Source organism: Lissotriton helveticus, chromosome 6 (genome assembly GCF_964261635.1).
Source record: "Lissotriton helveticus chromosome 6, aLisHel1.1, whole genome shotgun sequence".
In the NCBI taxonomy this organism is placed as follows: Eukaryota; Metazoa; Chordata; class Amphibia; order Caudata; family Salamandridae; genus Lissotriton; species Lissotriton helveticus.
The window spans coordinates 4,183,855-4,328,033 of record NC_136067.1 but is presented as its reverse complement, the minus strand read 5'-3'; the positions used below and the strand labels follow the sequence as shown (position 1 = coordinate 4,328,033).

At 52.0% G+C, this 144,179-nt stretch overlaps 2 protein-coding genes across 2 annotated transcripts; one reads left to right on the top strand and one right to left on the bottom strand.

The window, feature by feature from the left end:
* Positions 1–57,761: 57,761 nt before the first annotated feature.
* CNPY3 (canopy FGF signaling regulator 3) lies at positions 57,762–133,357 on the bottom strand. The gene is made up of 6 exons (XM_078647233.1): positions 133,185–133,357; positions 91,394–91,517; positions 87,931–88,027; positions 75,718–75,840; positions 62,437–62,554; positions 57,762–58,861 (listed from the first exon to the last, which is right to left on the bottom strand). Exons 1-6 carry the CDS (start codon positions 133,285–133,287, stop codon positions 58,617–58,619), a joined length of 810 nt encoding a protein of 269 aa, XP_078503359.1. The 5' UTR covers positions 133,288–133,357; the 3' UTR covers positions 57,762–58,616.
* LOC144762111 (uncharacterized) lies at positions 123,913–133,343 on the top strand. Its single transcript, XM_078647232.1, has 2 exons — positions 123,913–125,970; positions 131,796–133,343. The coding sequence occupies exons 1-2, from the start codon at positions 123,940–123,942 to the stop codon at positions 131,814–131,816; spliced, it is 2,052 nt and encodes a 683-aa protein (XP_078503358.1). The 5' UTR covers positions 123,913–123,939; the 3' UTR covers positions 131,817–133,343.
* Positions 133,358–144,179: the final 10,822 nt, after the last annotated feature.

The following is a 144,179-nucleotide window of genomic DNA, read 5'->3' as shown; positions in this document are numbered from 1 at the left end:
AATGCTCTTAATGCAAACTGGTGCTGCCCTCTAACACACACAATTCTAGGACCTTACAATGAATGAAAATGAGGGCTTGAGACCAATTGGTCGTACTGTGTATTTTATCTGAATTCAATTCATTCAAATGGATTTTTCATACATTGCGTACATAGACTGTCGAGACGAATTCAAGGTGCAAACACGTGACATTGGTGAATTCGATTCCATAGCTGTCTGGAAGAGATACATAGATGACGTGATCATGATCTGGTCGGGAACTGAATCCCATCTAAAAAATGTCTTCACATGGCTCAACGAGAGGAGCGAAGACATCCAATTCACCATAACCTATAACCGTGACACCATAGACTTCCTGGATCTGACATTCAAAGTGGAGAACAACTTGATCTATTGTGACCTATTCAGAAAGCCCACAGAGGGGAACACTCGGCTAAAATACGAATCACATCACCCACGTAACCTGCGAGATAATCTCCCCTACGGTCAATACCTCAGAATGAGAAGAAATTGCCCCAGAAGGGAAGACTTCTTCAGAGAAACGGAGGTACTTACTAAACTTCTAAGTGACCGTGATTACCCACTGGGCTTACTCAAACGGGCGAAGAAAAGGGCATGGTACTGCCCAAGAGACCAACTTCTTACCCCAAAAGAGAAGAAACCTGCCACTGACAATCTTGTCTGCATCACCACCTTCCACTCAAAGAGTAATAACATGCAGAAAATCATCCAGAAGCATTGGAGTCTGGTTGCGCCATTATTCGCCTTCAAGAGACAGACATTAACACACGGAAACAAAATGTATACATTGCCATCCCTGACACACTGCAACACCACCAGTATAAGTTACATTATCCTGTGTCCTTGCAAGACACCACACATTGGTCAGACTACACAAAAAGTCAAAGTAAGAATCTCGCAACACGTGAGGCTCCATTGGTGGACATTTCACAAACCTCAACCATGCACCAGAAAGTCTCAGATGGAGGGTTTTGGACCCAAGAGGGGGTTCCATGTCAGCCGCCCTGAACAGGAAGGAGTGTAAATGGATACACATCTTAGACTCAGTATCCTCAGGCCTGAACGAGCAAACAGATGGATGGGCTTGTTATAAACACTTCTTGACCCACCTAGACTCGTCCAGTCCGATGAAATACTTTACACTATCTTCAACTCTGCAGGGCAGTTACACTATGAGCCTCATCTCACTTTCACATGTGGAGTCTCCATGTGTCCACAACAGGAATTCATTATTTTATGCGTGTTTAATGTACATGCTTAACAACAAGTTTCTGGCCATGGTCTACATAAGCAAATGATTCAGATCCAAGTATGTAGATTTCAATATTTCATATAAATTATATATATTATAAATTATATAAATGTATTATATAAATTATAGTATTTGATTATTATTTATCATCTAATGAAACCGCTCCTCACAACCTGGCCATACGGTGTAACCCTAATGGTTGAATGATATGCACGTGTATTTCTTCCAAGTATGTAGATTTTAAAGGTATGAAACAAAGCGCAGCCCTTTGGTATTCAAACCGAATGCTCATTCTCTCACTTCGCTTACAGACTCCCGTGCAGTCCACTCCACACCTCCGTCTTGAGAAAGACCCGCTGCGACCACAGGCGCACAAGGGTCGAAACGTCGAGGCTCTTCAAAGGCCCAGCATTTCTAAGATTCTGAATAACTAAAGAAATAACAAGAATCTCTAGATATAAATTATTGTCTGGCCACCAAAGAACAACACTTGTATATATATGTATATATTGATTGTATCGAATTTCTCTTTCACTGTATAAACTTCTTCGCCACTTGATCACGATTCACCAATGTCACGCGTTTGCACCTTGAATTCATCGCGACAGTCTATGTACGCAATGTATGAAAAATCCATTTGAATGAATTGAATTCAGATAAAATACACAGTACGACCAATTGGTCTCAAGCCCTCATTTTCATTCATTGTAAGGTCCTAGAATTGTGTGTGTTAGAGGGCAGCACCAGTTTGCATTAAGAGCATTTTAAATGACTCGTGCTCTACCCGACAGAACCACTCTTTGTATAACCTTGAAAAGAATACAGACAGTTTTAAACATGTAGCTCGCTGCTCCACTGGGAGCTCTTTAACCCCTCCCATGCTCGTGACAGAACGGTTCCGTCACGGCCCGCTCGCCGCACCTGCGCGGCACGAATTCCGCGCCTGCGCTGAAGGTTCTATTAGGCGGGCGGGCCGTGACGGAACCGTTCCGTCATAAGCACAGCTCACCCGCGGGCCGTGACAGAGCGGTTCCGTCACGAGAACGGGACCACCGCGCGGCCCCGCCTCCCCCTTAGCGCTGCGGCGGAATAGCCGCCACAGCGAAGGGGTTAAGCCAGGGGGTGATGTGGCAGCGTCTGTCCTTAAGGTAGATGATTCTGGCTGCTCGATTCTGGATCATCTGAAGACGATATCTCTGGAATTGTGGGCGGCCTGAGTAAAGGGCATTGCCGTAGTCACTCTTGGAAAGAATGAAAGCTATAGCAATTTGGGTAACGGCCTCTATACTGAAGAATTGTCTGATCTTACGCAATTTGCGAAGTTGGACAAATCAGAGGTCGTATATATAGAGAGAATGGGCGAGAGGGAAGAGCCCTGTGGGACAACACATCTCAACGCTACCATTTTGGATTTAAAAGGCGTCACGGTGTCAAATGCCGCAGACAGGTCAAGGAGGATGAAAGCCAGAATGTCAGCCTGTCCTTTAAGGTCATCCATGACAGACAGAATCACAGACTCAGTAGAATGCGCCGGACGAAAGCCGGCCTGATGGGTGTCCAAGAACTGTGACACGTGAGTCTCCAGCAATGTAGTGGGGAAAGGGAGCAGTGAAATGGGCCTGTAGTTCTCCAGTTTTTTGGGATCCAAGCCTTGTTTTTTTAAAAGTGGGGTGACCACAGCTTCATGTGTGTGCGTGTCCAGGTCTGACTCGTGTGTGTGTATCCAGGGCTCCTTCAGGTGTCTGCGTGTCTAGACGTCACTCTCTCGTGTGTTTGCGTGTCCAGGCTTCACCCTCATGTGTGTGTTCAGACCTCACTCCTGGACAGGTCTTAATGCAGGTGAAGACTATGAGTTTGAACACAACTGTGTTGACCTAACAGAGTTAAGTACACACACACAGCGCACACGTCCATCTGGACAGACAGACAGTGCACACCTCCACCTGGACAGACAGACAGCGCACACGTCTACCTGGACAGACAGACAGCGCACACCTCCACCTGGACAGACAGACAGCGCACACGTCCACCTGGACAGACAGACAGCGCACACGTCTACCTGGACAGACAGACAGCGCACACCTCCACCTGGACAGACAGACAGCGCACACGTCCACCTGGACAGACAGACAGCGCACACGTCTACCTGGACAGACAGACAGCGCACACCTCCACCTGGACAGACAGACAGCGCACACCTCCACCTGGACAGACAGACAGTGCACACCTCCACCTGGACAGACAGACAGCGCACACGTCTACCTGGACAGACAGACAGCGCACACCTCCACCTGGACAGACAGACAGCGCACACGTCCACCTGGACAGACAGACAGTGCACACGTCTACCTGGACAGACAGACAGCGCACACCTCCACCTGGACAGACAGACAGCGCACACATCCACCTGGACAGACAGACAGCGCACATCTCCACCTGGACAGACAGACAGCGCACACGTCCACCTGGACAGACAGACAGCGCACATGTCCACCTGGACAGACAGACTGCGCACACGTCTACCTGGACAGACAGACAGCGCACACATCCACCTGGACAGACAGACAGCGCACACCTCCACCTGGACAGACAGACAGCGCACACGTCCACCTGGACAGACAGACAGCGCACACGTCCACCTGGACAGACAGACAGCACACACGTCCACCTGGACAGACAGACAGCGCACACGTCCACCTGGACAGACAGACAGCGCACACGTCTACCTGGACAGACAGACAGCGCACACGTCCACCTGGACAGACAGACAGCGCACACCTCCACCTGGACAGACAGACAGCCCACACGTCCACCTGGGCAGACAGACAGTGCACACGTCTACCTGGACAGACAGACAGCGCACACCTCCACCTGGACAGACAGACAGCGCACACGTCCACCTGGACAGACAGACAGCGCACACCTCCACCTGGACAGACAGACAGCCCACACGTCCACCTGGGCAGACAGACAGTGCACACGTCTACCTGGACAGACAGACAGCGCACACCTCCACCTGGACAGACAGACAGCGCACACGTCCACCTGGGCAGACAGACAGTGCACACGTCTACCTGGACAGACAGACAGCGCACACGTCCACCTGGACAGACAGACAGCGCACACCTCCACCTGGACAGACAGACAGCCCACACGTCCACCTGGGCAGACAGACAGTGCACACGTCTACCTGGACAGACAGACAGCGCACATGTCCACCTGGACAGACAGACAGCAGACACGTCCACCTGGGCAGACAGACAGTGCACACGTTTACCTGGACAGACAGACAGAGCACACGTCCACCTGGACAGACAGACAGCAGACACGTCCACCTGGGCAGACAGACAGCGCACACGTCCACCTGGACAGACAGACAGCGCACCCCTCCACCTGGACAGACAGACAGCGCACACGTCCACCTGGGCAGACAGACAGCGCACACGTCCACCTGGACAGACAGACAGCACACATGTCCACCTGGACAGACAGACAGCGCACACCTCCACCTGGGCAGACAGACAGCGCACACGTCCACCTTCTCAGACAGACAGCGCACATGTCCACCTGGACAGACAGACAGCGCACACGTCCACCTGGACAGACAGACAGCGCACACCTCCACCTGGACAGACAGACAGCGCACACCTCCACCTGGGCAGACAGACAGCGCACACGTCCACCTGGACAGACAGACAGCACACATGTCCACCTGGACAGACAGACAGCGCACACCTCCACCTGGGCAGACAGGCAGCGCACACGTCCACCTGGACAGACAGACAGCACACATGTCCACCTGGACAGACAGCGCACATGTACACCTGGACAGACAGACAGCGCACACCTCCACCTGGGCAGACAGACAGCGCACACGTCCACCTGGACAGACAGACAGCACACATGTCCACCTGGACAGACAGCGCACATGTCCACCTGGACAGACAGACAGCGCACACCTCCACCTGGGCAGACAGACAGCGCACACGTCCACCTTCTCAGACAGACAGCGCACACGTCCCCCTGGACAGACAGACAGCACACATATCCACCTGGACAGACAGACAGCGCACACGTCCACCTTCTCAGACAGACAGCACACATGTCCACCTGGACAGACAGACAGCGCACACGTCCACCTGGGCAGACAGACAGCGCACACGTCCACCTGGACAGACAGACAGCACACATGTCCACCTGGACAGACAGCGCACATGTCCACCTGGGCAGACAGACAGCAGACACGTCCACCTGGGCAGACAGACAGTGCACACGTCTACCTGGGCAGACAGACAGCGCACACATCCACCTGGGCAGACAGACAGCGCACACGTCCACCTGGACAGACAGACAGTGCACACCTCCACCTGGGCAGACAGACAGCGCACACATCCACCTTCTCAGACAGACAGCGCACATGTCCACTTGGACAGACAGACAGCGCACATGTCCACCTGGACAGACAGACAGCGCACACGTCCACCTGGACAGACAGACAGTGCACACCTCCACCTGGGCAGACAGACAGCGCACATGTCCACTTGGACAGACAGACAGCGCACATGTCCACCTGGACAGACAGACAGCGCACACGTCCACCTGGGCAGACAGACAGCGCACACGTCCACCTTCTCAGACAGACAGCGCACATGTCCACTTGGACAGACAGACAGCGCACATGTCCACCTGGACAGACAGCGCACATGTACACCTGGACAGACAGACAGCGCACACCTCCACCTGGGCAGACAGACAGCGCACACGTCCACCTGGACAGACAGACAGCACACATGTCCACCTGGACAGACAGCGCACATGTCCACCTGGACAGACAGACAGCGCACACCTCCACCTGGGCAGACAGACAGCGCACACGTCCACCTTCTCAGACAGACAGCGCACACGTCCCCCTGGACAGACAGACAGCACACATATCCACCTGGACAGACAGACAGCGCACACGTCCACCTTCTCAGACAGACAGCACACATGTCCACCTGGACAGACAGACAGCGCACACGTCCACCTGGGCAGACAGACAGCGCACACGTCCACCTGGACAGACAGACAGCACACATGTCCACCTGGACAGACAGCGCACATGTCCACCTGGGCAGACAGACAGCAGACACGTCCACCTGGGCAGACAGACAGTGCACACCTCCACCTGGGCAGACAGACAGCGCACACATCCACCTTCTCAGACAGACAGCGCACATGTCCACTTGGACAGACAGACAGCGCACATGTCCACCTGGACAGACAGACAGCGCACACGTCCACCTGGACAGACAGACAGTGCACACCTCCACCTGGGCAGACAGACAGCGCACATGTCCACTTGGACAGACAGACAGCGCACATGTCCACCTGGACAGACAGACAGCGCACACGTCCACCTGGGCAGACAGACAGCGCACACGTCCACCTTCTCAGACAGACAGCGCACATGTCCACTTGGACAGACAGACAGCGCACATGTCCACCTGGACAGACAGACAGCGCACACGTCCACCTGGGCAGACAGACAGCGCACACGTCCACCTTCTCAGACAGACAGCGCACACGTCCCCCTGGACAGACAGACAGCACACATGTCCACCTGGACAGACAGCGCACATGTCCACCTGGACAGACAGACAGCGCACATGTCTACCTGGACAGACAGACAGCACACACGTCCACCTGGGCAGACAGACAGCGCACATGTCCACCTGGACAGACAGACAGCGCACATTGTCACCTGGACAGACAGACAGCGCACATGTCCACCTGGACAGACAGACAGCACACACGTCCACCTGGACAGACAGACAGCGCACATGTCCACCTGGACAGACAGACAGCGCACATGTCCACCTGGACAGACAGACAGCGCACATGTCCACCTGGACAGACAGACTGCGCACACGTCCACCAGGACAGACAGACAGCGCACACATCCACCAGGACAGACAGACAGCGCACACATCCACCTGGGCAGACAGACAGCGCACACATCCACCTGGACAGACAGACAGCGTGCACACGTCCACCTGGGCAGACAGACAGCACACACCTCCACCTGGACAGACAGACAGCGTGCACACGTCCACCTGGGCAGACAGACAGCCCACACGTCCACCTGGGCAGACAGACAGCGCACATGTCCACCTGGACAGACAGACAGCGCACACGTCCACCTTCTCAGACAGACAGTGCACACGTCCACCTGGACAGACAGACAGCAGATACGTCCACCTGGGCAGACAGACAGCGCACACATCCACCTGGACAGACAGACAGCGCACACCTCCACCTGGACAGACAGACAGCGCACACGTCCACCTGGACAGACAGACAGCGCACACCTCCACCTGGACAGACAGACAGCGTGCACACGTCTACCTGGACAGACAGACAGTGCACACGTCCACCTTCTCAGACAGACAGTGCACACGTCCACCTGGACAGACAGACAGCAGATACGTCCACCTGGACAGACAGACAGCGCACACATCCACCTGGACAGACAGACATTGTGCACACATGTCCACCTGGACAGACAGACAGGCTGTGCACGTGTGTTGCAGGTGATGGGAGAGTGCATGAGCTGTGCTTGCTGCAGGCAATGTTTGATTTTTACTTTCAGGGAGACGAACAGTAGCAACCGGCCCCAACCAGCCACACACCGGTCCACACCCTGACCGGTCTGACCAGCCCATCAGCACTGCCCGCCTGCCCTGCAGGGCTGAGCCCGACCCTGGGCCAGCATTCAGCCTCACTGGCACAAGGGCCCTGCAGGGCTGGGAGCAGCCTTCAGCCTCACTGGCACAAGGGCCCTGCAGGGCTGGGAGCAGCCTTCAGCCTCACTGGCACAAGGGCCCGGCAGGGCTGGGAGCAGCCTTCATCCTCACTGGCACAAGGGCCGGGGCAGGGCTGGGAGCAGCCTTCAGCCTCACTGGCACAAGAGGCCCCGCAGGGCTGGGAGCAGCCTTCAGCCTCACTGGCACAAGGGGCCCCGCAGGGCTGGGAGCAGCCTTCAGCCTCACTGGCACAAGGGCCCTGCAGGGCTGGGAGCAGCCTTCAGCCTCACTGGCACAAGGGGCCCGGCAGGGCTGGGAGCAGCCTTCAGCCTCACTGGCACAAGGGGCCCCGCAGGGCTGGGAGCAGCCTTCAGCCTCACTGGCACAAGGGGCCCCGCAGGGCTGGGAGCAGCCTTCAGCCTCACTGGCACAAGGGCCCCGCAGGGCTGGGAGCAGCCTTCAGCCTCACTGGCACAAGGGCCCTGCAGGGCTGGGAGCAGCCTTCAGCCTCACTGGCACAAGGACCCTGCAGGGCTGGGAGCAGCCTTCAGCCTCACTGGCACAAGGGCCCCGCAGGGCTGGGAGCAGCCTTCATCCTCACTGGCACAAGGGCCCTGCAGGGCTGGGAGCAGCCTTCAGCCTCACTGGCACAAGAGGCCCCGCAGGGCTGGGAGCAGCCTTCAGCCTCACTGGCACAAGGGGCCCCGCAGGGCTGGGAGCAGCCTTCAGCCTCACTGGCACAAGGGCCCTGCAGGGCTGGGAGCAGCCTTCAGCCTCACTGGCACAAGGGGCCCGGCAGGGCTGGGAGCAGCCTTCAGCCTCACTGGCACAAGGGGCCCCGCAGGGCTGGGAGCAGCCTTCAGCCTCACTGGCACAAGGGCCCGGCAGGGCTGGGAGCAGCCTTCAGCCTCACTGGCACAAGGGCCCTGCAGGGCTGGGAGCAGCCTTCAGCCTCACTGGCACAAGGGGCCCCGCAGGGCTGGGAGCAGCCTTCATCCTCACTGGCAAAAGGGCCGAGGGGGGCTGGGAGCAGCCTTCAGTCTCACTGCCACAAGGGCCCGGCAGGGCTGGGAGCAGCCTTCAACCTCACTGGCACAAGGGCCCGGCAGGGCTGGGAGCAGCCTTCAGCCTTACTGGCACAAGGGCCCTGCAGGGCTGGGAGCAGCCTTCAGCCTCACTGGCACAAGGGCCCGGCAGGGCTGGGAGCAGCCTTCAGCCTCACTGGCACAAGGGCCCCGCAGGGCTGGGAGCAGCCTTCAGCCTCACTGGCACAAGGGCCCCGCAGGGCTGGGAGCAGCCTTCAGTCTCACTGGCACAAGGGCCCGGCAGGGCTGGGAGCAGCCTTCAGCCTCACTGGCACAAGGGCCCGGCAGGGCTGGGAGCAGCCTTCAGCCTCACTGGCACAAGGGCCCGGCAGGGCTGGGAGCAGCCTTCAGCCTCACTGGCACAAGGGGCCCCGCAGGGCTGTGAGCAGCCTTCAGCCTCACTGGCACAAGGGCCCCGCAGGGCTGGGAGCAGCCTTCAGCCTCACTGGCACAAGGGCCCCGCAGGGCTGGGAGCAGCCTTCATCCTCACTGGCACAAGGGGCCCGGCAGGGCTGGGAGCAGCCTTCAGCCTCACTGGCACAAGGGCCGGGGCAGGGCTGGGAGCAGCCTTCAGCCCCACTGGCACAAGGGGCCCGAGAGGGCTGGGAGCAGCCTTCAGTCTCACTGGCACAAGGGCCCGGCAGGGCTGGGAGCAGCCTTCAGCCTCACTGGCACAAGGGCCCCGCAGGGCTGGGAGCAGCCTTCAGCCTCACTGGCACAAGGGCCGGGGGGGGCTGGGAGCAGCCTTCAGCCTCACTGGCACAAGGGCCCCGCAGGGCTGGGAGCAGCCTTCAGCCTCACTGGCACAAGGGGACCCGCAGGGCTGGGAGCAGCCTTCATCCTCACTGGCACAGGGGCCCGCAGGGCTGGGGGCAGCCTTCAGTCTCACTGGCACAAGGGTCCGAGAGGGCTGGGGGCAGCCTTCAGTCTCACTGGCACAAGGGGCCCCGCAGGGCTGGGGGCAGCCTTCAGCCTCACTGGCACAAGGGGCCCCGCAGGGCTGGGAGCAGCCTTCATCCTCACTGGCACAGGGGCCCGCAGGGCTGGGGGCAGCCTTCAGTCTCACTGGCACAAGTGCCCCGAGAGGGCTGGGGGCAGCCTTCAGTCTCACTGGCACAAGGGGCCCCGCAGGGCTGGGAGCACCTTCAGCCTCACTGGCACAAGGGCCCCGCAGGGCTGGGAGCAGCCTTCAGCCTCACTGGCACAAGGGGCCCGGCTGGGAGCAGCCTTCATCCTCACTGGCACAAGGGCCCGCAGGGCTGGGAGCAGCCTTCAGCCTCACTGGCACAAGGGCCGGGGGGGGGGGCTGGGAGCAGCCTTCAGCCTCACTGGCACAAGGGGCCCGGCTGGGAGCAGCCTTCATCCTCACTGGCACAAGGGGCCCGGCTGGGAGCAGCCTTCATCCTCACTGGCACAAGGGCCCCGCAGGGCTGGGAGCAGCCTTCATCCTCACTGGCACAAGGGCCGGGGGGGGGGGGGGGCTGGGAGCAGCCTTCAGTCTCACTGGCACAAGGGCCGGGGGGGGGGCTGGAAGCAGCCTTCAGCCTCACTGGCACAAGGGCCGGGGGGGGGCTGGGAGCAGCCTTCAGCCTCACTGGCACAAGGGCCGGGGGGGGCTGGGAGCAGCCTTCAGCCTCACTGGCACAAGGGCCCGGCAGGGCTGGGAGCAGCCTTCAGTCTCACTGGCACAAGGGCCCCGCAGGGCTGGGAGCAGTCTTCAGTCTCACTGGCACAAGGGGCCCCGCAGGGCTGTGAGCAGCCTTCAGCCTCACTGGCACAAGGGCCCTGCAGGGCTGGGAGCAGCCTTCAGCCTCACTGGCACAAGGGCCCCGCAGGGCTGTGAGCAGCCTTCAGCCTCACTGGCACAAGGGCCCGGCAGGGCTGTGAGCAGCCTTCAGCCTCACTGGCACAAGGGCCCGGCAGGGCTGTGAGCAGCCTTCAGCCTCACTGGCACAAGGGCCCGGCAGGGCTGGGAGCAGCCTTCAGCCTCACTGGCACAAGGGCCCCACAGGGCTGTGAGCAGCCTTCAGCCTCACTGGCACAAGGGCCGGTGTGGGAGCAGCCTTCAGCCTCACTGGCACAAGGGGCCCCGCAGGGCTGGGGGCAGCCTTCAGTCTCACTGGCACAAGGGCCCCGAGAGGGCTGGGGGCAGCCTTCAGTCTCACTGGCACAAGGGGCCCCGCAGGGCTGGGGGCAGCCTTCAGCCTCACTGGCACAAGGGGCCCCGCAGGGCTGGGAGCAGCCTTCATCCTCACTGGCACAGGGGCCCGCAGGGCTGGGAGCAGCCCTCAGTCTCACTGGCACAAGGGCCCCGAGAGGGCTGGGGGCAGCCTTCAGTCTCACTGGCACAAGGGGCCCCGCAGGGCTGGGAGCAGCCTTCAGCCTCACTGGCACAAGGGCCCCGCAGGGCTGGGAGCAGCCTTCAGCCTCACTGGCACAAGGGGCCCGGCTGGGAGCAGCCTTCATCCTCACTGGCACAAGGGCCCGCAGGGTTGGGAGCAGCCTTCAGCCTCACTGGCACAAGGGCCGGGGGGGGGGCTGGGAGCAGCCTTCAGCCTCACTGGCACAAGGGCCAGGGGGGGGGGCTGGGAGCAGCCTTCAGCCTCACTGGCACAAGGGGCCCGGCTGGGAGCAGCCTTCATCCTCACTGGCACAAGGGGCCCGGCTGGGAGCAGCCTTCATCCTCACTGGCACAAGGGCCCCGCAGGGCTGGGAGCAGCCTTCATCCTCACTGGCACAAGGGCCGGGGGGGGGGCTGGGAGCAGCCTTCAGCCTCACTGGCACAAGGGCCGGGGGGGGGGGCTGGGAGCAGCCTTCAGTCTCACTGGCACAAGGGCCGGGGGGGGGCTGGAAGCAGCCTTCAGCCTCACTGGCACAAGGGCCGGGGGGGCTGGGAGCAGCCTTCAGCCTCACTGGCACAAGGGCCGGGGGGGGGGGGGGGCTGGGAGCAGCCTTCAGCCTCACTGGCACAAGGGCCCGGCAGGGCTGGGAGCAGCCTTCAGTCTCACTGGCACAAGGGCCCGGCAGGGCTGGGAGCAGCCTTCAGTCTCACTGGCACAAGGGGCCCGCAGGGCTGAGAGCAGCCTTCAGTCTCACTGGCACAAGGGCCCCGCAGGGCTGGGAGCAGCCTTCAGCCTCACTGGCACAAGGGGCCCCGCAGGGCTGTGAGCAGCCTTCATCCTCACTGGCACAAGGGCCCGGCAGGGCTGGGAGCAGCCTTCAGCCTCACTGGCACAAGGGCCGGGGTGGGAGCAGCCTTCAGTCTCACTGGCACAAGGGCCCGGCAGGGCTGGGAGTAGCCTTCAGTCTCACTGGCACAAGGGCCCGGCAGGGCTGGGAGCAGCCTTCAGTCTCACTGGCACAAGGGCCCCGCAGGGCTGGGAGCAGTCTTCAGTCTCACTGGCACAAGGGGCCCCGCAGGGCTGTGAGCAGCCTTCAGCCTCACTGGCACAAGGGGCCCGGCTGGGAGCAGCCTTCAGCCTCACTGGCACAAGGGCCTGGCAGGGCTGGGAGCAGCCTTCAGTCTCACTGGCACAAGGGCCCGGCAGGGCTGGGAGCAGCCTTCAGCCTCACTGGCACAAGGGCCCCGCAGGGCTGTGAGCAGCCTTCAGCCTCACTGGCACAAGGGCCCGGCAGGGCTGTGAGCAGCCTTCAGCCTCACTGGCACAAGGGCCCCGCAGGGCTGTGAGCAGCCTTCAGCCTCACTGGCACAAGGGCCCGGCAGGGCTGGGAGCAGCCTTCAGTCTCACTGGCACAAGGGCCCGGCAGGGCTGGGAGCAGCCTTCATCCTCACTGGCACAAGGGCCCGGCAGGGCTGGGAGCAGCCTACAGCCTCACTGGCACAAGGGCCCGGCAGGGCTGGGAGCAGCCTTCAGCCTCACTGGCACAAGGGGCCCCGCAGGGCTGTGAGCAGCCTTCAGCCTCACTGGCACAAGGGCCCGGCAGGGCTGGGAGCAGCCTTCAGTCTCACTGGCACAAGGGGCCGGCAGGGCTGGGAGCAGCCTTCATCCTCACTGGCACAAGGGGCCCGCAGGGCTGTGAGCAGCCTTCAGCCTCACTGGCACAAGGGCCCGGCAGGGCTGGGAGTAGCCTTCAGTCTCACTGGCACAAGGGCCCCGCAGGGCTGGGAGCAGCCTTCAGTCTCACTGGCACAAGGGGCCGACAGGGCTGGGAGCAGCCTTCATCCTCACTGGCACAAGGGGCCCGCAGGGCTGGGAGCAGCCTTCATCCTCACTGGCACAAGGTCCCGGCAGGGCTGGGAGCAGCCTTCAGCCTCACTGGCACAAGGGGCCCGCAGGGCTGGGAGCAGCCTTCATCCTCACTGGCACAAGGGGCCCGTAGGGCTGGGAGCAGCCTTCATCCTCACTGGCACAAGGGCCTCCAACCTATTCATGATGACAAAACTAAACACCGGACCAGAAACATCAAAGAAGCCCCTTTACCCGAACTTGAACCCAGGGTACCTGCCCGTCCTCAACTCCAACCCTCCACCTGGACGGCCGACGGCCTCACTGCTCACTTTAACTCAAGAATGACAGAGGTTTTAGACCAAGTAGCTCCACTCAAACTCAAACAAACGAGGCGAACCAAATCTAAACCCTGGTTTGACGCGGATCTTAGCTCCATGCGTGCTCATGACGAGCTCAGCTCGGTATGAGGCACGGTGGCCGTGTGCTGATGACGAGATGAGCTCGTCATGAGGCACGGTGGCCGTGTGCTGATGACGAGCTCAGCTCGGTATGAGGCAGGGATGCCGTGTGCTGATGGCGAGCTCAGCTCGGTATGAGGCACGGATGCCGTGTGCTGATGACGAGCTCAGCTCGTCATGAGGCACGGTGGCCGTGTGCTGATGACGAGCTCAGCTCGGTATGAGGCACGGATGCCGTGTGCTGATGACGAGCTCAGCTCATCATGAGGCACGGTGGCCGTGTGCTGATGACGAGCTCAGCTCGGTATGAGGCACGGATGCCGTGTGCTGATGACGAGCTCAGCTCGTCATGAGGCACGGTGGCCGTGTGCTGATGACGAGCTCAGCTCGGTATGAGGCACGGTGGCCGTGTGCTGATGACGAGCTCAGCTCGGTATGAGGCACGGTGGCCGTGTGCTGATGACGAGCTCAGCTCGGTATGAGGCAGGGATGCCGTGTGCTGATGGCGAGCTCAGCTCGGTATGAGGCATGGTGGCCGTGTGCTGATGACGAGCTCAGCTCGGTATGAGGCACGGTGGCCGTGTGCTGATGACGAGCTCAGCTCGGTATAAAGCAGGGATGCCGTGTGCTGATGACGAGCTCAGCTCGTCATGAGGCACGGTGGCCGTGTGCTGATGACGAGCTCAGCTCGGTATGAGGCAGGGATGCCGTGTGCTGATGACGAGCTCAGCTCGTCATGAGGCACGGTGGCCGTGTGCTGATAACGAGATGAGCTCGGTATGAGGCACGGATGCTGTGTGCTGATGACGAGCTCAGCTCGTCATGAGGCACGGTGGCCGTGTGCTGATGACGAGCTCAGCTCGGTATGAGGCACGGATGCTGTGTGCTGATGACGAGCTCAGCTCGTCATGAGGCACGGTGGCCGTGTGCTGATGACGAGATGAGCTCGTCATGACACGCGCGGCGCTCACACGCGGGGCTAATTCCCCCGCTGTGGTGAGTGTTCTAAAAAACGGGCGAGGTCGTGACGATCTCAGCTCATCATCAGCCCAGCGCGACCGTGCAGCGTGACGAGCCGAGCTCGTCACAAGAATCGTGGCGCTGCACGCGCCGCCCCTCCCCCCAGCGCCGCGGGGGAATTAGCCCCACGGCGAAGGTGTTAATAACGAAAGCGGTCAACTCAGACAAACGGAAAGGTCTTGGAGATGAAACCCCTCAACCGTACACCTAGAGCAACTTAGATCTGCTCGGCGGGCTTACAAAAAACACATTTTTAATGAAAAGTCAGGGTGCGCGGAAGTGGGACGTCCTCCTTCCCTGTCTCCTCTTCGCTTATCGCGAAGTCCCCCAAAAGTCCCTGGGGTTCAGCCCCTTCGAGCTCCTCTACGGGCACCCCGTCAGGGGACCCCTCAGCCTGGTCAAGGAAGGGTGGGAGACGGCGGCCCTAGAGCCCCCTCCCGACGTGTTTTGATACATTCTGGCCCTCCGGAACCAGACTAGGAAGTTCCGCGAACTGGCCGAGGCCAACCTAGAGGCCAGTCAGGAAGAGATGAAACGGTGGTATGACCAGAATGCCACTCTGGTCGAGTTTCAGCCCGGACAACAGGTCTGGGTGATGGCCCCCGTAGAGCCCTGTGCCCTGCAAGACAAGTGGACAGGGCCCTTCAAGGTGGTGGAACGTAAGAGCCAGGTGACCTACCTCATCGATGTAGAGTCCCCCAGGAACCCCTTGCGGGTCCTTCACGTGAACCGCCTCAAGCCCCACTTCGCCCGGTCCGAGTTGAGCTTGCTCCTCGCCACGGACGACGGGGAAGAAGAAGAAACGGAGCCCCTCCCCGATCTCCTGTGCACCAAGGAAAAAGATGGCTCCGTAGAGGGAGTGAGCCTCTCCTCCTCCCTCTCTCCCGAGCAGCGCGAGGACTGTCGCCAGTTACTGGGACAGTTCTCGGACCTTTTCTCCCTCACCCCCGGCGTCACCAGCTGGTGCGTCCACGACGTAGACACCGGGGACAGTCCACCGGTACGGCACCGAGCCTACCGCGTCCCTGACCAAGTCCGGGCCTGCATCAAGGCCGAGGTATCAAAGATGCTAGCTCTCGGGGTGGTCGAAGCCTCTGACAGCCCATGGGCTAGTCCCGTGGTCCTGGTTCCGAAGGCAGCCGCCCCCGGTGCTGTTCCCGAGCTGAGGTTCTGCGTTGACTACCGAGGGCTCAACGCCGTCACCAGAACCGATGCTCATCCCATCCCCCGGGCAGACGAGCTTATTGATCGCCTAGGGGCTGCTCACTTCCTCAGTACCTTCGACCTGACCAGCGGATACTGGCAGATCGCCCTCACCGAAGGGGCCCGAGAGAGGTCCGCCTTTTCCACCCCGGATGGTCACTACCATTTCCGAGTGATGCCCTTCGGAATGAAAAACGCCCCCGCCACCTTCCAGAGGCTAGTTAACCAGGTACTGGCGGGGTTAGAAGAGTTCAGTGCTGCATATCTGGACGATATCGCAGTCTACAGTTCCCACTGGCCCGAGCACCTCCAGCACCTCTGGGCGGTGCTGACCGCCCTGAGAAGCGCTGGTCTCACCATTAAGGCGAGCAAGTGCCAGATCGGACAAGGGTCCGTAATCTACCTCGGGCACCAGGTCGAAAGCGGCCTCGTAGCCCCCCTCCAGCCCAAGATCGATGCCATCGTGGCCTGGGAGGCCCCCACGACCCAGACGGAAGTGCGGGCGTTCCTGGGACTCACGGGGTACTACCGGAGATTTATCAAGGGGTACGGCAGCATTGTGACCCCCCTCACGGAGTTAACCTCCAAAAACCAGCCGAAAAAGGTCAGCTGGACCCCCGCCTGCCAAGAGGCGTTCGAAACCTTGAAAGACGCCATGTGTACGGCCCCAGTCCTCCAGGCCCCCGACTACACCCGAGAGTTTGTAGTCCAGACGGACGCGTCCGAACATGGCATCGGAGCAGTCCTGTCCCAGGTGAACGAGAACGGCCTGGATCAGCCAGTGGCGTTCATTAGCCGGAGGCTACTCCCTCGAGAGCAAAGGTGGAGCACCATCGAGCGGGAAGCCTTCGCGGTGGTTTGGGCCCTGAAGAAGCTGAGGCCCTACCTGTTCGGCACTCAATTCCGGGTTCAAACCGACCACCGACCTCTCCGGTGGCTAATGTAGATGAGAGGGGAGAATCCTAAATTGCTGCGCTGGTCCATCTCACTCCAGGGGATGGACTTCACTGTTGAGCACCGGCCTGGGGATGACCACGCCAACGCAGATGGCCTGTCCCGATTCTTCCGCCTCAGCGAAGAGAACCCCCAAGAAGATGGGTAGTTCTCCCCGCCTTCAGCTGGGGGGGACGCGTGTTGGACCCGGCCGCGTGGCGTGGTGCGCGTCTGTCCCTCCACCCCCTGCGAGCGTAGGCCTGCACCCTGAGCCCCTGCGCAGCATCCCCGTAAGAGTAGCCTGCACCCCGAAGCCTGGTCGTCTCACCCCCGATAAGCCCGAACCCCCGTAATCCACGACCGGGCCCGCGTGTCCCCATCCCGCTCCCGGCTCCGAGCGCCTAACCCTGAATGCCCCACAAGGCCCGACAGCCATTTCCCCTTCCCGAGATTTCTGTCTCCCTGGGCCCAGCGTGACCCCGACCCCAGCGAAACCCAGACTCCTAAGGCGCGCCAATCCCGGCTGGGGGGGGTAAAGGGCTCCCAGAGGGTGATAAGCCAGGGAGTTTCGATGGCACCTCTGGCCTCCCCTGAGAGACTGGTATCTGTCACACCTTTGGCCCTCCCCTGTGGGCCAGTTTCGATCGCACCTCTGGCCTCCCGGAGTGCTGGCTCCAGACCCGCTGGGCGTCTGGGAATTCCCGGACCCATTTCTCAAAGGATCAAAGACCCCACCGCCGGACCTCGCCAACGACCAGCCCCCAGGGCTTGGGACCTCCGCCTGCGAGGGTCCGGACATCAAAGGGCCGCTGAACTATATCTGGGCCCGCCCGACAACTAGCGGGCAGTTGTATCTTGGACCTGAAGCCTGCTGATGTGATCGCGGCTGACCCTGAGAAAGAACTCATCTTGAATCACTGAGCCCTGCTGACGCTGTCGCGGCTCCCTCTTCACAACAAGGAACGGAACCATCGGAGCCCTGCTGACGCTGTCGCGGCTCAAGCTGAACTATCACCACCGGAGCCCTGCTGACGCTGTCGCGGCTCGTCCTCCCTAAGACCTCGGAGCCCTGCTGACGCTGTCGCGGCTCGAGCTTGACTTTGTGACCACCTGAGCCCTGCTGACGCTGTCGCGGCTCGAGCTGAACTCGTAACCATCGGAGCCCTGCTGACGCTGTCGCGGCTCGAGCTGAACTCTTAACCATCGGAGCCCTGCTGACGCTGTCGCGGCTCAAGCTGAACTATCACCATCGGAGCCCTGCTGACGCTGTCGCGGCTCAAGCTGAACTATAACCATCGGAGCCCTGCTGACGCTGTCGCGGCTCCTCAGGAACTCTCCAGATCGAGCCCTGCTGACCTCGTCGCCGCTCGAGGAGTACTCTGGTCCGGCTGGACCATCGAGACCACCATCACGACCGAGCCGACTCGACGTGAGGGAAGCCGCCAGTACGCCCATCATCTTCCGTACCCCCCGGCTCGAGGATTGAGAGCTGTGCGCAGGGTACGCCACGTACTGCCCCAAGGCTAAAGACTGTCCCGCTTCCCTCTCCCCGAATCCTCTAAGACTTTTGTGATCCCTCGATCATTTGTACATAAGAGTGCTACTTTCATTTCTGCTGCTTATAAAGAACTTGTTACTGAAATCCAACGTTGTGGTGTCCGTTCGTAAGTGTGGTGTGAGCTCAGTGTGTACGATCCTAGACCCGAAGTCCTCCCGGCGAGGACCTCACGATAAGACTCGGCAAGATCTGTGGGAGAGGTGGGTCCTGGGGTGGTCGGGTGAGCACAACCTGGCCCTCTGAGATCGCCCCTTCTAACACCTGGACAGACAGACAGCGTGCACACGTCTACCTTCTCAGACAGACAGCGCACACCTCCACCTGGACAGACAGACATTGTGCACACATGTCCACCTGGGCAGACAGACAGGCTGTGCACGTGTGTTGCAGGTGATGGGAGAGTGCATGAGCTGTGCTTGCTGCAGGCAATGTTTGATTTTTACTTTCAGGGAGACCAACAGTAGCAACCGGCCCCAACCAGCCACACACCGGTCCACACCCTGACCGGTCTGACCAGCCCATCAGCACTGCCCGCCTGCCCTGTAGGGCTGAGCCCGACCCTGGGCCAGCCTTCATCCTCACTGGCACAAGGGCCCTGCAGGGCTGGGAGCAGCCTTCAGCCTCACTGGCACAAGGGCCCTGCAGGGCTGGGAGCAGCCTTCATCCTCACTGGCACAAGGGCCGGGGCAGGGCTGGGAGCAGCCTTCAGCCTCACTGGCACAAGGGGCCCCGCAGGGCTGTGAGCAGCCTTCATCCTCACTGGCACAAGGGCCGGGGGTGGGGGGGCTGGGAGCAGCCTTCAGCCTCACTGGCACAAGGGCCCTGCAGGGCTGGGAGCAGCCTTCATCCTCACTGGCACAAGGGCCCTGCAGGGCTGGGAGCAGCCTTCAGCCTCACTGGCACAAGGGCCCCGCAGGGCTGGGAGCAGCCTTCATCCTCACTGGCACAAGGGCCAGGGGGGGGGGGGGGGCTGGGAGCAGCCTTCAGCCTCACTGGCACAAGGGCCCTGCAGGGCTGGGAGCAGCCTTCAGCCTCACAGGCACAAGGGACGGGGCAGGGCTGGGAGCAGCCTTCAGACTCACTGGCACAAGGGCCCCGCAGGGCTGGGAGCAGCCTTCAGTCTCACTGGCACAAGGGCCCGGCAGGGCTGGGAGCAGCCTTCAGCCTCACTGGCACAAGGGCACCGCAGGGCTGGGAGCAGTCTTCATCCTCACTGGCACAAGGGCCGGGGGGGGGGCTGGGAGCAGCCTTAATCCTCACTGGCACAAGGGGCCCGAGAGGGCTGGGAGCAGCCTTCAGCCTCACTGGCACAAGGGCCTGGGAAGGGCTGGGAGCAGCCTTCAGCCTCACTGGCACAAGGGCCCCGCAGGGCTGGGAGCAGTCTTCATCCTCACTGGCACAAGGGCCGGGGCAGGGCTGGGAGCAGCCTTCAGCCTCACTGGCACAAGGGCCGGGGCAGGGCTGGGAGCAGCCTTCAGTCTCACTGGCACAAGGGCCCCGCAGGGCTGGGAGCAGTCTTCATCCTCACTGGCACAAGGGCCGGGGGGGGGGGCTGGGAGCAGCCTTAATCCTCACTGGCACAAGGGGCCCGAGAGGGCTGGGAGCAGCCTTCAGCCTCACTGGCACAAGGGCCTGGGAAGGGCTGGGAGCAGCCTTCAGTCTCACTGGCACAAGGGCCCCGCAGGGCTGGGAGCAGCCTTCAGCCTCACTGGCACAAGGTCCCGACAGGGCTGGGAGCAGCCTTCAGCCTCACTGGCACAAGGGCCCCGCAGGGCTGGGAGCAGCCTTCAGCCTCACAGGCACAAGGGCCTGGGAAGGGCTGGGAGCAGCCTTCATCCTCACTGGCACAAGGGCCCCGAGACGGCTGGGGGCACCCTCCTCCTCTGGGGGGGCTCCTTTAACCCGGAGGCCTCTGTGATCCTCGATGTCAGAGCGCCCCGGGTGACGAGAAGCCCCAGGACCGGCTCTAAGGCAGTGCGCCTGGTGCGACAGCACCGGAGACCTAGAGCATCCATGGGGATGAGGACCCCCCCGGCTGTGGCCCCACCGGGCCAACACTGGATGCAATAATTTCCAACAATGAACTGGTCTCTCTGAGAGCGCTTTCTCCCATTGACTGGTCCGACCTCCTCCTTCTGTTCAGGATTGAGGCACGTGCCAGCCTCCGACCGATTCATGATGACAAAACTAAACACCGGACCAGAAACGTCAAAGAAGCCCCTTTACCCGAACTTGAACCCAGGGTACCTGCCCGTCCTCAACTCCAACCCTCCACCTGGACGGCCGACGGCCTCACTGCTCACTTTAACTCAAGAATGACAGAGGTTTTAGACCAAGTAGCTCCACTCAAACTCAAACAAACGAGACGAACCAAATCTAAACCCTGGTTTGACGCGGATCTTAGCTCCATGCGTGCTCATGACGAGCTCAGCTCGGTATGAGGCACGGTGGCCATGTGCTGATGACGAGATGAGCTTGTCATGAGGCACGGTGGCCGTGTGCTGATGACGAGCTCAGCTCGGTATGAGGCACGGTGGCCGTGTGCTGATGACGAGCTCAGCTCGGTATGAGGCACGGATGCCGTGTGCTGATGACGAGCTCAGCTCGTCATGAGGCACGGTGGCCGTGTGCTGATGACGAGCTCAGCTCGGTATGAGGCACGGATGCCGTGTGCTGATGACGAGCTCAGCTCGGTATGAGGCACGGTGGCCGTGTGCTGATGACGAGCTCAGCTCGGTATGAGGCAGGGATGCCGTGTGCTGATGGCGAGCTCAGCCCGTCATGAGGCACGGTGGCCATGTGCTGATGACGAGATGAGCTCGGTATGAGGCACGGTGGCCGTGTGCTGATGACGAGCTCAGCTCGGTATGAGGCACGGTGGCCGTGTGCTGATGACGAGCTCAGCTCGGTATGAGGCACGGTGGCCGTGTGCTGATGACGAGATGAGCTCGGTATGAGGCACGGTGGCCGTGTGCTGATGACGAGCTCAGCTCGGTATGAGGCACGGTGGCCGTGTGCTGATGACGAGCTCAGCTCGGTATGAGGCACGGTGGCCGTGTGCTGATGACGAGCTCAGCTCGGTATGAGGCAGGGATGCCGTGTGCTGATGACGAGCTCAGCTCGTCATGAGGCACGGTGGCCGTGTGCTGATGACGAGCTCAGCTCGGTATGAGGCAGGGATGCTGTGTGCTGATGACGAGCTCAGCTCGGTATGAGGCACGGATGCCGTGTGCTGATGACGAGCTCAGCCCGTCATGAGGCACGGTGGCCGTGTGCTGATGACGAGATGAGCTCGTCATGAGGCACGGTGGCCGTGTGCTGATGACGAGCTCAGCTCGGTATGAGGCACGGTGGCCGTGTGCTGATGGCGAGCTCAGCTCGGTATGAGGCACGGATGCCGTGTGCTGATGACGAGCTCAGCTCGTCATGAGGCACGGTGGCCGTGTGCTGATGACGAGCTCAGCCCGTCATGAGGCACGGTGGCCGTGTGCTGATGACGAGATGAGCTCGTCATGAGGCACGGTGGCCGTGTGCTGATGACGAGCTCAGCTCGGTATGAGGCACGGTGGCCGTGTGCTGATGGCGAGCTCAGCTCGGTATGAGGCACGGATGCCGTGTGCTGATGACGAGCTCAGCTCGTCATGAGGCACGGTGGCCGTGTGCTGATGACGAGCTCAGCTCGGTATGAGGCACGGATGCCGTGTGCTGATGACGAGCTCAGCTCGTCATGAGGCACGGTGGCCGTGTGCTGATGACGAGATGAGCTCGTCATGACACGCGCGGCGCTCACACGCGGGGCTAATTCCCCCGCTGTGCTGAGCGTTCTGAAAAACGGGCGAGGTCGTGACGATCTCAGCTCATCATCAGCCCAGCGCGACCGTGCAGCGTGACGAGCCGAGCTCGTCACAAGAATCGTGGCGCTGCACGCGCCGCCCCTCCCCCCAGCGCCGCGGGGGAATTAGCCCCGCGGCGAAGGTGTTAATAACGAAAGCGGTCAACTCAGACAAACGGAAAGGTCTTGGAGATGAAACCCCTCGACCGTACACCTAGAGCAACTTAGATCTGCTCGGCGGGCTTACAAAAAACAAATTTTTAATGAAAAGTCAGGGTGCGCGGAAGTTGCGGAAGGGTCTATCGCGGAGAGGCGCGGAGATTGAACAAATCTCTGCGATATTTCCGTTTCGAGAGTCCGCCTGCCTCCTGCTTCCCGCCCGCCATATTAAATGAGATTTGTAGGCTACAAAAAAAGTTAAATAAAACTTACCTTATTGACCTGCATAGGTCTGAGATATCAGAGGGGCGTGGCCAATAAAATGAAGAGCGTGACTTAAAAACACGAAAGCTAAAAAAAATTGTTTAGCAAAGTGTGCCCCCCCGCTGGTATTTTGCTGCTGTCATTATATCAGAAATATATAATATAACAAGTAACATTTCACCCGCATCGAGCCAGCACTATTGGCTTTGTCAATGGTTGTTGGTTGATAAATAAGCAGCAACTCTGGCTTTGTGTAAAGAATATGAAAATGCTTCGTCTCTGAAATGACGAGACTGTGAAAAGAAGTTTAAGAAGTGGCTTTGAAGTTGCAGTAAAGGGGGGGTGAGGGGGGGGGGGTTGCTGCAGAGTTCAGATTTGTTTCCTCACCCTGAAGGGGGCAAAGATGGTGCGTTCCGGAGGGCCCCGCCGCCATGTGACGCGAGGCCCCGCTGGTATTCACTGTGTGCGTAAAGCGCTCCGATACCTACGGGTCGAGCTGGCGCTATAGAAAACTTTTAAAATAAAAATAAATAAAAGCTCTGACCGGGCCCAGGTGCCCCCCCCCCCCCGTGCACCTTGACTCCTCTGGGGTGATGGCGACGCCCCCTCCTCCTCCTCCCCCCCCCATTCCAGGCGCTCCAGCGCCTTGAGGTGGCCCTGGGGCTTCTCTGCGCTGTATCATTAGCCGCATGCACCTGCCCCAGCTGCCCCGTGACGTGTAATCCCCCCCCCCCCCCCGCCCCTCAGACTCTGATAATCACAGACCCAGGAGGCCCGGGGTGAAAGGTCAGCAGTCAGGCGCCTTGACTTCAAAGCTTCTCGGCGCTGCCCCCGGGGGCCGGTGGGGGACGGGCAGAGGCCTTCCACTGACGTCAGTGGGGGGAGGGGGAGGGTGCACGGCAGGGGGCCTTCATATATATACAGCGCACCGACGCCCTGGAGACAGGCGCTTTACAGCAGGGATGCCATGGGGGCTGGGGGGAACACTAAAGTCTAGAGCCCAGATGTGGCATATTGGTGTGACGACCCTCCCCCCCATGAGGGGGGTCGAGAGGTCTGCGCCCCCCCCCCTCATTCAAAACACCCGATGCCCACCTGACGCTTCCGGCCTCGCTGCAATGCATTCTGGGACCTGTAGTTTTGTTTATTCCTGTCGTGTTTTACACCTCATAATAATGCCGCCATGATATAACTCTCAGGATGAAAGGCTGAGCCTCGGCAGGATGAAAGGCTGCGGCTCAGCAGGATGAAAGGCTGAGCCTCGCCCGGATGAAAGGCTGAGACTCGGCAGGATGAAACGCTGTGCCTCAGCAGGATGAAAGGCTGAGCCTCAGCAGGATGAAAGGCTGAGCCTCGGCCGGATGAAAGGCTGAGACTCGGCAGGATGAAACGCTGTGCCTCAGCAGGATGAAAGGCTGAGCCTCAGCAGGATTAAAGGCTGAGCCTCGGCAGGATGAAAGGCTGAGCCTCCCACGTTGGAGCTGAGTCGTTTGGACTAGAGGCTGCTGAAAGATCTGTGCAGCAAATGCTGAACCCACTGAGCTATCTCAGCCGGGAAAAGGGGGGGGGGTGAGGGCACCGGATGTCCGAGGTCACAGCAGCATCCAGCTGAGGTCTGTTCTGTTTAATGCAAAGAAGAGGAGCAAACACTCAGTTCAGAGCAGATTTGTAGCAGCAAATGCTTGTTCCCTGTTGTGTGACTGATGGAGCTGACGGAAGTCCTGTGCAGCGGCGCCCTCTGCTGCCCTCCAGGGGGAATGACACCTGATCTGAGGACAGATCAAACCCTGATGAACTCTTCCTGTGGGGCTCAGACTTTTAACCCTCTTCAATCTTTCTCATCTTTTAAATCTTGTTAAAAAATATACATTTTTGATATCTGGAGACTCCATTTTCTATTCATAAAGAATTTGCTTCGAAAGCACATTTTAGAGGTTCTGCTGTCTTTATTTTGGCCCATGACCCATGAAAATAAAATTAAATTCCAATATTTCAGAATTGGAAAAAGCTACATCTAAATATGATAGATCAATAATTTCTTCAAGCAATATTGATTATAGAATACAATTACAAAAACGTATATCATGGTGCTGAGCTGACTGATATACCAATTTTGGACCGTTTTTATTGGTTCCTGACCCGGCGGCTTGCTTGTTCTTGAGGCACTCGGGGGCAGATTTACAAGCCCCTTGCGCCTCTTTTACGCCACCGTTGCGTCACTTTGTTCTTGAGGCGCTCAGACTTTATAAACCGGGAAGTTTAGGACTTCCACTTTCCTCGAAAGTCTGTATGGAGAGAAGACCTCAAAACACACAAGATGATGGACGGAATGTCGCACAATGGCAAAACATTCACCCACAGTCACAGATCTGGGTTTAATCCATCGTTCTTTAGCTCACTCCGCCACCCCAGTTCAGACATGGCTATATGCAAATCAGTCTGACCCTGTGCCTCATGGGAACAGTCCAGCCCGAACTGCCAAGCCATGTCTACCCTGGAACGGAAACAAGCTTCCGAGGACCGGTTTCTGGCATTCCAGCTGTCTTCAGCCCGACTTGCTTGAATCCAGTGGTGTGGAGAGCACGGGACCCACGTCTGGGCATACCCTTCCCGCATAGGGAGAGAAGACCTCCCCGTGCGTTTGGTCTCAACGCTTAGCATGGGGCTGGGCTGATTGATATATCTACTTTGGACCGCCCCTTTGTGGTTTGATCGGGCGCTTTACTTATTCTTGATGCATTGCATACTCCTGGCATCTCACCCTAGGACATAGCTGCTTGCAACTACTTTATACCACAGTCGAAGTGAATGATCTCTCCGGGTTCCAGTCATATGAACACACATTGACCCTCTGCATTTGACACAGATATAATGGCCCCTCATTTTTTAGATGAACTCGCCTTTGCCCTGAAGAAGTCCATTGTATTGGGCGAAACGTGTTGGCTGGTCTACCCTACATGTTGCATGATATGTTTATTCAATAAAAAAGAGGACTTGAAGAACAAACCTTGGATACAGACTTTGCAATAGTTACATCATTGTTGTGCACAGATTGCTCTTTTATGTTGAACATTGTTGCGTCCAGTAGGGACCGCACCTCGACAGTGGCTGCTCGGATTGTGTGCACATATTTTAAGGTATTTTCCCTTTCTCGATAACCTTGGGGATAGTAGGTTAGGGGCTAGCTGCTGTAGTGTTTCACTGTCAATATTTGTATGAATATAAAATAATTACTAAGCAAAATAGCTGGGTTCCAGATATCAAATAAAGAAATTAGGCAGCCAGGCAAATAGATCTGGAAGATTACTTACTAAATATTTACTTATCAAAAAAGAAAAAAAATCAAATGTACATTATTAATTTGAAACTCTGGTAAATTGTTAACTGCAGCTAATGACATTTTAGACGATTACAAGTGTTATTGTACGTCTTACCACATCCTTGATTAAGTAGATACTAAAATATTCGATTATTGTTTATTGTCATTTATTTTTGCCTTCTCTCTCCCAAGATGGCAACAAGCCTTTGGATATTCTGATATTTCTGGATGTAAGACAACTTGCTTTTGCCTCACTCAATTCACTGAAACATTTGGACCGGAAAACATTCTCTCTTTAATTTGTTCCATATCTATCATCCATTTAAAAAAAATTCTCTCAAAATTCAACATTTTCAGGATGTTTTTTTGAAGCACAGACTGTAGTCTTTCCCAAATCGTACCTCTAGTGTTTCTAACTAAAGTCCAGCCTCATATCTGCTGGCCAGTGTGCGTGTTCCCTTTGAACACACATTGTCCACCAGATATGATTAAACCTTATAATATTGTTTGGTGCCAATAAAATGAAATACCTTGATATACTGATTGCTAATACTTCACAATTCACTTTAGAAATTCATACTACAAATATATTATTTATACATTAAGAGCAACATTAGGAACTGGTCCTCTCTTCTAATATAGATGATCCTGTGGCTCTGGAGCAAGTGCATCAAGAATTATCGACCTGGGCTACCCCTTGATTATTTGTGGGGACATGAAAATTAATTTGACAAAGGAAGAGTTTGATGGGGGTGCAAAGGCTTATAAAGGACGGACTCCGCGGGTTTGCAGGGCCCCTTTTAATTTATTAAAAGATTATGGCATACTTTGTTTTCGACAGATCCAGGCTATACTTTCTATTCCTATCCGCATCAAAAAAAAGTTAGGCTAGACTATTTTTTTGTAGAAGTGCCCCACTCAGCCAAAGTGAGAATGCAGATCTATCCTAACATTTCGTCTGACCACTCACCTATTGTTTTGTCAATTCCTGGTTGGGGTTCTCCTGCTACAACTAGGAAATTTACTTTTGATCGCAAACTATGCTATAACGATGAGTTTGTAAAATATATGAAGGAGTGGACAAGAGAATTCTTAAAGAACAATATACACTCGGCCCCAATCAAGATTGTTTGGGACACATTTAAAGCATGTTTTGGGGGGGGGGAGGTCTTAAGTTTTGGCTTAGCCCGACAAAGAAAGCAAAAAATGGAAAGGCTATATCGGGGATTACAAGAGGCAGAAGAGAATTTAACAAAGGGGATAGCTATTAAAGGCGATGTGAAAACATTAAAGTTAGAGGTTGTAAAGAAAAGGGCACACATACTGGGTATATGGGATAGTGAGAATGCAAGAAAATACTTAGCCCAGTGTAAGATTTGTCATGAATATGGTGAAGCCATAGGACGACCCTTAGCGCTAAGATTACGCATGAAGGATGCTAGTCGCCATATACCCTTTTTAAAAGATAAAATAGGTAATTTAAGAACTGGACCCCAAGATATATTGGCCATCTTTCATGATCGTTATTCAGCATTATACAAGACAGAACAAACCAATGTACAAGAATTGGATCTTAACATTGTAGGTACATTGGCTAAGTTAGACCCACTAGCGGTGGATCTACTGGAAGCACCCCTATCAGAGGACGAGGTAGCTAGGGCAATTAAAACGTTGGCAATGGGTAAAGCAGCAGGTCCTGACCAACTACCGGGAGAAATATATAAACTCTTTTTTGAAGAAAAAGAGATATTATTTGTTCTCTTCTTTTTGCACTATATATAAATCCCTTTATCGGTTTGCTTATTAACAGTGAGGCTACTAAACCCTTTTTTGTACGTAATATTCCCCATATTGTTTTTGCCTTTGCAGACGATATAGCAGTGACTAGAGAAGACCCGACTCCTGGATTGGTAGAAATTGGGCGGTTAGCTAAGATAATTTGGTCAACTATCGGGCTACAAGTTGAATACTGCAAAAACACAGCTGGGGTGCTCGCATCTGGTTAAGGTGAACAACCCTAGAGTAGTAGTAGAAGCAACCTATTTGGGGGTCAAGATAAGAGCAGCTATGTCAGAAGTGGTAGCAGCCAATTGGGTTTCACTCTACAGAAACATAGCTGAGTCTCTAGAAAAGTGGGGGAGGTTACATTTCACTTTAATTGGCCAAACTAATATAATAAAAATGATTATACTACCAAGGGTTTTATATCTCTACAGATCTTTACCACTAGAAATACTACCGGCTCAAATTCAACAACTGCAGGCTCTGTGTGCCAGATTTATTTGGACTTCGGGTAAACCACGGAGAGCCATGCGGTTCATGACGCTACCAAAAGACAGAGGGGGACTATCGGTCCATGATTTCTTATTGTATTATTATGTTTGCTTTCTGCAAAAGATGTATAGCTTATTGATAGGAGGCGAAGATGGAATTCATCCAACCATATCCAGTTTTAATATTTCTATATACCATTTAACTTTGGGAATGGCTGCAAATCGGAGCTTGTTCAGGGAAATAGAATGGAGATATTATAAAAGAACCAAGTTCAAGACGATAGAAGCAGCTAATAAAATTTGGAAAAAAGTACGCAAGTTAATTAACTTAGGACCCATAACCTATTATACCCCATTAAATGAAACTAAATTGCTCCCAGCTATATGTAGAGATAGTGTGATGAGGTTAAAACTTAAAATTGATATCTAACCCTTTGATGGAGGCTGTAAAGGTTCACAGTAGAATAGGGGGACTTTATACAATCTTAAATTCAAGAAAGAATGATGATTTGGGGAAACACATGGTTTATTGGACTGAAACTCTCGGTGAGAACGAAATAGATATATCAATAGAGGAAGCGATTGTAAGAGCTAGGGAAACTTTAATGTCAGCAAATTTACAAGTGCAATTTTTTAAAACTGTGTTCAGGTTGTACTATACGCCTGCACGAATGAAAAAATGGGGTAGTAGATAGGATGGGAAATGTTTTCGATGTGCTCCATCCGACACGGATATAGACCATATTTTTTACACGTGTGTTAAATTGCTTCCTTTTTTACAAGCTATGGAAAGATTTCTATCTGAAATATTAGAGACAACTGTTAAGATAACCCCAGCTTTGATGGGTCACGAGGTTTCAAAGGGGGGTAGTTTGTATAAATTTAGATATTTTTTATTTGTAGCAATGACCATAGCTCGTTTAAGTATAGCAGGGGAATGGCTATGTCAAGAGCCTCCAAGATTCGAGGCGTGGAGGGCCAAGCTATTTAGAATTTCAAGCTTGGAATTCAGTCCATATTCGCTAAAAGGAGCGAGGAAACGCAAAATGGGACCAATGATCTGGGAGCAATTTTTGGCTTATATGAACAATTGAAAAGTATAATGTGACCAAAAATGCTGCAATAGTGTTTGTGCATTTATAATTATTGTAGGATATTTTTATTGAAGGATTTCAATGGAAAATCATATAATGTTATGAAAATTATCTAATCATTGTGATGGTAATTGTGCATTGTCAAATGCTAATCTTGCTATGGAAGTGTGGAAAGAAAATAAAAGGAAAAGGAAAAAAAAAAAGGAACTGGTCCTCTCTGTCAAGGAACTCCCGGTCACCGGTGGCACAAAAGCGGTACTGACGCAAAGATAGGCGGAGAAGACCGGAGGTAGTTAGTGGATCCAGGACTACCAGTACCAGCATGCGTAGCGCGACCGACGAGCGAACTAGAGACGCCTACTTAAGGCGCACAGGAGCAAGGGAAGGCGTCGGATATTGAGATCTTTGCCGGCCTCCTTGTTTCCTGTTTGGACCTTGCTGGCTTTTGACGCCGGACCGTTGCTGTTCGTGTTTCCTAAAGAACCTGTTCTTCGAAGCAACAGATACTTGACGGAGGTAAGACGCGCGGCTGCACGTCTTCCCGACATTTATGAGGAGTCTTGGTAGAGTGTTGGTTTCTACGCTCCCTGGACAGGATTAAGCAGAGACGCACACTGAGGAGGTGTTTGCAGCGTCTCTGCTTGGGTTTTCGGATTCGGTGTACACTGGAGTAGCGCATGACACTGAAAAGACAAGCGCACACAAGACGCAGTGAGTATTGGTTGAAGGTAGAGCGGCTGTTCCCTTCCTTGCTCGCTGTGCTCTACGGTCGAGTGCCCGGCTGGTCATTCCCGAGGGGGTGTAGCCAAGACATCCTGCGCTACTGTTCGGTGTAACGAGTCATTGTCCCCCCATAGCCATTCGAACGGTATTGTCGGCCGTTGATCTGCACAGTGCCCTCCGTTGGGGAATACCGGGACCGGTATTCATGCGGAGGACGGTTGGATTAAAGCCCTACCGAAGGAACAGGGTGGCTAATGGGTATCGTTATGCTTATAGTTTAATTCTAGGTTGACTACCGATAGTGGGGCTCCACTTATTGCGAGACTGTTTATCGCTGATTACATTTTTCTCTATTCTTTCTTTAATAAAGGTGGCAAGGAAGCCTACTTAAAACATTGTTGTTTGTGGTCATTTGTGTATCCTCGATCCCGAGATCCTGGGAAGATTACACTCTCTTCTCTTTAGCTGGTAGGGTAAAATGTAATAGATTTAAAATGATTAATGTTACACATATTTCTATATATGTTGCCGTTAGTTTGTCATAGTTCATTTTTAAAACAAATTACAAAGAATTATATCTAATTTGATGTGAAATTGAAAAACTCCTTGAAATTATTCATGCCAAGAACGAGGACTTGGAGGCGCGCTCCTGGAGGAACATTCGGGCTTCGACTGGGAAGATCGAGGACTTTCTTGAATCCCTGCTCCAGGACACCTTCGGCCTGGATTTGTCCACCCACTTTATTGTTGAAAGGCCCCACAGGTCGGTTGGTCCGGGACTCCATTCTACGTAGGGTCCGGGAGCGAGGTGAAATCAATATAAAAATAGTAATTCCCTTGGAACCAGTACAATCCTCAGTCACACTCAATCTTTACCAATTAACACTCCATCCATGCTCAGTACCACAGAGGGGGAACCTCATAGTTATAAGCACAAACACATCCGTCTCATCAATAGACCCAAACTGTTATAAATTGTATACATTTATTATCAATAGATATTAGAATTAAAAACAAAAACATAACAATTTCCTAGGTACAAATTATTCACTTATACATATAATCGCCTCCTAAAAGGAAAAAATACACGAAAGAGACTGAACCAAGTCATATTTTACAAAATCATCAAAAAACATTAATTCGTTAGAATCTATTGCGAAATCAACCATCAGGGAAACACCTTGACTTTACTTTGTTGGTCCAGGCGGCCCACAGGGATTTCCTTCCCGCCAAACGCATCCTGCAGCAGCTCCACGTCACATATGCGATGCTCTACCCCTCTAAACTCTGAATCGACTTTGGGGAGAAAACTAAACTTTTTACAGACGAGCAAGCTGCCCTTGCCTTTGCGAAGCAACTGCAAAAATCACCTCTCTCTACTCTACATGGGTTCTGAAAACTCTGTATGATACGACGATAAGCTATGCCATGCTCCCCTGAAATCTAAGTTCCAAAGGTAATTTAACTTAAAGGTCGCTCAGTTAAATCTACAAAATACATTTCCTAAAGTTACAGTTCACATGATATACCCTCACATTCAATATTGTTCATGCAATCCCTCACAGGTGATCCCTTGTGAGTCAAATATAGAAATGAGAGGGGGGGGGCTAACGTGCACCTGCTTAGGTTAAACACCCTAGCTACCCAAGAAATAATGTAGTTCCTGGTCGATGTTCAAACCGCACTCAGTGCTCTGCAGTCTCAATATCCAATATGCTTCCTTCATGTGTAAAGCTAGTTCCTCCCGTTTGACTGCACGAATATGTTCCCCAATTATCTCCCGGAGTCTTGCACCCATGACCAGGGAAGTTGTCCGCTTTGGTGGCCTCTCCGGAGTCCAGGTTAACTGGAGCAAATCTGTCCTTTTTCCACTCACAGACGCGAGTAAGCAGTTTACGCCTGATTATCCATTCATTTGGGTGACTGGCCCCACTAGATACCTGTGGAAGTCCAATTTTGGTAGGACAATGGACTGGCTCGAAACCAAGACATGGGCGTGGCAAAAACTCCCCCTATCGCTAGCGGGGCTCATCGACATAGCTAAAATGGTGGTGCTCCCTAAATTCCTATACCACTTTTAAATATCCCCATTCCTCTCACGTTACAATTGGGAAAAAAATACGCTCCAACATGATCACATTGATTTGGGCCGGATGCCAGCCCAGAATCGCTTATGACATTTTAACACTTCCCTTGGCTCGGGCGGTATGGGGGCCCCGATTTCAAACTCTACACGCTGTGCGCTCAAGCCAGTTCTCTCCACTTCTGGATTCATCCCACAGCCTCATGTGGTCCCAGGCGGAGGGAGATGGTCCGAGGATGAGGACTTCCGTCTTGTCTGAGTTCAGTTTCAGACGGCTGATCTTCATCCATTCCGCGACGTCTTTCATTCCGTCCTGGAAGCTGGCTCTGGTGGAGGTGGGGTCGTTGGTGAGGGAGAGGATCAGCTGTGTGTCGTCGGCGTAGGAGATGATGTTGAGGTTGTGTTTGCGTGCGATGGCAGCGAGGGGGCTCATGTAAACGTTGAAGAGGGTGGGGCTGAGTGAGGATCCTTGCGGAACGCCACAGATGACTTCGGTGGCCGAGGAGCGGAACGGGGGGAGGTGGAGACTCTGGGTTCTTCCGTCGAGGAATGAGATGATCCACTCCAAGGCCGCTCCTTGGATTCCGGTGTTGCTGAGGCGCTGTATCAGGGTGCGGTGGCATACGGTGTCGAAAGCTGCTGAGAGGTCCAGGAGGAGGAGGGCAGCAGTTTCTCCGTTGTCGAGCAGGGACCTGATGTCATCGGTGGCTGCGATGAGGGCGGTCTCAGTGCTGTGGTTTGCTCAAGAACCCTGACTGTGAGTGGTCGAGGGATCCGTTGGTCTCGAGGAAGGCGGAGAGTTGCCTGTTGACGGTCTTCTCGATGACTGGCTGGAAAGGGGAGGGGCGAGATGGGGCGGAAGTTCTTGAGGTCGGTGGGGTCCGCGGTGGGTTTCTTCAGGAGGGCGCTCAGCTCGGCATGTTTCCAACTCTCCGGGAAGGTGGCGGATGCGAAGGAGCTGTTAATGATGTCCCGGAGTTGGGGTGCGATGATGGAGTCGGCTTTGTTAAAGATGTGGTGTGGACAGGGGTCGGTTGGGGAGCCGGAGTGGATGGTGTTCATCAGGTGGGTGGTGTCTTTGGTGCTGACCCGGGTCCAGGTGCGGAGGGTGGTGGTGGGGGGCGTTGGTTCGGTGGTTGGGTCCGTGGTTAGCGCGCCGAAGCTGTTGTGTATGTCAGCGATCTTGCGGTGGAAGAACGAGGCGAGCGAGTCGCAGAGGTTTTGCGAGGGGGTGATGTCGTTGTTGCAGGCGCTTGGGTTGGAGAGCTCTTTAACGATGCTGAAGAGTTCCTTGCTGTTGTGGGCGTTGTTGTCCAGTCGTTCTTTGAATGTTGTCTTCTTGGTGGTGCGGTTCAGCTGGTGGTGTTTGCGGGTTGCGTTCTTGAGGGCTGTCATGTTTTCTGTTGTCTGGTGGTGGCGCCAGGTTTTCTCGAGGGTGTGGCAGGTTTTCTTGGAGTTTTTGAGTTAGTTGGAAAACCACGGGGCTTTCCTGCTGCCGGGCCTGCTGGGAGGATTTTTCAGTGGTGCGAGTTCGTCGACGCAGTCGGTGATCCATTGTGTGAGGTTGCGGGCTGCTTCGTTGGGGTCCGTCGTGTTGGTGGGCGGGTTCAGGCTGAGGGCGGTGGTGAGCTGGTCGGCGGTGATCTTACTCCAGCTTCTGCGGGGAGCCTGTTGCGGGTGGTGGTGGGTCGTGGTTCTCCTGAAGTTGAAGTGGACGCAGCTGTGGTCTGTCCAGTGGAGTCCGGTTGAGTGGCTGAAGGAGATGTGCTTGCTGGAGGAGAAGATGGGGTCGAGCGTGGGGTCGAGCGTGTGGCCGGCATAGTGGGTGGGGGTGTTCACCAGTTGCTTGAGTCCGAGGTTGGCGAGGTTATCCAACAGGGCGGCGGTGTTGCAGTCCTTGTTGTTCTCCAGGTGGAAGTTGAGGTCCCCTAGGAGGATGTAGTCTGTGGAGGTGAGGGCGTGCGGGCTGACGAGGTCAGCGATGGCTTCGCTGAATTGTGTGCGTGGTCCAGAGGGTCTGTAGATGAGAGTGCCTCTGAGGGTGGTCTTGGGGTCGGTGTGTATCTGGAAGTGAAGGTGCTCGGCGGCGGTGAGGGTGTCATCGGAGTTGGTCGAGATGCGGATGGTTTTTTTGTGGACTATGGCGATGCCTCCTCCGGTTTGGTTGACGCGGTCCCTCCGGGTGATCTTGTATCCCTCCGGGATGGCTATGGTGAGGTCTGGGGCTGAGGAGGTGTTCATCCATGTTTCTGTGAGGAAGGCGACGTCTGGTGATGTAGAGTCGCAGAGGTTCCAGAGTTCGACGGCGTGCCTGTGGACGGAGTGGGTGTTGAGCAGGATGCACTTGAGGTGGTTGTTGCTGGTGCTCGGCTTGGCAGGTGCGGTGCAGGTTCGGAGGCAGGCGAAGTGGCAGGCTTGGCAGGTGAAGGGTCCGTGGGTGCGTTTCGGGGTAGCTCGGTAGCAGGCGGGGTTCCGGCCGGCATTGAGTGCGTGGAGGGTGGCGGCGTCGTAAGTTCGTCGGGTGCGCTGGCGTCGACGAGGACCAGGGGTTTTGGCGCTGGGCGCGGACGGGCTTGCCTTTGGCGCGCCTTCGGCGCACAATCGTCGCGTCTGCTATGCGTTTGCCGTGCGGCCTCCATATGAGGGGCTGAGGGGGGGAGGAGCAGCTGGGAGGCGGGAGCGGGGTGGTGAATGGGAACGGTGGGGGGGGTGGGGACGCAGGGAGCAGCGGCGGGAAGCAGCGGGCGAGGCGAGAGGCGGGAGGGCACAGAAGGTAGAGGGGGGAACGAGGGGTGAAAAATCAACAAAATACAGAAGGCAAAACGAGGGGTAACACGACAAAATCACAGGCACAAGTTCACAGGGCAAAAGGAAGAGCGAAGAAATCCAACAGCGGTCAGCGGCAGAACAAAGAAAATCCAACAGCGGTCACAGCGCACCACACAGCACGGGGAGGACCACGCGGTGGCTAGGGGGGCGACCTGCCTGGTGACAGGGTCAAGGGTCGCTCCACAGAAATTGGTCACAAAACTCTATGGGGCATATTATCAAGGCGGGCGATATGAGATTATCGCCGCTTTTGCGACCGTTTTCGGCCGCAAAGCGGCAATAATTTTATCGCCCTGTTAGCAAGCTGTCGCTAACAGCAGTTAGCAACCGCTTTTAGGTGATAGCGACCGGCTTGGGGCCCGCTTTGCATGTCAGCGATATTTATAGCTAATGACATGCAAAGTGGGCGTACCCAACCTGTCAGCGACTGAAAGCAGTCGCTAACGTCGCTATCGCCTATTATCAACGGTGGCATAGCGACAAGAAAATGTGCGCTAAGCATGAATATCGCTGAAAACTAACGCCTGCTCAGACCACTTCTTAGCCATTATATCCAATGGGAGGTGGATTGTTTGGTTAAGACCCTATTGGCGTTAATGCCTGAATATCGCTGGATTTCCAGCGATATTCACATATTTCGCCGCTATCACCGGATATTTTATCGCTTTGGAGATAAACGTTGCTAATAACACGTTATCTCTGCGATAAAATCCGGCGATGCGCGGCGATCAAAAAAATTTCGCCAAGCCTACTTAGCGATAAATATCGCTAGTTGTTGATAATATGCCCCTATGTTCTTACGCTAGCTGCTTCCTGCATAAACATGGAATTCGCTCAAAATGCGTGGGGTACAGACTTAATGTAAATGTACAGGAATTTATATAGCGCAAATCACCAAGCGGTTTCTAAGCGCTTGCTTAGGGAACCCGTCCTGGTATTCCCCTGTGAGATAACCCCGGCAGGGTATCCGCAAGGTGAAAGCCAGGCATCCCGCCGCGAGGGGCCGTTGTGGAGATTAAGCAAGCTATTGCCCAGAGTCGCAGAGTGTGAACCCGTGAATCGAGTAGGCACCGGAGCGAGAATTGTCGAGTCCATGGACATTTTAGGACTCAAGACCCCGCCGAGCCGGGAATTGAACCCTGGTCCCGGGCTGACCTCTGCTTCCAGGTCTGCCTCCTCTAACCAGTGAGCCACACTTCACCTAGAAAGAGACCTCTCTCCCCCAAACACTGGCAATATTGTTGTAACCAAACTAAACGCCTCTCCCTAAACTATCGCCTGCTGCTTGTTCATTTTAAATACCTAAACAGACTGTACCGCACACCTGCATCGCTACACAAGATGGGTGTGAGCGACAGATGTATGCGCTGCTCGGCATCCTGCACGGATTTCGCACACCTGGCCTGGCTGTGCCCTGGGGTTTCTTCGTTTTGGGTGGAGGTGTGAAATTACACTTGAATGCATCACCCCTGATTCCTTGCTGTGCCTCTTGGGTTATGTCAAGCACATGTCATATGCTAATCGCGAATTGATTGCGATGCTCCTGGTGCTTGCCAAGCGTCGGGTGGCCATTCACTAGGGGGCATATTCGCAAGGGCCATATCACCGCTTTAGCGGGACTTTTTCCTGCTAAAGCGGCGATATTTTTATCGCCTATTAGCAAGCTGTCGCTAACAGCAGTTAGCGACAGCTTTTAGGCGATAGCGAGCGGTTTAGGGCCCGCTTTACATGTCAGCGATATTTATTGCTAATGACATGCAAAGTGGGCGTACCCAACCTGTTAGCGACTGAAAGCAGTCGCTAACACAGCTATCGCCTATTAGCAAGGCAGGCGAAGCGGTTAAAAAATTCACGCTAAGCGCGAATATCGCCAGAACCTAACGCCTGCTCAGACCAGTTCTTAACCTGTATATCCAATGGGAGGTGGATATTCAGGTTAAGTCCCCAGTAGCATTAATTCCTGAATATCGCTGGATTTCCAAGGATATTCACGCATTGAGTCACTATTGCCGTATATTTTATCGCTTTAGAGAAAAACTTTGCTAATAGCACGTTATCTCTGCGATATAGCGCATTTTGCGATAATTATCGCTATTTGTTGCTAATATGCCCCCGGGGTCGTAATCTGGCACCCCAGGACAAACGCTGGTTGGATGATACTGCTCACTGTCAAACGCTTCTTGGCAAATTCTGGGAATTTAATGCCTGCGGTAGTAGACCTTCAGACATATGGGCCCCCTCATCTCCTACCTCCACTGTCTGGCCACCCCTGATGAATCTGCAACTGACCCCCCCCCACCATTGACGCTCTGTTCGCCTGCATTGACTCCAGGGGTCCAGGCCTCTGCTCCCCCACCATAATGCAACTATCATAGCGCCAATTAATAAGTATTGTACTCCGTTAACATTTAATTATCAATTGCTCTGTAATGTCGACTTTATTTGTAAGTGCAACCAATACTACGACTATTGATGAAGTGATAACCTGTAACACGCCTCAATTTGTTATTCCCTTTTTTCGATAAAGGTTTTTGAAAATCAAAAAAAACCTATCATCTAAAGACATTTCCTATGTGTGAACTGGTAAAGACATTTGGAATAGGGCGGTATCCTTGTAATGTGTCTGGATAGAGGCCTTTTCCCGATATCAAACAAATCTTTTCTTTCAATACAGCTGTTCATGGAGCCCTACTGAACATTTTTAAGGCACATTGAATTGAGATTCCTTTATGTTGGCGCTGCAATAACAATCATAGTTCATTAAACACCTGTGATCTGAGTGTGCTACTAGATTTAATCTTTTGTTGTAAATTTGGGCGATAATAGCTTAAATTGTCGATATTTTTCGGTGTTCTCATACCCTGTAGGTATCTGTTACTCACTCGCCCTCTCTTCAGGCCCGATTCACAGAACTAACTAAAGACAAAATCCTAAACCTACTACCATTTCGTTATTCACAGAAGGCACTTGGGTCCATATGTATGAAGCTCAAATGGGTTCGCAATTGCGAACTCATTTTCGCGAAATGGTATGTATGTAGAAAATTTGAGTGTAAAATAAGGAATCGCAAATTTGCGATTCCTTATTTTGCAATTGCATTTAAGGAATCGCAAATTTTGCAATTTTGTAAGGAGTCCTAACTTGACTACTAAACATAAAAAAATCCTAACTTTAAGACTCTCGGTATTTACAGAAGGCATTTAGGAGTCCTAAAGTTAGGACTCCTAACTTCTGTGAATACCGAAATGAGTAAGTGCCTTCTGTGAATACCGAAATGAGTAAGTGTCTTCTGTGGATACCGAAATGAGTAAGTGTCTTCTGTGAATACCAAAATGAGTAAGAGCCTTCTGTGAATACCGAAATGAGTAAGTGCCTTCTGTGAATACCGAAATGAGTAAGTGTCTTCTGTGAATACCAAAATGAGTAAGAGCCTTCTGTGAATACCAAAATGAGTAAGAGCCTTCTGTGGATACCGAAATGAGTAAGTGCCTTCTGTGGATACCGAAATGAGTAAGTGCCCTCTGTGAATACCGAAATGAGTAAGCGTCTTCTGTGAATACCAACATGAGTAAGTGCCTTCTGTGAATACCGAAATGAGTAAGTGCCTTCTGTGGATACCGAAATGAGTAAGTGCCTTCTGTGGATACCGAAATGAGTAAGTGCCTTCAGTGAATACCAACATGAGTAAGTGCCTTCTGTGACTACCGAAATGAGTAAGTGTCTTCTGTTAATACCGAAATGAGTAAGTGTCTTCTGTGAATACCAACATGAGTAAGTGCCTTCTGTGAATACCGAAATGAGTAAGTGTCTTCTGTGAATACCGAAATGAGTAAGTGCCTTCTGTGAATACTGAAATGAGTAAGTGCCTTCTTTGAATACCGAAATGAGTAAGTGCCTTCTGTGAATACCGAAATGAGTAAGTGCCCTCTGTGAATACCGAAATGAGTAAGCGTCTTCTGTGAATACCAACATGAGTAAGTGCCTTCTGTGAATACCAAAATAAGTAAGTGCCTTCTGTGAATACCAAAATGAGTAAGTGCCTTCTGTGAATACCGAAATGAGTAAGTGCCCTCTGTGAATACCGAAATGAGTAAGTGTCGTCTGTGAATACCGAAATGAGTAAGTGTCGTCTGTGAATACCGAAATGAGTAAGTGTCGTCTGTGAATACCGAAATGAGTAAGTGCCTTCTGTGAATACCAAAATGAGTAAGTGCCTTCTGTGAATACCGAAATGAGTAAGTGTCGTCTGTGAATACCGAAATGAGTAAGTGCCTTCTGTGAATACCGAAATGAGTAAGTGCCTTCTGTGAATACTGAAATGAGTAAGTGCCTTCTTTGAATACCGAAATGAGTAAGTGCCTTCTGTGAATACCGAAATGAGTAAGTGCCCTCTGTGAATACCGAAATGAGTAAGCGTCTTCTGTGAATACCAACATGAGTAAGTGCCTTCTGTGAATACCAAAATGAGTAAGTGCCTTCTGTGAATACCGAAATGAGTAAGTGCCTTCTGTGAATACCGAAATGAGTAAGTGTCGTCTGTGAATACCGAAATGAGTAAGTGTCGTCTGTGAATACCGAAATGAGTAAGTGCCTTCTGTGAATACCAAAATGAGTAAGTGCCTTCTGTGAATACCGAAATGAGTAAGTGTCGTCTGTGAATACCGAAATGAGTAAGTGCCTTCTGTGAATACCGAAATGAGTAAGTGCCTTCTGTGAATACTGAAATGAGTAAGTGCCTTCTTTGAATACCGAAATGAGTAAGTGCCTTCTGTGAATACCGAAATGAGTAAGTGCCCTCTGTGAATACCGAAATGAGTAAGCGTCTTCTGTGAATACCAACATGAGTAAGTGCCTTCTGTGAATACCAAAATGAGTAAGTGCCTTCTGTGAATACCGAAATGAGTAAGTGCCTTCTGTGAATACCGAAATGAGTAAGTGCCCTCTGTGAATACCGAAATGAGTAAGTGTCGTCTGTGAATACCGAAATGAGTAAGTGCCTTCTGTGAATACCGAAATGGTAGTAAGTTTAGGATTTTGTCTTAAGTTAGTTCTGTGAATCAGGCCGTCCTCCTTTATTTCTTGAATATGGGCAAGATGCCAGACCCCCTTCTCTCCATGGGTGGTGGGAGGGGTAACTTTTACCAGATCCCGTGACAGATTATCATCCTTACTCCCACCATCTGTTACTTAAATATGTCCTTTCTTGTAGTGAAAGATTGTTTTGCCTGGAATGTCCGTCCCCCTTGTGTTGTAGTCAAAGCATTTCATTTTTTTTGATGCTGAACTAACGTTTTTTGTTCTCTTTGCTGAATTCTGTCAAATATATACACTTGGATAGTAAAATGAAATATCTTGGTGTGACGGAGGGGGTGCCACGGATGATTTGAATCAAACCCCATGCTTGTCCCTAACCAGCATTTCATGTGGATAAAAGGCGGCTTAATCAGTCGAATCCGAAATGTGTAGTGCTCTTCAAGTCAAGAGCTCTGACTTCGGCTGGAACAACTCAGAAGTTGCCCTGGGAGTCCTGACAGAACCCTGGGGCAAATTAGCAAGGGCATTATCGTCGCTTTAGTGGCACTTTTTGTCGCTTAAGTGATAACCTGTAACACGCCTCAATTTGTTATTCCCTTTTTTCGATAAAGGTTTTTGAAAATCAAAAAAACCTATCATCTAAAGACATTTCCTATGTGTGAACTGGTAAAGACATTTGGAATAGGGCGGAATCCTTGTAATGTGTCTGGATAGAGGCCTTTTCCCGATATCAAACAAATCTTTTCTTTCAATACAGCTGTTCATGGAGCCCTACTGAACATTTTTAAGGCACATTGAATTGAGATTCCTTTATGTTGGCGCTGCAATAACAATCATAGTTCATTAAACACCTGTGATCTGAGTGTGCTACTAGATTTAATCTTTTGTTGTAAATTTGGGCGATAATAGCTTAAATTGTCGATATTTTTCGGTGTTCTCATACCCTGTAGGTATCTGTTACTCACTCGCCCTCTCTTCAGGCCCGATTCACAGAACTAACTAAAGACAAAATCCTAAACCTACTACCATTTCGTTATTCACAGAAGGCACTTGGGTCCATATGTATGAAGCTCAAATGGGTTCGCAATTGCGAACTCATTTTCGCGAAATGGTATGTATGTAGAAAATTTGAGTGTAAAATAAGGAATCGCAAATTTGCGATTCCTTATTTTGCAATTGCATTTAAGGAATCGCAAATTTTGCAATTTTGTAAGGAGTCCTAACTTGACTACTAAACATAAAAAAATCCTAACTTTAAGACTTTCGGTATTTACAGAAGGCATTTAGGAGTCCTAAAGTTAGGACTCCTAACTTCTGTGAATACCGAAATGAGTAAGTGCCTTCTGTGAATACCGAAATGAGTAAGTGTCTTCTGTGGATACCGAAATGAGTAAGTGTCTTCTGTGAATACCAAAATGAGTAAGAGCCTTCTGTGAATACCGAAATGAGTAAGTGCCTTCTGTGAATACCGAAATGAGTAAGTGTCTTCTGTGAATACCAAAATGAGTAAGAGCCTTCTGTGAATACCAAAATGAGTAAGAGCCTTCTGTGGATACCGAAATGAGTAAGTGCCTTCTGTGGATACCGAAATGAGTAAGTGCCCTCTGTGAATACCGAAATGAGTAAGCGTCTTCTGTGAATACCAACATGAGTAAGTGCCTTCTGTGAATACCGAAATGAGTAAGTGCCTTCTGTGGATACCGAAATGAGTAAGTGCCTTCTGTGGATACCGAAATGAGTAAGTGCCTTCAGTGAATACCAACATGAGTAAGTGCCTTCTGTGACTACCGAAATGAGTAAGTGTCTTCTGTTAATACCGAAATGAGTAAGTGTCTTCTGTGAATACCAACATGAGTAAGTGCCTTCTGTGAATACCGAAATGAGTAAGTGTCTTCTGTGAATACCGAAATGAGTAAGTGCCTTCTGTGAATACTGAAATGAGTAAGTGCCTTCTTTGAATACCGAAATGAGTAAGTGCCTTCTGTGAATACCGAAATGAGTAAGTGCCCTCTGTGAATACCGAAATGAGTAAGCGTCTTCTGTGAATACCAACATGAGTAAGTGCCTTCTGTGAATACCAAAATAAGTAAGTGCCTTCTGTGAATACCAAAATGAGTAAGTGCCTTCTGTGAATACCGAAATGAGTAAGTGCCCTCTGTGAATACCGAAATGAGTAAGTGTCGTCTGTGAATACCGAAATGAGTAAGTGTCGTCTGTGAATACCGAAATGAGTAAGTGTCGTCTGTGAATACCGAAATGAGTAAGTGCCTTCTGTGAATACCAAAATGAGTAAGTGCCTTCTGTGAATACCGAAATGAGTAAGTGTCGTCTGTGAATACCGAAATGAGTAAGTGCCTTCTGTGAATACCGAAATGAGTAAGTGCCTTCTGTGAATACTGAAATGAGAAAGTGCCTTCTTTGAATACCGAAATGAGTAAGTGCCTTCTGTGAATACCGAAATGAGTAAGTGCCCTCTGTGAATACCGAAATGAGTAAGCGTCTTCTGTGAATACCAACATGAGTAAGTGCCTTCTGTGAATACCAAAATGAGTAAGTGCCTTCTGTGAATACCGAAATGAGTAAGTGCCTTCTGTGAATACCGAAATGAGTAAGTGCCCTCTGTGAATACCGAAATGAGTAAGTGTCGTCTGTGAATACCGAAATGAGTAAGTGCCTTCTGTGAATACCGAAATGGTAGTAAGTTTAGGATTTTGTCTTAAGTTAGTTCTGTGAATCAGGACGTCCTCCTTTATTTCTTGAATATGGGCAAGATGCCAGACCCCCTTCTCTCCATGGGTGGTGGGAGGGGTAACTTTTACCAGATCCCGTGACAGATTATCATCCTTACTCCCACCATCTGTTACTTAAATATGTCCTTTCTTGTAGTGAAAGATTGTTTTGCCTGGAATGTCCGTCCCCCTTGTGTTGTAGTCAAAGCATTTCATTTTTTTTGATGCTGAACTAACGTTTTTTGTTCTCTTTGCTGAATTCTGTCAAATATATACACTTGGATAGTAAAATGAAATATCTTGGTGTGACGGAGGGGGTGCCACGGATGATTTGAATCAAACCCCATGCTTGTCCCTAACCAGCATTTCATGTGGATAAAAGGCGGCTTAATCAGTCGAATCCGAAATGTGTAGTGCTCTTCAAGTCAAGAGCTCTGACTTCGGCTGGAACAACTCAGAAGTTGCCCTGGGAGTCCTGACAGAACCCTGGGGCAAATTAGCAAGGGCATTATCGTCGCTTTAGTGGCACTTTTTGTCGCTTAAGCGGCAATATTTTTATCGCCCTATTAGCAATCTGTCACCAACAGCAGTTAGCGACAGCTTTTAGGTGATAGCGAGCGGTTTGGGGCCCGCTTTGCATGTCAGCAATATTTATCGCTAATAACATGCAAAGTGGGCGTACCCAACCAGTTAGCGACTGAAAGCAGTCGCTAACACAGCTATTGCCTATTATCATAGCGATAAAAAAAATCACGCTAAGCGCGATTATCTCTATAATCTAATGCCTGCCAAAAATATGACTTACCCGTTTATCCAATGGGAGGTGGATTTTCAGGTTAAGCCCCCATTGGTGTTAACGAGTGAATATCGCTGGATTTCCAGCGATATTCACGCATTTCGCCGCTATCGCCGGATATTTTAGCACAATGGAGAAAAACTTTGCTAATAGCAGGGTTTCTTTGCTAACATATCCAGTGATAAAAAAAATGCACTAAGCGCATTCAGCGATAAATATCGCTATTTCTTGCTAATATGCCCCCCTAATTCTGAGAATACGGAGCCATTCTTGCTGTGGCTACCACAGGCTCAAACGTGGCCTTTCCGTCCTATAAATCATGTGCGGCAGCCTCTAATGCCTGATCTGAATTAAGCCAGCGCCCCGCTGCGTAGGATTACTCTGGCCTACTTCTTAAAACGCGTTCTCTTTCTTATTTAAGAGTGCTGTGATCCTTCATTTCTTGGTTTTATGTCCCTTCTTTCTTGCAGGTTGTGTCCCCCCATCTTTTCTTAAATGCTGTCTGCAGCCTTCCTGTGAGGGACCTCAGAACAGTGTCCTGTGTCCCCTTTCAGAAGCAGGAAAGAGACCTGCTTCATGGCCTTTTTTTCTTATCTGGTCTTCATACATGGAAAGGATTCCTCCAGACCTTAGATTCATCAGCAATGACATGATCTCCAGGAATACGTTTAATACACACTTTAACTGTGATTAACTCCTGATTGAACACACTGTCTAGCACTCTAACACCTCTGGGAATGTCTGCGCTTTAAAAGCAACTTACACATACTTTCAGCTCATATGGCTTTCTAGAAGTCCTGTGAATGGACTCACAAACTGGAGACAATATTCCATTTATGTTGCTGGACATTTGCAGACCAAGGTCTGGGTGAACGGTTCCTGGTTTCAATGAAGTGGAGGAGAATGGATTAGTCTGTTCACTTTGCCTCTGAATACCACCGATCACAAACAGCCTTGCTCAAGAGACAGACCACTTCTAAGGTATTGCTATTAAAAACCTCAGTTTATGGAGAAACAATTGAGGTGCAGATAGTTTATGGGATATCCTTAAGAAGGAGTATTCGAAAACTTGCCAACTCCGGCATTTGTGACCTTTTCAGCTTTCTTGTCACTATGATTTTCTTGCTTTTTATTGGATTGGTTACTTTCCCCTTCTTGTGTTTATCTCTTTTCTGGAGCCTAGCTTCTTCTCCAACCTCTTAGTGGATAACTTTCACTCACATTCACTGAAGTCCCTTTTATATTTTGACTTGCTGCAATCTCTTACTAGGAAAATCACGTTTGTTAAAAAAAACAATTTTAACACACAATCACCCTTTTTTTACCACTCCAAGATTGGTATCTGCCATCCAGTCTCTGCTGCTCCTCACTCAAGCACAGGTTAGATTCTCACCCTCATCCATTCTTCTCCTGTTTTCCTTCTCTTTCTGAATATATAATCCACGTGTTTTGAGTTTATTATGCAACCTAATTTTTCCGCCCTAAAAAGGAGTTTTGTTCTTGCGCTGTCCGGAAATAGTGATGCCTAGAACTTTAAAATGACTGCCGCGTCACAAAGATATTTTTCACCGCCAAGTTTTGGAATTTCTGTCCATGTAATATGTGGTGAGCCGGCTACTCACCTTTACTAGTGATTTCCTGAAGAGGAGGGTCAGTTTTTGTTTGGGGTAGAAGCCTCAACCTGAATTTGGTGAATCCATGACTGGCTGGATGATCTGGACGTAAATAGACACCTGGATTTCCCAAATTGGTGCTCTAAGCCAATAAGTACAGAGCACTTATAGCTTAACAAACTAAAACAAATAAATATGGAAAATCTGTGCCTTCATTTTATTTGTTTTAGTTTGTTAAGCTATAAGTTCTGTTATTACAGCTGAAGACTCTATGCAGAGGGGCAGAGTCACAAAAACATGGTTTTACTTCCTTTCAGTAGTCGAGGCAGGAGTACCACAGGAGTACTCTTTTACATACTCTTACATGCCTTTGTGAATTGACTCCGAAACATCTGACTCCACATTAGTTCATGTGAAAGATTGCACAGTATTTTAATTTGTACTAAATGTATGACTATTCCCTTAATAGACCCATTTTCGAGGATTTAAGGCTAATTTACAAAAGTGTGAGTACACAGCAGAGGTTGAGTACTACTTAACATATTTACAAAATATGTTTTAGAATAGACCCCGATGACACTTAATGCTCATAAGCCATGCTTTCATTGCAAATATAGTCAGTTGAGCCAATTTGTAAAAAGGCCTCAATATACATCTCCTCTCCCTCAGTCGCTCCCATCCTGCTTCCTAAGCTTCTCAAACCCTCTCTGTTCCACCCCAGGGTTTCCAATCAACTCAACGATGGCATGAAAGGCAGCATGGAAAAACCATGTTCCCTCACTATCATTTCCACATTTTTCAGGTCTGGCGTTAGCAGATACTGTATGCTTTTAATAACATTCTTCATATTTGTATATTTACATATAGGTGCCTTCACACAGTTTTCTTCACCCATTGGTCAGTCAGCGTTTCATCCATCCCAGCACACAGCACCGGCTGTTGCCTCTAAATGACTGAGGGCGTTATGCCCCTGTACAATGTGCATTTACACACAAACAGTAGTTCCAAAGTCACCATCCAAAGCTAGACCAATTGGCTTTGCCAATGCTTGTTCCGAGCCCCCTTGCCTGAGCTCTGCTTAGAAGTGGAGTCAGGGCAGCGCCCTCGCGTTCAGTGCAATGCCACAGGGCATATGTGCTGGAACTCAGTTTACAAGTTCTATCCTCAGGGTCTTTATCAAAAGAAAAAGTAGACGCGTTAATACACCAAAAACAAGGTCGAATTATCTGGAATATTGAGAATCAGAACGTAATCAATAAAGAAATCAAGAGAACCATAGAGTCTCAACTGTCTACACAAGTTAATAAAGGAGGCAACAGTTTTCCATCGTGAGAGTACCCATACCTGTGTACGTCATACCTTGCAGAGGAAGGCAGCCATCTCCAAAAACAGTCCTTTAAGGTAGGAGGAAAAGCAAGTGGAGGCAAATTACCACCAATTGCGTCACCCGTCCCACCAAAGGAGCGGGTAGATTACTTAACGGAATTGTACGGAACTAACTCTGATCACCAGTGATATAAAATCCTAAATTTCCAGGGCCAGTCACAAGTTCGACCAGCAGGTAACGTCTCCTACAGAAAAGCAAATAGACTTATATAAGGAAGGTGAGAACTACTGCAGCCATGGGCCCGGACAGGAGTCCCGTAAGGGTCTTAAAGAGGTAGGTAGAATGGTGGAGTAAGGTTTTGGCCCCCCTATTTGCCTATTGCTATAAACTGCCATATTCCAAGTTCTTGGTTAGGAAGCATTGACTTCCCTCTTCTGCGTCTCTCCAAGTAACTATCGTCAAATTGTCCTCATGGACGCGACAGGGAAGTCCTTTGTGGCCAGAGTCTTAGACCATCTAAATGAGTCGGCCGCGTCCAGGAGAGCATTCCCCGTGCTCCAAGCAGGTTTTCGACAAAACCATTGTGTGACTTATAACATTGCAATTCTGCAAACTATAATCAATAACTATGTGATCAGTAATTCAGGTAGTCTATTTGTTGACGTCTCTACAGCTTTCGATGAGGTGGATAGGCCCACCATGTGGAAAGAATTAGCAAATATAGGAGTCCCGGCAACCTTGCTGAGGCTAATAGAAGCCCTCCCCACATCAACATGGTGTCGAGTCCAGATGGGAGGTGACAAGGGACACACACAGGAGATTCCCACAAAGCAGGGATGCCTTCTTGATCCCCTTCTGTTCTCACTATTCCTTAGTGACTTAACGGATTGCTTTCTTGAGGTGAATAATTTCCCACCAAAAATAGCATCACAAAAAAATCAATTTAATAATGTATGCTGATGACGTGGTCATTTTTAACCTCACACCAATTGGCCTTGAGCGCAGCCTGGAAGCGCTTTTTAGATTTCAGAAACCTACTTTTAAAAAGTAAATATTTTTAAAAAAGAAAATATTACTGTTGAGGGGAAGGAGAAATGCCAGCTACTTCGCTTGGAAGTTTGGCGGAAACCCAGTTGAGGAAGTATCAACATACACCTACCTGGGGGGGGGAGTATTTTCTCAGTCACTTGGAACTGCTCCTCACTTCCAAGGTACCAAATTAAAAGCTGTAGCTCACCTACGTGCAATAAAGAGATTCAAAATATCATCTGGGAAGTTAGCACTTTACTTCCCTCCTTGAACTTTATCGCACTAATATTACCCCTAATATTACCCCCCCTTAAGTCAAGTCAGAATTTATATAGCGCACTACATACCCATTGGATCTCAAGGCGCTTGAGGAGGGGGGGGGGGAGGTTTACTTATCGAATATCCATGTTTTAAGTTGTTTTCTGAAGGCTAGGTGGTCCTGAGTAAGGCGGAGGTGGATGGGAAGGGAATTCCAGGTCTTGGCTGCTAAGTAGGAGAAGGATCTTCCTCCCATGGTGGCTTTGTGGTTGCGCGGAACAGCGGCGAGGGCTTGGTTGGACGAACGCAGCTCGCGGGTGGGGGTGTAAAAGGAAAGGCGCGTGTTGAGACAATCAGGTCCAAGTTTGTATAGGGCTTTGTGTGCGTGGGTGAGGAGACGGAATGTTATTCTCTTGTTGACGGGGAGCCAGTGAAGGTCTTTCAGGTGAGCGGAGATGTGGTCTGTGCGGGGGATGTCTAGTATGAGTCTGGCTGAAGCATTTTGGATGCGTTGGAGTTTTTTCTGTAGTTTCGCGGTGGTACCGGCGTAAAGGGTGTTTCCGTAGTCCAGACGGCTTGTAACCAGTGCGTGGGTGACCGTTTTTCTTGTTTCGGTGGGGATCCAGTGAAATGTTTTTTTGAGCATGCGTAGGATGTTGAAGCATGAAGATGAGACGGCGTTGGCTTGTCTGGTCATCGAGAGTGAGGAGTCCAGGATGATGCCCAGGTTGCGTGCATGGTCCGTCGGTATGGGGGCTTTTCCTAGGGCCGTTGGCCACCAAGAGTCGTCCCAGGCGGACGACTCTTGGTGGCCAACGTATGCGTTGGCCACCAACCTATGCGTTAGAGCACATTCCTATACTAAGGTGGTGTATTTTAAATCTTAGTGAAGGGAAGTGACTGTGCAGGATCACTTCCACAGGACAAGCGACACCTGTTCAAGTACTACGACTAGAATTAGCAATAGTCGGTGCATATTCAAGAGCCTTGGCAAACCTTATTCGAAGGGCTTATAATTTGCTTAACACACCTGAAGGCTCGCTGAGACGCTTTTAAGCCAGGAAACTTTTACGGCTGGTTCAGGGAAAATCACTTAAAGAAAATCTTGACTGCTGTGGACTTTTTTCAATGCTCCATTAAACTCCTACAGTCTTGGTCACCAGCACTTTTGAAGTTTTTCCTGAATCAATCTTGGGGTAGATTGAGTTTAATAAGACACAGTGCTCGCAGCGATCCCATTATAGGCCGTATATGGCTAGTATAGACTATTAAGCGAGTCCAAAATATTTGAGATTTATATCAGATCATAAAGTCCGGCGTTGCATTTTGATGCTGCGATTAAGACTCTGCCATTAAAAGCCTTAACCAAAACCTGGGAGGCACAGTCGATAAATCAGGCTCTTGCGATCTGTGTAGCAGAGGCGTTCACGATATGGCGCATGTTTTATACGTCTGTCCACAAACTCCTGGTTGAAGCTCGCAGCATTTTATTAAAACCTATATGTATTACATTTAATATTTCTAGATCTAAAGATCTGATTGAGCTAATAAGAATCCCACCAGATGAATTTGTAGTTACAAGTTGTTTACATTGATAAAAACTTTACCACTGTTTTAAAGATGTAAAATTTATGAATAATTTTATCATAGGTATACACTGTAATTTTTTGTTGTTGATCTTCGAGGAGGTCAAACACAATAACATTTGATTTGTGCAAAGGCTTTTTCTGGTACCTGCCGCGGACATCTTGTTGGACCCGGCCTCGTGGCGTGGTTCGCGCCTGTCCCTCCACACCCTGCGAGCATAGGCCTGCACCCCGAACCCCTGCGCAGCCTCCCCGTGAGTGTAGCATGCACCCCGAAGCCTGGTCGTCTCTGCCCCCGATAAGCCCGGACCCCCGTAACCCACGACCAGGCCCGCCGGTCCCCGTCCCGCTCCCGGCTCCGAGCACCTAACCTTGCATGCCCCACAAGGCCCGGCAGCCATTTCCCTTCCCGAGGTCCCTGTCTCCCTGAGCCTAGCGTGACCCCGGCCCCAGCGAAACCCAGACTCCAAAGGCGCGCCAGTCCCAGCTGGGGGGTAAAGCGCTTCCCGAGTGTGATAAGCCAGGCAGTTTCGATCGCACCTTTGGCCTCCCTGAGTGCTGGCTCCAGACCCGCTGGGCGTCTGGGAATTCCCAGACCCATCTTTCCAAGGATCAAGGAGCCAACCGCCGGACCTCGCCAACGACCAGCCCCCAGGGCTTGGGACCTCCGTCGGCGAGGGTCCGGACATCAAAGGGCCCCTGGACTATATCTGGGCCCGCCTGACAACTAGCGGGCAGTTGTATCTTGGACCTGAAGCCTGCTGATCTGATCGCGGCTGGCCCGAAGAAGAACTCATCGGGAACCCCTGAGCCCTGCTGACGCTGTCGCGGCTCCCTCTTCGCAACAAGGAACCGAACCACCTGAGCCCTGCTGACGCTGTCGCGGCTCCCTCTTCGCACCAAGGAACTGAACCACCTGAGCCCTGCTGACGCTGTCGCGGCTCGAGCTGAACGCGTAACCTTCGGAGTCCTGCTGGCGCTGTCGCGGCTCAAGCTTGAACCTGCAACCATCCGAGCCCTGCTGACGCTTTTGCGGCTCCTCACGAACTCCTCCAGATCGAGCCATGCTGACCTCGTCGCGGCTCGAGGAGTACTCGGGTCCGGCTGGACCATCGAGACCACCATCACGACCGAGCCGACTCGACGGAGGTGAAGCCGCCAGTCCGACCATCATCGTCCGTACCCCCCGGCTCAAGGATTGGGAGCTGTGCGTAAGGTACGCCCGGACTGCCCCAGAGACTAAAAGACTGTCCCGCTTCCCCCTTCCTGAACCCGCAACGACTTTGTGATCCTTCGATTACTGTGTACATAAGAGTGCTTCCCTCTTTTATTCCTTATATAAAGAACCGATTACTAAGAACCCACCGGTGTGGTGTCTGTTCGTAGTGTGGTGTGAGCTCAGTGTGTACGATCCTAGACTCGAAGTCCTCCCCGGTGAGGACCTCACGGGATAAGACTCGGCAAGATCTGTGGGAGAGGTGGGTCTCGGAATGACCGGGTGAGCATAACCTGGCCCTCTGAGATTGCCCCTTCTAACATTGGTGGCAGCGTCGCGATAAGAACCTACGTCTAGGAATCGTACAGTACTGACACACTACCCGAACAAAGAAGAACAACCATGAGCGTCACGGAAGACGAGACTACCTTCCGGGTGGAGCTCCTGAAGGACTATACGCACCGACAAATGAAGCAATTCTGCAAAGATCTCCACATTCCGACAACGGGATTAAACACCAAAGAAGACTTTCATCAAGCCCTAACCGCCTGGGTGGAGGCCGGAGCACAACCTCCAGCACCGACAGGAGCCGATGGAGGGGGAGCACCCCTGACCGAAACCCACGCCCCAGAGCAAGAAAGAGCAAAGTCCCCGACGCGGACTCACAGCACAGAGAGAGGTCTGTCTCAAGAAGAGATGACCGACCGAGAACGCAACCGAACCCACGAGCTAGACTTAGCCCGTCTGAAGATGGAAGGAGAACTCAAGCTGGCCGAGAAGAAGCTAGCCATCAAGCAACTGCGGCTGCAGGGAGAACTGGAGGAGAAGAAACTCCAGAGAGAACACGAAGGGAAAAGACTCCAGCTGGAGCACGAGCGCAGCATGAAGGAGATCGAACTAAAGGCCAGGACCGAAGACCACAGAACCTCGGCGACCCGAGAGTCCGTTCCACATCCCCAAGGATGTGGTCAAAGAATATTATAAAAACGATGATATCCAACAATGGTTCAGGGCCTACGAAGTCGCCATGACCTCCCACCGAGTTCCGCAGAAAGATTGGGGGTCCGGGCTGTGGGGGCGATTCCTGAGTGAGGGGAGGGACACCCTACTCGACCTTCCATCGGCCGAACAGACCTCCTACAGCCACATGAAAGAGGTCCTTCTCACCAGGTATGGACTCACCCCTGAAATGTACCGCCAACGCTTCCGAGAATGTAAGAAAATCCCTGGCACCACATGGGTGGAATATGTCAACTTCTACAGCCGGGCCCTGGAAGGGTGGATCAAGGGCAGCAAAGTATCCACCTTCGAGGGGCTCATCGACCTCATTGCCTACGAACATTTGTCTCTGAACTGCTTTGTGGAACTCCGACAGCACCTCCTGGACAGCAAGTTGGCTGACCCTCGGAAGCTAGCCGTCGAGGCCGATCGCTGGGTGAGCACCAGAGTACCCCGGGGGCCCGGGGGAGACCCTGGCCGAAACGAACAAGGACCATCCCGCCCGAGGGGAGGAGGGGGTCAGAATAGACAGAGGGGATCCCAGATAGGGTCCCCGCGCAGTCCCCCCAGAAACCAGGCCGGCACCTCGCCTCCCCCAGCGCACGCAGGGTTCCCCCCAGTCAAGCTAGGGCCCGAGTCAGCCAAACCTGCGTCCATTGCCAGCAACCAGGGCACTATGCCAATGACCCCCGCTGCCCTCTGTTCAAGAAGCCTGCCGCTGCAGGCCCCCCAGCGCGCCACATCACCTCGGTAGCCCTAGAAGAGGAGGGGGAAGAGGAGTTCGAGGGAGCTGACCCCGCAGCCATGATGTTAGTCTCCCTGGGTAATAGGGAGATGGTCCCAGGAGCCCCCCTGACCGACAACACCGAGAAGTACCGACAGCAGGTGACTGTCAATGGCCACCCCATAGGGGCGCTCCGGGACACCGGGGCCAGTATCACCGCAGTCAAACGGCACCTAGTCACTGAAGCCCAGATTGTTCCCCACATCTGCAGGGTGATCGCAGCTGATAACTCCGTCCGCACCTGCCGGATAGCTCAAGTCCCGTTCGAATGGGGGGGCGTCTCCGGAGAGTTACGAGTGGCGGTCCGCTCCGACATGCTCGTGGACTGCCTGCTCGGCAACGATCTAGAGAGCTCCCCCTGGCAGCGGGTTGAGAAAAGGACCCACTTGGAGATGGTGGGCCTGCCCGAATGGGTCTGTGTGAACACCCGGTCGATGGCCGCCCGAGGGGCCACGCCAGAGGCAGCACCAGCTACCCCCGAGGTCCCTGCATCCTCTGAGACCCCTGAGCTGTTCCCCGGGGAAAGCTTTCCCCCGACGCAGGCCCCCTCGGCCCTGGCGTCGAACCGACCCCGAGCTTGGACGACCTTCCTGAGCTGGCCCAGTGGCGCCAGGAAGGAGGACCGTCCCGAGAAGAATTCTGCCTAGAACAGACCTCCTGTCCATCCTTGGTTGGGCCACGGCAGCAGGCCGCCGCCCAGGCCGTCGGTAACCAGTCCGGCTCCCACTTTGTCTATTGGGAGAACGGCCTCTTGTACAGCGAACAAAAGTCTGCCGAGCTAGGGTCAGCCCGAGTGCTGGTGGTACCCCTACGCTTCCGCGGCTTTCTCCTGAACCTGGCCCACGACGTGCCCCTGGCGGGACACTTGGGGCAAGACAAAATGTATCACAGCCTAGTCACCCACTTCTACTGGCCGGGCATGCGCTCAGATGTAGAGGCCCACTGTAAATCCTGCCCCACGTGTCAGTCCAGAGGAAAGAGCGGAGGGAAGCGCAAGGCCCCCCTCCAACCCTTCCCCGTGGTCAGTACATCCTTTGAAAGGGTGGGAATCGACATCGTGGGCCCCCTTGACCCCCGGACCTCCCTGGGTCACCGCTTTATCCTTGTCCTGGTGGACCATGCCACCCGCTACCCCGAAGCCCTTCCCCTCCGAACGGTGACGGCCCCCGTAGTGGGGCGGGCCCTCATGGCCATCTTCTCTCGGGTGGGATTCCCCCGGGAAGTCGTCAGCGACCGAGGGACCAACTTCATCTCGAAATACATGAAGTCCCTCTGGCAACAATGTGGGGTGACGTACAAATTCACCACCCCATATCACCCCCAGAGTAACGGTCTGGTGGAGCGATTCAACCGGACCCTCAAGGGAATGATCATGGGTCTCGAAGAGCCCCTGAGGCGTAAGTGGGGCGTCCTCCTTCCCTGTCTCCTCTTCGCGTACCGCGAAGTCCCCCAAAAGTCCCTGGGGTTCAGCCCCTTCGAGCTCCTCTACGGGCACCCCGTCAGGGGACCCCTCAGCCTGGTTAAGGAAGGGTGGGAGACGGCAGCCCTAGAGCCCCCTCCCGATGTGTTTCGATACATTCTGGCCTTCCGGAACCAGACTAGGAAATTCCGAGAACTGGCCGAGGCCAACCTCGAGGCTAGTCAAGAAGAAATGAAACGGTGGTATGACCAGAATGCCACTCTGGTCGAGTTTCAGCCCGGACAGCAGGTCTGGGTGATGGCCCCCGTGGAGCCCTGTGCCCTGCAAGATAAGTGGACAGTGCCCTTCAAGGTGGTGGAGCGCAAGAGCCAGGTGACATATCTCATTGATGTACAGTCCCCCAGGAACCCCTTGAGGGTCCTCCACGTGAACCGCCTCAAGCCCCACTTCGCCCGGTCCGAGTTGAGCTTGCTCCTCGCCACGGACGATGGAGAAGAAGAGGAAACGGAGCCTCTCCCCGACCTCCTGTGCGTGAAAGAAAAAGATGGCTCCGTAGAGGGGGTGAGTCTCTCCTCCTCCCTCTCTCCCGAGCAGCGTGAGGACTGTCGCCAGTTACTGGGACAGTTCTCGGACCTCTTCTCCCTCACCCCCGGCGTCACCAGCTGGTGTGTCCACGACGTGGACACCGGGGACAGCCCACCGGTACGGCACAGAGCCTACCGCGTCCCTGACCGAGTCCGGGCCTGCATCAAGCCGAGGTAACAAAGATGCTAGCTCTCGGGATGGTCGAAGCCTCTGACAGCCCATGGGCCAGGCCCGTGGTCCTGGTTCCGAAGGCAGCCGCCCCCGGGGCTGTTCCCGAGCTGAGGTTCTGCGTTGACTACCGCGGACTCAACGCAGTCACCAGAACCGATGCGCATCCCATCCCCCGAGCAGACGAGCTTATTGATCGCCTAGGGGCTGCTCGCTATCTCAGCACGTTCGACCTGACCAGCGGATACTGGCAGATCGTTCTCACCGAGGGAGCTAGGGAAAGATCCGCGTTCTCCACCCCGGATGGTCACTACCATTTTCGGGTGATGCCCTTCGGGATGAAAAACGCCCCTGCCACCTTCCAAAGGCTGGTGAACCAGGTACTGGCTGGGTTGGAAGGGTTCAGCGCTGCGTATCTGGACGATATAGCAGTTTACAGTTCCCACTGGCCCGAGCACCTCCAGCACCTCTGGGCGGTGCTGACAGCCCTGAGGAGGGCTGGTCTCACCATTAAGGCAAGCAAGTGCCAGATCGGACAAGGGTCCGTCATCTACCTCGGGCACCAGGTCGGAAGCGGCCTCGTAGCCCCCCTCCAGCCCAAGATCGATGCAATCGTGGCCTGGGAAGCCCCCACGACCCAGACGGAAGTGCGGGCATTTCTAGGACTCACGGGGTACTACCGGAGATTTATCAAAGGGTACGGCAGCATCGTGACCCCCCTCATGGAGTTAACTTCCAAGAATCAGCCGAAGAAGGTCAGCTGGACCCCCGCCTGCCAAGAGGCGTTCGAAACCTTGAAAGACGCCATATGTACGGCCCCAGTCCTACAGGCCCCCGACTACTCCCGAGAGTTTGTAGTCCAGACGGAGGCGTCCGAGCATGGCATCGGCGCAGTTCTGTCCCAGGTGAACGAGAGCGGCCTGGACCAGCCAGTGGCGTTCATTAGCCGGAGGCTACTCCCTCGAGAACAAAGGTGGAGCACCATCGAGCGGGAGGCCTTCACGGTGGTTTGGGCCCTGAAGAAGCTGAGGCCCTACCTGTTCGGTACTCACTTCCGGGTCCAGACCGACCACCGACCCCTCCGGTGGCTAATGCAAATGAGGGGGGAGAATCCCAAATTGCTGCGCTGGTCCATCTCCCTCCAGGGGATGGATTTCACTGTTGAGCACCGGCCTGGTGTTGACCACGCCAACGCAGACGGCCTGTCCCGATTCTTCCGCCTCAGCGAAGAGAACCCCCAAGAGGATGGATAGTTCTCCCCGCCTTCAGCTGGGGGGGACGCGTGTTGGACCCGGCCTCGTGGCGTGGTTCGCGCCTGTCCCTCCACACCCTGCGAGCGTAGGCCTGCACCCCGACCCCTGCGCAGCCTCCCCGCGAGTGTAGCATGCACTCCGAAGCCTGGTCATCTCGCCCCCGATAAGCCCGGACCCCCGTAACCCACGACCAGGCCCGCCGGTCCCCGTCCCGCTCCAGAGCACCTAACCTTGCATGCCCCACAAGGCCCGGCAGCCATTTCCCTTCCCGAGGTCCCTGTCTCCCTGAGCCTAGCGTGACCCCGGCCCCAGCGAAACCCAGACTCCAAAGGCGCGCCAGTCCCAGCTGGGGGGTAAAGCGCTTCCCGAGTGTGATAAGCCAGGCAGTTTCGATCGCACCTCTGGCCTCCCGGAGTGCTGGCTCCAGACCCGCTGGGCGTCTGGGAATTCCCGGACCCATCTTTCAAAGGATCAAGGAGCCAACCGCCGGACCTCGCCAACGACCAGCCCCCAGGGCTTGGGACCTCCGTCGGCGAGGGTCCGGACATCAAAGGGCCCCTGGACTATATCTGGGCCCGCCTGACAACTAGCGGGCAGTTGTATCTGACCTGAAGCCTGCTGATCTGATCGCGGCTGGCCCGAAGAAGAACTCATCGGGAACCTCTGAGCCCTGCTGACGCTGTCGCGGCTCCCTCTTCATAACAAGGAACCGAACCACCTGAGCCCTGCTGACGCTGTCGCGGCTCCCTCTTCGCACCAAGGAACTGAACCACCTGAGCCCTGCTGACGCTGTCGCGGCTCGAGCTGAACGCGTAACCTTCGGAGCCCTGCTGACGCTGTCGCGGCTCAACCTCTAAGACCACCGGAGTCCTGCTGACGCTGTCGCGGCTCAAGCTTGAACCTGCAACCATCCGAGCCCTGCTGACGCTGTCGCGGCTCCTCACGAACTCCTCCAGATCGAGCCCTGCTGACCTCGTCGCGGCTCGAGGAGTACTCGGGTCCGGCTCGAGACCACCATCACGACCGAGCCGACTCGACGGAGGTGAAGCCGCCAGTCCGACCATCATCGTCCGTACCCCCCGGCTCAAGGATTGGGAGCTGTGCGTAGGGTACGCCCCGGACTGCCCCAGAGACTAAAAGACTGTCCCGCTTCCCCCTTCCTGAACCCGCAACGACTTTGTGATCCTTCGATTACTGTGTACATAAGAGTGCTTCCCTCTTTTATTCCTTATATAAAGAACCGGTTATTAAGAACCCACCGGTGTGGTGTCTGTTCGTAGTGTGGTGTGAGCTCAGTGTGTACGATTCTAGACTCAGAGTCCTCCCCGGTGAGGACCTCACGATAAGACTCGGCAAGATCTGTGGGAGAGGTGGGTCTCGGGGTGACCGGGTGAGCATAACCTGGCCCTCTGAGATTGCCCCTTCTAACACATCTGGATGAACAATGAACCATAGATTTATCCCCCACCAGCAGGGCTGGTCTGTTGCATTGGTGCTGCGTTGTTGGTGCGTTGGCGGTGCGTTGGCGGTGCGTTGCTTGTGTTTCGCTTCAGTGAGGGCCTGGTCTGGTGGTTTGGGATGGACTGTTCCTATTGGAGCAGGGTCAAGACTGATTTGCATATGACTGGGTTCAAATGACGTGGCATGATGGGTGAAAGAACGATGGGTTGGAGTGCTACCCTGAGTGGTTGCCAGAGTAGACTTATTGCGAGCGTTCCTCCGGTCACCCTTTATGTGTTTTATGCTCCGCGATTCCACACCTTTCACCTTTGCTGTGTATAATTCTCTGTCCTGCTCTCATGCACATGAGAACTGATCATTTGCCCAACTGAATATGAAGTGAAAATTAGCTGAAAAATGAAAACAAACAGCCACACCCCAGCTTTCCAGACCAGAGGTTTATTAAAAAAAATTGCAATATGCAATCATCTTAAAAATCCAACCTAGCGAATTCACATTTTCAAAAAGTACAAATAGCGCACACAGCGACAACAAGGGCGCAAGAAATTAATGAACAAGCTGGAGTTAAGCTCTGAAGAAGGGGAATTAAAGGAGCAGAAACAGGTCAATCAACGCTGCTTAGCATGAGAAAATGGAAGGACAACACTGCAGGCTCAAAGGAGTATCGATAGGAAAACATGTCCATACTTCGATTGCCCACAGATGTGCTTCACCAAAGCCTCCTTCATGGAACAGGGTGTGAAGACAACAGAAAACATCGAAAGGCTGCTCAGTAGCTTCAAACCAAGAATCGTTTGTCTACATGTAGAGCTGGGACGCCAAGGAGCGAGGAAATGTTCGGGGACCCCCCCTTCAGTGTAGGCTGCAGCACCTCACTTCAGACATACCTGCAAGCTTCATCAAGAAAGAGCTCAGAATCACCTGGTGGGCTCAGAGGAGGCCACTGTGGTCCCAAGAAACCTTCATGCACCCGGGCAAACCCTGGGTTGACATGGCAAAGGTACCTCATATCAAGAACAGGGGAACTGCTCGGTTCTTATCGTCTGCTTTCTGGTCAAATACAGACACGTGAAGCGTTTGCGGCTCAGGCATGAACATGGCGCTGCAGGAACCAGTCCGAAGGGCCAGGCTCTGCTCGCTTAGCACTCGGACGTTACAGCTTTACCAACAAAGAAGCGCGCAGCGGAGACCTCTGCCCGCTCTGCCGGAGCCACCGAGGTGGTGAAGGAGACCACACAGACTGGGCTTGGCTGAGGATTCAGTGAGCTCTGGTGCGCTCAGAGCTCATCGCTGGGAACGTGGGGCAGGGGCACCTTCTGTTGAACCCCTTCCTTCTCATCATCGGAGGTCGCAGACGCATCTTCTTGGTCAAGGCTGAGGACGGCTTTCCCGCGTTTACTTTTCCTGTCCTTTTGCTCCACTTCTTTCTCCTCCTTTTCACTTTTCTGTTTCTTCTTCTTCTTCTTTTCTCCCACTGCAGCTGTGTCTCCTTTCTTACTGCTCCATTTCTCATCCAGACACTCTGGCAAAGAGGGAAAAATCAAAGATAAGGTGTATAAACAAGGAAATGCAAGCCTGATTGAGGGGAGAAGCATCCCAGGAAAGGGAAGGCAACGAGGCAAACACGAAAGAATGAAAAAAAAGATGTGGTGAGAGGAAAGTGTGGAGAGGAAAGTAGAAGCAAACAAGAGAAGGCAAAGAGAAACAGAAGGACGTGAAATATGGATGTGGCAAGACCGGTTCTAATCGTTTTAGTAGAGGAAATATGAAGTGGATCCTCTGCACCGCTCATGGCTTCTCCAGACAAAACATTTAATCCGCAGACCACCCAGATTCAGCTCTGGGTGCAAACCTACCCCTCTAGAAGCAGCTGTGGGTTCTGCCGACCCCAGAAGCAGGGCCGCCCTCTAGGCCCTTCTTAGAGGCTAAAAAAACATGTCAACAGACCCGGCTTGAACGTACTGAATGAGACTGGAACAGAGGCATACCCTTGATGGAGTCAAATTTGTGCCATCTGGTAGAATCGCCTCTGTGAAGATGAAACAGTTAAAGTCTTATCCTCTCCTATTAACATGTGGGTGTGTGGGGCGGTGCATTGATCCCATGCCCATCTGCACACGTTCACCGTAACTTCTCTCCAACGAAAAAAGGTGATGGCCCGAGATCTATACACATCCCCACACTGTTCACCTGGAACTTCTCTCCAACCAAAAGAGGTGATGGTCCGAGATCTATACACATCCCCACACTGTTCCCCTGGAACTTCTCTCCAACCAAAAGCGGTGATGGCCCGAGATCTATACACATCCACACACTGTTCACCTGGAACTTCTCTCCAACCAAAAGAGGTGATGGCCCGAGATCTATACACATCCACACACTGTTCACCTGGAACTTCTCTCCAACCAAAAGAGGTGATGGCCTGAGATCTATACACATCCCCACGCTGTTCCCCTGGAACTTCTCTCCAACCAAAAGAGGTGATGGCCCGAGATCTATACACATCCACACACTGTTCACCTGGAACTTCTCTCCAACCAAAAGAGGTGATGGCCCGAGATCTATACACATCCACACGCTGTTCACCTGGAACTTCTCTCCAACCAAAAGAGGTGATGGCCCGAGATCTATACACATCCCCACGCTGTTCCCCTGGAACTTCTCTCCAACCAAAAGAGGTGATGGCCCGAGATCTATACACATCCACACACTGTTCACCTGGAACTTCTCTCCAACCAAAAGAGGTGATGGCCCGAGATCTATACACATCCACACACTGTTCACCTGGAACTTCTCTCCAACCAAAAGAGGTGATGGCCCGAGATCTATACACATCCCCACGCTGTTCCCCTGGAACTTCTCTCCAACCAAAAGAGGTGATGGCCCGAGATCTATACACATCCACACACTGTTCACCTGGAACTTCTCTCCAACCAAAAGAGGTGATGGCCCGAGATCTATACACATCCACACACTGTTCACCTGGAACTTCTCTCCAACCAAAAGAGGTGATGGCCCGAGATCTATACACATCCACACACTGTTCACCTGGAACTTCTATCCAACCAAAAGAGGTGATGGCCCGAGATCTATACACATCCGCACGCTGTTCACCTGGAACTTCTCTCCAACCAAAAGAGGTGATGGCCCGAGATCTATACACATCCACACACTGTTCACCTGGAACTTCTCTCCAACCAAAAGAGGTGATGGCCCGAGATCTATACACATTCACACACTGTTCACCTGGAACTTCTCTCCAACCAAAAGAGGTGATGGCCCGAGATCTATACACATCCCCACGCTGGTCACCTGGAACTTCTCTCCAACCAAAAGATGTGATGGCCCGAGATCTATACACATCCACACGCTGTTCACCTGGAACTTCTCTCCAACCAAAATAGGTGATGGCCCGAGATCTATACACATCCACACACTGTTCACCTGGAACTTCTCTCCAACCAAAAGAGGTGATGGCCCGAGATCTATACACATCCACACACTGTTCACCTGGAACTTCTCTCCAACCAAAAGAGGTGATGCCCTGTGATCTATACACATTCCTACACGGTTTACACAAATATTCGATCAAGGTAACTTGCAGGTGCCCGGGATTCTACATACTCCCCCCCCCACCCTGTTCAATAACATTCTATCCAAGCATCATTTTGGATAATCAGAGAATCCATACGTGCCTCGTACTGTTCATCCAGAAATTCTACCCATATAACATGTGGAATTACCCTGGGATTCACACTCGTCCCAAACTGTTCCTTCATATTGTCTCTTCTCCCACTGACATGGGGGACGATGAAGCAATCTGCCTCATACTTTTCATCCAGATATTCTCTCCTCCCTACCTGGGTTAAACATCCCTCCACTGTCCATCAGATCATCTCCTCTCATGGTAATGTGGGAGAATTCACTGCTATCCATCTGTGAACAAAATCCCCCCCCCATCTTTCTACACTTCATCCTTCCGCAAATTAGAAGTCTAGGGGGAGGCAGCAGCAATCTATGCGGAGTCCAGTCGGTGCAACTCGGACAGAACAATGGAACTGGTAGTATTATTTCATGATCAGTTAAACATTTCTATTAAGAAGCAACCGAATTGTCACCAAAAAGTCAAACTAAATAAAAAAAGTTTACGATATAAGAAAAATAGATGAACAATGGCTGAAAATCAGCAATCCCATTTATTAAATAGGCACAAAACAGTCGTTTTTAAGGTTATTTCCAATGCCATTTGCCCCCATTGTTGATGTTTCGATCACACCAAAAGTCGGGGATCATCAGGACCCATGAGAATAGCAGGACTGGAGGCATCCAGAGAAAATGGGGTGTTGTCAGTCCAGGAGTGAGTACAGAGGAACCAGTGGACCCATGGACAATGTGCTGCGTTCCTCTCGCCTCCCTCTTCGCGGTATCTTGTGTGTAAGCTTGTTGTTTAACATCTAGAACCTGAACCAATCAAAGCACTGGATCACTAGCGCCGGGAAACCCTTTGTTGGGTAGCTGTTTGCGCTATATAAATGAAATAAAATAAAAAAATAAATAAGCTTCTAATGCACGGTCTTCTTGTGTACATGCTTTCTTTTGCACAACCGGTTCTCTGACCTCACTCCCCGTTAGTCTCACAGAAACTTTCCCAGCGGCTCCTGTGCATTTTCCTCATGCACCCTCTTCTGCCTTAATTTCACAAACACACTCTTCCTGTGTAAGACGAGTTAATCCACAGCTCAAATCCAAAGAAACACAGACAGATCACATGTAGGTGGGTGAGGAGTAAGAAAGAGTGGAAAGCAGGTACAATGACCGTAAAGTGGGGAACTTATGGGAGAGAACATAGGAAGAGATAGAAAGAATGTGCAAAGAGGGTTTCACGTGGCCTCCCCATGTGAAAAAGGGCAAGTGAAAGCAAGATGGGGTAATCGCCTGGGTTGTCGGAGGCCAAAAAGGAACATTTACAATTCTGCATGTCTTCGCTTGGATTGAATTCCACCTTGCATTGTGAATGACCCAATGCTCACCAGTCCAACTGGTGTCCTAGCGCTTTTACTTTTTCTGCCGGTTACATGCAGAATTCTCGGTCCTTACCTCTATCTTTCTCTTTCAGCACATGATTTGCGCATAGAAACTGGGTGAGATCCTTCTCCTGGTGGTTTTTATACCAGTCTTCAATCACGTCTTCATACTCCTCCACCAGGACGTCGCACTGTATGGGTAAAAGGGAAGCAGGTCAGGGAATGTCCTTCAACGTGGCAAAACAGAACAGTCACAAGCATTATCTACCGCGTCCCTACTAATCCTTCGGTTTATAAAGTGTCAACTAGACCCTCACGCTCTATGTCCTGCTGAAGATCACGGAATGTCCTTCAACGTGGCGAAACATATCAGACAGTCACATGCATTATCTACCGCGTCCCTACTAATCCTTTGATTTATAAAGTATCAACTAGACCCGCACTATCTATGTCCTGCTGAAGATCACGGAATGTCCTTCAACGTGGCGAAACATATCAGACAGTCACATGCATTATCTACCGCGTCCCTACTAATCCTTCGGTTTATAAAGTATCAACTAGACCCGCACTATCTATCTCCTGCTGAAGATCACGGAATGTCCTTCAACGTGGCGAAACATATCAGACAGTCACATGCATTATCTACCGCGTCCCTACTAATCCTTCGGTTTATAAAGTGTCAACTAGACCCTCCCTCTCTGTGTCCTGCTGAAGATCACGGAATGTCCTTCAACGTGGCGAAACATATCAGACAGTCACATGCATTATCTACCGCGCTACTTCCAATCCTTCGGTTTAGGAAGTATCGACTGGACAGTCCTTATCTATGTTCTGCTGACGATAGCCCGTTACGAGGCAGGGACACTTTATGGGTATGTCACACTGTTACTGCTGTCTGTTTGGCCCACCTGAAGCATTCAATACCGATGAGACCACCACGATCCTAGACAGCCTACCTACTCACATTTCAATTATTCTGATTTGGGAAAGCAGGGTAGTGGCACCGATCAGACTCCAACTATGAAAGTAGATGCTTAGCGTGGATCTTTCAAGACAAAAGTCTTGAAGTCTCGCACTCATTTTCTGTACAATCTTTGTGGGGCTTCCGGGGTTGGCTGCTTAATTTTTACAGCTTATACAGAGGGACACCGAAAAGAACACAGTCAAGTTAAATATATTGTATTGTTAACATTCAATGCAGTCCTAAAATGCTACAGTTTTTACCAATAGGTACTAAACATTCCTGCAGCAAACTTAAAGAAACCCTCTACAGCAGCTGAACGTCAGTCGAGTGCTATAAAGAAATGCCTCTTTTTGTATAGTCACCCCCACTTGTTATCGACCGATGCTGCTTGCTTTACGACGAAGAGTGCACAGAGGCCTGCTAACCAGACCTCAGTGCCCAGACCCTAAAAATGATGTTGCATTGGCTATACCCAATTGGAAATGGCTAACTTACCTGTAAGTCTCTAGTAAATGTTACCCCGGTACCTAGGGCAAGTAAGTTAGGAGGGCTTGCAGCCCCGATTGTGCCACCCTGGTGGTCCACCAAGTAAAACAAGGCCTCCAGTCCACCACTGACGACTGGTAAAGCAGTCGGGCACTGCTAGCCCGACTTTGCCATTAAAAGCAATGGCAAAGCCAACACTTCCACCGGACATGTGTACAAGTCACCCTTGTAGCAGGCGTACCGAGCCCTAAAAGGCAGGGTGCAACATACGACACAGGCAGGACATGTACTTTTCATGCCCTGTCAGTAAAGCACCTTAAATTGCCGTTAATACTGTGGAAAGTCTTGGTCGCCGGATTGGCGAGTACAGGATTACACGCTGACCCCTCTGCTGTGCTAACTCCTGAACAGTGCGACCAAAGTGGGCCCTCCCAGGTATCAAACAACTCTTCACATGAAGCCCGACTTGAATCTCAAGTTGAAAATACTGTGCCTTGCTGCAGTGTGCAGCTTTTACAAACCTGCCACTTTGTTGCCCTTAAAACTACTGCACCTTCCTGGGCACGAGTGGAGCCGGCCCCACTGCTTTCTGCCCTCCTGAAGCAACGTGCCAAAGATTCTCAGGGAGGAGAACAATGAGGGATTGCAGGCCAGAGAGGGGTCACCTCCCTGCTGCAGGAAGCCGCTTGGTTGTCGGCCCCAATAGGCAGGTTCAAAGGTGAAGCCGCCTTTGAAGTGCAGGTGTGAAACACCAGGAGGAGGCCTGCCCCATTGTTAGGGGAGACAGGCTGACACGGGGAAATCAGTTGCCAAAGTTTTTTCCCAGGTGTATGTAGCCCCGAGTAAGCCACAACCCGTGGTTGGGCTAGTGAGGTCTGAACAGAGAGGGGTCTCACCATCTTGCGAGTGGGCAGAATGGAGCACCTGGGACAGCCAAATGCCACAAACCACAGGAAGTGGTCACCAGGTGGGAGGGAACTTGGTAGCCCATTGGCTACCTATCACATCCTGCCCTGAGGAGACTTTCCTAGCATAAAGAGGGCACCCCTGGCACCCAGACCTCATATCTCAACCGACTTGGAAGAAGGACGAAGGAGCACTGCCTTGCTGCACCAAGGGATAAGCAAAGAGAGGCTGCACCGACTAAGGCGTCACCTGGTGGCTAGTGAAGAGAGGGACTGTGCCTGCTGTGTCCGGCTCAAGGAGAAGCGGTCTCCAGAGCCCAGCCAAGCCAAGAGGCTTCCAAGGGCCAGCTGGTGGGCATCCTGTTCGCAGCAGGGACAAGAAAGTTGAAGACTGCTGGGGTGAAGTTGGCAGCCCAAAGTCTCAAGCCACTATCACGGCAACCGTGCAGCACCGAGAACCAAGACCTGATGTACAGAGTTGCACCAGAGTTCGCCGAGCCCGGGAATGCTGGCCGAGAGTTGCTGGGACACTCGAAAGGTGAGTTATCAACCCAGGAAGGATTGGTCTCGAACAGCAACGGCCGACTGGTAGTTTAGTGGTACCTGGACCTCTGTCAGACCCAAGAGGACTTCATGGGATGTCAACCCTGCAACCAGGACCCCCTCACCAACTTTGTGGACCAAGGAATCATGTCAGGAAGACCCCGTTGACCGCGTCGCACCCACAGCCTCCTTAGAGCATCAGCATCCTTCATCCCTTGCATCAGGACCACTCCATAGGAATCCATTTCAATGCACATAAAGTACCTGGAACTGTTGACGGACGGCTTCTTCCGTGAAGGTAACTGTGCTCGAGGACCTGGCTGGTCCCTCTGACTAGCTCCCTGCCGGAATCTGTCACCACAAGTACTGCTAACTGACCGCAGTGACACTTACCTAAGTTTCCTTTAAAAGTTTACAGCATTCACACATAGCTAAGTTTCCCTTGAACAAGTTTGTGTTCAATTTGTTGACTTTACCAAGGCTTGTTTGTGGTTGAGCGAAATGTCTTTAATTTATTATTGCTTGTAAAATCTATATCTTCAGAACCCTACTGTGGATGTTTCTTTGTTGTGTCTAAATCCTCATAAAAATACAGTCTATTTTTTATTAATTGGTGTTGGATTTCTTGAGTGCTGTGTCGATTTCTTTTTCAATTGTTTTGGTGCCGTTTAAATGCGGCGCAAATTCCGCTGCGGCGGTTTGAAAGAGTGGGTGGGGCCGCCTCAGTCAACGGACGTGCGCATCACTACCGAGGTAGTGCTTGCGACGGCCCTTGCCAGACGTGCGCATCGAAGGGGTTAAATGCTTTACAATTGTTTCTCTGTGTTGGCCTTGCTGCTCAGAGCCACAGCTACCCAGAAATGAGCTGAAGGTTAAACAAACGAAACCGACTGGTCCTGAAGGGGTTGGTAATTGTACTACATGGTGAGGTCGCACAACCACACCACATTTAAGGCTCCCAGTTCTCAGTTTGTACTGATTTTTACAGATGAATACAGACAGAAAATAGTCTGTTTCCTGTTTGTATTTATTTTTTAAAGCGGAAAAATACGGAAAATTATACTTTTCGTGGGTGACTCTCCTTTTTGTCCTTCATGAATTCCAGACCAACTGTAAAGCAGACAAACACCACAGGGATTTCAAAACAAGATCATATTCCCTTAAATACAGGCATATGTTAACATATATTTGTATATAATGTTTAGTTATATTTGGGTACCTAATTTGCCAAAACCAGACAGGCATAAAAGTATGAGTGCATCTTTGTCAGTTAACTAAATGTGGAAATACACCATTTTACGACTACATTTATCCTCAAAACATGAAATAAATATGGGTAAATACAAATAAAATAGTCCAAATATAAATATGGATAAATACAGATGGAAATGTAAAAAAATACCATAAACCGGGAGCCCTACATAACCGGGAGCCCTACATATAATGCACCCCATTTCTCGACAAGTGCATAGAGATTCCTCAGTTATAAACATCGTACACTGAAGCCGCAGTCAACACCCTGCCCTCTCAATAACACAAACATGAGTCGCAACTGGGGAATCCCTGCACCAATCAGTAACTCTGAAGGGGGTGTCAGAGTACACACCTGTCCGTGCTGTCGAAGAGGGAATAGGTATCCCACTGGAGAAACACATCTTTGCGGTCTTGCAGCTCTGGGTGGGAGCACCTCATTGTTCAGTGTTTGTTGTGCCGCAGACACAAGACGCGAGTATGAAGCGTTTGCCTCATTCAGATCCACCTACAGCTGCGGCAGAATCCCAAGCACGACGACACGCAGAGAACAACGACACGCAGAGAACGACGACACGCAGAGAACGACGACACGCAGAGAACGACGACACGCAGAGAACGACGACACGCAGAGAACGACGACACGCAGAGAACGACGACACGCAGAGAACAACGACACGCAGAGAACGACGACACGCAGAGAACGACGACACGCAGAGAACAATCACACAAACAAACCACAATGGAGTCCTAAAAGTGTCAGATGGGGTCAACCACCAGTTTTAAGGTTTGACCCAATCCAGATAAATTCTGAATTGGCCAAAGTCCTAGGACAAAAGTCTGGATTTCTCCAAGAACAAGATATACATAGATTTTTTTTTAAAGTATGAGTGGAACACTCTAATCACAGACTATTAACTTTCTGAATCAGCAAAAGCCTTTTACTTGCACCTTGGCACAGTCATCTGATCACCTTCACATCCAGGAGAGGCTCCTTCTTAGTCACTCTCTCCCCGAGGTCGCTCTCATTGATGCTTCTGTGTCAAGCAAAGGACAGCGCCCTCTGCTGGCAAACTGCATTGAGGTCTTACTCATGGCACAGTAGAGGTAGCAGCTGGATGCTCTTAAATCTGCCACTGGATTTTGACATGAGAACATTTCAGAGGCCCCTCCGATGGCCTAAAAGTGTCTCGCTTTTACAAAAGGCATGTTAGGCCAGTGAAGGGTTCCTGAGAGCTTCCCAAAGTCTAACTGAAGAGCATCCCTTCTGGAGTGCACGCGCCTCCACAGGAAGAAGGGGGGAATTCTGTTACGTGCCACACACACCTATACACCAGTCCTACTGGAGAGTGGGAGGGAATCTACACACTTTTTGTTTACACCCCTCACCCACTCTAATAGTGCCATGCTTCATCAACGGGTTCACCCTGGCTCCTAGAGGTCAAGGTGAGATCTACCATATTTCAGTGAGCTCTAGTTAGAAAGGGGGCATAACAAGGCGGACCCCAAGAACTTCCGGCCCATCTCCCTGCTCCCGTTTCCGGCGAAGGTCATCGAAAAAATCGTCAACATGCAACTGGCCCGCCACCTGGAAGACAACACCTTGGACCCGTCCCAGTCCGGGTTCAGACAAAACCACAGCACCAAGACAGCCCTCATCGCCACCACAGACGACATCAGGGGCTAACTAGACAACGGCAAAACATCAGCCCTCATCCTTCTGGACCTGTCAGCCGCCTTCGACACGCCTCCTAGAAGCCGGAACCAAGAGAAGGCCCTTGACTGGACCACGTCCTTCCTCTCGGCAGAACCCAGAGCGTCCGCCTCCCGCCCTTCCGATCCGAGGCCACCGACATCATCTGCGGCGTCCCCCAGGGCTCATACCGACGCTGTTCAACGTCTACATGGCACCGCTCGCCCACGTCTCCCGTCGGCACGACCTCAACATCATCTCCTACGCCGACGACACCCAGCTCATCCTCTCCCTCACCAAGGACCCGCACATCGCCAAAACCAACCTCCACGAGGGAATGAAGGCCGTCACCGACTGGATGAGGAACAGCCGTCTGAAGCTGAACTCGGACAAGACGGAGGTACTCATCCTCGGACCCACCCCCTGAGCCTGGGATGACTCCTGGTGGCCGACCACACTGGGAACAGCACCGACACCCACCGACCATGCACGCAACCTAGGATTCATCCTCGACTCCTCCCTCTCCATGTCTAAACAGGTCAACGCCGTCTCCTCCTCCTGCTACAACACCCTCCGCATGCTCCGCAGGATCTACAAGTGGATCCCGACCGAAACAAGAAGAACGGTGACACAGGCCCTTGTCAGCAGCAGACTGGACTACGGCAACGCACTCTACGCAGGAATCCCAGCCAAACACCTACAACGCATCCAAAATGCCTCAGCCCGACTGATTGTCAACGTCTCCCGCCGCAGCCACATCACCCCCCACCTGAGAGACCTACACTGGCTCCCCATCGACAAGAGGATCACCTTCAAGCTCCTCACCCACCCACGCACACAAAGCACTCCACAACGCGGGATAAGCCTCCCTGAACAGCAGACTCCGCTTCCACACGCCCACCCGTCAGCTCCGCTCCGCCAGCCTCGCCCTCGCCGCTGTCCCCCGCATCCAACGAACAACCTCCGGCGGCAGATCCTTCTCATACCTCGCCGCCAAGACTTGGAACACCCTCCCTACCCACCTGCGGCAGACCCAAGACCTACTCGCCTTCAGAAGACTCCTCAAGACCTGGCTCGTCGAGCAGTAGCGGCACCCCCCCTCCCCTCAGCACCTTGAGACCCTCACGGGTAAGTAGCGCACTTTACAAGTACTCTGATAGATTGATTGATTGACTTTAAAGATAAAATTCCTTATCCACTCACAAGGTTTCCCTTTATAAGTGGTGTTGATTGAAAGGTTAAAAATAAACATTATGTAGGGGTGTTAGGATGTAATGGTCCTATGACCCTGGATCACAAACATATTTCAGCCCTATAGTCATGTCCTAAAAAGGTCCTGGGCTTTCATCAGGGTGGGTTAAGGCAAATTCATATCCGAGCAACATTTTGGCGAGCCAGATAGGAGAGATGGGTTCATCTAGCCTGACTGCTGTCAAAGGAAAGGCCCCAGCGTGAACGGATTCACATCTGCACAAAAAGATTGGTGAGCAGACGCCATAATTGATGAGAAGTTCTGCAGACTCCACGGGGCGGAGGTTCGTCCGGAGACAGCCGTCCTAGGTTAGGAGACTACATCTGATCTTTAGTCCCAGCATTCGGCGTATGGCAAACTAGGACAAGCGAGTAGATCACTTTTGGTTTTCCCCTAGTCGGCATGCTAGAAGGCGTAGGTAGCTACGGTTTTTGTACCGGACCCTGGGCGTGGAGCACAGGGTACACCTCATCCCTAGGTGTTAGTAAGGGATCGCTTGTACCACTGGGCATGGAATAGAGTAAGCCTCGTCCATTGGTGTTAGAAACGGATCGCTTGTACCACTAGACCTGGAACAGACAACGTGCCTCCTCCCTGGGTGACTGTAAGAGATAGCTTGTACAGCTGGGCGTGGAGGCAAGTCAGTACGCATAGACTCTGGCTGTGATATAGAGCTAACATCTCAAACTTATTTTTTTTAGTGACAAAAGTTTTCATAGTGCTGTCGATTCCACACTGGTAGCATCTAAAAGAAGTGAGAGGTGTTCCCCTCTTCTCTCCGCTTTGATTGCTGGGCGTTAGGCAGCGATACGCACAACCCCTGGATGTCACATAGGGTGTAATTTGAAAATAAGGGAACATTTGGACCTTGGTAAATCAGGTGTAGCTTCTCTCACTCAACGGGGGGGGATAGCTATCAAGTTTAGTCCGCCGAAAGTGACAGACTACGTACTCTGGTAATTCCATGTACCATGAAGAATCCCCTCTCCACAGACTGAGGCACGAGGAGAGGGCCCAGGGTTTTGGACAAAATAACTTATTTCTGTCAACCTTTTTAGTCTCTCTTAGATTTTTTCCATTTTATGCATTTATTGATGTTGTGGTGCTGTTGAAATTTTGCAAATCATGCTGCCTGTTTAAATGTCATGCCATGTTAGCAAGTTATGTTATGAAAATGTTTAGAGCGCAACTGTTACCCTAAGGTGCCCTGGCCCGGAGCACTGACTAATTGGTTGCTTGTGATAGAAGACTGTTCCAAAAAAAGGCAGGTTTTCAGCCCTTTCCTAAAGGTAAGGAGTTCGGTTGCATTCCTCAAGTAAAATGGTAAATTGTTCCAATCTTTTGCGGCGCTTGTAATGAAGCTCCTGCCACCCCAGCTAGCTCTTTTGACTGGGGGAACAATCACTTGTCTAGCTTCCATAGAAGGCAGAGTTCTTCCAGGAACGTACCAATTGAAACTTTGGTTCAAACATTCAGGGGCTGCACCATTTAGGGCCTTAAAAACAGTGCAAAGGGATTTAAACTGCGCCCGTTGCTTTACTGGGAGCCAGTGGAGATGTCCGAGACCCCTTTTTACCAAAACAAACCTACAAGTCCCAGTCAGCAGCCTAGCGGCCGCATTTTGCCCAATTTGGGGCTTGTTCATGGGTCACTTTTGGATGTCCAAGTAGAGACCTTGCAGTAATCCAATCGGGACAAAATCAGCCCAATGACTGCTGTCCTGAGGCTGTCTTTCGGAAGAAGAAACTTTCATTTTTTTCTCAGAATTCTGAGGAGATGAAAGCTTGCAGAGACAACCCCACTTACCTGGTCTCCAAATGACCCCCAAGTTCTTTCTTGACAGGACCTGGGAGAGTAGCCATCAGGTGTCCAGAGGTGCAAGTTGTTCCCAATATAAGGACCTCTGCCTTTCCTGAATTTAGTTTCAAACAGTTCGATGACATCCACTTGCGATAGTTTAATGCCAATATATGTCATAACCTGTACCCGCAGAGTAGTGCAGACACCGGCAATGATGATATCGATGTATGTCATAGTCCATGCTCAAGTGACGATACAGTTACTAGTAACAACAATGTAGATGTACTTTAAGATCCAAGCAAACATAACTGTGTCGATACCGTAAGGGCAATGTCAATGTACGCTACGACAACTCTATGCACAATGTTAAGGATGTTGATAAGAATGATACCAGTATGTATTTAATGCTTGTTAAGCGCGGCTGTCACCCAAAGGGTATCCTGGCGCTGAGACCATATCTAACCATCCAATAGGTAAGCTACATTACTCTTCGGAACAGGTAGGTCTTAAGATCCCTTTTAAACGCGGACAGATCGTGGCTACTCCTCAGTGCCAAAGGTAGAGTATTCCATAGCGTGGCGGCCGTAAACTGAAAGCGCGGCCGCCCATCCTCACTCTGTTTATCCTGGGAATCCTCACCAGGAACGCAGAGGAGGATCTCAAAAGTCTGGCAGCCTGATACCAGGAAAAAAGATTTTGGAGTGGTATTGGTCCTAGTCCATGCAGAGCCCTGAATACAAGACACAGAGCTTTGAAAGTAATTCTCTGCTGGACCGGTAGCCAATGGAGGTCGGCTAAAGCTGCCGATGAAGAGGCAGACCGTGGTCGAGACAAGGCCAGTTTAGCAGCCATGTTCTGAATCCTTTGCAACTTTAGGACCAAGATCTTAGGGGCTCCCAGAAGTAGTGCGTTGCAGTAGTCTATTCTACTGAGGATGGAACTACGCACTACCTCTGCTCTGGATCCCCGAGGAAGAAATGGCAGGATTTTACGCAGGGCACGGAGCAGGCCCATACACGTCGCTGCCGTCCGGTCTACAGAAGCATCGAGCTATAAGTGACTGTCAATATTTTCAGGAGTTCTAATGAACTTGCGTCATTGGTGTCGGATTCACCCAAGGTGACTTCCCCATCAACCCCGAGTCAGAGATATGTGGTTAGAGAAGTTCTACGATTGCATTCCCCAAAAATACCGCAAAGCTACTTACTACATGTAGATAGAAACACTCAACCAATTAGGACACGACATACACACCACACGTAGTGATCATACGCTCCTCATGCTGGACATCTGGACACAACACCTGCCCACACTAGCTCTACCCGAGGTCGAGAGCCATCTGTGTCCTTATCAGATGCCCGCACTTGTTGATTTACAACTGATATGCTTTTTTGGAATGTAGAAATTGCTTGATCGTACCTTGTAGGAAGGGGGAGTCTCTGGTTGGCGCAGTGCAACACTGGCGACAATCAGGGCCTCTCTCTTCCCCGTCAGGGCTGAGGGTTACCTTCAAGACAACCTCTGCTTACCCTCTAGGTAGTGTGGCTTAAGCAGTCTTAGGCTAATCTCTGGGGCATATAGGGTTAAACATTTGCAACATTACACCATCACCACCAACCCACCACACAATGACACCAAACTGTATTTGTAAAAATATATGTTCTTTATATAAATCTCAAGCAGGCTTGTAAATACAGTTGTCAAACTTTCAATAGCGGTTCCAGTTTACTTAGTTTCAAGTTGCCACAGTTCTTTCTTAGCAATAAGCAATCTTTTGGGCCTTCTGCCCAGGTTCCAGCAAGGTTCAGTGTCTTGTAGCGCCTCAATGCGCGTTCCGCTGTCTCCGCTCGCTTCAGAGAGGAGAACGGGCCCGGCCGGCTAAAGCTCACGCTTCCCGCGTGGGCCTCGCGGACCCGGCACAGTGCGAGCCTCGGTTTCAGGGGCGGTTCACGCTGGGAAGCAGGTAGCGCGGTGCGAGCTCAGGACGTAAGACGCTCGCACCGCAAGGACAAGAACACAGTACCTTGGTTTTGTTGTAGGTCTTGGAGCGGACGGCTGTCCGTGGATCTGTCCCACGTCGCGTTGTCTTCCTGGAGGGTGCGGCGGCCTGCGAGTCTCAGCGCAGGTCACAGGGCACCCGGGCTGACGGTGCAGATGCGGGGCAGGATTCTCCGGAGTCCGGTTCACTCGCACTGAAGGGGGAAGCTGCAGGCAGGCGGGGCTGAGGGGGGTGCACTCCACGGAGCGCGGGGCACAATTCAGGCACGGCTCAGCAGCGAGTCACTTCCAGCTGCGGGGGCCAGGGGGTCTCAGCGCCCAAGTCACGAGGGGCACAATCTTGGCAGTGCCGGTCTTTGCGGAGCAGCCTGTACCTCGGGGGTCACACAGGCGGCGATGCTTGGACCGGGCAGGTCCTCCCTTTCCGTTGCAAGGGCGGCTCAGCGCGGACAGTCACGGCGCTCGAACCAGCGCGGGGCTGATCCTTACTTTGCGGCTGGCACACGAACAGGCCACAGTCACGGTGGTCGGGGAAGGGGCACAGCTGCACAAATTGTCAGAGAGCGTGGCGGCAGGCACAGCGCTCTCAATTCTCCTTTCCTTGGCGCGGTAGAGACACACAGCACACGCCAGCAGCAGCTTTTCTTCAGAAGGGTAGCGCCCACTGTTCCTGGGGCGCTGGTCAGGGGGCAAGTTCACAGGCAAGCCCTTGGAGATCTTTCAGCAGAGTTTGGCACAAAGTTCAAATAAGCAAAAGTCTTTGGTAGTCTTTTCTTTCCTCTCCTTTGGCAGCAAGGCACCAGACACAGGCCAGAGACAGCACTCCTCCTTGTCCTTCCAGGTCCTTCTCTTCGGGCAGAGTTTCTTCTGTAGCACAAACAGGATCTAATTTACAAGGAGCAGGGCTCCTACTTTTATACCCAGTTTCTTTTGTTCTAGCAAGCCAGGGGGGCCTCTGCATAACTGCTCCAGTCTCGGAGTACTTGTTGTGGGTACTTCTGGCTTCTGTATTCAGTGTGAGGGCAGGCACATCAGCCGCTCCCCAGGGGGGCGGAGCCGGCATTGTGAGGACAGGAGTAGCCTGAGCACTTTGTTGACAAGCTTCGGTCCTTCCTGGGCCAGGTGCAGGCTGAGTCATCAGTCGCTCCCCAGGAGGGCGGAGCCAGCATTGTGGAGGCAGGGGCACAGCCTGATGCATCATTCAGGGGAAACTCCCACCACCCACTAAGGGGTCATCCTGCTAATCACTACCTGTCAACTCCCAGCCCTGTCACTCACACACACCAGACAGTCAGGTCCACATCCAAGCAGAGGCGGGCTGAAATGGTTAGGCCAGCAAATGCTAACTTTCTAAAAGTAGCATTTGCAAACACAGGATATTAAAATAAACTTTACTAAAAGAAGTATTTTATTATTCTGAGTTCAGGCATACTAAACATTAATTTCTACCATGCTCCCTGAGCCTGCTGGGATTATAGAGTGTAATAATTCCAGCAGCCCATCTGGCCTAGAAGGGAACAGGTAGCCTTACAATAGTGAAAAACGAATTTGGTAGTAATTCACTATTAGAACATGCCACACACATCAGGGCATGTTCTACCTTACACTTACAATGCACCCTGCCCTCAGGCCTACCATAGGGGTGACTAATATGAAGTTTAAGGGAAGGTTTAGGGGCTGGCAAGTGTGTGCACTTGCCCAGCCAGGGTGACAGTACCAGACTGCACGCAGGTTCTGCAATGGCAGACCCTAGACACATTTTAAGGCTGCTTCTGTGGGTGGCGCAACCAGCGCTGCAGGCCCACTAGCAGTATTGGCATTCACAAGCCCTGGCACTCCTAGTGCACTTTACTAGGGACTAACAGTAAATCCAATGAACCAATCATGGACATCAATCACATGTACACTTTACAGTAGGGAGCACTTGCACTGCGGCACGGGTTGGCCGTGGCGCAGTGCCCTGAGTAGCAGACACCAGCAAAACATTTGAGGCACAACAGCAAAAAGTGGAAGGGAAACTCACGCCAAGGTGCCAGGTCTAACATACCTCATGAACAGTATACAACAGTGGCCAAAACTTTGTACACCGAGAGACTTTGACCAGATGCACTTTGCCGAGGCTCTCCTGGCTTCTATTCGAGCTGTTTGTACAATGAATCTCTACATGGAGGGCTTCCCTCTAAGAAACCAAAATATATCCAGAGAACACAAGCTGGCAGATTAATGAACCCTAAGCCAGAAGGGTGGAGGCTCCATGTCTGCTGACTGACCAGCCCTCATCGGGGAAGACGACTCCTAGGTGTTACAAGCTTTCGGCAGCGCCCGCGCTTTATAAATACCACATACACAGTAAACACTGTTACTCGGCTATCACCACCTCCCATGTCCTTCCACAGTAGGCCCAATGCAGTGCAGGGTTACTCAGAGCAGGCAGAGTCTCACAAGTAAAGAGGGGTCTGTACCTGCTTCTTGAGATCAGCAACCTCGGCAGACGTCTCGTTCCACAGCTCGTACGGGATGTCCATCACCACCTTCACCCCTTTGTGCACCAGGTGATGGAGGGTTTCAAAGGTTTCCGACATTCCCTGTGGGGAGAAAAGTAACTTTGTCAAAGATGAGCACACATAGAAGGAAGTGTGCTGTGGAGTACTCGTGAAGGTATAGGATCGAGTGCATTGGGCTCTATAGCAGGAAGGAAGTGTCTATGGAGTCTCCTCTAAGTATGGGTTTGAGTCCAGTGGGCTCTATAGGAGGAAGGAAGTGTGCTGTGGAGTATTCTAGATGTACAGGATCGAGTAGGGCGGGCTCTATTAGCGGAACAATACACGTGTGAGCCTGTGCAGCCTCAAATTCAAAGCAAAGAGGTGGACGCTGTGTGTACCCAGGATGTATGGGATGGTGTACTACAATACGTTTGTGCTATAGCGAAGTACGAGGCATTGTCGAGACTATACACTAGGACGAACACGGTGGTAATGTGTAAGACAAAGAGCAGTCCTAAGCAGGGGGTGGAAGGAGACAGACTGAAGGAGACAGTGGGGGAAAGGGATACAGAGAGGAGGGACAGGCACTGCTTCTTGTTCTAGGGTATGCAGAATATTTGTGTCTTTATGAGCATCTGTGTGCAATACTGCATGTGCGCTAGAGGGAAAAAGCTTGTGATATTGTGAACGTCAGTTGAGACAGGAGCATGTGTGTGCGCGAGTGATGGAGAGGACAAGAGCAAGGCAGGGGATTAGAGAAAGACGCTGCAGTATGTATGGCAGCTGTGTGACTGCTTTAGGAGGGACAGCCGAATGTGTGCGTCGCTTTAGGTGGTACAGCAGAATGTGTGCGTCGCTTTAGGTGGTACAGCAGAATGTGTGCGTCGCTGGTGCTTATTACCTGAAATTTTAGCTTTAGAAACAAGCATTTGCAAAAGGGTAACCTGATTTAGTCCTTACTAGACTGTACCTCACCTGTACTTGAGAACCCCCCATCCCCCGGAACCTCCTTAGGTGCATTGAGCTCGCTCGCTACACTGCTTTACAGTGTCGCGAAATGATGCACGTCTAGAATGTGTGAGTCGCGTTAGGAGGTACAGCAGAATGTGTGTGTCGCTTTAGGACAGAGCTTTCCAAACTCTGTCGGGGCACAGTAGTGTGTCGCCTGCACTGTGTGGGTGTGTCACTGGATGATGCATAGCTACCAAGGTTTCAGATTGCCATCATGGGTCCCTCTACAATCACCACACTATTAAGGATTCCACAGCATTCAGTAAATACTTTACGGGAGCCTCTGAAGTACTGCTGATGGTGATGCTGCTGCGTGCTTTTTGTCTTTAGAAATGCTAATGGGGGATGTTTAAATACCTACAGCGCTGTCATTAAAGAGCAGGAGACAATTCCCAGAGCTTTCTCTGCAGCCCGAGTCCCGGTTGCCGAGTCCACAGACCTCTGGCTCCTCCACCTTTTGTTTTTCCGTCTCGGTCTGGCTGTGGCGTCACACGTGCTTGTCTGCCTTACCAGTCGGTATGCTGGTTGGTCTCATTTCAGCAGCCTCAGCTATTTTTGCCTGCCATTCACCTCTGCAGTACCTGTTAAACTGTTCTGTACTAGACTTTTGGTTCTCGATTATAAAATGCAGATAAAATATTTGGAAACAAAAATAAGTAAGAGGCGCAGCTAGAAGTCAGTGCTGATCTTGCAGGCTGGTGCTTATTACCTGAAATTTTAGCTTTAAAAACAAGCATTTGCAAAAGGGTAACCTGATGTAGTCCTTACTAGACTGTACCTCACCTGTAACATCTGTACTTGAGAACCCCCCACCCCCCGGAACCTCCTTAGGTGCATCGAGCTCGCTCGCTACACTCGCTACACTGCTTTACAGTGTCGCGAAATGATGCACGTCTAGAATGTGTGCGTCGCTTTAGGAGGTACAGTAGAATGTGTGAGTCGCTTTAGGAGGGACAGCAGAATGTGTGCGTCGCTTTAGGAGGTGCAGCGGAATGTGTGAGTCGCTTTAGGAGGGACAGCAGAATGTGTGCGTCGCTTTAGGAGGTGCAGCGGAATGTGTGAGTCGCTTTAGGAGGGACAGCAGAATGTGTGCGTCGCTTTAGGAGGGACAGCAGAATGTGTGCGTCGCTTTAGGAGGGACAGCGGAATGTGTGCGTCGCTTTAGGAGGGACAGCGGAATGTGTGCGTCGCTTTAGGAGGTACAGCGGAATGTGTGCGTCGCTTTAGGAGGTACAGCGGAATGTGTGCGTCGCTTTAGGAGGTACAGCGGAATGTGTGCGTCGCTTTAGGAGGGACAGCGGAATGTGTGTGGCGCTTTAGGAGGGACAGCGGAATGTGTGCGTCGCTTTAGGAGGGACAGCGGAATGTGTGCGTCGCTTTAGGAGGGACAGCGGAATGTGTGCGTCGCTTTAGGAGGTACAGCGGAATGTGTGCGTCGCTTTAGGAGGTACAGCGGAATGTGTGCGTCGCTTTAGGAGGTACAGCAGAATGTGTGCGTTGCTTTAGGAGGTACAGCAGAATGTGCGCGTCGCTTTAGGACGGACAGCAGAATGTGTGCGGCACTTTAGGACGGACAGCAGAATGTGTGTGGCACTTTAGGACGGACAGCGGAATGTGTGCGGCACTTTAGGAGGTACAGCAGAATGTGTGCGTTGCTTTAGGAGGGACAGCAGAATGTGTGTGGTGCTTTAGGTGGTACAGCAGAATGTGTGCGTCGCTTTAGGAGGTACAGCAGAATGTTTGCGTCGCTTTAGGTGGTACGGCGGAATGTGTGCGTTGCTTTAGGAGGGACAGCGGAATGTGTGCGTCGCTTTAGGAGGTACAGCGGAATGTGTGCGTCGCTTTAGGAGGTACAGCGGAATGTGTGCGTCGCTTTAGGAGGGACAACAGAATGTGTGCGTCGCTTTAGGAGGTACAGCGGAATGTGTGCGTTGCTTTAGGAGGGACAGCGGAATGTGTGCGTCGCTTTAGGAGGTACAGCGGAATGTGTGCGTCGCTTCAGGAGGTACAGCGGAATGTGTGCGTCGCTTTAGGAGGGACAGCAGAATGTGTGCGTCACTTTAGGAGGGACAGCAGAATGTGTGCGTCGCTTTAGGAGGGACAGCAGAATGTGTGCGTCGCTTTAGGAGGGACAGCGGAATGTGTGCGTCGCTTTAGGAGGTACAGCGGAATGTGTGCGTCGCTTTAGGAGGTACAGCAGAATGTGTGCGTTGCTTTAGGAGGTACAGCAGAATGTGTGCGGCGCTTTAGGAGGGACAGCGGAATGTGTGCGTCGCTTTAGGAGGTACAGCGGAATGTGTGCGTCGCTTTAGGAGGTACAGCGGAATGTGTGCGTCGCTTTAGGAGGTACAGCAGAATGTGTGCGTTGCTTTAGGAGGTACAGCAGAATGTGTGCGTCGCTTTAGGACGGACAGCAGAATGTGTGCGGCACTTTAGGACGGACAGCGGAATGTGTGCGGCGCTTTAGGAGGTACAGCAGAATGTGTGCGTTGCTTTAGGAGGGACAGCAGAATGTGTGTGGTGCTTTAGGTGGTACAGCAGAATGTGTGCGTCGCTTTAGGACGGACAGCAGAATGTGTGCGTCGCTTTAGGAGGTACAGCAGAATGTGTGCGTTGCTTTAGGAGGTACAGCAGAATGTCCGCGTCGCTTTAGGACGGACAGCAGAATGTGTGCGGCACTTTAGGACGGACAGCGGAATGTGTGTGGCACTTTAGGACGGACAGCGGAATGTGTGCGGCACTTTAGGAGGTACAGCAGAATGTGTGCGTTGCTTTAGGAGAGACAGCAGAATGTGTGTGGTGCTTTAGGTGGTACAGCAGAATGTGTGCGTCGCTTTAGGAGGTACAGCAGAATGTTTGCGTCGCTTTAGGTGGTACAGCAGAATGTGTGCGTCGCTTTAGGAGGTACAGCAGAATGTGTGCGTCTCTTTAGGAGGTACAGCGGAATGTGTGCGTCGCTTTAGGAGGTACAGCGGAATGTGTGCGTCGCTTTAGGAGGTACAGCGGAATGTGTGCGTCGCTTTAGGAGGTACAGCGGAATGTGTGCGTTGCTTTAGGAGGGACAGTGGAATGTGTGCGTCGCTTTAGGAGGGACAGTGGAATGTGTGCGTCGCTTTAGGAGGTACAGCAGAATGTGTGCGTCTCTTTAGGAGGTACAGCGGAATGTGTGCGTCGCTTTAGGAGGTACAGCGGAATGTGTGCGTCGCTTTAGGAGGTACAGCGGAATGTGTGCGTTGCTTTAGGAGGTACAGCGGAATGTGTGCGTTGCTTTAGGACGGACAGCAGAATGTGTGCGTCGCTTTAGGAGGTACAGCGGAATGTGTGCGTCGCTTTAGGAGGTACAGCGGAATGTGTGCGTCGCTTTAGGAGGTACAGCGGAATGTGTGCGTCGCTTTAGGAGGGACAGCGGAATGTGTGCGTTGCTTTAGGAGGTACAGTAGAATGTGTGAGTCGCTTTAGGAGGGACAGCAGAATGTGTGCGTCGCTTTAGGAGGTACAGCGGAATGTGTGCGTCGCTTTAGGAGGGACAGCGGAATGTGTGCGTCGCTTTAGGAGGTACAGCGGAATGTGTGCGTTGCTTTAGGAGGTACAGCGGAATGTGTGCGTTGCTTTAGGAGGGACAGCGGAATGTGTGCGTCGCTTTAGGAGGTACAGCGGAATGTGTGCGTCGCTTTAGGAGGTACAGTAGAATGTGTGCGTCGCTTTAGGAGGTACAGCGGAATGTGTGCGTCGCTTTAGGAGGGACAGCAGAATGTGTGCGTCGCTTTAGGAGGGACAGCAGAATGTGTGCGTCGCTTTAGGAGGGACAGCAGAATGTGTGCGTCGCTTTAGGAGGGACAGCGGAATGTGTGCGTCGCTTTAGGAGGTACAGCGGAATGTGTGCGTCGCTTTAGGAGGTACAGCAGAATGTGTGCGTTGCTTTAGGAGGTACAGCAGAATGTGTGCGGCGCTTTAGGAGGGACAGCGGAATGTGTGCGTCGCTTTAGGAGGTACAGCAGAATGTGTGCGGCACTTTAGGACGGACAGCGGAATGTGTGCGGCGCTTTAGGAGGTACAGCAGAATGTGTGCGTTGCTTTAGGAGGGACAGCAGAATGTGTGCGGTGCTTTAGGTGGTACAGCAGAATGTGTGCGTCGCTTTAGGACGGACAGCAGAATGTGTGCGGCACTTTAGGACGGACAGCAGAATGTGTGCGTTGCTTTAGGAGGTACAGCAGAATGTGTGCGTCGCTTTAGGAGGTACAGCGGAATGTGTGCGTCGCTTTAGGAGGTACAGCAGAATGTGTGCGTCGCTTTAGGAGGTACAGCAGAATGTGTGCGTCGCTTTAGGAGGTACAGCAGAATGTGTGCGTCGCTTTAGGAGGTACAGCAGAATGTGTGCGTCGCTTTAGGAGGTACAGCGGAATGTGTGCGTCGCTTTAGGAGGGACAGCGGAATGTGTGCGTTGCTTTAGGAGGTACAGCGGAATGTGTGCGTCGCTTTAGGAGGTACAGCAGAATGTGTGCGTCGCTTTAGGAGGTACAGCGGAATGTGTGCGTCGCTTTAGGAGGTGCAGCGGAATGTGTGAGTCGCTTTAGTGGGGACAGCAGAATGTGTGCGTCGCTTTAGGATGGACAGCAGAATGTGTGCGGCACTTTAGGACGGACAGCAGAATGTGTGCGGCACTTTAGGACGGACAGCAGAATGTGTGCGGCACTTTAGGACGGACAGCAGAATGTGTGCGGCACTTTAGGACGGACAGCGGAATGTGTGCGGCACTTTAGGACGGACAGCGGAATGTGTGCGGCACTTTAGGATGGACAGCGGAATGTGTGCGTTGCTTTAGGAGGTACAGCGGAATGTGTGCGTTGCTTTAGGAGGTACAGCAGAATGTGTGCGTCGCTTTAGGAGGTACAGCGGAATGTGTGCGTCGCTTTAGGACGGACAGCAGAATGTGTGCGGCACTTTAGGACGGACAGCGGAATGTGTGCGGCACTTTAGGGCGGACAGCAGAATGTGTGCGTCGCTTTAGGACGGACAGCAGAATGTGTGCGTCGCTTTAGGACGGACAGCAGAATGTGTGCGGCACTTTAGGACGGACAGCAGAATGTGTGCGGCACTTTAGGACGGACAGCAGAATGTGTGCGGCACTTTAGGACGGACAGCAGAATGTGTGCGTCGCTTTAGGACGGACAGCAGAATGTGTGCGGCACTTTAGGACGGACAGCAGAATGTGTGCGTCGCTTTAGGACGGACAGCAGAATGTGTGCGGCACTTTAGGACGGACAGCAGAATGTGTGCGGCACTTTAGGACGGACAGCAGAATGTGTGCGCCACTTTGTGCCTCAGAGGCCTCACCAGAGCCTATGACAATGCACGGGAAGAAGAGTGCGGAGATCTCTTGGCTGGACAACGCTCGGGTGCAGATGGTCTGCTTAAATCACGATGACCATTTCTGTCCGGACGATGCTTATCAGTCGGCACATAGTTTGCTTATAGCTCACGTGTCTAAATGGCTTATTGCAGGTCCCACTTTTTGACCACTAGTTATTGGCGTAATGACCGTGGTGCATTAGGCGCTGCAGACCAGACCTCAGTGGATGGCATCGGACCCTTAAAAGAGTATGTTTAATTGGCTTGTACCCAAGCTAAATGACATGGCCCTGTAATATTTTAACAGGGGGAGCATGGACTGTAACTAAAGTGCACTGGTTGTGTCACCACGACACAACCCGTGCACCACAACTACAGTAAGTCTCTCAGACAGACACTGCAGACTGGGAGAGCAGCTCTAAACTGTTAACTTGACTTTCCCATTGAAAGTAACAGCAAAGCCCAAACATTTCTTTCTAATATATATGAGTCACCATTAAGGCAGGCCTAACAAGCCCAAAGACATGGCACTGGATATTAAGAAGTGGGACATGTGTTTCTATAAGTCCTGACAATAAAATCCCCACATTGTTGTTTTTACTGTAGAAAGGCTCATAGCCCCACTGACGAGTACAGGGTTACACACTGACCAACTTGGCCGTGCTAGGACTAGGACTACTAAACATGATACTTCAAGGTATCATTAAAGAAACGTTGCATTAAACCGTAACACCATGAGTGCTCATGACGAGCTGAGCTCGTCATGACCGTTGGAACGCTCACACGTGGGGCTAATTCCGCCGCTGTGCTGAGCGTTCCACACAAACGGGTGTGGCATGAGCACACGAGCACCGTAGCTCATGACGAGCTGACCTCGTCACGAGCACCGGGGCACTGTGCACGCCCCCGGCCCCCCAGCACAGTGGGGGAATTACTCCCGCTGCAAAGGGGTTAAAGAATCGCTACATGGTCAAGTCCAAGTTAATGCAACTTTTTCAAATGCTAACTTTAGAAAGTTGGTTGGAGAAGGGTTCTGCCATGTTTGGGAGTGGGTAGAATGGTGCATTCTGGGATAGCTAGATATCACACTGCACAGAAAGTCATCACTAGGTGGGAGGGGACCTGGTAGCCATTGGCTAGCAGCTGTCGCATCACACGAGGGTTCAAACTGAGCATAAAATGGGCACCCCTGGCACTCAGTGCTCAGATCACATCTGTACTGGAGAGCGAAGCGACAGAGGACGGCCTTGCTGGTCCCTGGACCCAGCAAAGTGATGCTGCACGAAGACTGGACTGCACCTGCTGCGCCTGGGGCTAGCACAGTGACTACTATGCTTGCAGTGCCCGGCTCAAGGAAAAGTCACCCTGAAGCTCAGACAGAAGTGACTCAGATTCAGTTGGCGGACTTCCGGGTACAGCTACAGGGCCACAAAAGTTACAGAAGCCCACCTTAATGAGTTGGAAGCCAAGAATGCCCAACTACCACTGACCGCCCACGTGCCGCCTGGGAGACAGAGTCTCGACCCTCCAAAAACGCACCAGAGTATGCCAGGCCCGGGAGTCTTGTTCTAGTGCAGTTTGGTTGACTCAGACAAAAAAGGCAACTGCTGGTGCAGACCAGTGGCAAGTAATTTTTAGATTGACTTCTACCAGACTTCGAGGGACATCGACCCCTGTAGCAAAAGTTGCCCCACCGTGCTTCTGGATCGAGGAGTAGCCCCAGGGAGATGTCCATCACATGATCAGAATCCTACATCCCCTGCATCAAGACCACTCCCTTGAAATCTACCGCGGATCACCCTTAGAAGTGGGCTAGAGCCTGCTTCGACTGCGAGGTAACGGTGGAATAAAGTCTCTCTGGCCCGTGTGACTCACTTGCTGCCGGAGCTGGTTGCCCAAACTGCGCCGTAGTAGTAGTCTACAGCTTTATAGATGTTTTCCAAAGTATGTATAGTTGGCCACAAGCGTGGTCCATTACAGTGATATATAGCGCGGAGTGAAAACATTACGTTTTATAGTTCCTTTGAAAAGTCACGAGTCCGGAACCCCCAGGTGGATATTGGTCATGGAGGTGTCGATTTAAAGATAAAAATGCAACCTATTTTTTTAATAAATTGGTGTTGGAGTTTATTGGAATCTTGTTTATTTCATAGTCCACTGTTTTGGCACTTCTGAATGCTTTACACTGGTTCCTTTGAGAACGCCCGACTGCTCAGAGCCGCGGCTCCCCAGGTTTGAGTTAAGGTTTTTCAAGCGGATCTGACTGGACCCAGTACAGTTAGTGAGTATATTAGATAACGAGGTCTCCCAAATGCAGCATATAATGAACCGCTTTCCTCACAGATCGCGACGGCTGCTCTTGTTCAGACGTGACGCGCAGAAGGTGCAGATAGTCTGCTTATAGATCACTATGGCCGCTCTTGTTCAGACACAACATTCCCTGCCTGCAGTCTTGGGAACATTGCTTCTGCTAAAGAGCTTGGGTACAGCATGAACAGAGGACGCCGGAGTGACCCACAGTCCTCATCATAGAGGTTCTGGGGTTCTACGGTGTTAAGTAAATAGGTTTTCCTTGCTACGTTTATCCTTTAGCACCTTTCGGAGTTGAAGGAGGACATGTTCTCAGATGCTGCAGGAAGCTGTGTGGTCGGTGACGACTCCAGCTGCACATAAGCCGCTCACTAGCAGCCAGCGTAGCAGTCATATGCAAGGGTGCATCCAAGCCCGGGATAGTCCTGGCCCAAGAGCGGGGAGTGCACAATGTGCATGAAGGGTTGCATAGCAACCAGAGTTATATATTCAAAAACTCTATACAACCATACTTCGTATTGTGCCTAGGTGGATACGGTAGATATGTCCTGACCAGGTTCGACAGTTTTCATCGTCTAGTATCTTTCCCAGCCACAAACCACTGGTCTAGGCAGCTCTGCCCATGTCCGTGTGATAATCTATCTTCTCAAACTACAATGCTTGGGATTCTTTTTTGTAAATTTTATGCGAAAGAACGTGCAAGATGGATTATCCCTTTTTGAAAGCAAGGAGCATGGAGGCAATGTCGTCCGGCCGCCTTATTCTTACAAATATTGGAAAATGTGTATGTTATTGGAATCATGACCGGTTTTTTAAAATGTATATTAAGAAAAAGGAAAAGTATACATTTTTAAAATGTTTTTATAATTTTAATAATCTGTGATTTATGGGGGCTGCTGTTTTTGTAACTTATTTTAAAAAAATGATAAAATGTACATATGAATTGTTTTTGGTATTTGCTGCTTTTATGATTTTTTTAGTATTTAAAATCGAATAAAGCATTTTCTGATTCAGTAAGTATATAGAAGCATATAGAAGCAACAGCCCGTAGATTTCCAGTGTTCAACAAGTTTCATCTAAATAACAGCCGACACGTGTTTCGTCGGACACCCATGTGGTGCATGTGTGTCCTGTCAATACACGCAGAAGAGCAGAAGTATCACATTCTCTAACCAGTCTACATGGGAACAGCGAGCCTTCACTAATTGCAATAGCCGCAATGTGGTTTACCTAATCACGTGTCCCTGCAACAAGGAGTATGTGGGCATGACCAGCAGACCCGTGAAGATTCGAATGGGTGAACACCGCAGCAATGTACGCTGCAGCAGGACAGCAACAAAAATGTCAGCACATTTTGCCACTGTAGGACACAGTGTCCATGACCTGAAATGGACTGTCATCGAGGCTTTTGCAAACGATAGAGATCTCCTATCGAAAGAACAACGGTGGGTGTACCGTCTTGGAACACACCGCACAGGCCTGAATGATGATATTCCATGGGCCCAACTCAACACCTAGGGCCTGCTGGGTGACTCTTATTCTAAGCAACTGACCCGGTTTTGCAGTATAATTAATTTAAAAAAAAAATTTCAGGGCAATTCTTGCTAACATGTACCTCTACCAGCACCCCGTGTATTGGATTGTACATTTGTGTTTAATCAACAGCAGGCAACTGGCTCCAGGTTTCTAGTAGCAATTCTTTCAAGGTTCCACCTCTCCCAGACCTTTAGTAAACTAAAAATGTATGTCTGAATACAAACCAGAGGATAGATGCGGCACAACATCCTGCATCTTTACTCCCAATACTTTAATAGCCATAATATGCTCTCATATCTAGTAACACTGGCCTCTAGCCATACAAACGCTGTTTTTCCTGGAAATGTGACTATCAGGGAAGATGTGCGCATGCGCCACGTTTACAGCGTCACGTCTGCGCGCATGCGCGGTGACCAAGTGAGACGGCGCATGCGCGGTGCATGAGCAGTACACACTGCCTCTCAGCGCGGTTGCAGTCTGAGGCAATCCGAACCTACAGCGGACAAAGAGCTCGAACATCCGCAAAAAATAAGTCCTAACCTGATATTTCCGAGCACCGGGGCTAATGGCTCAAAACCGATAATGCATTTATAGCTACGGGACGGTGGTCTACCTACAACTCTAAGATGGCCGCCCGCATCACTTACTTTTTGGGCCTCTGTAATCTCGGCGGGCTTTTCCTTCCCTAATTGATCAATTAAACAATTAACACACTCCATAAATACTCGCCGCCCGCAGCCTCCGACATATCCACGGAAGCCGCAGACGAAGGAGGAAGCACGAGCGTGCGAGGGGAGCAGTAAGTACGGCATAGCCGCCTCATTAGGATGAACCCTGTATCCCAGCGAGCACTGACTGGTGATATTTGGAGAACACCTGATGGGATAGAATTACAATGCAGTCCCACTTCTTCTTCCCCTCTGCAGTTGTGACCCCACCTTACCCTTCTGTCTCAAGCTGGCTCATGGGGCATTGACTCCTCCATTGATAAGTATGAATTTGAATACCTCAACCCCTGGCTATTAACATCCCCTATGTGTAACCTGTCTATGTGTGACTGTGTGTTTTCTCAGGATGTGCTTGGTTATCCTTCACTGCTTACGCATGATCCCAGCATTACAAACTGGTATATGTGTTTCTCTTTCTCCCTTACAGGTGACTTAGAGTTAAGCGCACATTGGGATCGGCGCAATTATAATTAGCTTTTCTTATCTTGCAGGCATACTACATTATTAGTGTGGAAGCTTATTTGTGTCGTAATTATTAATTGTAGTTACACACATAGTTTACCTTTTTTCACTTTTCCTGTATACACACCTTTTCTACCTTTGTGGAGAAACACTAGTGAGTGACAGGGGGATCTTCCCCTAGGTCCTGACGAAGAGGCCTCGCGCCTCGAAACATGTTGACCCACATAGGAGAGAGAGCCCATTAAATAGCTCCATCTCTCCGCTTCACTTTTCTTTTAATAATACCAGCCAGTGTTTAATAAAATTTCTTTTTTCCACTAGGCCAGGTATTTTTTAACGTTCACTCTTATATCACTCCTGACCCCACTGACACTCACTCCCAACACATAGCACCTCCACCTAAAGGTGCTACAGCGTATCCGCTTGTCGCAGCACTGCCCCGCCCCGCAGCGGGACGGGAAGACCCCGATGATGAAGCATGACACCAAGGGCCCTTTTGGTGTGTGAGGGGTATTTTAAACAAAGAAGGTGTATTCCAATGACATCCGGATATACACCCACCCAATGTGAGGTGGCCCTTTTTGATTAACCTTTAACCCTGATAAGAGGAGGACGTGCCCACCTCGGTGCCCACCGGCATCACCTCTTCACTCCCCCCTTTTGATTTCCTTAACAGACAGATAATACAGGGGTGCACTTAAGTGTGCGAGACAGGGGACACAGGGGGACACAGGGGTGCACAGAGTGTGCGTCCGAGGGATAGAGACTGGTGACACAAAGGTCGCTGCTTCCTACCTTTGCAAATCTGTTGCTGCCGGTCCGCTCCTTGTGCAGGTTGTACTCCAGCAGGCGTTTGCAGATACTCTCGGTCACCTCAATCAGGCGGATGTCTCTGCAGGGAGAGACGGGGCAGACGTGAGCCTGGAGAATGTGGGAGGTCGCTATTCACAAACCAGGGGGCCAACCCCTGTGCTGAACACACAACACCAATCACATGCATGGAGGCAGTAAAGCAGGATCACTCCGCAGTGTAGTGACCCAGCAAAGAGCTGTCAGCCAATCAACCAATCAAAGCGCAGGAAATGATTCTAGGGGTGCTGGTAATTAAACAGGATCTAGAGATCATCCAATGGCAGGAAGAGAGCAGGACGGAAGGCTCTGGGGTCTTTCAACTGTAGCTCTGTACAGATCTTGTGAATCCAGTGCAGCCTGTATGGGGTCCTTTTCATCACACTGGCTGAGTGAGACTGGACACGCTCTCCCCAGTCTCACAGCTGCAAAACTGGACCTCTCTTGGGAGTTTCCTGTGTCACACCACCTCAGCATTTCTAACGCCTACTGTGTCACACTCCATACAGAGCAAGTGTCTCTGGTGTCTGAGTCGGCAGAATTCCCTATAACTGGTAGTAGAGCCCAGGGACTTTTTGTTGATCGCAGAGCCCAACGTCACCATGTGGTAGTGGTCACTGTGGTAGTGGTCGCAGAGCCCGACGTCTCCATGTGGTAGTGGTCACTGTGGTAGTGGTCACAGAGCCCGACGTCTCCATGTGGTAGTGGTCGCAGAGCCCAACGTCTCCATGTGGTAGTGGTCGCAGAGCCCAACGTCACCATATGATAGTGGTCGCTGTGGTAGTGGTCGCAGAGCCCGACGTCTCCATGTGGTAGTGGTCGCAGAGCCCAACGTCTCCATGTGGTAGTGGTCGCAGAGCCCAACGTCTCCATGTGGTAGTGGTCGCAGAGCCCAACGTCTCCATGTGGTAGTGGTTGCAGAGCCCAACGTCTCCATGTGGTAGTGGTCGCAGAGCCCAACGTCTCCATGTGGTAGTGGTCGCAGAGCCCAACGTCACCACGTGGTAGTGGTCGCAGAGCCCAACGTCTCCATGTGGTAGTGGTCGCAGAGCCCAACATCTCCATGTGGTAGTGGTCGCAGAGCCCGTCACCACGTGGTAGTGGCATGTGCACCTGACGTCTCAATGCCATAGTGGCTGCTGCACCTGACGTCTCAATGCCGTAGTGGCTGCTGCACCCGACGTCTCAATACCGTAGTGGCTGCTGCACCCGACGTCTCAATGCCGTAGTGGCTGCTGCACCCGACGTCTCAATGCTGTAGTGGCTGCTGCACCCGACGTCTCAATGCCGTAGTGGCTGCTGCACCCGACGTCTCAATGCCGTAGTGGCTGCTGCACCCGTCTCAATGCCGTAGTGGCTGCTGCACCCGACGTCTCAATGCCGTAGTGGCTGCTGCACCCGACGTCTCAATGCCGTAGTGGCTGCTGCACCCGACGTCTCAATGCCGTAGTGGCTGTTGCACCCAACGTCTCCAGTGTCACACTGGCCACAGAGCCCATCTCCTGTTTTGTAGTGGTTGCACAGCCCATCTCCAACGTCGTAGTGGTTGCACAGCCCATCTCCAACGTCGTAGTGGTTGCACAGCCCATCTCCCGTGTCGTAGTGGTTGCACAGCCCATCTCCCTTGTCCTAGTGGTTGCAGAGCCCATCTCCCGTGTCCTAGTGGTTGCACAGCCCATCTCCTGTGTCCTAGTGGTTGCACAGCCCATCTCCCGTGTCCTAGTGGTTGCACAGCCCATCTCCCGTGTCCTAGTGGTTGCACAGCCCATCTCCCGTGTCCTAGTGGTTGCACAGCCCATCTCCCGTGTCCTAGTGGTTGCACAGCCCATCTCCCGTGTCCTAGTGGTTGCACAGCCCATCTCCCGTGTCCTAGTGGTTGCACAGCCCATCTCCCGTGTCCTAGTGGTTGCACAGCCCATCTCCCGTGTCCTAGTGGTTGCACAGCCCATCTCCCGTGTCCTAGTGGTTGCACAGCCCATCTCCCGTGTCCTAGTGGTTGCACAGCCCATCTCCCGTGTCCTAGTGGTTGCACAGCCCATCTCCCGTGTCCTAGTGGTTGCACAGCCCATCTCCCGTGTCCTAGTGGTTGCACAGCCCATCTCCCGTGTCCTAGTGGTTGCACAGCCCATCTCCCGTGTCCTAGTGGTTGCACAGCCCATCTCCCGTGTCGTAGTGGTTGCACAGCCCATCTCCCGTGTCGTAGTGGTTGCACAGCCCATCTCCCGTGTCGTAGTGGCTGCAGAGCCCATTTCCCGTGCTGTAGTGGTTGCACAGCTCATCTCCCGTGCCGTAGTGGTTGCACAGCCCACCTCCCGTTCCGTAGTGGCTGCACAGCCCACCTCCCGTGCCGTAGTGGCTGCACAGCCCATCTACCGCGTTGCAGTGGTTGCATAGCCAATCTCCCGTGTCGTAGTGGTTGTACAGCCCATCTCACGTGTCGTAGTGGTTGCACAGCCCATCTACCGTGTCGTAGTGGTTGCACAGCCCATCTACTGTGTCACAGTGGTTGCACAGCCAATCTCCCGTGTCGTAGTGGTTGCACAGCCCATCTCCCGTGTCGTAGTGGTTGCACAGCCCATCTCCCGCGTCGTAGTGGTTGCATAGCCCAGCATGTCTCTTCTCCGTAGGAGTGGTCGCACAGCCCAGCTGCTCTCCCAGGACAATTTCCAGCAGGTCCTGAGTTGCAGTGGCTACGGAGCCCAGTGTCTCCGGTGTTACAGTCGTCACAAAAGAAGCCCTCTCCTACGTCACACTGGCCCCCGGTCCCAGTGGCCCCAATGACGCACTATCTTGCAAAGGCTGGGCTCTTTAATGTCTTCTTTGCCACACAAGCTACCAAGTTCGGTCTCCAGTGCCATCCAGGCGACAGAGCCGTTAACACGATGTTCAGTTCGGGCATACACTCGCGCTTCTCAGATAAAGTCGCTGAAACAGCAAAGACTCCAAGTCTCACCAGTTACAGCCACTGTAAAGGGCGCCATCTTGGCTGCTCTCCTGGATAAACCAGGGGACTTTGGTCACCAGTCCTTGTCAGTCTGATCTACTTTATGGGATCGGTCACACCAGGTCATTCCCTACAAGGGATGAGCGTGGGAAAGAGGTAGGACTAGGAGGAGCCACTACAGCACCTCAGGCTGGGATTCTCCTACATGGAGACCAGGAGGGGCTGCTGAGGGACTGAAGGCTCAATGAAGAGCAATAAACTCAATTTACATCCATTCCAATCAGACACCAGCTCCACCCTCCCATCCAGACACAGGGGTGTAACAGGAGCAGGAAAGCGGTTTACGGCACACGCTCCACACTAGTGACTTTGGTTCAAATGAGCACATTCGTCTTACATGAAGAGAGGTGAATACAGAAGATGGAAGTAACTGGGATTAGGGATGTCTCTGGCCGAACCACTTACGATTTGGTGTACTTGATGCCACTGCTCTTGCCATCCATGAAGCCATATTTCGTGTCGATGACCTCTTTGGTCTTCCCAGTCTCATCAAAGGCAGATTTCAGCTCCACAGCCACAAACTTGCAGACTAGAAGAAAAACAAAGAGCCAGGGTCATGCTTGTGGGTCACGAAGGCGCCATGGTCAATCTTAGTTATGGCAGAGTAACGATACAACCAGGATCCGACATCCCGAACCAGGAGCCAGCGACAGGACAACCAATAGAACCAGACCCTGGACTAGCGGGGAGACATGCACCTCGTGACCCATCCTGGGCAGTTTTATCATGCATCCCATTCATTCCATTTATAAGTTGCATTTTGTGCCCAGTTGATACATGAACATAATTTTAGAAACATACTTGCTGTGTGCATTTGAGTTAATAAACGCAGCCTGCAATAGGGCATTCACATGACAAGTGGTTCCTGGAGCACCAAGTGGAATCAGCAGTTTTGAGATTGGTTGGGCTGTCAGCATCACAATTTAGGAACAGAGTTTAGCTTCAGCATCATAATATTCATACCAAAGTTTCTGTATTCACTCATGGGGCACTAGTTCCATCACTGCTCTCCAGTGGCCATTTAAATGCGTGCTTCGAAGCAAGCTCCTCACGATTGTGCACGGTTATAGAGTTATTTCGTGGAATTAACTCTTCGAAGCAATCTCCCGCGCTTGGGCACACTTATAAAGTTATTTCATGAAAGGAACTCTTCGTAGCAAGCTCCTCGCGCTTGTGCATGGCTATAAAGTTATTTCATGAAAGGAACTCTTCGAAGCAAGCTCCTCGCGCTTGTACACACTTATAAAGTTATTTCATAGAAGGAACTCTTCGAAGCAAGCTCCTCGTGCTAGTGCACGGTTATAAAATTATTTCAGAAAAGGAACTTTTTGAAGTAAGCTCCTCGCGCTTGTGCACGCTTATAAAGTTATTTCATGGAAGGCAGTCTTCAAGGCAAGAGTGAAGCACAGCCAGTGGAGCTGTCAAATTAATTAACGCAATTCACAAAGAAGCATCTGACCCAACTTCAATGCCTTCATCCTTGGATTTAAAATGAGAACTTTATCTTAAAAATCCTTTGCGGACTATGGATAATAAGCCACCTCTGCAAGGGGGACCCGGTCCAAATGCCATTATTTTTTATTAGCATCTCACTGAAAACCACAACTAACATCTTCCAGATGATGAATGTAAAGGTACAAATGGTCTGCATTCACTAAGTGTATTTGTTAGGCCTATATTCCACTGCATCCACCAAGACCGTGTTGATGCTTTCAATAACACAGAGGCAAGCCCTCCAGTGGTCTGGGAAAATGAGATGCCTTCAACCGTTCATGGAGATTGGCTGAACATTAAGGGAACAGAGGCCAGGACACACCTTCATCCCTAAATTGCAGGATTGGTGAATTTGTTCCCAAACCTACACGTCACTATGCAGCACTTTCCTGCAACTCAGCAGAGAACGACCAATCCCACGCTGGCACAGTCGATGCCTACACCAGCCAAGAGCCATGCAGGATCTGGAAAATGTAGGTGGTAAGAACGACATCCTGCACCTTCACCTGTAGAGGGTCCAGAGGTAAGAAAGGTTGGATCTGAAAGGTTGTAGGGGAGACTTTTTTACATTGATTGAGAACCCTAGACAGTACAGGAGACCGAGCGCTGTCTGAGTGGGTGACAGAGGAGGAGGAGACCGAGCGCTGTCTGAGTGGGTGACGGAGGAGGAGGAGACCGAGCGCTGTCTGAGTGGGTGACGGAGGAGGAGGAGACCGAGCGATGTCTGAGTGGGTGACGGAGGAGGAGGAGACCGAGCGATGTCTGAGTGGGTGACGGAGGAGACCGAGCGCTGTCTGAGTGGGTGACGGAGGAGGAGGAGACCGAGCGCTGTCTGAGTGGGTGACGGAGGAGGAGACCGAGCGCTGTCTCTGTGGGTGACGGAGGAGGAGGAGAGCGAGCGCTGTCTCTGTGGGTGACGGAGGAGGAGGAGAGCGAGCGCTGTCTCTGTGGGTGACGGCAGAGGAGAGCGAGCGCTGTCTCTGTGGGTGACGGCAGAGGAGAGCGAGCGCTGTCTCTGTGGGTGACGGCAGAGGAGAGCGAGCGCTGTCTCTGTGGGTGACGGCAGAGGAGAGCGAGCGCTGTCTCTGTGGGTGACGGCAGAGGAGAGCGAGCGCTGTCTCTGTGGGTGACGGCAGAGGAGAGCGAGCGCTGTCTCTGTGGGTGACGGCAGAGGAGAGCGAGCGCTGTCTCTGTGGGTGACGGAGGAGGAGGAGAGCGAGCGCTGTCTCTGTGGGTGACGGAGGAGGAGGAGAGCGAGCGCTGTCTCTGTGGGTGACGGAGGAGGAGAGCGAGCGCTGTCTCTGTGGGTGACGGCAGAGGAGAGCGAGCGCTGTCTCTGTGGGTGACGGCAGAGGAGAGCGAGCGCTGTCTCTGTGGGTGACGGCAGAGGAGAGCGAGCGCTGTCTCTGTGGGTGACGGCAGAGGAGAGCGAGCGCTGTCTCTGTGGGTGACGGCAGAGGAGAGCGAGCGCTGTCTCTGTGGGTGACGGCAGAGGAGAGCGAGCGCTGTCTCTGTGGGTGACGGCAGAGGAGAGCGAGCGCTGTCTCTGTGGGTGACGGCAGAGGAGAGCGAGCGCTGTCTCTGTGGGTGACGGCAGAGGAGAGCGAGCGCTGTCTCTGTGGGTGACGGCAGAGGAGAGCGAGCGCTGTCTCTGTGGGTGACGGCAGAGGAGAGCGAGCGCTGTCTCTGTGGGTGACGGCAGAGGAGAGCGAGCGCTGTCTCTGTGGGTGACGGCAGAGGAGAGCGAGCGCTGTCTCTGTGGGTGACGGCAGAGGAGACCGAGCGCTGTCTCTGTGGGTGACGGAGGAGGAGGAGAGCGAGCGCTGTCTCTGTGGGTGACGGAGGAGGAGGAGAGCGAGCGCTGTCTCTGTGGGTGACGGCAGAGGAGAGCGAGCGCTGTCTCTGTGGGTGACGGCAGAGGAGAGCGAGCGCTGTCTCTGTGGGTGACGGCAGAGGAGAGCGAGCGCTGTCTCTGTGGGTGACGGCAGAGGAGAGCGAGCGCTGTCTCTGTGGGTGACGGCAGAGGAGAGCGAGCGCTGTCTCTGTGGGTGACGGCAGAGGAGAGCGAGCGCTGTCTCTGTGGGTGACGGCAGAGGAGACCGAGCGCTGTCTCTGTGGGTGACGGAGGAGGAGGAGAGCGAGCGCTGTCTCTGTGGGTGACGGAGGAGGAGGAGAGCGAGCGCTGTCTCTGTGGGTGACGGCAGAGGAGAGCGAGCGCTGTCTCTGTGGGTGACGGCAGAGGAGAGCGAGCGCTGTCTCTGTGGGTGACGGCAAAGGAGAGCGAGCGCTGTCTCTGTGGGTGACGGCAGAGGAGACCGAGCGCTCTCTCAGTGGGTGACGGCAGAGGAGACCGAGCGCTCTCTCAGTGGGTGACGGCAGAGGAGAGCGAGCGCTCTCTCAGTGGGTGACGGCAGAGGAGAGCGAGCGCCGTCTCTGTGGGTGACGGCAGAGGAGAGCGAGCGCCGTCTCTGTGGGTGACGGCGGAGGAGAGCGAGCGCCGTCTCTGTGGGTGACGGCGGAGGAGAGCGAGCGCCGTCTCTGTGGGTGACGGCGGAGGAGAGCGAGCGCCGTCTCTGTGGGTGACGGCGGAGGAGAGCGAGCGCCGTCTCTGAGGGTGACGGCGGAGGAGACCGAGCGCCCTCTCAGTGGGTGACGGCGGAGGAGACCGAGCGCTCTCTCAGTGGGTGACGGCGGAGGAGACCGAGCGCTCTCTCAGTGGGTGACGGCGGAGGAGACCGAGCGCTCTCTCAGTGGGTGACGGCGGAGGAGACCGAGCGCTCTCTCAGTGGGTGACGGCAGAGGAGACCGAGCGCTCTCTCAGTGGGTGACGGCAGAGGAGACCGAGCGCTCTCTCAGTGGGTGACGGCAGAGGAGACCGAGCGCTCTCTCAGTGGGTGACGGCAGAGGAGACCGAGCGCTTTCTCAGTGGGTGACGGCGGAGGAGACCGAGCGCTGTCTCAGTGGGTGACGGCGGAGGAGACCGAGCGCTGTCTCAGTGGGTGACGGCGGAGGAGACCGAGCGCTGTCTCAGTGGGTGACGGCGGAGGAGACCGAGCGCTGTCTCAGTGGGTGACGGCGGAGGAGACCGAGCGCTGTCTCAGTGGGTGACGGCAGAGGAGACCGAGCGCTGTCTCAGTGGGTGACGGCGGAGGAGACCGAGCGCTCTCTCAGTGGGTGACGGCAGAGGAGAGCGAGCGCTGTCTCTGTGGGTGACGGCAGAGGAGAGCGAGCGCTGTCTCTGTGGGTGACGGCAGAGGAGAGCGAGCGCTGTCTCTGTGGGTGACGGCAGAGGAGAGCGAGCGCTGTCTCTGTGGGTGACGGCAGAGGAGAGCGAGCGCTGTCTCTGTGGGTGACGGCAGAGGAGAGCGAGCGCTGTCTCTGTGGGTGACGGCAGAGGAGAGCGAGCGCTGTCTCTGTGGGTGACGGCAGAGGAGAGCGAGCGCTGTCTCTGTGGGTGACGGCAGAGGAGAGCGAGCGCTGTCTCTGTGGGTGACGGCAGAGGAGAGCGAGCGCTGTCTCTGTGGGTGACGGCAGAGGAGAGCGAGCGCTGTCTCTGTGGGTGACGGCAGAGGAGAGCGAGCGCTGTCTCTGTGGGTGACGGCAGAGGAGAGCGAGCGCTGTCTCTGTGGGTGACGGCAGAGGAGAGCGAGCGCTGTCTCTGTGGGTGACGGCAGAGGAGAGCGAGCGCTGTCTCTGTGGGTGACGGCAGAGGAGAGCGAGCGCTGTCTCTGTGGGTGACGGCAGAGGAGAGCGAGCGCTGTCTCTGTGGGTGACGGCAGAGGAGAGCGAGCGCTGTCTCTGTGGGTGACGGCAGAGGAGAGCGAGCGCTGTCTCTGTGGGTGACGGCAGAGGAGAGCGAGCGCTGTCTCTGTGGGTGACGGCAGAGGAGAGCGAGCGCTGTCTCTGTGGGTGACGGCAGAGGAGAGCGAGCGCTGTCTCTGTGGGTGACGGCAGAGGAGAGCGAGCGCTGTCTCTGTGGGTGACGGCAGAGGAGAGCGAGCGCTGTCTCTGTGGGTGACGGCAGAGGAGAGCGAGCGCTGTCTCTGTGGGTGACGGCAGAGGAGAGCGAGCGCTGTCTCTGTGGGTGACGGCAGAGGAGAGCGAGCGCTGTCTCTGTGGGTGACGGCAGAGGAGAGCGAGCGCTGTCTCTGTGGGTGACGGCAGAGGAGAGCGAGCGCTGTCTCTGTGGGTGACGGCAGAGGAGAGCGAGCGCTGTCTCTGTGGGTGACGGCAGAGGAGAGCGAGCGCTGTCTCTGTGGGTGACGGCAGAGGAGAGCGAGCGCTGTCTCTGTGGGTGACGGCAGAGGAGAGCGAGCGCTGTCTCTGTGGGTGACGGCAGAGGAGAGCGAGCGCTGTCTCTGTGGGTGACGGCAGAGGAGAGCGAGCGCTGTCTCTGTGGGTGACGGCAGAGGAGAGCGAGCGCTGTCTCTGTGGGTGACGGCAGAGGAGAGCGAGCGCTGTCTCTGTGGGTGACGGCAGAGGAGAGCGAGCGCTGTCTCTGTGGGTGACGGCAGAGGAGAGCGAGCGCTGTCTCTGTGGGTGACGGCAGAGGAGAGCGAGCGCTGTCTCTGTGGGTGACGGCAGAGGAGAGCGAGCGCTGTCTCTGTGGGTGACGGCAGAGGAGAGCGAGCGCTGTCTCTGTGGGTGACGGCAGAGGAGAGCGAGCGCTGTCTCTGTGGGTGACGGCAGAGGAGAGCGAGCGCTGTCTCTGTGGGTGACGGCAGAGGAGAGCGAGCGCTGTCTCTGTGGGTGACGGCAGAGGAGAGCGAGCGCTGTCTCTGTGGGTGACGGCAGAGGAGAGCGAGCGCTGTCTCTGTGGGTGACGGCAGAGGAGAGCGAGCGCTGTCTCTGTGGGTGACGGCAGAGGAGAGCGAGCGCTGTCTCTGTGGGTGACGGCAGAGGAGAGCGAGCGCTGTCTCTGTGGGTGACGGCAGAGGAGAGCGAGCGCTGTCTCTGTGGGTGACGGCAGAGGAGAGCGAGCGCTGTCTCTGTGGGTGACGGCAGAGGAGAGCGAGCGCTGTCTCTGTGGGTGACGGCAGAGGAGAGCGAGCGCTGTCTCTGTGGGTGACGGCAGAGGAGAGCGAGCGCTGTCTCTGTGGGTGACGGCAGAGGAGAGCGAGCGCTGTCTCTGTGGGTGACGGCAGAGGAGAGCGAGCGCTGTCTCTGTGGGTGACGGCAGAGGAGAGCGAGCGCTGTCTCTGTGGGTGACGGCAGAGGAGAGCGAGCGCTGTCTCTGTGGGTGACGGCAGAGGAGAGCGAGCGCTGTCTCTGTGGGTGACGGCAGAGGAGAGCGAGCGCTGTCTCTGTGGGTGACGGCAGAGGAGAGCGAGCGCTGTCTCTGTGGGTGACGGCAGAGGAGAGCGAGCGCTGTCTCTGTGGGTGACGGCAGAGGAGAGCGAGCGCTGTCTCTGTGGGTGACGGCAGAGGAGAGCGAGCGCTGTCTCTGTGGGTGACGGCAGAGGAGAGCGAGCGCTGTCTCTGTGGGTGACGGCAGAGGAGAGCGAGCGCTGTCTCTGTGGGTGACGGCAGAGGAGAGCGAGCGCTGTCTCTGTGGGTGACGGCAGAGGAGAGCGAGCGCTGTCTCTGTGGGTGACGGCAGAGGAGAGCGAGCGCTGTCTCTGTGGGTGACGGCAGAGGAGAGCGAGCGCTGTCTCTGTGGGTGACGGCAGAGGAGAGCGAGCGCTGTCTCTGTGGGTGACGGCAGAGGAGAGCGAGCGCTGTCTCTGTGGGTGACGGCAGAGGAGAGCGAGCGCTGTCTCTGTGGGTGACGGCAGAGGAGAGCGAGCGCTGTCTCTGTGGGTGACGGCAGAGGAGAGCGAGCGCTGTCTCTGTGGGTGACGGCAGAGGAGAGCGAGCGCTGTCTCTGTGGGTGACGGCAGAGGAGAGCGAGCGCTGTCTCTGTGGGTGACGGCAGAGGAGAGCGAGCGCTGTCTCTGTGGGTGACGGCAGAGGAGAGCGAGCGCTGTCTCTGTGGGTGACGGCAGAGGAGAGCGAGCGCTGTCTCTGTGGGTGACGGCAGAGGAGAGCGAGCGCTGTCTCTGTGGGTGACGGCAGAGGAGAGCGAGCGCTGTCTCTGTGGGTGACGGCAGAGGAGAGCGAGCGCTGTCTCTGTGGGTGACGGCAGAGGAGAGCGAGCGCTGTCTCTGTGGGTGACGGCAGAGGAGAGCGAGCGCTGTCTCTGTGGGTGACGGCAGAGGAGAGCGAGCGCTGTCTCTGTGGGTGACGGCAGAGGAGAGCGAGCGCTGTCTCTGTGGGTGACGGCAGAGGAGAGCGAGCGCTGTCTCTGTGGGTGACGGCAGAGGAGAGCGAGCGCTGTCTCTGTGGGTGACGGCAGAGGAGAGCGAGCGCTGTCTCTGTGGGTGACGGCAGAGGAGAGCGAGCGCTGTCTCTGTGGGTGACGGCAGAGGAGAGCGAGCGCTGTCTCTGTGGGTGACGGCAGAGGAGAGCGAGCGCTGTCTCTGTGGGTGACGGCAGAGGAGAGCGAGCGCTGTCTCTGTGGGTGACGGCAGAGGAGAGCGAGCGCTGTCTCTGTGGGTGACGGCAGAGGAGAGCGAGCGCTGTCTCTGTGGGTGACGGCAGAGGAGAGCGAGCGCTGTCTCTGTGGGTGACGGCAGAGGAGAGCGAGCGCTGTCTCTGTGGGTGACGGCAGAGGAGAGCGAGCGCTGTCTCTGTGGGTGACGGCAGAGGAGAGCGAGCGCTGTCTCTGTGGGTGACGGCAGAGGAGAGCGAGCGCTGTCTCTGTGGGTGACGGCAGAGGAGAGCGAGCGCTGTCTCAGTGGGTGACGGAGGAGGAGACCGAGCGCTGTCTCTGTGGGTGACGGCGGAGGAGACCGAGCGCTCTCTCAGTGGGTTACGGCGGAAGAGACCGAGCGCTCTCTCAGCGGGTGACGGCGGAAGAGACCGAGCGCTGTCTCAGTGGGTGACGGCAGAAGAGACCGAGCGCTGCCTCAGTGGGTGACGGCAGAAGAGACCGAGCGCTGCCTCAGTGGGTGACGGCAGAAGAGACCGAGCGCTGCCTCAGTGGGTGACGGCAGAAGAGACCGAGCGCTGTCTCAGTGGGAGACGGCAGAGGAGACCGAGCGCTGTCTCAGTGGGTGACTGTGGAGGAGACCGAGCGCTGTCTCAGTGGGTGACGGCCGAAGAGACCGAGCGCTCTCTCAGTGGGTGACGGCGGAAGAGACCGAGCGCTCTCTCAGTGGGTGACGGCGGAGGAGACCGAGCGCTGTCTCAGTGGGTGACGGCAGAAGAGACCGAGCGCTGCCTCAGTGGGTGACGGCAGAAGAGACCGAGCGCTGTCTCAGTGGGAGACGGCAGAGGAGACCGAGCGCTGTCTCAGTGGGTGACTGTGGAGGAGACCGAGCGCTGTCTCAGTGGGTGACTGTGGAGGAGACCGAGCGCTGTCTCAGTGGGTGACTGTGGAGGAGACCGAGCGCTGTCTCAGTGGGTGACGGCAGAAGAGACCGAGCGCTCTCTCAGTGGGTGATGGAGGAGGAGACCGAGCGCTCTCTCAGTGGGTGACGGAGGAGGAGACCGAGCGCTCTCTCAGTGGGTGACGGAGGAGGAGACCGAGCGCTGTCTCAGTGGGTGACGGAGGAGGAGACCGAGCGCTGTCTCAGTGGGTGACGGCAGAGGAGACCGAGCGCTCTCTCAGTGGGTGACGGAGGAGGAGACCGAGCGCTGTCTCAGTGGGTGACGGAGGAGGAGACCGAGCGCTCTCTCAGTGGGTGACGGAGGAGGAGACCGAGCGCTCTCTCAGTGGGTGACGGAGGAGGAGACCGAGCGCTCTCTCAGTGGGTGACGGAGGAGGAGACCGAGCGCTCTCTCAGTGGGTGACGGAGGAGGAGACCGAGCGCTCTCTCAGTGGGTGACGGAGGAGGAGACCGAGCGCTCTCTCAGTGGGTGACGGAGGAGGAGACCGAGCGCTCTCTCAGTGGGTGACGGAGGAGGAGACCGAGCGCTCTCTCAGTGGGTGACGGAGGAGGAGACCGAGCGCTCTCTCAGTGGGTGACGGAGGAGGAGACCGAGCGCTGTCTCAGTGGGTGACGGAGGAGGAGACCGAGCGCTGTCTCAGTGGGTGACGGAGGAGGAGACCGAGCGCTGTCTCAGTGGGTGACGGAGGAGGAGACCGAGCGCTGTCTCAGTGGGTGACGGTGGAGGAGACCGAGCGCTGTCTCAGTGGGTGACGGTGGAGGAGACCGAGCGCTGTCTCAGTGGGTGACGGTGGAGGAGACCGAGCGCTGTCTCAGTGGGTGACGGAGGAGGAGACCGAGCGCTGTCTCAGTGGGTGACGGAGGAGGAGACCGAGCGCTGTCTCAGTGGGTGACGGAGGAGGAGACCGAGCGCTGTCTCAGTGGGTGACGGAGGAGGAGACCGAGCGCTGTCTCAGTGGGTGACGGAGGAGGAGACCGAGCGCTGTCTCAGTGGGTGACGGAGGAGGAGACCGAGCGCTGTCTCAGTGGGTGACGGAGGAGGAGACCGAGCGCTGTCTCAGTGGGTGACGGAGGAGGAGACCGAGCGCTGTCTCAGTGGGTGACGGAGGAGGAGACCGAGCGCTGTCTCAGTGGGTGACGGAGGAGGAGACCGAGCGCTCTCTCAGTGGGTGACGGAGGAGGAGACCGAGCGCTCTCTCAGTGGGTGACGGCAGAAGAGACCGAGCGCTGTCTCAGTGGGTGACGGCAGAAGAGACCGAGCGCTGTCTCAGTGGGTGACGGCAGAAGAGACCGAGCGCTGCCTCAGTGGGTGACGGCAGAAGAGACCGAGCGCTGCCTCAGTGGGTGACGGCAGAAGAGACCGAGCGCTGTCTCAGTGGGAGACGGCAGAGGAGACCGAGCGCTGTCTCAGTGGGTGACGGCAGAAGAGACCGAGCGCTCTCTCAGTGGGTGACGGCGGAAGAGACCGAGCGCTCTCTCAGTGGGTGACGGCGGAGGAGACCGAGCGCTGTCTCAGTGGGTGACGGCAGAAGAGACCGAGCGCTGCCTCAGTGGGTGACGGCAGAAGAGACCGAGCGCTGTCTCAGTGGGAGACGGCAGAGGAGACCGAGCGCTGTCTCAGTGGGTGACTGTGGAGGAGACCGAGCGCTGTCTCAGTGGGTGACGGCAGAAGAGACCGAGCGCTCTCTCAGTGGGTGATTGTTAGACCTGGCACCTTGGCGTGAGTTTCCCTTCCACTTTTTGCTGTTGTGCCTCCAATGTTTTGATGGTGTCTGCTACTCAGGGCACTGCGCCACGGCCAACCCGTGTCGCAGTGCAAGTGCTCCCTACTGTAAAGTGTACATATGATTGATGTCCATAATTGGTTCATTGGATTTACTGTTAGTCCCTAGTAAAGTGCACTAGGAGTGCCGGGGCTTGTGAATGCCAATACTGCTAGTGGGCCTGCAGCGCTGGTTGCGCCACCCACAGAAGCAGCCTTAAAATGTGTCTAGGGTCTGCCATTGCAGAACCTGCGTGCAGTCTGGTACTGTCACCCTGGCTGGGCAAGTGCACACACTTGCCAGCCCCCAAACCTTCCCTTAAACTTCATATTAGTCACCCCTCTGGTAGGCCTGAGGGCAGGGTGCATTGTGAGTATAAGGTAGAACATGCCCTGATGTGTGTGGCATGTTCTAATAGTGAATTACTGCCAAATTCGTTTTTCACTATTGTAAGGCTACCTGTTCCCTTCTAGGCCAGATGGGCTGCTGGAATTATTACACTCTATAATCCCAGCAGGCTCAGGGAACATGGTAGAAAGTCGTGTTTAGTATGCCTGGACTCAGAATAATAAAATACTTCTTTTAGTAAAGTTTATTTTAATATCCTGGGTTTGCAAATGCTACTTTTAGAAAGTTAGCATTTGCTGGCCTAACCATTTCAGCCCGCCTCTGCTTGGATGTGGATCTGACTGTCTGGTGTGTGTGAGTGACAGGGCTGGGAGTTGACAGGTAGTGATTAGCAGGAGGACCCCTTAATGGGTGGTGGGAGTTTCCCCTGAATGATGCATCAGGCTGTGCCCCTGCCACCACAATGCTGGCTCCGCCCTCCTGGGGAGCGACTGATGACTCAGCCTGCACCTGGCCCAGGAAGGACCGAAGCTTGTAAACAAAGTGCTCAGGCCACTCCTGCCCTCTCAATGCCGGCTCCGCCCCCCTGGGGAGCGGCTGATGTGCCTGCCCTCACACTGAATGCAGAAGTCATAAGTACCCACAACAAGTACTCAGAGACTGGAGCAGTTATGCAGAGGCCCCCCTGGCTTGCTAGAACAAAAGAAACTGGGTATAAAAGTAGGAGCCCTGCTCCTTGTAAATTAGATCCTGTTTGTGCCACAAGAGAAACTCTGCCCGAAGAGAAGGACCTGGAAGGACTACAAGGAGGAGTGCTGACTCTGGCCTGTGTCTGGTGCCTTGCTGCCAAAGGAGAGGAAGAGAAAAAGACTACAAGAGACTTTTACTTTATTTTGAACTTTGTGCCAAACTCTGCTAAAAGATCTCCAAGGGCTTGCTGCTGAACTTGCCCCCTGACCAGCGCTCCAGGAACAGTGAGCGCTAACCCCTGACCAAAGCATCTGCTGTGTGTGCTGCTTATCGCTGCAGCGCTGTCTGAGGAAGACGAGAGCATCAAGCCCCCTGCACACCGTGACCGTGGGTGAGCAGATCGCCATAACAACGTGAAGCCCAGCCCGCCGCTGGCCTGAACACCGTGACGGCATCTGCACCTGGCCCCACGAGAGCAAAGTAACGGAGGACCCGTCCGGTCCAAGCACCGGAGTCTACTGGGCACAAGCGCCGTAGATTCCCCCGCAAAGACGGACTGCCGCCCTTGTCATCTCCCTCGCTATCAGCGTCTGGCCTGCTGCCCCGCTGAAGGGACATCACCGCGACCGGCACTTTGGCTGGGTACGTCCCGCACTTGGGGACCGTACTGCCACTGCGCCACACCCAGCCGCCGCCGTCAGGACGGACGAGAAGACTGAGTGAAAAGGACCTGTGCCCCCATCGAGCACCGCCGCCCTGGGTGACCCGTGACCTGCTGCCTCGAGCCGCAGCTCGCATCGCCCGTCAAGGAAGCAACGCGACGTGGGACAGCTCCCCCTTCAGCCGCCCTCTCCGAGGATCACCACAAGAAGTGAAAGGTACTGTCTTTGCCCCCTCCGCGGCGCGAGCGTCCTGCAATCTGAGCTCGCACCGCGCGGTCTGATCTCAGGCACCCCGGGAGCCTCGCAGCTGCTGCTTGCTTGACAGCGCGAGCCGCCCCAGAGTCAGAGGCGCGCTCTGCTCTTGGCCCCCGAGGCCCCGCCTGACGCTTTCCGAGGCCCGCGGCCCCCTCTCCCCGAGTCGAGCCCCGAAGGGTGACTCATTTCAAGAGCGGAGACAGCGGGAAGCGCCTTGAAGCGCTATAAAGACACTGGAACCTTTCTAAAACTGGGCGGAAGGCCCAAAAGACCGCATTTATTCAAGAACTGTGCCTTTTTCATAAAGAGTAACTGGAACCTGCATTTGAAGTAACCAAGACTGTATTTACAAGCCTGCTTGAGATTTATATAAAGAACATATATTTTTACAAATACAGTTTGGTGTCATTGTGTGGTGGGTTGGTGGTGTTGGTGTAATATTGCAAATGTTTAACCCTACATGCCCCAGAGATTAGCCTAAGACTGCTTAAGCCACACTACCTAGAGGGTAAGCAGAGGTTGTCTTGAAGGTAACCCTCAGCCCTGACGAGGAAGAGAGAGGCCCTGCTTGTCGCCAGTGTTGCACTGCGCCAACCAGAGACTCCCCCTTCCTACATTGGACGCAGCGGTGAGGATTCGCGAATTTACATTTGCAGTGTTTTACCTTAGCTACTGACCATTGCATAGTGATTACAGTCCAGTAACTTAGCCACAGACTTTTTGATTTTTTGATTTTGCTAAAGAAGAAGATCCCTAGTGTTGCAAACATGCCTGGCACAAACAGCATTGATGGAGGAGAGTCCATAGCCTCTAGTGCGCAGGGGCTAGAATGGGATGCATCAAAGCTGGATGACTACACAAAGAAGCAGTTGAGTTATTTTTGCAGGAAACTCAAGGTTCCACACGCAGGATGCAGAAACAAACCTGAGTTCTACAAGGCCATGAGAGCCTGGATTGAATCTAGGAAGGCACCTGAGGATCAGAATGCACCTGTGGATCCTGTGGGTCTGGAAAAACCAGACAGCGTTCTTAGCTTTGGCAGAGGCCTGTCGCCAGAGGAGCTGGCAGACAGACAGGCAACCAGGGATCATGAGATCAAGATGGCAGAATTGAATTTGAAGGGCCAAATGGAGCTTGAAAGCAAAAAAATGGCTCTGGAAGAAAGAAAACTCCAGTTTGAGTATGATGTGAAAATGAGGGAGATGAGTCTAAAAGAGAAAGCCTTGGATCATCCTCCCTCTGGTGGCAGCACAACGCCGGTGCAGGTAGAGTCAAGAGTGCACATCCCCAAAGATGTAGTTAAAGAGTTCTTTAAGGGGGATGACATAGGACAGTGGTTTAGGGCATATGAGGTAGCCATGCTTTCCCACCGGGTCCCTGAGAAGGATTGGGGAGCGGGGTTGTGGGGAAGGTTCCTTAGCGAAGGAAGGGACACCCTGCTAGATTTGCCCACTGAAGACCAGAGATCCTATCCCCATATGAAAGAAGCTTTAATGACCAGGTATGGGCTTACCCCTGAAATGTATAGACAGAAGTTTAGGGGGTGTAATAAGCGGCCTGGGAATACGTATGTGGAGTTTGTGACTTTTTTTTGCAGAGCACTGGATGGTTGGGTGAAGGGTAACAAAGTGAATGATTTTCAAGGTCTCTTTGATTTAATTGCATGGGAGCACTTGTCTGATCAATGTTTTCCTGAGTTACGCCAGCACCTGATTGATAGCAAGCTGTCCAACCCGAGGAAACTTGCTGAGGAGGCGGACCGCTGGCTCAGCACCAGGGTCCACAAGGGTCCAGTGGGAGACTCCGCCAAGGGTGGGCAGGGTCCCCAGCAGAAGAGTGGGGGGGACAAGGGAAAACAGAAAGGGTTCCAAAAAGGCCCCCAAAGTAATCCCCAAGGGGACCAGCAGAAAGGTTCTCAGCCTCCCCCACCCCCTAAGCAGAATGGGGCCCCGACAGGTCGACCTGTTCCAAAGGGGCCCTTCAATTGTTACAAATGTGGTGACCCGGGGCACATAGCCAGTGACCCCAAGTGTCGCCTGTTTGGAAAACCAGCACCCACGGGTGCTCCGCCCCGACAAGTGACCAGTGTTCACTTAGGAGAAGAAGTGATGGTCCCGGGGGGTGGAGATCCTGTTCAGATGACCCTAGTCTCACTAGGAGACAGTGAGATGGTCCCTACAAACTACCTGCCCTCTAACACTAAAAAATATGGGCAGGTGGTTACCATCAATGGTAAGAAAGCTGAGGCTCTTAGAGACACAGGAGCCAGTGTGACTGCAGTGAGGCATCACCTGGTGTCTCAGGAGCAGGTTGTACCCCATGCCTACTGTAGGGTTGTCAACGCTGACAATTCAGAGAGTCAGTGTCCGATGGCTCAAGTTCCCTTCGAGTGGGGGGGGGTCTCTGGTACTCTGCAGGTCTGTGTGAGGAAAGCCATGCCTGTTGACTGTTTGCTAGGGAATGACTTGGAGGACTCCCCTTGGGAAAAGGTGGAGAAGACGACTCACCTGAAGATGGTGGGTCTACCTGACTGGGCGTGCGTGACCACCCGGTCAATGGCAGCCAGTAGGGGTGATCAAGAGGTCCTGGGGCCTGACGGAGAGGCCCAGGAACCGGCCTTAGGGAGAAGGCGCAGGGCGCGCGGGAAACCGGCCCCTGAAGTTCCCACGGTCCAGGAGGAAGCAGACCTTGAGGGGGATGCCCTGGAGCCTACTGGGGAACAGATTGCCGAACTGGGGGACCTGCCTGAGCTGACCCATTGGCAGCAAGAAGGAGGCCCCTCCAGGGAGGAATTCTGCAGGGAGCAGAAAGAATGCCCTTCTCTCGTGGGTATGCGGCAGCAGGCTGCAGACCAGGCCAATGGTGTTCAGGCCAAAACACATTATGTGTACTGGGAGAATGACCTCCTGTACTCAGAGCCTAAGGCTGCTGAACCTGGGTCAGCCCGTGTGCTGGTGGTACCCCAGAAGTTCAGAGCCTTCCTACTGGGACTGGCTCATGATGTGCCTTTAGCAGGACATTTGGGGATGGACAAGACCTATGACAGGCTTGTCACCCACTTCTACTGGCCCCAAATGCACAAGAGCTCAGATGCTCATTGTAGGACCTGTCCAACTTGCCAGGCAAGTGGGAAGAGCGGAGGGAAGAACAAGGCTCCCCTCCAACCCTTCCCTGTGGTCAGTGCGCCATTCCAACGAGTGGGTATTGATATTGTTGGGCCTCTGGACCCCAAGACAGCCATGGGCAACAGGTTCATCCTGGTCTTGGTGGATCATGCCACCCGGTACCCTGAAGCCATCCCTCTGAGGACAGTGACGGCCCCCGTGGTGGGGCGTGCACTAATGGGAATTTTCTCCAGAGTGGGGTTCCCTCTAGAGGTGGTGAGCGACAGGGGGACCAACTTTATATCCAAGTATATGAAGTCCCTTTGGCAAGAGTGTGGTGTAACCTACAAGTTCACCACACCTTACCATCCACAAGGAAATGGGTTGGTTGAAAGATTCAACCGAACCCTGAAAGGCATGATCATGGGCCTGGAAGGTCCAATGAGGCGTAAGTGGGACGTCCTCTTACCATGCCTGCTCTTTGCATACCGCGAGGTGCCACAGAAGTCTCTAGGGTTCAGCCCCTTTGAGCTGCTGTATGGCCACCCCGTGAGAGGACCACTGAGTTTGGTAAAGGAAGGCTGGGAGCAATCTCCCAGGAAACCTCCCCAGAATGTATATAGCTACATGCTGGCCTTCAGAAACCAAACCAGGCGCTTCAGACAACTTGCTGAGGCAAATCTGGAAGCAAGCCAGGAGGAGATGAAGCGGTGGTACGACCAGAATGCCACTCTGGTAGAGCTTCAGCCTGGACAGGAGGTGTATGTCTTGGCCCCAGTGGAACCCTGTGCACTTCAGGATAAGTGGACAGGCCCATTTGAGGTTGTGGAGCGCAAGAGCTCAGTGACATACTTGGTGGACATGAAGACGCCCAGGAATCCTTTAAGGGTCTTACATGTCAACCGCCTCAATCCCCACTTGAAAAGGTCCGAAGTGGGCATGCTGTTGGCCACTGATGATGGAATGGAAGAGGAGTCTGAGCCTCTTCCTGACCTCTTAGTGGCCTGTGAGAAGGATGGGTCAGTGGATGGAGTTAACCTCTCACCCACCCTGACCCCTGAGCAACAGGAAGACTGCCGCCAGTTGCTGGGGCAGTTTCCAGACCTGTTCTCCCTGGTTCCTAGTGTCACAGACTGGTGCGTCCATGATGTGGACACAGGAGACAGCTTACCTGTGAAGCATAAGGCTTACAGGGTAACTGACAGGGTCCGGGCCTGCATCAAGGAGGAGGTCTCCAAGATGCTTGCTCTTAGGGTGGTTGAGTCTTCCAGCAGTCCTTGGTCCAGCCCCGTGGTCTTGGTCCCAAAGGCTGCTGTGCCGGGAGCCACACCTGAACTCCGGTTCTGTGTGGACTACAGAGGACTCAATTCAGTCACCAAGACTGACGCGCACCCTATCCCCAGAGCTGATGAGCTCATTGATCGGCTAGGGGCTGCCCGGTTCCTCAGCACGTTTGATTTAACGTCTGGGTACTGGCAGATCGCCTTGACCGATGGGGCAAAGGAGAGGTCAGCATTCTCCACACCAGATGGGCATTTCCAGTTCCGGGTTATGCCATTTGGGATGAAGAATGCCCCTGCCACCTTTCAGAGGTTGGTCAACCAGGTGTTGGTCGGGCTGGATGAGTTCAGTGCCGCCTACCTGGATGACATCGCAGTGTTCAGTGGCACCTGGCCAGAACACCTGCGGCACCTCTGGGAAGTGTTGATGGCGCTGCGCAAGGCAGGCCTCACAATCAAGGCAAGCAAGTGCCAGATTGGGCAGGGTTCCGTGGTGTACTTGGGACACCAAGTGGGGAGTGGCAAGGTGGCACCCTTGCAACCCAAAATTGAGACCATCCTGGCTTGGGAACCCCCCAAGACCCAGACAGCAGTGAGAGCCTTCCTGGGGCTCACTGGGTATTACAGGAGGTTTGTCAAGGGCTATGGCACTATTGTGACCCCCTTGACAGAACTGACTTCTAAGAAGCAGCCCAGGAATGTGATTTGGACTGACACCTATCAGAAGGCTTTTGACACCCTGAAGACTGCCATGTGCACGGCACCCGTGCTCCTGGCTCCTGATTTCTCCAAGGAATTCATAGTGCAAACAGACGCTTCAGAGCATGGTGTAGGGGCTGTTCTCTCACAGATGACTGAGGAGGGCTGGGACCAACCCGTAGCCTTCATCAGTAGGAGGTTACTTCCACGGGAAAGTAGGTGGAGTGCAATAGAGCGAGAAGCATTTGCTGTGGTCTGGGCGCTGAAGAAGCTAAGACCCTACTTGTTTGGGTCTCACTTCCGGGTTCAGACGGACCACAGGCCCCTCAGATGGTTGATGCAAATGAGGGGTGAGAACCCAAAACTGTTGAGGTGGTCCATCTCCCTACAGGGTATGGACTTCACGGTGGAACACCGCCCTGGCACAGATCACGCCAACGCTGATGGTCTGTCCAGATTTTTCCGCCTTAGTGATGAGGAACTCCCTGGGGAAGGGTAGTTCTCCCCACATTTCAGCTGGAGGGGACACGTGTTAGACCTGGCACCTTGGCGTGAGTTTCCCTTCCACTTTTTGCTGTTGTGCCTCCAATGTTTTGATGGTGTCTGCTACTCAGGGCACTGCGCCACGGCCAACCCGTGCCGCAGTGCAAGTGCTCCCTACTGTAAAGTGTACATATGATTGATGTCCATAATTGGTTCATTGGATTTACTGTTAGTCCCTAGTAAAGTGCACTAGGAGTGCCGGGGCTTGTGAATGCCAATACTGCTAGTGGGCCTGCAGCGCTGGTTGCGCCACCCACAGAAGCAGCCTTAAAATGTGTCTAGGGTCTGCCATTGCAGAACCTGCGTGCAGTCTGGTACTGTCACCCTGGCTGGGCAAGTGCACACACTTGCCAGCCCCCAAACCTTCCCTTAAACTTCATATTAGTCACCCCTCTGGTAGGCCTGAGGGCAGGGTGCATTGTGAGTATAAGGTAGAACATGCCCTGATGTGTGTGGCATGTTCTAATAGTGAATTACTGCCAAATTCGTTTTTCACTATTGTAAGGCTACCTGTTCCCTTCTAGGCCAGATGGGCTGCTGGAATTATTACACTCTATAATCCCAGCAGGCTCAGGGAACATGGTAGAAAGTCGTGTTTAGTATGCCTGGACTCAGAATAATAAAATACTTCTTTTAGTAAAGTTTATTTTAATATCCTGGGTTTGCAAATGCTACTTTTAGAAAGTTAGCATTTGCTGGCCTAACCATTTCAGCCCGCCTCTGCTTGGATGTGGATCTGACTGTCTGGTGTGTGTGAGTGACAGGGCTGGGAGTTGACAGGTAGTGATTAGCAGGAGGACCCCTTAATGGGTGGTGGGAGTTTCCCCTGAATGATGCATCAGGCTGTGCCCCTGCCACCACAATGCTGGCTCCGCCCTCCTGGGGAGCGACTGATGACTCAGCCTGCACCTGGCCCAGGAAGGACCGAAGCTTGTAAACAAAGTGCTCAGGCCACTCCTGCCCTCTCAATGCCGGCTCCGCCCCCCTGGGGAGCGGCTGATGTGCCTGCCCTCACACTGAATGCAGAAGTCATAAGTACCCACAACAAGTACTCAGAGACTGGAGCAGTTATGCAGAGGCCCCCCTGGCTTGCTAGAACAAAAGAAACTGGGTATAAAAGTAGGAGCCCTGCTCCTTGTAAATTAGATCCTGTTTGTGCCACAAGAGAAACTCTGCCCGAAGAGAAGGACCTGGAAGGACTACAAGGAGGAGTGCTGACTCTGGCCTGTGTCTGGTGCCTTGCTGCCAAAGGAGAGGAAGAGAAAAAGACTACAAGAGACTTTTACTTTATTTTGAACTTTGTGCCAAACTCTGCTAAAAGATCTCCAAGGGCTTGCTGCTGAACTTGCCCCCTGACCAGCGCTCCAGGAACAGTGAGCGCTAACCCCTGACCAAAGCATCTGCTGTGTGTGCTGCTTATCGCTGCAGCGCTGTCTGAGGAAGACGAGAGCATCAAGCCCCCTGCACACCGTGACCGTGGGTGAGCAGATCGCCATAACAACGTGAAGCCCAGCCCGCCGCTGGCCTGAACACCGTGACGGCATCTGCACCTGGCCCCACGAGAGCAAAGTAACGGAGGACCCGTCCGGTCCAAGCACCGGAGTCTACTGGGCACAAGCGCCGTAGATTCCCCCGCAAAGACGGACTGCCGCCCTTGTCATCTCCCTCGCTATCAGCGTCTGGCCTGCTGCCCCGCTGAAGGGACATCACCGCGACCGGCACTTTGGCTGGGTACGTCCCGCACTTGGGGACCGTACTGCCACTGCGCCACACCCAGCCGCCGCCGTCAGGACGGACGAGAAGACTGAGTGAAAAGGACCTGTGCCCCCATCGAGCACCGCCGCCCTGGGTGACCCGTGACCTGCTGCCTCGAGCCGCAGCTCGCATCGCCCGTCAAGGAAGCAACGCGACGTGGGACAGCTCCCCCTTCAGCCGCCCTCTCCGAGGATCACCACAAGAAGTGAAAGGTACTGTCTTTGCCCCCTCCGCGGCGCGAGCGTCCTGCAATCTGAGCTCGCACCGCGCGGTCTGATCTCAGGCACCCCGGGAGCCTCGCAGCTGCTGCTTGCTTGACAGCGCGAGCCGCCCCAGAGTCAGAGGCGCGCTCTGCTCTTGGCCCCCGAGGCCCCGCCTGACGCTTTCCGAGGCCCGCGGCCCCCTCTCCCCGAGTCGAGCCCCGAAGGGTGACTCATTTCAAGAGCGGAGACAGCGGGAAGCGCCTTGAAGCGCTATAAAGACACTGGAACCTTTCTAAAACTGGGCGGAAGGCCCAAAAGACCGCATTTATTCAAGAACTGTGCCTTTTTCATAAAGAGTAACTGGAACCTGCATTTGAAGTAACCAAGACTGTATTTACAAGCCTGCTTGAGATTTATATAAAGAACATATATTTTTACAAATACAGTTTGGTGTCATTGTGTGGTGGGTTGGTGGTGTTGGTGTAATATTGCAAATGTTTAACCCTACATGCCCCAGAGATTAGCCTAAGACTGCTTAAGCCACACTACCTAGAGGGTAAGCAGAGGTTGTCTTGAAGGTAACCCTCAGCCCTGACGAGGAAGAGAGAGGCCCTGCTTGTCGCCAGTGTTGCACTGCGCCAACCAGAGACTCCCCCTTCCTACAGTGATGGAGGAGGAGACCGAGCGCTCTCTCAGTGGGTGACGGAGGAGGAGACCGAGCGCTCTCTCAGTGGGTGACGGAGGAGGAGACCGAGCGCTGTCTCAGTGGGTGACGGAGGAGGAGACCGAGCGCTGTCTCAGTGGGTGACGGAGGAGGAGACCGAGCGCTGTCTCAGTGGGTGACGGAGGAGGAGACCGAGCGCTCTCTCAGTGGGTGACGGCAGAGGAGACCGAGCGCTCTCTCAGTGGGTGACGGCGGAGGAGACCGAGCGCTGTCTCAGTGGGTGACAGAGGAGGAGACCGAGCGTTCTCTCAGTGGGTGACGGAGGAGGAGACCGAGCGCTCTCTCAGTGGGTGACGGAGGAGGAGACCGAGCGCTCTCTCAGTGGGTGACGGAGGAGGAGACCGAGCGCTCTCTCAGTGGGTGACGGAGGAGGAGACCGAGCGCTCTCTCAGTGGGTGACGGAGGAGGAGACCGAGCGCTCTCTCAGTGGGTGACGGAGGAGGAGACCGAGCGCTCTCTCAGTGGGTGACGGAGGAGGAGACCGAGCGCTCTCTCAGTGGGTGACGGAGGAGGAGACCGAGCGCTCTCTCAGTGGGTGACGGAGGAGGAGACCGAGCGCTGTCTCAGTGGGTGACGGAGGAGGAGACCGAGCGCTGTCTCAGTGGGTGACGGAGGAGGAGACCGAGCGCTGTCTCAGTGGGTGACGGTGGAGGAGACCGAGCGCTGTCTCAGTGGGTGACGGTGGAGGAGACCGAGCGCTGTCTCAGTGGGTGACGGTGGAGGAGACCGAGCGCTGTCTCAGTGGGTGACGGAGGAGGAGACCGAGCGCTGTCTCAGTGGGTGACGGAGGAGGAGACCGAGCGCTGTCTCAGTGGGTGACGGAGGAGGAGACCGAGCGCTGTCTCAGTGGGTGACGGAGGAGGAGACCGAGCGCTGTCTCAGTGGGTGACGGAGGAGGAGACCGAGCGCTGTCTCAGTGGGTGACGGAGGAGGAGACCGAGCGCTGTCTCAGTGGGTGACGGAGGAGGAGACCGAGCGCTGTCTCAGTGGGTGACGGAGGAGGAGACCGAGCGCTCTCTCAGTGGGTGACGGAGGAGGAGACCGAGCGCTCTCTCAGTGGGTGACGGAGGAGGAGACCGAGCGCTCTCTCAGTGGGTGACGGAGGAGGAGACCGAGCGCTCTCTCAGTGGGTGACGGAGGAGGAGACCGAGCGCTCTCTCAGTGGGTGACTGAGGAGGAGACCGAGCGCTGTCTCAGTGGGTGGCGGTGGAGGAGACCGAGCGCTGTCTCAGTGGGTGGCGGTGGAGGAGACCGAGCGCTGTCTCAGTGGGTGGCGGTGGAGGAGACCGAGCGCTGTCTCAGTGGGTGGCGGTGGAGGAGACCAATATATATACATCCAGGGGTGCTTCTGAGGTGGGGTTCACATAGCATTGAAAGGTGTAAAGCTTCACCAATATCCAGGCTTCTGAAGTGAGGCAAACCCACACAGCACCCAAGCTAGCCAAGCTTCACTCATATCATGCTTCAGAGTTTGGGGGTGGGGAGGGGCACCGCGAAGCAGCCAAAGGAGCCAAGCTTCTCTAATATCCAGGATAGCTTCAGAGGTGGGTGTGTGCTGCACTAGCAACCCAGAGAGCCAAGTTTCAACCATCTCCTGGGGAGCCTCAGAGACAGGAGTTCAGCACACAATGCCCAAGGGAGTCTCACTTCAACCATTTACTAGGGTGCTTCAGAGATGGGTGTTCTACTCACAACATCCCAGAGAGCCTACCTTCAGCAGGCCCAGTCCTAGCTCTCATGTGCTGCTGCACCGCTCTGCTTCCTCCCCATTTTTCTGAGTGCTTTCTCCTGCTTTTGTTATGTGTTCCTGCTTTCTCTGCCCTCCACCCGTTTTTTTAAGCGTTTTCCAGCTTTTACCTTTATTTTATTTTGTTACTTCTTTTGCCTCTCATCGCCTTTTTTCTGAGTGTCTTCTCCTTTTGTCTAATTTTCCCTGCTTTCTCAGAGCAGCAGCTAGCAGCTCAAGAGCCTTGAGACAGTCACTGTTGATTTGCCATGCTTTATAACTCCTGATTGATTGATCTATTGGTGTGCTTCAGAGATTGGGTTCTGTGCATAGGACCCCTGTCTCCGAGGCACCCCAGCAGACGATTGAAGCTCGGCTCTCTGTCCTCAGTAGACGATTACTACTGAGGACAGAGAGCCGAGCTTCAATCGTCTGCTGGGGTGCCTCAGAGACAGGGGTCCTGTGCACAGAAGCTCCACTGTTGAGTGGCACTGTCGCCAGTCACTGGTTCAAGAGACTGGAGAGCCCAGCAGACAGGGCTGAAGAGACCCCTTGGAGGTCAAGCTCTCATCTGTGCTACACTCCCAGGGAGCCCCTTCTGCCCCTCTAACTACTAGCGTCCTACTACAGTTGGGACTGGCAGTAGGGTAGGCAGGGTACTATGGGCATAATACACGGAGGGAAGCACCCCCATCTCCCCCGGCGTTGTTTTAGCTTTGGGAACCAGTGGTAACCAGGGTTTGTGGGCTCCTCTGGGCCATGATGCCACTGCATCTCTGCACCCCTGTGGAAGAGGGGTAACACAGCAGGCACACAGGCACAGCTAGGGGTTGCAAAAGCCCAGCTGGGAGGCGACAGTACAGCTGGGGGCACAGCTGGGAAAGGACAAAGTAACCGGTGGTGGTGGAGGGGCGCAGTACACCTGGGAGGGGGCACAACAAAGCGAAGATGGGGAGCAGATAGTGCTGGGGGCAAAGCACATGTACGGGAGGCTAAACACAGCGGGAACGGGTTCAGACAGCTGGGGGTGCTACAGAGAGCTAGGAAGGGGTAGAGGCAGCTGGGGGTGCTACAGACAGCTAGGAAGGGGTAGAGGCAGCTGGGGGTGCTATAGACAGCTAGGAAGGGGTACAGACAGCTGGGGGTGCTACAGACAGCTAGGAAGGGGTACAGACAGCTGGGGGTGCTACAGACAGCTAGGAAGGGGTAGAGGCAGCTGGGGGTGCTACAGACAGCTAGGAAGGGGTAGAGGCAGCTGGGGGTGCTACAGACAGCTAGGAAGGGGTAGAGACAGCTGGGGTGCTACAGACAGCTAAGAAGGGGTAGAGACAGCCGGGGGTGCTACAGACAGCTGGGAAGGGGTACAGACAGCGAGGAAGGGGAAGAGACAGCTGGGGGGTGCTACAGACAGCTAGGAAGGGGTACAGACAGCTAGGAAGGGGTACAGACAGCTGGGGGTGCTACAGACAGCTAGGAAGGGGTACAGACAGCTGGGGGTGCTACAGACAGCTAGGAAGGGGTAGAGACAGCTGAGGGTGCTACAGACACCTAGGAAGGGGTAGAGGCAGCTGGGGGTGCTACAGACAGCGAGGAAGGGGTAGAGACAGCTGGGGGTGCTACAGACAGCGAGGAAGGGGTAGAGGCAGCTAAAGGAGGCAGACACGGCGAGTGGGGGGTAGAGTTAGCTGTAAGCGGTACAGGCAGCAGGTGGGGGTAAAGGCAGTTGTAGGGTGGTACAGACGGCTAGGGGGCGCAGACCCACCTGCCTCTCCTCCCCCTCCCTTCGGCAGCTGTAAGGTGCACAAACAAGGCCTGCCGCAGTGCTGCAACGATGAAGAGACATTCACAGCTCCAGATAATGTATGCAGTGTGGTGGCAGCCAGGCTATTATCGGTGCTGATTAAGTGTGTGTGTTTGGGGGTGCGGGGGGTAAAGAACAAGAGAGCAAGCGTCGCTGGGTGATGGGGGCACCGAGACTGGCCTTCAGCATTGTAGAGCTTCTGTGTGCCAGGTATGAAGACTGTGGATGGGGGGGCTGGGTGAGGGGGCTTTAAGTGATCCGGGGGGTAGGTGCCAGGCTCTGCCGAAAGCAGCATTATGCTGATAACCGTGCTTTGTTTTTAGGGTAAAAAACATGAGTGGCAGTAAGCCATTGTGTAATGGTCCATCACCAACATCTTTTGTCATTAATATCCGGGCTGGAGAAGGTGTAAAAAGGGTAGGACTACAAATAAAAGACCCAGCCCCATGTCTAATAATCACATTGTGGATACCTGTACACAATAGGAAGGGTGCCTGAGCAGTGTATGAGAGTAGGGTCTGCTTCCTATGGTCACCCCCACTTTTTGCTGTGATTCTCTGGTTTCTCGACTTTAATGTGGTTGTGGGCTTGCTAATCAGACCCACAGCCCAGATGTTCTCTCTCTAAATTGATACCATGCACTTTAGGTGCATACCAAATTGGTTACTGGGTCACCCTTGTGAGCCCCTGTATTGTGGACCCTAGGTACCCAGGGCATAGGTGCATCCAAGGCCTACCAGGGGCTGAAGCATGTATTGTGCCACCCCTGGTTTGCCTTCCAAACTGACACCACAGGTCTGTGTAAGGTGGTGTAATCACCCCTTACTTAGATATAGTATACCTATATCTACCTTTACAGATAGACACATATACACCTATCAGCCACTCCTATGGTAGGCCTCGACAAACCTGGAGGCAGAGTGCTTGTTTTTATGTGAGAGAGTGCCCTAGCATGAGCTGAGCCCCTCGGAGGCTTTTGGAACCATCTCCTTATAGCTGTTCTATGATACAGCCATACCATATACTCTAAGTGCATTATAATCCTCGCGGTTAATGCTAACTTTGGTTTGGCTTTATCAAAACATGTCGTGTAAGGTGTCAAACACTTTAGATTACAACCTCCCCCCCCCCCCGCCAATTCTGGCGGCGGGGGTAGCATTCCACCCTTCTAGAGGGAAAAGACATGTAAGTTAATGCTTTACCCTCCCGGAGTCGTATACCTGTAGTATCATGTCGACCCCCAGAGTCGGGTGGGGTAATATAGCGCCTCTAGGAGTCCGTACACCGCAGTATCATGTCGACCCCCAGAGTCGGGTGTGTTAATGTAGCGCCTCTAGGAGTCCGTACACCGCAGTATCATGTCGACCCCCAGAGTCGGGTGTGTTACTGAAGCACCTCTAGGAGTCTAGATACCTGTAGTATCATTCGACCCCCACAGTCGGTGGGTTAATGTAGCGCCTCTAGGAGTCCGTACACCGCAGTATCAGGTCAACCCCCAGAGTCGGGTGTGTTACTGAAGCACCTCTTGGAGCCCATACACCCGTAGTATCATGCCAACCCCCAGAGTCGGGTGTTAATGTAGCGCCTCATGTAGTCCGTTTCCTCACTCACTCAATGTCATAATTATCCTTCCACCGCTTTCCTTGGCATATGCTCTAGGGCCTGCTTGTGTCCCCTTTCTGTACAGAACTAGCCCAGAATGTTATCGAAAAGGTTAGACCAAGCAGGTGCCACCCAACACTACTGCACAACGTATAATGATGTTACATAGATGTACCCTCCATCTTCTGATGTAAAGAACAGCAGTGACTGACCATTAATGGGACAGGTCTTCCAATGGACCCTCTCAGAGGACTCAAGATGACTGCCCAAGCAAAGTTTTATTAATGTAATTTTGAGTCTTGTTAAGAACTGAGTCACTCCGCTGTAAATGCGGTTTGTGTAGAAATTGAGGAGTGGAGATTCTGCTAACAAAGGTATGGCGTAGACCTCTACAGAACATAAAACATGTCCGCGCCCGCAGTCCGAGTGTGCGAGACTAGTGTTGAGGAGGCCACAAGATCACAGGGACTGACCTCTACAAACAGCATGTACTCACCCAAGCACATATGTATTCTGTGGACAGCTCACTGTGTGCTCTCGAGCCTGCTTGGAACATAGGGATACATCCAATATACGACTGAAACAGTAAAGAACGCCCTGTGCTCAGGTCACTGCCCGAGGCTGCTGTGCTCGCCTGTTAAGACCAGGAAGTGTCAAGCAGCACCACAGCACCTCGCCCTGGACCGCTTCTGCCCAACCTGAATCTGACCAGAGGTGAAATGTAGATATCAAATTCGCAGTTACTAATAGCTGCAAATAAATGATAAAACAAGACATTCAGCGTTCCAAAGGAAAGCACTGATCTAGTCAGTTTTACTACTTTATGAAGAAGTGAATAAAACATGTGGCCTACAAGCGCTGCATCGATGTTTACTCTACACCACACAGGCCGGCGCCGAGCTGACCACCCTAGGCTGAAGCACCATCAGCTGGTTACAAGAACGCGACTGTGCTCAATATGAAGTGGGCCTGTATGACAGACTGTTGTACAGGTCTACGAACTCTGTACGTCAACAGCCCTCTCCTGCAGGAGGTCACCAAGCAAGGCAACGCTCTTCACTACCAAAGGACAACTGTGTCTTTCTCGACACCCAACGTGATCTGCTCCAGTCTCAACGTGATCTGCGCCAGTCTCAACGTGACCTGCGCCAGTCTCAACGTGACCTGCGCCAGTCTCAACGTGACCTGCGCCAGTCTCAACGTGACCTGCGCCAGTCTCAACGTGACCTGCGCCAGTCTCAACGTGACCTGCGCCAGTCTCAACATGAGCCACACAGAGAACTCCCTGTGATCACAGACGGGTGCAGAGACCAAGCGCGTCCAACTGGAAGGTGAAGATACTCTGGAAGAACCTACATGGGAACATAGGACCCTTTAATCATCATTTCAGAACAGACTACCTAGAAATGATATAGATGCAAAAAGGCAGATGGTGGCACTGGGAGGCCTGGGGAGAGAGAGGCAAGAGAGGAGGGTGGTAGGTGTCCACCTGGAGACAGAATTGGTTCACAAAATCCCCAAAGGGGCTGCTGCTGCTCTCAGAAAGGGATGTTCTTTGGATAGGACATGGAGGAGAGGTCCACGTCGTGGGACACATCTCACGCACCCTAAAAGTAGACCGTCAGCAGATTAATGGTGGCATTATGTAGGGAAAGATCCCTGCTGGTGGGTCGATCTCCTATTCTACACGAGATGGCCTCGGCTCGCAAGGGACAGGTCTCCAAACAAGGCGTTTGTTTTCAATCATTTAAGTGAACCTCCGCAAAGGCTTCTTAAGTCTTAGTACTATTTACTAAAATACAGAACTCACTTCTCCCACCTCTACCCCCAACGGTAAGTATTTCCATTGTGACCAGGAATGGGAGCATGCCAGCACCAAGTATGAGCCGAAGAGGATTTGTGTAGACGAACACACAGAGAACAGGGCGACACAAAAGGAGTCTCCCTAGTGTGCTAACGTGTTACATGTAGTCTGCATGATTCGCCTCTTGAAAGGATCTTCCTGTGTGGCGACTGAACGGCCTGTGGCCTGCACTGCCGAGTCGGGGCAGCTTCCTCCCGCCATCGAAAGAGGATGTGTTCCACCTGCCCTGCACCCCCTTCTGCATGGTCGGCCACACACTGCTGCTGCCTTCAACCACAGGGCGGAGGGGGTGAGAAGATAAGGCCTCCACTTCCCCTTTCTGTAAAGAGGAAGCCTACACTGGCGTGAGCAGAGGGGGCCTGCCTCACAAACAGCTGGCTGGTGTACTGGCTTCCTACACGAGTTTCACTCTGCCTTAGTGATATCTGTGCCTTCTTAAAAAGGGATACTTCTACAAGTCCATGGCCAGACCACCACATACAGCTGACAGTGAGTTGTAGAGTGCAGTTTTAGAACAGAGCTCAGATGTGAAAATAGATTAGGATCATATTTTATTCCTAGAAACCATTACACATAAATTTTAGTTAAGCTGATTAAAACAGTGCTTTAAACAAACTTAATTTGACCAAAGAGTATTATGGGAGCAAGCGGTAGCGTTAACAGGAGTGCACAGCAGCTTTACTGCCAGTGTGCCAGCGTTAACCACGAATATATGATTATACCACGATTTCAATTACCACGCATGGCTTTACCACGCGAATTTTACATCGCAAGTGGCTTTACCACGCTGGTATTTACAACGTAGGATTTTACTACGCCTAGAAACGTCTTACCTGCACGTCTTTCTCTACGAGCCCTTACTTCCATCCTCCATTGAAACAAGCGTCAAAACACGTATACCAAAATAAAAAAAGGACTGTTTTTTTGACGTACACGGCACGTCTTTGGGGGAGGCTCTTTCCTTTTTCTTTTAAAATTATGTTCGTTTTTTTTTTTAAAGTAATCTGCTTGTTATTTTTTGGGGGGGAGACCCCCCCCAGCCCCCCTCTGCCCCCGCTTGTTATTTTTGGGGGGGGAGACCCCCCCCAGCCCCCCTCTGCCCCCCAAGCCCACGCAGAACGACTCGAAGGAATACCACATCTCCCCCCCAGCCCGTGGTAAAGACGTCGTGGAAGGCACCCTGCGTGGAAGGCACCCTGCGTGGTAAGTGTCACGTGGTAAATGTTAGTAGTGGTAATGCCTTCGTGGTAAATGATGTTTCCCGTTAACCACAACACACGTGTGGCAGTGTTAACACCACAAATGGGTTCCTTAAAACATCTGGAAAACGGTCACACAGGCCCTGATCACCAGCAAACTTGATTACAGCAACACACTACACACGCAGCCAGACTTATTCTTAACCAACCGGATCACGCCACAACAGGCCACACCTCATAGAACTGCACTGGCTTCCAATCCACAAACACACCCAGTGAAAACTTGGGTGCACACACATACAAGACCTGGCTGTTTGAATGAACAAGATCATGGAGCAGCTATCAGCTCCAGAATACCGTTAACAGTTGCATACACTTCTTCACACTTCTGTGCCACCTCTGCTCAGCGAGACTCATTGGCACACATACCCACATCTGCAAACCTTGGAGCCTGCACCTTCTCACACCTGCCGGCAAAGCCTGGAACGACCTCCCTGACCACATCAGAGCTTCCCCACCGATGCTCGAGCACCGCAAGAAGCTGAAGACCTGGCTCTGAGTAACCTCACCAGGAGACAGCTGCCCGTCACCTGCAAAGCGCCTGGAAACCCTCACGAGTGAATAACATGCTATACAAATAAACATAAGTCCGTCAGAGATAAAACACAGCAGCGGGGCAGCCATGGAGGGGCAGCCTTGCAGTGCTGGGTCCTGTGTCCTGCAGTGTTTGCTACAAGAGTCTGAGCTGGTCAGCAGAGCCCGGGCCATGGGCTGTTGGTGGACATCTGACATACATTGAACCAAGGCACCAATCCTAGCTCCATCAGGGGCTGCGTTAATATATTGAAATGCTAAAACTGTTTTAAGTTTAGCGTTTACATCCCGGCATGATCTCGCACGTTACTTATTTTTATAAACAGAAAAAAGTGGAATAAAAGTGTACATGTTCTTTCTTAGTGTGCAGGCTGTGAAGCAGGGATTTGAATGGACAAGTACTGTCCGGTACTGAGCATCAACACTTCTCATTACTGTAGCAATACATTCAATGGGAGAACACCGGCACTTCTCAGCACTGCTGCAATACATTCAATGGGAGAGTACCGGCACTTCTCAGCACTGCCGCAATACATTCAATGGGAGAGTACCGGCACTTCTCAGCACTGCTGCAATACATTCAATGGGAGAACACCGGCACTTCTCAGCACTGCCGCAATACATTCAATGGGAGAGTACCGGCACTTCTCAGCACTGCTGCAATACATTCAATGGGAGAGTACCGGCACTTCTCAGCACTGCCGCAATACATTCAACGGGAGAGTAAATAAATCAATAAATACCAGTATTTGTAAAGCGTAAACTATTACCCCTAAGGGTATCAAAGCGCTGTGGGAAGATTAAGTAAGCTATTGCCCAGTCATATGGTGCTGGGCTAACCTGCCACCGGTGATCAAACTGTGACCTCTGGGCTCGAGAGTCAGCCGCTCTGTCCACTACACTACACCTCTTCTACTTGCAGTACCGGCACTTCTCATCATTGCCGCAATACATTCAACGGGAGAGTACCAGCACTCCCATCTCTGCCTCAATACATTCAGTGGGAGAGTACAGCACTTAGATCTCTGCCTCAATACATTCAACGGGAGAGTACCAGCACTCCCATCTCTGCCTCAATACATTCAGAGGGAGAGTACAGCACTTAGATCTCTGCCTCAATACATTCAACGGGAGAGTACCAGCACTCCCATCTCTGCCTCAATACATTCAGTGGGAGAGTACAGCACTAAGATCTCTGCCTCAATACATTCATTTTTTTTTTTTTTTTTTTTTTAGAGAGTTTTATATAGCGCGAACTTGAACCGAACCGAATCAGTTATCAGAGCGCTTTACAGAGCACCAGTTACGTTACATGAGGACACACTTTCATTTTTTTTTTTTTTTTTTAGGCACGGGGAGATTAAGTGATTTGCCCAGAATCACAGGGGTTTTTTTTTTGGGTCGTTACCGAGACTCGAACCAAGTTCCCCAGGTCCGAGGTCGAGCACCTTAGCAGTTAGGCCAACCCCTCTCCATCTCAGCCGCAATACATTCAATGGGAGAGTACCGGCACTTCCATCTCTGCCGCAATACATTCAATGGGAGAGGACCAGCATTTCTCAGGAGCAGACAGATACTTTAAGCAGTAAGAGTACATGTAGTTTTATATTTCCATTGAAAGCAAGGATGCGAAGAGTGTGGTTCACTAGGGGGCGGGGGTTTCTCCATGTGTCATTGTTATGGATGGCATTGTTTGGGGGGGGGGGGGTCAGATTTCTGGGGTCCATGCATCTTTGGGGATGACACTGTCCTGGGCAGTCCTGCTGCTTTGAGTCTTGCCTATAAATTGCTGTGCTTCGATGGAGGGGGGGCTCCAACGCTCATGTTCCCAGAGTTCAGCAGATTATTTCTTTGGGGGCTAGGGGGGGTCGCAGACCTTTACGCAATGCTGATAAGTCACTGCTCGAGCACCTACTTTCAATAGGGAGAGATGTTTGGCTCAACCCTTCTGGGGCTCGAATCTGGGACTGGCTTGCCACCACCTCTACCCGGACCTTCAAAGCTGACCTCAAAGCTCTTCTCTTCCAAAGACACTTTCAGGATTAATGCAACCCTTTTCATACCTCCATGGCCGCCTGGCTCTTCTTGAGCTCAATGTTGTAAATATATATTCTATACTTGTACTAACCTAATGTTTGCCACCTCTTATTTTTTAACTATCCTGATTGCATTTGTAAGATGTAAGTCTGTAAATCTCCTTATGTAACATACTGTGGGGCATATTAGCAAGGGGCATATTGCCGCTTTAGCAGGACTTTTTCCCACTAAAGCGCCAATATTTTTATCGCCCTATCAGCAAGCTGTCTCTAACATCAATTAGCGACAGCTTCAGGCGTTAACGAGCGGTTTGGGGCCCGCTTTCAATGTCAGCGTTATTTATCGCTAATGACATGCCAAGTGGGCGTAACCAAACTGTTAGAGACTGAAAGCAGTCGCTAACATCGCTATCGCCTATTAGCAAGACAGGCGAAGCGATAAAAAAACTCACTCTAAGTACGAATATCGCTGAAACCGAACGGCTGCTCAGACCACTTCTTAGCCTGTATATCCAATGGGAGGTGGATATTCAGGTTAAGACCCTATAGACGCTAATGCCTGAATATCGCTGGATTTCCAGCGATATTCACGCATTGAGCCGCTATCGTCAGAAATCTTATCGCATTTGAGATAAACGTTGCTAACAGCACGTTATCTCTGCAATAAAATCCGGCGATGCGCTGCGATTAAAAAAAACGTGCTAAGCGCATTTAGCGATAAATATCTATATTTGTTGCTATAATTGTAAAGCGCTCCGATATCAAGTTTGCGCTATATAAAACTTTATAAATAAATAAATATCCCCCCCCCGGTTCTATTGTGAAGCGCTCCCACACCTTTGGGTAAAGTTTCGGTGAGAGACTGGGTTTGCGTTTAGAGAGTAGGAAGTAGTGGCGCTCTGAGCAGTGTGATCTTGTGACTGAGATAGGTGTGCAGTAGGCACGTGGTGCAAGGCAGGATAGGGGAACACAAACCCTTCGGGAAAAACACCCCTGAAATGGTGTAGGGAGGCCTAGACCAAACAGAAGGAGAACAGATCCTGTGCACACGCACGTGTAGTAAATAGTCCGGGTGTAAGGACTTAAGATTTTGATTTAGACAGAAAGAATAATGTATGTCATAACTGCACTCTTGCAATAAACTCTGTTGGGACAAAACAAACAGAGGGTAGAATCAATATGAAACTCTCTAACCCTGATTCTAGGCTGTTTACTTTTCTCAGCTTGAATTGCCGCTCCCTACCCAAGCATAAAACAGAAATATTTAACCTATTAATAGATGAGGCTCCTGACGCTTTGTTTGTAACGGAAACATGGCTTCATGCAAGCTCTGGACCTGATGTTGCCATGGCCCTCCCTGATTCATATGCGATCATACGCCTTGATAGGATAAACAAAGTAGGAGGAGGCATTTCCATAATCTTTAAAAAAAAAATTACTTGCGATTTTAAAAAATGTCCATGCCCTGGGTGCGAAGGCGCCATTTTTAAAATTATACTTTCCCCTAATTTTACATTTTCTGGAGCACTCATTTATCGACCGCCGGGTGCGGCATCAAACTGGTTAACTAATTTATCAGAACTTATTGGCCCCTTGGCCATGAACGCTGCTAACTTCACAATCATTGGCGATCTGAACCTGCATCTGGACAATGATCACTGTATAAATGCTACTGAACTCATAGCCGATCTTGCGTCGCTTAATTTAAGTTTGAAGAACTCTGGCCCCACGCATACCGCTGGGCATTTATTAGACCCAATCTTTTCCAACATTGCTAATTTGGACACTTTCCCTGCTTTGCCTATTCCCTGGTCAGACCATTTTTCTATTAAATTCTCATTTCGAGCACAACTGATAAATAAAGACACATCGTTGGCTTCAACTTCTGCTGTTAGGAAATGGAAAAGATTAGATATTAACACTCTGAATACTTTTCTAGAAGACACGACACCTTGCACTAAATTAAGAGTGCAAAATCTCTCTGCTTCTGTTCAGACATGGCTTTTGACAGCCATCGACTCGTGTCTGCCTAAAACAAAGCTAAAGGGTAAAAATAAGCGCCCACCTGCCCCCTGGTTCAATGACTCTCTAAAGCTTGAAAAAACTAAATGTAAAAGTGCTGAGCGTCAGTGGAGAAAGTCCTACTCCATAGAAACTATGAAGGAATATAAAACACAATTAACACACTATCAAAAGATGTGTAGTAAAGCTAAAGCCGAATTTGTTTGCATCAAAATCACTACAGCCTTAAATCAATCCAAGACTCTCTTTAAAATCGTTAAAGAGCTGGCTGGCTCAAATACTTCACAAACTCCACCTGACCTTAATAAAACACAATGTGACCAACTAGCTACCTTTTTTGTAAATAAAGTAGATAAAATATATCAGAGCATTGAACAAGAACAGAATGAACAAAATGAAGCTCTTATAGATGCTCGAAATTCCTTCCTTGATAGACCGAGCAATCAAGATGACATTCTAGTTCCCAATGTCTGTGATACTCATACCGTCATACTAGACAACTGGCCTATGCTTAATATTGACACCGTCATAGACCTAATTAATACGATCAAATCAGGTTCACCAAGAGACCCTCTACCATGCTCCATTTTAAAATTACTTAGTAGGAAATCTATGTCCATTATTACCGATCTCTTAAACATATCCTTACAGGAAGAACACGTGCCAGATGAATGGAAACACGCAATGATCCACCCATTACTAAAAAAAGCTGATGCTGATCCAAATATACCCTCTAACTTCCGACCAATTTCTGTTCTCCCCATTTTTGCTAAAATTTTGGAGAAACATGTCCATCGCTGTCTCACAGATTTTATAACCACACAAGACTTGCTGCCTTCCCATCAGTCAGGCTTTCGGGCTGGCTTCTCAACTGAGACTACTTTATTAGGTGTGACAGAGAATATTCGCGCTATGATAGACAGAGGAGAAACGGTGGCACTAGTGCTTCTTGACCTCAGTGCCGCATTTGACACTGTGTCACATGCGGTACTAATACGGACTCTACACTCTTTAGGCATTTGTGGCGCTGCCTTAAATTGGATTACATCTCTACTTGAGAATAGAACGTTTCAAGTCTTTTCTCAATCTGCTTGTTCCGAAACCCTTACCTTTAAACACGGAGTTCCACAAGGCTCGATTTTAAGCCCGTTACTTTTTAATTTGTACATGAGTCCGCTTGCAAAAATAGTTGAAGGGGCGTGTTTCTTTCCGGGTACCTGCTGTTGCTGCTGTCCGGAGTTCCCCGGCTCTCCGCTGCTGTTGTCCGTTGGGCTCTTCCTCACCACCGCGGGACCTGCTTGTGGCGCCCAGCGCGCTCCCCTAACATCGCTGGTCTCCTCCCCCCGCCGCAGCCTCTGACCACCAGTGCTGCCGCCGAGCGGGGGAGTTGAAGACCACAAGCCCCAGAAGCCTCCGCGACCTGGACGGAAGTCGCGTCGAGGCTGAGCGCGCCAGGAGGCGCACAAAAAGGGGCATCCCTTCCCGCGTCGCGGGACGCGCGCGGGCAGGCGCCGGGCTAAGCCCGGGCAAAGGGCGGGCCCTCTTAGGCCCTCTGAGGCCTGAGGAGCCGGGCCTGGGCCAGAAACTCTGCTTCATTGCCTATTGCATACGGACATGGTCACAACTGAACTGTAAGTAGGTGACTCATCCGTCGTTCTTATCATTCGTAACCTTCAAGACTTTGACTTTCTGGGAACAAGTGTTGTGTTTGTTATTTATACCCCCTGCCTTACTTCTGGGTATCCGTTGGGTCTGCCATGAGTTGCCCAGAAACTAGAAGCAGGGCTGCTGCTGTAAAGAAATTGACTGGCACCTTGGATGACTTCATTGTTCGGACTAATGCTTTAATCGATGAAGGGATAGTAATCATGGATAGGAGGGTGTCCCAGGACCTAGCCGCAGCGAGACGATCCTCCCTAGGTTTCATCGCTAAAGCTCGTACTCCTAACAATGTTTCCGCTTTGGGCAATCCTATAAATGTATATACTGATAGGGGTCATGTCGCCCCAGGCTCACAGGAGGACCTGGAGGCTACACCTAATCTTTCTCTGCTTGTGACTAGCACCTTAGCTGAAAAGGAGACCGATATTTTAACTATAGCTAGTGATTTAACCCATAGGGGTTTGAAAGAGGGGGCGATCCCTAAACAAAAGATTAATATTCAAAAAATTGTTAAATCTAACACGAGCAAAGGGAGAAAGGCAGATACTAGCAAGAATAATGACCCGGCCACACCAGAACCTGTGCCTCCGAATTCGAACATCAATCGAGTTCTCCATACTAGTGATCATGGGGTAGTCCATCATTGCAATGTTGGCTTACCACTGAGTCTTCCAGATGATACTGCCCTAGATAGCAGTCTGGAGGATATTTTGGATTTAAGCCGCGCTGTCACGAATCTAGATGAAGGTAGCAAGGACAATTGTAGCCTAAATATGGCTAATAATAACATCTTGGTCATGTTAAAGACCCTCCTCGAACCAATTGAGGTTAGGCTACGGTGTTTGGAAACCATACTAAAAAACATCCATAAAGATATAAGTGCCCCTAGCTTTAATCTAGATAATAGAATTCCATCTGGAACAAACCAAATGACTAGGCCGCCACCAGCTGCTAAAAATGTAACTATCACAAAATCACTGCCAAAAACCATACCAATCCCTAAAACTCCTGTCCCGAATGATATAGTAGTGCCAGTCCAAGAACTTCCTAAACCACCACATGATAAAGATAAAGATAAGCCCAATAAGCGGGATGTCCGCAGAAATATACATTTACCCCCAAAAGCCGCACCATACGTTGTGGTCCTCACAGGAGTCCCGCAATTAAATGATAATTCTAATGAAAATAATAGCGGACTTGTAAATAAAACCATCCATTGGTTGAATGATAATTACCCTCTCCCGTCAGCAGTTAAAAGTAATATTCTGATGGTTGAAAGGGCCCCATGGATTGGGTACAATAAAAAAAGGGCACACGGCGATTGTGTGGTAATAACATTTGAGAATCCATTGACTGCTAAATATATTACTACAAGACCCCCTAGAAATCATGGTCTCTCTGTTACGGCTAGGGCATTATCTTATTTTTATCCTGAGGGCGAACACCCTGACAATAGGTGGAGTTGGACTAGGGACAACAGATATCAAGGGGGCAATACGGGTTGGGCTCCCGATAGAAATCAGTATAATACGCAAGGAGGAGGGAGAGGAGAGGATGGTTGGAATGTAGTGAAATATAGATCAAGGTCCCCTCATTATCGACCACAGAGTTTTGACCAAGGATGGTTGGGCAACCCACAATTCCCTCCAATCTTCCCGTGTTTCAACCGGTTTGATTGTTTGGAAGCGGTGGATTGACTCCCAACGAGGAAAAATGAGGTCTTAAGGTCATCTAAATCTGTGCATCTGGGGCCTATAACATCTCTGGGGCATGATGTGACTCAGGAACTATATGTTGAACCACAAGTAACCCATGGGGTGGATGAGACTATACTAGGGAGTCTCATCAGTGTCACTGGAGCTATTCTCGAAGAGCCACCTACAGAAGAACACTGTAAGGTGGTTTTTTGGAATGTGGCAGGACTAAAGCAGAAAATTTTAAACCCGTCTTGGTGTAATGTTATTGCTGAAGTAGGTATATTAGCTTTACAAGAAACCTGGACCACCACAGCAATACACCTTAATGGTTACAGAACTTATTTTACACCTGCAGTGGGGGGAGCACACGGAAGACCAAAGGGGGGACTGTCCGTGTATATTTCGAACCTCCTAGTTACCGATAAAATTACTTTTCTTCCTGGTTCCAGTTACTACCAGAAAATTGTCATTGATACAAGGAAGGGTCCTACGATTGTCCTTTTTAATTTTTACAATAACTGTCTAAGTAGCGTAATTAAGGATGTTTTTGCTAATATAAGCACAGATATACAGAATGTTTTTGAGGAAAAAAGGGTGAAGTCATGGTATTATGGGGGGGGGTGATTTTAATTGTTCTTTGTGCAAAAAGGGCCAGAAGGGTATTTGCGGTCTGATGTTGGAGCAGGACATCAGCTTGACGCATTTTGAACATACCCTTCTAGGTGATTCATTAAATGAGATGATTTTTAATTTTGATCTTGGTTTTACGAATGAGCTAGCCCACCACACAATGCCATTTGTTCCAACATTTGTGGGGCGGGGGGCTTCGACTACCATTGATTTTAGCCTCTGTACAAGTAGCTCGGCGGGCAGACTGATTACCTCTAGTATCATGAACTTACCCTTAAGTGACCACTACCCACAGGTACTAAAAATGGAGAATCTTTTTTCCGTTGTGGATCATGTTGTAGGTCCCAATATTAAGGCGCCGGACGTGAATCTAGGTACCCAAAATGGATATAGCCTTAAATGGAGTAGAGTGGTCCCGGCTGATTTTCTGTCTAACTTAGTGACTAAGTGTAGGAGTAATTTTTTGACCTGCCTGAACGAGCATGCGGACAGTAATGACATTTTAAATAATTTTTATATTATTTCTATTGCAATCAAGGAGGCGCTGTGGGTTGCAAAGAAAAACTCCCTAAAGCACAATAGAAAATGGTTTGATAATAAATGTACTACTGCCCTATCAAAGCTTAGACAAGCGATCCATAAAACACCGCGGGATGTAACTCAAATTAGAATCCTGAGGAGGGACTATAACACAGCATTGAAGGATAGGAAGGCGGCCATAAGAAACGAGGCTTGGGATGATCTATGCGAGGCGTCACAATCAAAAGACCCGGCAGCTTTTTGGAGGGTAATTAATACCCCGCTCCTCTATGAAAATAAGGCACGGATGGAAATTGCCATCCCTGAAGATGAGTGGGTGGCGCATTTTTCCTCGCTCTATAAGGCTGTGGAACCAGTCTGTGACATAAGTCAGGACTCTACGTGCCCAAACATAGATCCAACCCAAGTACTGGTCGTAACCCTGCCCGAAGTTCTGGCGAGCTTGAAGGCAACCAAAGGGGGTAAGGCTGCTGGACCCGATGGTATACCAGCAGACCTCTATAAGGCCAACACTGAATTATGGGGGCCTTTGCTTGTCCAGCTTTTTAATGTTGCTTTGGCTAAGGGCTTAGTTCCTACCTGGCTTACATCGATTATAGTCCCAATATTTAAGAAAGGGGATAGGCAGAATTGCATGTGTTACAGGCCAATTTCCTTACTGGACTCATCTATTAAAATTTTAGGGAGAGTTGTTTTAGATAAATTGCGAATCTGGTCAGAAGAGAATGGGGTGCTATGTGATTTTCAATTTGGGTTCCAAAGAGGCTTAGGGACTATAGAACAAGGATTGAATTTGTTAATCCTCCAGCAGAAGTATGTAAAGGTTAAAAAACAACGTCTATATCTCACCTTTGTTGACTTATCGTCAGCTTTTGACTGTGTTTCACACAATAAATTGTGGTCAATTATGACTGAGTTGGGGGTAGACAATGCCATTATCTGCTTCTTGCGAGATCTATATTCCGGGGCCAATGCAAGTGTCCGTTTTGGGAATGATGGTGAATGCACTAGTCAATTCGGGATTGGTCGGGGTGTACGTCAAGGATGTGTTTTAGCCCCATTTTTATTTTTGCTCTACATAAATGGCCTGGAGAAACGACTGGTGCAGGAGGGTAGGGACATGCCTATGGTGGGTGGCAGGCCTGTCCCCGCCTTGATGTACGCGGATGATGCCGTTTTGATGGCACGAACTCCAATGGCGTTACAAACCTTGGTCACCTCTTTTAACAGTTTCATGCTTGGCTTAGACTTAAAGATTAACTGCTCAAAAACACTGTCCATGTTTTGTGGGCCAAGATCAAACAAGCATTTGAAACCCATTTTTATAAATTCCAATCCCCTGGAAAAGACCTCCACTTTTCCCTATTTGGGAATTCTGTTTCATGAAAGTGGGTCATGGACTAGTGCAATCCAGGCTAGATCTCTGTTGTTCTCCAAAACTATTATGGCCTTAAAATGCTTTATGAGAAAATTAGGGAAAAAAACCATAAAAGAGATTTTAACTATTTATAGGGCTACCTGCTTAGCAGTAGCCACCTATGGATCAGGGCTGTGGGGTTACTCAAATATTAACACAATTCAAACTATGGAAAATAAATTTTTACGCCACATCCTGTCTGTACCTGAGAGTACTGCAACTATGATATGCCATGTTGAATTGGGAGTAATTTATGTTACTGATACGATCAAGATTCAGCCAATCCTTCTTTGGCACAGGGTGTGGACAAATGATGAATGTCTGGTTAATCGGGCTATTTTAAAGGACGTTTTAGTATTGGACAATATCAATGATTCCAAATGGATATGCTATGTCAAGAACTTTCTCAGTGAGATAAATTGTGTTCAATACTTCGAGGACCCACCAACTATGGCATACATATCGAGAAGAGACTTGAAAAATTTGTGTATTGTCCATCTTAGGGACAAAAGACACTTAGAGGAGGCAAGAAAAAAGACTGTCTCTGCTCACCAGGACATTTTATGTGGAGATAAATTACAGCCATATTTGTCCCTATATATGTCTAATCATGAACGTTTCCTTTTAACCCGGTTTAGACTCAATATTGTTTTTAGAGTCTTGTCCTTTCCTGTGATGAATTGTTGGCTGAAAGAACTACCCTTTTGCCCATGTGATGATGTCTCCCCACAGTCCGATATTCATATTTTATTCTTTTGTAAATTTTATACTTCCTCTCGGAAGAAACTTATCATCCCGATTCTCAAAGACTTAAACATACGTAGATGTCGCTTAGCGTTCTTTGAATGCCAGAAAATGGAAACTGTTTTTATGGTAGCCTCTTTGGGCGAATTTTTTAAATCTACTTTTAAATGTCGTAAATCGATCTCAATGAATTAACCTCCTTATTGTACATATGCATTTTAAACAACGATTATATGACTCCCGTGTAAAACTGTATTTTCCTCATGCTACTTTTATGGTTATTTTGTTTTTTTAACCGAATAAAGTATTTTGAACTGAACTAGTTGAAGAGACTGGTTTGCTGATGTTTTCCTACGCTGACGATTCACAGCTTCTCTTCTCCCTTTCATCATCAGGAAATAATAACCCCTCCATATTAAATCTAGGACTGAAAAAAATTGCAGGGTGGATGCAAAAAAAATTCCTGAAATTAAACGGTGAAAAAAACGAGTTAATTGTCTTGGGGAAAAATAAAGAACTTTGGGGACCCCAACATTGGCCATCAGAAATGGGTACTCCCCCAACTCCAACTACACAGGCCCGTAATCTAGGTTTTATTGTGGATGACTCGTTGAATATGCACCAGCAAGCGGTTAAAACATCGGCCACCTGCTTTGTTATCCTAAAGTGGCTAAAGAAAATTTGCTGGATGCTACCAGAACACACAAAAAAAACGGTCATCAATGCCTTAATAACATCAAGACTAGATTACGCCAATGTGTTATAAATGGGGGCAAATAAAGCTACAATCCGCCGATTGCAAACTGTGCAGAACGCAGCTGCCAGACTGTTAGGTAAAATTCCTATTTTCTCATCCACCACCAAATTTATCCGTGAACTGCACTGGCTGAAAATAGAGAATAGGAAATTCAAATTCAAGTCTCTATGCTTTATGCACAAGATCTTTACAAATAAAGCCCCCAAGTACTTACAAAATCTGGTTCACCGTTACCATCCAGCTAGGACTTTAAGATCTGCAACAGCCAACAATTTTGTCATCCCTAAAATAAAACTTGCACGCATGGGTGGCAAATCTTTCGCCTTCCTTGGACCTTCACTGTGGCATGCCATGCCACAGACTTTGCGCTCCGAGCTGAATTACATGAAATTCAGAAAAGCCTTGAAAACCTGGCTATTCAACATCTAAGTCAGTTACTGAATCACAGCACCGGGAAACCCTTTGTTGGGTAGCTGTTTGCGCTATATAAGCTAAATAAATAAATACAATTCTACTGAGAGAAAGTAGTTGCTTTAAAAAAAAAAAGAACGTAGGATAACGAGATTTGTGTGGATAACGTTTTTTTATAAGTCATATAGTGGAAAGATAAACCCCGTCCGTGTCGGCTGGCTACTGTACTGTCCACTATATGACTTATAAAAAAAAAACCTTATACACCCGGACGATTTACTACAGGATCTGTTCTCACACCTTTGTGTCAAGTCTGCGCGAGAAAAGACTGCAATAAATGGAATAAGTACCGTGGGGGGGGGGGGGGGTTGAGTTTCCCTCTGGGGTTGGGGGGCTGTGGGACTCTGGGGGGGGCTCTGGGGGGGGGGCTCTCGGTGGGGGGGTTCCCGGGGGGGTGGGGCGGGAGTCTTAGGGGGTTGTTGAGAGGTTCTCCGGGGGGAGGGTCCGGGCTGTCACCGCCCCCCCCCGCCCCTCCCGCTCTCACCTTCGCACTTGTTGGGCAGCTTGACCCAGTCTCCGTCCTCGCCCCGGGCGGCCCCGGCGGCCCCCAGCGCGGCGAGGAGCAGCGGCAGCAGCGGGGCGGCCATGGCGGGCTCTGGTACCGGGTCAGGCCTCCTACTCCCTCCGCCGCCGCGGCACTTCCGCAAAGCCCTCACGTGACCGCCGGTAACCACAACAACCCTCGCGCTGCGCCAATCACAGCGCGGCGGGTGGATTACCTCAGCCAATCGCTGAACCGCTTCACTGACGCCGGCGCAGTGACGGGGGAAGGCTGTCCCAGCCGCCCCCATGTTAGGGTCAGGCAAAACACGGTGGTTCCAGCGTTAGTGCACAGATCCGCGGGTGCCCGGGAGTGGAAGAGCTTCCGCCTGACCCTATGATGGCCGCTGTGCGCCATTGACGAACACGAGGCGCATGCGCAGCTTCTTGCAGAGCTCCCAGAGGTGTCAGTGCACGAGACCACTCAGCCTTTCATCCTTCTGAGGTCGATAGAATGAGTACCATTGAGTTGGGTAACAATTAACATCTGTTATTCAGCGCCAGGGCACTTTTGGGTAATTGTGCGCTTTAATACACCTGTTAAGTTATGTTACATATTAGAGTACATGTGTTAACTACAGTGTGCTTCTGGAGGCCGCTTATCTTATTTATGTATGCTGTTTATATAGCGCGAACATCACCCAAAGGCATACATGCCAACATTTTAGGACTGGGACGTGGGAGATTTAAAGTAAAAAATCACATGTTAAATGTTTAATGTCGGCTGCCGAAACGAGGGGCAAACACATATGTAAAGCGCGTACCCCAACTGGCATGCCCGTGAAACTTCCTATTCGTTATATGTCACAACATTTTCTATTTTTGTATTGTGCAAAATACCAATAAAAATATTTAAAAAAAAAAAAAATCCCTATTGGCTTCTCTTGTAGAAAATGCAATTTCAGGCACGAGACAGCTCAAATAAAGCCATTTTTGGCTTCAAAAATCGGTAGTCTCCCTCCTGAATCGGGTCCGTTGGCATGTATTCCCAAAGGTGTCTCCCAACTTCATGATAAAACCGCCTTCTTACGCAGTTTTATCTAGCCCCAACTCGACCCGAAGTTATTGGAGCGCTTTACATGAGCACCAGCCCTACTACACAAGGGCACATCCATTAGTGTTTTTAGGCACAGGGAGATGAAGTGGTTTGCATAGAACCACAGGGTGCTGAGCAGACGCCGAGAGTCCCCAGCTCTATAGTCAGCAGCTCTGGCAGTTACACCACATCCTTTCCCTGCTGAGAAGGCAGCGTGGCCTGGGGTGGGGGCCTGGTGGAGACACCTGCCTGAGGGTCCCTGCCCCTGAACTGCCCCCAGAGCAGTGGGTGCGGCTCGCACTGGAAGGGCCAAGTTACTATTCTAACCTCAGTCCTAGAATATTTGGGTAAAGAGCAACTTCCCCAAATGTTCCAGGAGCATACATGCCAACCCTCCTGGAGCATACATGCCAACCCTCCAGAGTCAGGTGGGAGACCACTGAATTCAAGGCTAGCCTCCCGCCCCCGCATGCAGAATCCCGATTCGGATTCATTGCGAATCATGATCTGCCGGAAACAACCCAAAAGTGAAATGTTGTTGTCTGTCGCGCTCGCTCCCATCTCCCCCTCCAAGAATTACCTCTAACATCCATGGTTAACGTTTTGTTCTTAATTCTTGGAGGGGGAGATTAGAGCACGTGACGGGCCTCGACATTTTATTTTTGGTAGTTTTACATAGCACAAACTAAAGCAGAGTTTAGAACTTTGTTTTTGTTTCTGTTATGTTATTAACCCGTTGCGTGCTCGTGACGGAACCGTTCCGTCCCGAGCCTCAGGTGGGCTGTGCTGGTGACGGAACGGTTCCGTCACGGCCCACTCGCCGGGCCTGCGCGGCGTGAATTCTGCGCCTGCGCTGAGCGTTCTGAAGAGCGGGCGGGCCGTGACGGAACCGTTCCGTCACAAGCACAGCTCACCCGAGGACCGTGACGGAGCAGTTCCGTCACAAGTACGGGAGTGCCGCGCGGCCACGCCTCCCCCTTAGCGCTGCGGCGGAATAGCCGCCGCAGCTAAGGGGTTAAACTGCCAAAAATAATATGCTGACTGTCTGTCACCATACATGCCAATAGATTCAATTCATGCAGATTGCCACTGCTTCAATATAAGTCAATGGGGAAACTACGTTCTCAGTCCTGCTTTCAAAGTACGACTGGACAACAACGCACACAACAGCAAGGAACTCTTCACCATCGTCAAAGAGCTCTCCAACCCCAGCACCGGAAACAACGACATCACCCCATCGCAAGACCTCTGCAACTCCCTCGCCTCCTACTTCCACAACAAGATCGCAGACATACACAACAGCTTCAGCACACAACCGGCGCACCCCACAACAGCACCGACGCCCCCCACCACCACCATCCGCGCCTGGACCCCGATCACCACCGAAGACACCATCAGGACGATGAACTCCATCCACTCCGGATCCCCAACCGACCCCTGCCCTCACCACGTCTTCAACAAAGCCAACGCTGTCATCGCACCCCATCTGCGAGACATCATCAACACCTCCTTTGACACAGCCACCTTCCCGGAGAGCTGGAAGCACGCCGAACTCAGCGCTCTACTGAAGAAACCATCAGCGGACCCCACCGAACTCATAAACTACTGCCCCATCTCGCTCCTCCCGTTTCCGGCCAAAGTCATCGAGAAGACCGTCAACAAGCAGCTGGCCGCCTTCATCGAGACAAACTGATCCCTCGACCTCTCGCAGTCTGGCTTCCGGGCCAACCACAGCACCGAGACCGCCCTCATCGCAGCCACCGACGACATCCGAGCCCTGCTCGACAACGGAGAAACAGCGGCCCTCATCCTCCTGGACCTCTCCGCGGCGTTCGACACTGTCTGCCACCGCACCCTAGTGCAGCGCCTCAGCAACGTTGGAATCCAGGAGAAGGCACTAGAATGGATCATCTCCTTCCTCGCCGGAAGAACACAGAGAGTCCGCCTACCACCATTCAGATCAGAAGCCACCGAAGTCATCTGCGGCGTTCCACAGGGCTCCTCGCTCAGCCCCACCCTCTTCAATGTCTACATGAGCCCCCTTGCGGCCATCGCACGCCAACACAACCTCAACATCATCATCTCCTACGCTGACGACACCCAGCTGATCCTCTCCCTCACCAACGACCCCACCACCGCCAGAACCAACCTGCACGAAGGGATGAAAGACGTAACCGAGTGGATGATGAACAGCCGCCTGAAACTGAACTCAGATAAGACGGAAGTCCTCATCCTGGGATCCACGCCCTCCGCCTGGGACGACTCCTGGTGGCCCCCCGCCCTGGGCAGCGCACCCAAACCAACGGACCACGCACGCAACCTGGGCTTCATCTTGGACTCCTCCCTCTCCATGGCCAGACAAGTCAACGCCGTCTCCTCGTCATGCTTCAACATCCTGCGCATGCTACGTAAGATCTTCCGCTGGATCCCCACCGAGACCAGGAAGACGGTCACCCAGGCCCTCGTCACCAGCCGACTGGACTACGGCAACGCCCTCTATGCCGGAACCACCGCCAAGCTCCAGAAGAGACTCCAGCGGATCCAGAACGCCTCAGCAAGACTCATCCTCGACGTCCCCCGACACGGCCACATCTCCGGACACCTGAGAGACCTGCACTGGCTCCCGGTCAACAAGAGAATCACCTGCCGCCTCCTCACCCACGCACACAAAGCCCTACACAACCAAGGCCCAAGATACCTCAACAGCCGCCTCAACTTCTACACCCCCACTCGTCAGCTCCGATCAACCAGCAACGCCCTCGCCGCCGTCCCTCGCATCCGAAGAGCCACCACAGGAGGAAGATCCTTCTCCTACCTGGCCGCCAAGACTTGGAACACCCTCCCGACCCACCTCCGCTTGACCCAAGACCACCTCGCCTTCAGGAAGCAGCTCAAGAGTTGGCTGTTTGAGCAGTAGCGGACCCCCCCCCCAAGCGCCTTGAGACCCTCCGGGTGAGTAGTGCGCTATATAAATGTGCTGATTGATTGATTGATTGAACTATTCTTTTCTAAATTTCCCACTTGGCTGCCCTAAAATGTTGGCATGTATGCAGGAGGCGTGTTTACTATTCCTTCGCAAAAAGAACAATTGATGGACAGAATGCAGAACAATGTCATATATTCGCCCCAGTACAGAGATTTGGGCCTAAATCCATCGTTTTTTTGCTCACCATGCCATTCCAGTTTGGACCCAGCCATATGCAAATCAGTCTTGACCCTGTGCCTCATGGGAACAGTCCAGCCCGAACGGCCAGGCCAGGTCCTCCCTGGACTGGAAACAAGCATCCTAGGACCGGTTTCGGGGTTTCAACCCTCATCAGCCAGGATAGCTTGAATCTAGAGGCACAGTGAGCCGGGACTCACTTCTGGGCCTACCCGTCCCACTTAGGGTGACAAGTCGGGGTGTTTACTATTCTAACTCCTGTCCGAGAATATTTTGGGGAAAGTTATAAATTACCCAAGTATTTTTAAGAATGGTTGAATAGTAGTAATTTCAAATGTTAGAAAGTGCTGCCCTGAGGGCGCTTCTCAGGGGAAAAAACTTGGAATATCAAGGTGTCAAATGGAGTCAGGTTGAGAGGAAAGTTTCAAGGCACAGATCAATGCAAAAACTTGGACAGCAAGGTGTTGTATGGAGAAGGGAATTTGACTAAATAATTTTTCAAAAAGCAGGGCTTTCATTTTAAATTTAAAAGCAGCCTGCACCACAGTGGTTATGAGCGTAAGTTTGAAGGTAAGAAGTTCCAGACAGCTGTACTTCCTGAAAAGGATTGAGCTATAGTTTGTTTCTAAAGGGTTCCAGCAGCATAGCTTCAGAATTCCATGATCGTCTAGGCCAGGTTTCTCCACAAGTAGCTTCAGGAGATCATCGAAGCTCACCAGCACCCTCAAAGAAGCTCTCAGAGGTGAAGAAGGGAGAGAGTGTGGCATAAAGGCCTGAGCAACTGACTTCGGTGCCGGTGGGAACCAGATTCAAGTCTCGACGTCAACACAACATCCTGTGATTTAGGGCAAATCATTTAATCTCCCTGTGCCTTTAATTCAGCACCTTGGGACCCTCATGGGTGATTTGCCGCGCTTTACAAATCCTGGATTGATTGACCGAAGCCACGCCCAGTATCTCATCCAGAGTCTGTGTATATTAAGGAAGGCAGCACAGCTTATCTCAAGACTCTTAGCGTGGGAGCCTGCCAATCCAATGGCAGGGCCTCATGAAAACACTGAAACACACAAAGTGTCAGCGGAGGGCGTCTGCCTCATGACCATCCGCTCCCCCTCTCAATCTAGCTGAGTTGCAAGGAGATTGGTCATGTTGCAGGCCCTGCCCTCTCAGTCCCACCATGTGTGTGAACATACAATGCCAACATTTAAGAAGAGGAAAGTGGGAGAATTAAAAAAAAACAATCAGAATAATGTATTTCTCCCATTGGCTTCCATTGCAGGAATTTAATTGAATTGAAATGGCATTTGTAGGACGCACAGCTGCTCGAGAGAGTGTCCCGGCGCTGACAGGGCGTCTCCACGCTTAACAGCGGCGAAAACTTCAGTTGCAGAATGACCGGGGCCTCATTTATGAAAAGTGACGCATCGCTGCGTGAAAACAGCGATGCGTCACTTTTCACTGCGCTCTCCTTGTGACACCAATGATGTGTCATATTTACAGTATGACGCATCATGTCGCAAGGAGTTACAGATACTTCAGTATTTCTGACGTATCTGTATGGCGCAAAAGTGACGCATTGCTGGAGTGTGTCACAAAAGTGACGCAACTCCAGCAATGCGTCCTTTCACATGGGGCAAGCCCCATGTGAAAGGGCCTGCGTCAGTCTTACGTCTGCTGGAGGCAGGCGTAAGAAATTGACGCATTTGCATCCTAGAAGTGGCGCAGTGAAATCTCATAGATTTCACTGCGTCACTTCTATGACTCTTTCTTGCGTCAGAACGCCCCTCCTGCATACATTATACCTGGCGCAGATATAGTGTAGCGCAGGGGTTTACAAGTGACGCATCTACCTAGATGCGTCACTTTGTAAATATGGCGCAACAAGGTGCATTTTTTACGCCACTGGTGCGTCACAAAAAGTGACGCACCGTTGGCATAAAAGTGACGCAAGGGCTCATAAATGAGGCCCCAGGTTTTTAGTTGGTTCCTGAAAGAGGACAATTTCACAGTGGCCCTAAGTGCCATTGGGAGTTCATTCCAGGTTTGGGCACCCAAATAAGCGAAAGATCTGCCTCCGGTTCTAGCCCAGCAGACCGTGGGAATGGCGGGACGATGGCTAGATGATGACTGTAGTGTCCTAGAAGGGGCGAAGAATGACAGCCTCCTCCTGATGTAGATGGCACCGGTACTATGGAGGGCTTTATGTGCCGAAGCCAGTGCCTTCCATTGAATCCTCTATTTCACCGGAAGCCAATGCAGGGTGCCATGGTGTTGGGACACATCGGTTCGAGGAGGAAGATTAAGGACTAGTCTAGCCACTGCATTTTGAACCACTTGCAGGCGGTTCAGGAGATAGTCAGGCAGACCCAAGTAAAGGACATTTCCATAGTCGAGTCTGGCAGTAATTAGGGCCGGGATCACTGTTTTCCTTCTATCAGTTGACAGGAGGGGTAGGAATTTCCTCAGGGCATGTAGCGACCGGAGATGAGTGAACAGCCAACACGTGTTTCGCCCCTTACATGGCCATCCGGCCTGGGGCTTCCTCAGGGCGAATTGAAATATGATGTGGTCCGTCTGAGTCGTCGATAGATCAAGTTTCTAGGAGATTTCTAAAGTCTCGACGTAATGCCCTGCGTGTCTTTTCGATCCGGTTTCGGAGAAACCCCCTCATAATAAGGGGTTCTTCTTGTGAACTATTGTGTCCGTTCATGGCGTAATAGAGCCAATAATAATAAATCCACATTTGTAAAGCGCACAATCACCCGCAAGGGTCTCTAGGCGCTGGGGGCCGTCGGGAAGATTAAGCAAGCTATTGCCCAGAGTCACATGGTGCTGGGCTAATCTGCCGCCGGAGCCGGGGATCGAACCGTGATCCCCAGATTCCAGCGTCAGTCGCCCTGGCCGCGGCACCACACCATTGTCTATTTTGGGCATCCTTGTTCTCTTTGTGGCATACTGGCAGCCATCATTGGCACAATAAAAGCACGAATGGGCTACTATTAGCCACCCCTGACATAATGGTAGCCACCCCTTGCATAATAATGGCTGTGACTGATAGACGGGGGGCACCCTGGCCATTATGATGTCCAGCTTTAGCACAATGGTGACCTGGTAGAACGGGGGCTTTATAGGTATAATGCAGGCATCCTTGGGGCCATATGTATCAACATTCCGTATTGCGCTTTTGTAAATAGCGATTTTTAAGGAATCGCTATTTAGAAATCGCAAAATGGTATGTATGTAGAAAATCGCTTTTTTTTTGCGATTTCTAAAAATTCCTTAATTGCGATTAGCAAATTGCTAATCGCAATTAAGGAATAATTTCCCATTCATTTCTATGGGCCAGGAGGCCCATAGGAATGAAGGGGAAATTTGCGATTCGCAATTTGCAAATCGCAAATTGATAATATTTTCAAAGGTGCAGGGGTGTCCAAAGGACACCCTGTTGCACCCCTGAAATCTGCATGGGTGCACATGTGGCGCACATAGATGCCCTAAGGGCATGTATGTGCGTCACATGGCACTTTGAAAAATGAAAAAATATGCATTTTGAAAGGAATTCGCAACTTACCATCAACTAGAAGTTGGTGGTAATTTGCGATTCCTTAAGGCCAATTTGCTATTTTTTTGGCTTCTTATATTGCATTTAAGGAATTGCAAATTTTGCGATTCCTTAAATGCAATCGCAAGATAAGGAATCGCAAATGTTGCGATTCCTTATTTTTCAAGCAGATTTCCTTCATACATACCATTAGTCCAAATTGCCTTCGCAAACGCCGAAATTCTGCGAATTTGGGCATTTGCGAAGTCAATTTGGCTTGATACATATGGCCCTTGGTGTTATAAAAAGCATTTCTGGCCTATGTGAAACATTTGTACATGTAAATACTTCATGAAAACGACAAGCTGATGTTCGGGGACTGTACATTCCCTAAAAATGAAATCTCATATTTTACAGGCAAAAAATTATGTTTATTTAGAAAAGGTTTTTCTTCTGGAAAATGTATTTTGTTTGCCCAAATGAAAAGTGGTATGTGATAGAAACATATATGTATTCTCAGAAACGGATATGCTGATGAAGACAAACGGTCGCAATTCCAAAACTCATTTAATGTTGAAACTTGGTTGATAGTTCAAGCTGAGTTGGGGAGGTTAATGCTGTGGTTATGTCCTTTGTGCCAGAGGACACATGATGATTTGGTTGTTTTTTTCATTAGTAAGTTGGAGGCATCTAAGAACGATAACCTTTTTCCTGGCATTTCTGCTCTTAACCTCTCCTGAAATGCTCGAGTCGTCACTACTGATAATCCTTCCTAGGGTGATCACAGTGCAATTTAACGGTATGCAGACAAAATATTGATATTTAAATATCGATATACAATTATATCGAAGTTTAAATATCGAAGGGACATAATATAGAAGGTAAGTAATATCGATAGATTTAATATCGATTTTAGTAATATCGAAGTTTGAAATATCGATGTCAGTAATATCGATGTTAATAATTTCGATGTTATTAATATCGATTTTTTTTGTATATTACTATGTATTTATTATGTTTTTAATTTATTTTTATGTAATTTAATTACATTTTGTATTTTAGTACTGTAGCGGGTTGTGGGTTTATAGGGGAATAGGGTGGGAAGTAATTTAATTATGTTAAATTAATTATTAATTAGTAGTAATTATAAATTAATTTCAATTAATTGGTAATTAATTTTAATTAATTGGTAATTAATTGTAATTAATTGATTAATTGATAAATATGTTCTGTAGCAGGTTGTGGGCTTATAGGGGAATAGGGTGGGAAGAAATTTAATTATGTTAAATTAAATATTAATTAGAAGGAATTATAAATTAATTTTAATTAATTGGTAATTCATTTTAATTAATTGGTAAATAATTTTAATTAATTGATTAATTGATAAATATGTTCTGTAGTGGGTTGTGGGTTTATAGTGGAATAGGGTGGGAATTCATTTAATAATGTTAAATTAATTATTAATTAGTAGGAATTATAAATTAAGTTTAATTAATTGATAATTAATTTTAATTAATCGATAATTAATTTTAATTAATTGATTAATTGATAAATATGTTCTGTAGCGGGTTGTGGGTTTATAGGGGAATAGGGTGGTAAGTAATTTAAATGTAATTAAGTAATAATGTTCTTTACTTAATTGTTTTGTTAATTATATAATTGATAATTAATCATTAATTGGTAATTAAATATTATTATATGGTATTTTTTATGAATTATTTTGGTTAAAAATATTTTGATAATCATGTTTTTTATAATTATGTATTAGTATTTGTAAATGGTTTATATTTATTTAATATTTAATATTTGTATTATTTAAAAAAATACATTTATTTATAAGTTTGTTATTTTTACCCCTACGCTATCCAACACTTTCCCTACTGTTGCACTCTGTGGAGTTGGAATAGTAATTGTTACCCTTACGCTATCCAACACTTTCCTTACTGTTGCCCTCTCTGGAGTGGGAATAGTAATTTTTACCCCTACGCTATCCAACACTTTCCCTACTGTTGCACTCTCTGGAGTGGGAATAGTAATTGTTACCCCTACGCTATCCAACACTTTCCCTACTGTTGCACTCTCTGGAGTTGGAATAGTAATTTTTACCCCTACGCTATCCAACACTTTCCCTACTGTTGGACTCTCTGGAGTGGGAATAATAATTGTTACCCCTACGCTATCCAACACTTCCCCTACAGTTGCACTCTCTGGAGTGGGAATAGTAATTGTTACCCCTACGCTATCCAACACTTTCTCTACTGTTGCACTCTCTGGAGTGGGAATAGTAATTTGTACCCCTACGCTATCCAACGCTTTCCCTACTGTTGCACTCTCTGGAGTGGGAATAGTAATTGTTACCCCTACGCTATCCAACACTTTCTCTACTGTTGCACTCTCTGGAGTGGGAATAGTAATTTTTACCCCTACGCTATCCAGCACTTTCCCTACTGTTGCACTCTCTGGAGTGGGAATAGTAATTGTTACCCCTACGCTATCCAACACTTTCCCTACTGTTGCACTCTCTGGAGTGGGAATAATAATTGTTACCCCTACGCTATCCAACACTTTCCCTACAGTTGCACTCTCTGGAGTGGGAATAGTAATTGTTACCCCTACGCTATCCAACACTTTCTCTACTGTTGCACTCTCTGGAGTGGGAATAGTAATTTTTACCCCTACGCTATCCAACACTTTCCCTACTGTTGCACTCTCTGGAGTGGGAATAGTAATTGTTACCCCTACGGTATCCAACACTTTCCCTACTGTTGCACTCTCTGGAGTGGGAATAGTAATTTTTACCCGTACGCTATCCAAAATGTATTTCATTTTTTTAATTAGTTTTACATTCTTATTAATTGTTATTTATATTATTATTTTATGTATATAAATGTATTTGTAATTTATTATATTTTCATGTATTTATAAGCTATTAAAATAATTATTTTAGAGTTATTAATAATGAAGTATATACTATGTATTATATCTTTATTATTATTAGTTTTTATTACATTATTTATTAATTTTAAATATTATAGTATATTTTTAAGTATGTTTATAACATTTATATTTATTATTTTGTTAATATTACATTGTTTTTTATTAAAAGAAAACGATATTTTCTAAAAAACGATATTTTTGACATCGATATTTTTGTTGTTGATATTTTTGTACTTACCTTGTTAGACATAGGATCTCGATA

Coding starts and splice junctions, on each gene's coding strand:
- CNPY3 (XM_078647233.1), bottom strand. CDS start 133,287: ATGGCCGCCCCGCTGCTGCCGCTGCTCCTCGCCGCGCTGGGGGCCGCC. Junction 62,555..75,717: donor TTGCTGATCTCAAGAAGCAG/GTACAGACCCCT, acceptor TTACCCATACAG/TGCGACGTCCTGGTGGAGGA. Junction 58,862..62,436: donor GCTGAAAGAGAAAGATAGAG/GTAAGGACCGAG, acceptor CCTCTTTGCCAG/AGTGTCTGGATGAGAAATGG.
- LOC144762111 (XM_078647232.1), top strand. CDS start 123,940: ATGAAACTCTCTAACCCTGATTCTAGGCTGTTTACTTTTCTCAGCTTG. Junction 125,971..131,795: donor TGAGTCCGCTTGCAAAAATA/GTTGAAGGGGCG, acceptor GAACTGAACTAG/TTGAAGAGACTGGTTTGCTG.